Source organism: Rhinatrema bivittatum, chromosome 11 (assembly GCF_901001135.1).
Source record: "Rhinatrema bivittatum chromosome 11, aRhiBiv1.1, whole genome shotgun sequence".
NCBI classification, from domain to species: domain Eukaryota; kingdom Metazoa; phylum Chordata; class Amphibia; order Gymnophiona; family Rhinatrematidae; genus Rhinatrema; species Rhinatrema bivittatum.
The window spans coordinates 88,470,843-88,586,978 of NC_042625.1; the positions used below are offsets into that span (position 1 = coordinate 88,470,843).

Genomic DNA, 116,136 nt, shown 5'->3' on the forward strand with positions numbered 1-116,136 from the left:
TAGGTTACAAACACCTGAAGAGGGGACTCAGCAAAGAAACAGGGCGAGGCCCTAATCAGGCACTGAAACTTATTTTGAAATACTGGAGTTGGAGCAGGTTTGTTGGGAAATGGGTAACGGAGCAGAAAGTAACAACCTTGCAATATGGCCTAATAGCAAATCTAACTTTCCTTATCATCATCTCTTTGTAATGAATGGGTCGCGTCAAGAGCTAAAAGCACGTCAGGGAGCAGGGGTTGAATAGGGGAAATAAAAGGTGTGCGCTCTCCTTCCTCTTCCTTCTCCCCTCTGAAAGCAGCAAGCTCTGACTAAGGGAAGCGTCTGCCGTGCAGGAATATCCGCTCTCTCCCAGTTAGTCCAAGAACGGGGCTGTGGTTTCAGGAAACCTTTCGGCACAATCATCCCTAAGTCACGGTTCATGTGGAAAAGGCTGGATTTTGATTTGGGTGTGCAGGGGTAGAGCCAGCAGATTCGGAAAGAAATCACTGTTCCTTGCTCATGTATGGCCAGTGGAATGGAGGAACAGCAGCCCAGGCATTAGAGCAGGGGTCTGGGAATCGGGGAAGCCAGGGTTCAGAGCCCCCTGGTGCTCCCTTTGCCCTCCATTGGCTCAGGTATAGGCTTAGATTTGTAAGCCCTCTGGGGATAGGGAAACCTTTCTGTATCTGAATGAAACCTGCCTTGAGCTTCCAATGAAAAGCATAAGCTTAAAAAAAAAAAAGTGTTAGTGGGCTAGCATTGGAGTTAGAATGACCACTGAATTGTTAGAATTAATAATGCAGTAATGACGGCAGAAAAGGACCAAATGGTCCATCCAGTCTGCCCAGCAAGCTTCGTATGGTTGTATCTGCCGTGCCGTGCAGGTTACCCCCATGTTTCTCTTAAGGGTAACAGCTGCCACTCCCTTCAGTTATCCACAAGCCTCATGATAACCCATAAAACATTTACTGCTAGCCCCATTTTTACTGAGTGATGAGCTTTCTTGAAAATTCAGACAGTGCTGCTTGATGTGCTTTGCGTATGGACATGGCCGTAGAACAAGTCCTGTACGTTTTCCCTTATGTCTGCGTATCAGTACCCCAGACCATAAAAGTCAGGTGATTATCTGAATCCAATCCTCCCCCCCAGCGAGCAATGTTGCAGTTTATCAAAAGCGTTAAGGGTAGTTCTCCCTATGCCTTCTGTTAAGGGTAGTAACTGCCGCTCCATGCCTATCAGGTCTCTGCTTATGTGGAGAGTTAATGTCCCTCTTACAGAGGGCGACTCCTCATTTCAGTCTCTGTTGTGAACCTTTAACTGACCACAGCAATGAAATAGTTAAGTGCTTCCTCTGCCACTAGCCTGGGAGTTAGATATTTGTTGAGAGATGAGTCAAGAGGAGTCCGATCCTAACAGCAGGGTGTGAAATATGCACGGTTAACAGGCTGAGAGCCATTGCAGCTTTCCTGCCAAGCAGGCTCCCAGGGGAGGGGGGCTGCCCTGCAGAAGCCTTCATCGTTTGAAAGCTATCAATCAGTCTTGGGTTTCAGAGAGGTGGTGGAAGTTCCCCATACGCTGCCCTGAATATTTCATGCCAGACAATGTTGCATTGTCATCTTTCCTTCCTCCCGCAAGAAGGAGAAAATACGATTTCTATGCCCCAAGTTTTATAGTTAAGGAGTATGAAACGTGTGGCTCACTGTAGCAGCAGTGATGGGCAAGGTCTGCAGGCCAGCTAAAGCAATTCTCTTTTCTTGAAGGACAGCAGCTCGTGATGTGACTGTTTAGGGAGCAGGGCTTGCCCTATCATGGGATGGGTTAAGGCACTGAAAGAATAGGGGGCTGCTCCTGTCCACCCACCTTGTGCGCGGTATAGAGAACGGCTTCTGGTGCACCAGTGGCCGGGTCAGTTTGAGTGATTGTTCTTGGGCATTGCTTCATCTCGACCTCATTCTTCGGGAGGGCTTGGACAGTGTACTCTCTTCTTTCATGCTGTATGGGAATTCTGTCTAACGCTAGACCAGAACCATGCCCGCAGCGGGGCCCTTCACTAAATATCTGTGTGTTGTGAATAGGGAGAACGGTGCCTTTTCCATTCAAGAGAGAGAACTTAGAGCATGTAGTAATCTAGCACCAAAAGCTTTGCTTTTTACAATGTTTCTCCCCCTCCTACTGCTCTGCGCAAAAGAAGCTTCAGCCTCTGAGGACAGTTCTGGCTCACCCTCCCACATGGTGTCAGCTACGCGCTCCACGTACTCCAGCCACAAGCCCTTTCTGGGTACGGATGTATTTTCAATAGAAACCATGCCCAGTTTTACTACAGTAGTCATCTGTTTATCTTCCCTTCTTAAAAGGGATTTATTACCCTTGAAGTGATATAAATAAGAGGCACAGGCAGGGTTGCGATGTCTGAATTTACAACAGTTACATTATTTACAGAAGTAGTGTTTCAGCAAGGTACAGGTAGAACAGCCAAGCTGCAGCAGGTGTGGTGCACTCACGGATAAACCAGTGGAGGGAGGATGTGCAGGCCGGGCCTCACCCTCCCAACTCCACTGTAAGAGGCTTGTAGATGATTAAGGACAGGAGAAGGGAGGGTGGTGCGTGAGACCGGACTTCATGTCCAACATCCCTCTCACCAAAGCCCAGTGTAGTGAGCCTGATTAGGAGGGGTCCATGCCTATGGGTGCAGAGATTAACCAGAAACCTAAGCTGATGCTAATGACATTTTCATAGAAAGCAGTTTTACAAAAACAGAGCATGAAAGGTAACTGTACAGACGACTGTAGGTAGATGCACTTGCTGGTATGGGGAATTCAAAGCTGTACATGATCCCTGCCCATAGTTCATTAGTGCAAGGAAGATGAGTAACAAGCAGCTGTTCTCATGCACGGAGGTACCACTGGAGGCTCTGCACCTGTCCAGCTCGTGTTTCGCTCCCAGCTGGATAGTGATGCATGCACCCTAGCTCCTTTAGGCTCAAGTCCTACATGATTCATCTCAGACATTGCTGGCTGGTGGCAGGAGAGATGTTTGTCTAACTGAATTTCTTGGTGCCACTTCTATTCCAAGAGCTGTGCTCTGTTAGTGCAGTCTTTCAAAGCTTTGGTGAGCCATGAGTGATGTAAAACCACCCCGAGCTTGGTTAAGGATGAGACAGGAGATGGGCCATGTTGCCAATCCTTGGTGTGGATAAGACCAGGAGCATAGTCCCCTCCTCCCTTTCTTGCTAGACGAAGGCTGCGGCAGGACAGCTCCTCAGTACGTCTGTGTGACAGTCGCCCAGCTTGATGCCAACCGAGCAATGGTAGAGTCATACTGGCCGTCACTTGTGGGCACTTCTACCAGAGTGCCATCATAGAGCGGAGATGTTGAGGGTGCTGGGATAGTAGATGCCAGGCTGGTGTAAGAGACTGAAGATCCCCGCAGGAACTGGGAGGTGGAACCTGGCTGAGAGGTGGTAGGGGTGAGGGAGTTGCTACCAAGTGACCACAGACTGGGATATTGACTGAAAAAGAAGAGAGAATAATGAGGGACTAGCTCAGTTCCTGCCTGTAACCCCAGGCTTGGCAGCTGTATCCTGCCTCCTCACACGGGCACCCAAGCATCTGCCTGAATTGATAAAGAAGGTACCTTCAGGCAGTTCCTAAAGGCTTAATGGAGGTTTGCCCTATCAGCACCCAGACCTGCTTAAAATGGTACAGGGTATAACTTTTATGGAGCACATGACTGCTGAAAAATTGTATCTTGATGAAGCAGAGTAGTGGATGAACCAACAGAGAAACCAACAGGAGGGGAGAAAGCTCTGCCTTACCCTAAAGAGACAGCAGTGTAAGAGACTTTTGTGGCTTGGCTAGACATAGGGGGATTTCTTCACTTGATCATCCAAAAGTAGTTTGTCTTAGCTTTAAGGGTCAGTGCCACCTTGATAGTTATCTTGGTCATAGTTGACTTCATAATAAATGTGATTAGATTACATGAATTATATATCATTCATGTATAATTTTGAAACAGATCTAATCAGGAGAGGTGGTGAGGGCTTGAACCGCTGCAAGTGTTCATATGTCCCCTTTCTGAATATTACCTACGACCTCCCAACCGCACCTGTACAGGGCAGGATTGTTTAAGGCCTACTCATAGCAACTATTGAGTCAGTCCTCTTAAAAACAAAAAAAAAAAAACCTATTGTATTAGTTAGCAGTACTATGTAACAGGGTAATGTAGTCTCTCTCATGCATGAAAAGAGCAGATACAATAATGGTTTGTGTTACATTGAGGAGTCTCTGCTGAAGTTCACAGCCCAGGCCTTACTCTAGTGCACTACACCCACCTTAACGGGTAACAGACCTGCCCCCTCTTCCCTCAAAGTTACACTTTCCTTGAAAGCATGTTTCTCCTTGCTCTTAACAGGACATCACTCTTTTAGTTCCTTATTGAACTGATGGTTTTCTCTTCTCCCTACCATGTTTTTGAAACTCTGCCTTGTCAAGCAATTAGAAAAACAAAATGTTGATTCCAAACCTTGTACTGGATACAGAGTTAGGAGAAATGGGTAAGAGCCCAGTGGAACTGGAGAGGCTGAGACTGGACCAGCTGTCATGAGTAGGAAGCATGGAGAGGCCACTTGCATTATCCATATAATTATCTGAAGAAAAGATAATTCAGTTTAGACACAAATTCCAACAAGTACCGCTAACAGAAAAAGAACAACCTAGCACCCGCTCTGTAGGAGCAGATGGGCAGCTGGGACTCTGTCATGCACCCTTTGGAGATGGTGTGACTTCATTTACGAATGAGCTGTAACCAGAGGAACTGGGAAGGCTCTGTTTAGTAACAGATGCACACACTGCTCTAAAGTGGAAAAGTTTGGGAGGGTGGGGTACTGGAACGTGTTCTGTGGATATACTGCCCAGTTTTAGTTTTTGCCCCTCTATTCTGTCTCATTTATATACTCGTTGGCCTCTCCCAGCTGTAGAGGGTAGCCAAAGCATAGCAAAGCTATAGCAATCCTTTTCAAATACCCCCCCTTCAGATAAGAAAAGAGAATAGTTATCTAAAACTGTCCCAGGGAAACCTATGATCCATGTCATGTGTGTGAGAGGTGTAATATGTGGATGTTTTTACAGTCTCTTTACTCTTGAACTGGATACCATTACCCCTTGGGAAGGTGAGAGCTGCAAGTGCCTTCCTAGCTCCTTGAATCTGTTTCTGCTCCCTGAACAAAAAGATGCAGGAGGCAGTTATCTGCATTGTTGCACCTGGACCTTACCTCTCTAGGGCATGCAAAGCTCTTGAAATTAGCAGAGTCCTTACTTGGCGAGGCATTTCTCTGGCTGTAGGCGCCTGGATAGGGCGTTGCTCGATGATTCCGCAGGCTGGAATATCGCTCACAGTACGAGCTGTGTCCCGTGGGGAGAGGGGAAGGATTTCCTGAAAACGAGGGGCTAGCAGGGGAACAGAAGGAGCTGTTGCCTGCTGGTAGGAACCAACTTCCAACTATAAAAAGAAAGAATAGGTAAGGATTTGCAGGGCTGCAGAGGGATGGACGTGCTTAGCTCTCTTTTCCAGGAGCAGCAGCATTGCTATTGGATTCTGAGCGAACCCTGCAGAAGTAGCAGCCGTCCTGCTAGGAGCTACTCTGCGAGGCACGAAAGGGGAGTTTAACATCAAGGGCTGTTTCTCGCTGCTCTATTCCTCCAATCCTTGGGGTGGGTACAGTGCAGAAAATAAAAGGTTAAACAGCTGCTGAACAGGAGGTCAGTAAGATTGGGGGGGGGGGGGGGGGGGGGGGGGGGGATTGATGGAATTGTGCTACATTGCATGGTGGGACTTTGCCCCATGTGAAGTAGGAGAGGCTTGGGGAAACGGGAGTGGTCTTGAACCTAAAGATAGACAAGATCCACCAAATCCCATCAAGATATGCTTTCTATTGGGCCAATACAGTAAAGTGTGCTCTGGTGGAGCGCACTGATAGAGCCAAACCCCTCCCCCGCAACTAATAGCACCTGCAACATGCAAATGCATATTGATGGGCCTATTAGTCATTCCTGCGTGATTCAGAAAGCAAAATGTGCAGCCAAGCCGGCCGGCACCAGGAAAGTGTACAGAAAAACAGAAAACTGCTTTTCTGTACATCCTCAGACTTAATACCATAGCAATTTTAAGTCGGAGGCCCCAAAAATAAAAAAAATAAATTAATTAATTAATTAAAAATCTGCCTGCGGCTTGGAAGACGGACGCTCAATTTAGCCAGCGTCCGTTTTCCAAACCTGTGGCTGTCAGGGGGTTTGAGAACAGACACCGGTAAAATGGAGCGTCGGCTGTCAAACCCGCTGACAGTCGCTGCTCCTGTCAAAAAAGGAGGCACTAGGGATGCGCTAGTGTCCCTAGCGCCTCCTTTTACCATGGGCCCTCATTTGCATGTGGGCCGATACTGAAATCGCACGCCCAGGACACTGGCCTGTGCACTTGCCGGCTCTCCCGCGCTTCTTTCTGTATCGGCCCGTATGTTAGAATTGCCTCTGCTGTGGAGCAGCACATGGCAGCTTTGCCTTGCATAGCTCTTGGACACGTTCTCACCGCGCGCCAGCAGGCCATGCATGCTCTGGAACAGATACACACCCTGACAAGCAATAGCACAGACTGCTGCAATGGAATGAGGAATATACGACTCACTCTGTGAATAACCAGGCTGATGGTTCTCACTGCTATTATCCAGGATGTCGCGTGTGTCACTTCTGATAGGAAATAAAGATAAAAGGAGTTGAAAAAGAACACAGTTGGAGGGTGGCACATTTCTGCTCCTGCAAGTCCACACATAGCCCTGCTGTCCTGGCACATCTAGTGGGGCATTCACCGTTGGATTTTCCTAAAATCTGGAGCCTACTAAATTTCAGCCAAATCTGTCTGCAGCAAGGATCCCTGCTCAATAAGTATGGACAGAGCCGTCACTGGGCAGGATGACACCCAGGGCAAAAGGTTGCTCTGGGTGCCTCCTCTTTCCTTTCAGACTCAGACGGCCTCGGTGGTAGGGTGCCCAGCTTGCTTGCCCTTCCTTGTCCACCCCTTGCGACAGTGTTGGCAACAGATGAAAGCATCTAAAAAACCCCTAAAATCTCAAGCAGTTCACACAGTAAAGCATAATTTCCATTGCTCTCTGGCCCTGGCACAGCAACTCCAAGCTCCTTTATGGTGATGGTGCGGCCCTCTGTCGTGCTCACCTCTCCTTGGCATCCAGAAAAGCTTTGGCAAAGGGATTGTGTTTGATTTTCAAGGCTGTGATCTAAAGAGAACAGAAAGAGGATTTATGGGCCGAGGCTCCCAGTCTGATCAACCTGACGAGCCTCATGTCGTCTACCAAGTGCCAGGCAGAGGGAGCACCGTAGACTTGACACTAGGGGCCGATCTCAAGCAAGCACACTGATTGCCTGAGAATGGAAAACAAAACAAAATTTAATTTGGTTTTTCAAAATATAGCAGCTGCTCTAACACCACTTACCCCTTCTGCAGATCTAAAGGGCAGGAATGATGCCCAGCCGCTCCCGTCCCACCGGGTCTCCATGTCACCAGCCCAGCACCATTCTGTTGTAGAGAGATAGGGTGGGGCAGAGGTACCACCCTACGAGACTGGTACCATTTTGAGATGGAGAGCCAGTGAGGCAAGTGTGACTGGGAAGTCCTCCTGCCCTTTAGACATACAGATGGGGCATGTGAGTTTGGGAGCTGGGGCAGACCAACCCAACATTTTTTCATTTTGTTTTTTAGGGAAGGAGGGGGGGTTGTGTGTTTTTTTTTTTTCCATTTTGTTGGCTAAAAATGAAAGTGTTCAGTGTACACCCCTAAAACATGCATACATTGGAGACCCACTAAATTGATCTTGTGTATATCCCAAAAACCTGACTGGCTGTGGCATCACCAGGACAAGTTTGCTCTTAATTTGGATAGTTTAATTTAGTCATTTATATGCCACATTTTAATCTGAAAGAGCAATTCAGAATTATTTTTTTTTTAAATAAAAAAAAGTAATCAATAAACAGAACAAGTATTACAATATAAACAAAAAAGGCAAGAAATGATCCTGAACAAACAGAAAATAGAAATGGGGACCCAGTTTTGGACACCAACCAATTGATACCTCATAAGCGAAGGCCTTAATGGAGCTTGCAACAAGGAACCAGGTTTTCACAAGTTTCCTAAACCTTGAATAATCAAAAGGTAGGTCTTGGCTCCACTGGCATCAAATTCCAAAGCATTTTGGCTCTTCTGTTTGATAGAAAAAGATCCCACCTAGGGCCAGGACACTGAGTAAGGCTTCCTGGCTAGATCTCAGCATCCTTTTGGGCTCAGTCTGGCATGGAGCTACTGTGGCCCAATGCACCGTAGGGTTTTAAAACTCAGGGCCAGAATCCTTATTCATCTGGGAGCTACTGAAGATCTGCCAAGAGGGGGCATCCTTTCCCTCCAAGAGGCTGCATAGATTGTCCTGGCCCCACCACATTTTGAAGTGCTGTGGAAGTCCTCCCAGCATAGCACAGTAACATGCACCACAGTTTTAAAATACCATAAAGAAAAAAAAAAAAAGAATGGATCTGATGAACTAACCCTAATTTCTAGAAGGCTCGTTTTGTTACTGTTGAAATATGAGAATGTAACTCAGGAGCAGAGTCAACTCCCAAATTTCTAACTGACTAATGGGCAGATACAGTAAAATCGTGGGAGAGCAGGCGAGCGCCCGCTCTCCCGGCACGTGCACAGGCACTCTCCTGTGCACGCGATTCAGTATTTTATTTATTTAAATTAGGCCCGGCAGTAAAAAGAGGCACTAGGGACACTAGTGTGCCGGCATCTGTTCAAGCCTGCCGACAGCCATGGGTTCAGAAACCGGACGCCGGCAAAATTGAGCATCCTGTTTTCGACCCGCCAGCAGCAGGCCCATTTTAAATTTTCTCTTTTTTAAACTTTCGGGACCTCCAACTTAATATCGCCATGATATTAAGTCAGAGGGTGCACAGAAAAGCAGTTTTTACTGCTTTTCTGTGCACTTTCCCAGTGCCCGGAGAAATTAGCGCCTACCTTTGGGTAGGCGCTAATTTCTGAAAGTAAAATGTGTGGCTTGGCTGCACATTTTGCTTTCTGAATTGCGCGGGAATACCTAATAGCGCCCGCAACATGCATTTGCATGTTGCGAGCGCTATTAGGTTCGGGGGGGGGGGGGGGGGGGGGTTGGACACGCATTTTGGACGCGCTATTACCCCTTACTGAATAAGGGGTAGAGCTAGCGCGTCCAAAATGCGCATCCAAATGCCGGCTAAGTGTGCTCTGTTGGAGCGCACTGTACTGTATCGGCCTGAATGAAGGGGAACAAAACCACCCATCCAAAGGAGGGACCAGCTTTGGGCTTCCAAACCAAAAAATTCTTGGGTTTTACTTGTGTAAAGGTTATTTTGTTTCATCCATTTTAAGATGGTGGGTAATAAATATTTTAAATATGCCTAGACAGCCGTGAAGTGATTGCTTCCCAAAAGACAGGAGATCTGGATGTAAACAATAAGAGCCAGATTTTTCAGGGATGCATACATGAAGATATTTAATAAGATCCGGTAAGACAGAGAACCCCGAGCGACTCCACACCCAAATTGAGGGGTTTAGATATTTTATCCTAAATTTGTGTATTAGATTCTGCCTAGCCATATCTGTGGATTTCCCTTAATCCCCAAATTCTCTGGTCAGTCCAGGTGAATAGAATAGTCCACTAGATACATCAGGACAATGCCATTGCGGGAGATTTTAGGAATTGTTTAGTCCTGTGGACGTTGTTACCCAATCACTGTGCATTACAGAGAAGAGAAAGCCTGGGAATCTGCACCCTCACCTCCTCGTTCTGGTAGGCTGTGACAGCAATGAATTGGGTCTCTGGGAAGGCAAAGCTGCTAATCATTTTCTGGGGACCTCCCACCTTCACCACGTGAATCCGGGGTTCATACTTATGGAGGGAGTTCAGCATTATCTGTACAGCACAGGACAAAGGAGTTAGGCAGGAAGACATTTACTGATAGGAAATCTCACTAGGGATGCGCATTCATTGGAAGCAAAACGGGAAGTTTTGTAAAACAAAACAAAAAAAAGTCTTATTTTGGTTTTAAAATGAAACATGAAAAATACAATTAATGCAAATGAACTAAAAATAGTGTTCAATATAATAAGGCTGCTGCCACCACCACAAATCACCCCACTCTTCCCGGGCTCCTGCCCTGCAACTAATGCTATTGCAATGTTGGCCAGCACCATCCTAAATTTTTGCCTTACAAAACGCCATTGCCAAGGGTCAATCTGGTACCACTTTGTAAGACAAAGATGTATGTTCTTACAATGGCACCATCTATAATAGCAGCAGCAGTCTGGGATCAGGCACTGCACTCAACTCTGTGATGGCGAACTCCAGTCCTTGAGTGCCACATAGGCCAGGCTTTCAGGATATCTACCATGAATATGAATGAAGATTTGCATGCACTGCCTCTATTGTATGCAAATCTATGCCATGCATATTCATGGTAGATATCCTGAAAACCTGGCCTGTGTGTGAACTCCAGGCCTGGGGTTCGCCAACACTGCCCTAACTCTTTAGGGTGGTATGGCTGAATACACATCCAACTCCATGCAGCACCACCCTATACCCATCCCAACCAAAACAATTAACATTCTGTACCATGCTACAAATCTGAAGACAACCAATTTACAGAAAAAAAATGAACCGTAAGGCAGAGAACTAGAGAAACTGTTATAAAGATTACACTTAGAGAACAGCCACTGCCATTAGCAATGGTAACATGGAATAGACTTGGTTTTTCAGTGCTTGCCAGGTTCTTGTGGCCTGGATTGGCCACTGTTGGAAACAGGATGCTGGGCTTGATGGACCCTTGGTCTGACCCAGTATGGCATCTTCTTATGTTCTTAAAGCCTACCTGAAGACTAAAATATCCTACACCTTTACCCTTGGCAAAGGGATTCAGTTCAGAGCCCTCCCTCTCGTCTGGCTGCTGGGTGAGCCTTACCTGGCCTCCTCCATTCATCTTATTGGAAAGCTTGACTTTACTGAAGGCAATTGTAGCTTTCATCCAGTGAGCCCCGAAGTTGGGGGAGTCGGGGTGAATGTAGACACAGCTGGGGCTCTGAGGTTCTGGTTTTCCTCCTGGGATCCACTCGCCATTTACGTACTTCCATCTGTTGCCATCTGCGGCCACAAAGTCCAAGAGGATGGAGTACATGGAATTTGGATCCAAACCAGACAAGCTCACTTTCAACACAGGGAACATCCGCCTAGAGAGATGCAGTTACAGAATCACCATCACACAGGCACATTTTTTAATTAAAAAAACAAAACAAACTTTCAGTGGGAAAGATAATAGATAAACATGCTACACTCAAGACATCTAAAAAAAAAAAAAAAAAAATCTGGTATGCTTCCAAGCAGTATACAGGATAAAGTGGTGGGAGGCCACTCAAATGAACCAACATAAAGGATGACATATGTAGGGCAATATCTTTCTCTGAGCAACTTAATATTTCTTGACTAGCTTTGGGAAGGTTACACTTCCTTCCTCAGGACCAGTATATTGAAAGAGATACAGAACTAAGTAGAAAAGCATAAAAGTGTCCCCTGCCATAAGCCATTACAACAAATTAAACACCGATCCACCGAAATCCACCTGAATAAATTGTCCCAGAAAAATACGCCAGCAAAGCAGGAGCAGCAAATTACTTCACATTGACATCCTTATATCGTTAATTAACCAGGGCAATAAATGAAGGTACTTAGTTTAATCTGTTAAATATTACCCAACAAAACTTAAAGTTTAAAAAGACCACTTTCTGCTTCCAATTTCATTGATTTATGGTATTTTTATTCTGAGAACAAGTCAATGATTGAGGGAAAACAGTTTCATCAAGATAGATAAAAAGTATATCTAAAGGAATACGGTGAAAACCACAGCTGCTCCGATTTCCACTGGCTGAGACAGAGGCTGGTAAGTGGGTAAGAATTATTTAAAAACTTATCCTGTTTTACTAAAACATTCGCTGAAATAAAGGCAACCAACTCGTCCAAAATAATTCTATACAATATTTTAAAATGCATCACTGTTGATTCTCAACTCCCAGTACCTAAAGAGAAACCATTGCTTGAATCGGACCGACAACGTTTACATATTCGTTTAATAAAAGTAAACCTGGTAAAGTGTTTATAGTGAGCAGATGAAAGCAATTTACTACATATATGCAGTTAGTGCATAGAAACATTGAGCAGACTTTCTAAGTATATAGTTCATTGCTTTTCAAAAATATTCAGGTATAACTGTGTGTGATAAAGGGTGCCACTAGTTTTTCCTTTAGAGTTACAAAGTTAATTTAGAAATAGGTTAACAGGGAGCACAGGATTTGTTAAGGCAGAGTAACCGGATCAGTCTTCAGTTTACCCATTCAAAACTGATTAACATTTCTCTTCCTTCTCCCTTCCGCAAAGGGAACCAGGTAGGCAGACTCAAAATGAAAAATGCTACGTGTATTCCTATAATAAAAATAAATAAATCTTATTGCATTGATGGGCTGTGTCAACGCCAAAGGTTCTCAGCTAGACCTTAAATTATAGCTTATTTGTGTATCAGGCTTCAGCTCTGTTTGCTGGATCACTTTTTCTACTCATTAAAGTGTACAAATTATGGTTGCTCCTACCCCGGTATCTGTTTCCTCAACACAAAGAGCAGAGATGTACTTTTAATGTAAACAGTTTTGACCAATATTTTATTGAAAAAGCGGTATAAAAACAATTTTGAATAAATGCCCAAAACATTGCATTTGAGATTTTTTTTTTTTAATCTTTCACTGTAGACTCCAATAAATTATATTCTAGCTATTCTTTCCTTCGCAGGGCTAAAAATACTGAGTCCCTGCAAATGTCATCGGGCAATTAGTTCCCATCTCTTCACTTTAAGACTGCTGCCTTTAATTTGTTGACAGATCTGAGGGATAAACCCAAGAGTTTAAGGATCTCTTTTTAATGCTGGAGTAACTAGATAAAGTTACATTACCCAATGCCAACATTATTTCCTCTGCCTTACAGATCCGCCATCAGACCCGGTAGGGTAGATTTTCTAGCTCCAGGCTGCGTTGTACTTAGAATGGGGGTCACTAACCATACAGATACCAAAACCTTCAGCCTGTTCGGCTATTGTTTGTTTAAATCGTTTGATCTATTGGATGCTCTGAGCGAACTTTCCAAGTTTCCGTAAGTCGACTTTTCCAATCCCATGTAGTTGTATAACAGAGCTTTATTTAGAAGTCTTTACTTTGAAAAAAATAAACCCTCAAAGTATGAATATGAAAAATATTTAAAGTTCAAATCCATTTTTGTAAAGACATCTCTTAATTTTTAATGCAATTAAATGTAATGCGTCCTGAAACATTTTTTGGAGCCCTTGTGTTCAGCCTGTACGGTCCGTTATTTCAGCTTTTTCACATGGTTCAGAATGACATTAATAGGGAGCCTGGCCTCGATGTCCCCTGACTTTGAAGGGTAGATCAGACAGCACATCGCCCAAAGGTTTAAGGTTTTAAATATTCCTTTCATAAGCCAGGATGCAAACAAGAACGTTTTGATTTTAAAAAGTCCTGTTTTAAATAGAACATTGCATCTTATATCTAAAGACAGCTCAAAACAATCTGCACGCAACTATATTTATATATCTCTCAGCCTCACTAAAAGCATTTCAACCTTACGGGATATGTTTAGATCTGCTAGATCTTCATTTTAAGGAGCCTGATGTTTATTACTTCAAAGATTCCTCGATAGGGCTACAAAAGTCCTGCTTCTATCTATCAGTGAGAATGAGGAGTTTCTCAACACTTCAGACCCAATCCCTACAAGATGCAATCGGAACTGGAAAAGTCCTTTTCCTGTTCAAAAGTTAGAGCGCGCACGGTGCAGCACTAGCGGATTCTATCAGCGCTGCTGCAACTATCCGCAGTCACTGAACCTGGACCAAATCCTTAACCGGGAATACACCGCAGAGCTTTAATCCAAGAATCGTTTCAGTGGCTACGCAAAGAGTGGGGAAAACTAAGCGTCAGACGCCTCTACTACCAACCACTTAAACTAAGATAATGTTTAACCCGATGTTAAATGTGTCAAACTTTACACATTTACAAACGTTCTTGCTCTCTGGGTGAAAATACATTTCCGAAACAAATCTTACCGTTTAACTATTGTAAAACAAGGTACTTCTACTAAATATATATTCCTAAGGGCAATGACAGCAGGGTGCTTGTGTCATAAGTAAACTTAATGCGTTGCCTGATCAGGGTCGTTTGCCCGCGGCTGGAAAGGAAGGGAGCTGGGTGGCCGCGGGGCGCTCACCTGCCCGTTTTGGTGACGATCATCTCGTTGGTCAGCTCTTTAAACTTGCCCCACAGCTCCTTCTCCTCCAGCAGCACGCTGATCTCCCTCTCCAGGGGGTCGCCCTTCTCGCTGCCCGCCTGAAACTCGCTCTCCACCGCACTGAAGACATGGTCGAGCCGCTGGTCGCCGCCGGCACCCGCGCTCATGGTGCGGGAGGCCGAGGAGCTCTCGCATGCCCCAGGGCGCAGGCTGAGCGCGGCTCGGGGTCAAGGATTTAAATCCCCACCTCGGGAGCTCGGCTCTTATTGGGTGCCTTGCTCGCGAGCCACGCACCCTCGCGGGAGAGCGCGCCTTATGATTTGATAGTGCAGGAGTGGGCGCGGCCTAATGCCTCGGAGCCCTAGGGCAAGCGGTGGAGTTTAAAGGGGGGGAGCTTTCTTCAGCTTCTTTTAATGGGGGTCGGGGAATCCCCCACACACACCCGCACTGGGGCAACGAGGGATCGGTCTCCCTAAGGCAAGGAAACACTCACAGGGCGTTATGGCCCTGAGAGAGAGAAAGAGACTCAACATAGAAGCATGGGGCAGCTTACTATTCATATCAATGGAACAGGGGCACTGTAACATCGGGGTGAGGGGAGCAGTCAGCACAGCAAATCTTCTCAGCTCTGTACTGTGCTGTTCCTACCTGTCATGTTGTATCTTAAACTGCTCCCTGCTACGTTGATATAAATAGTAAACTGATCCGTTCTTCTATGTTGTGTTTCTCTCTCTCACAAATGTGATACAAATCTTTTTGGGGCGGTAGCACAAAGGTCTATACCTATAGATGGGAAATTTGCCTAGCCACGCTCCCTTTTTTAAGGTGGGCGCTATGCTTGCTATAAATATAGCAAAAGGATGAGGGTTAAAATTGGGGAAGGGGTTTCTGCTCCAAAAATGTAAACCTAAACTGAAAGCCTTTGGGGTTTTGCTACTGCCCTTCCCCTAGACTTTATGCCTTCAACTGGCTCCCTGTAGTTTCCAAGAATCTACAAGGCAGAGGAAAAAAAATTCAAATAAACTCTGACCTGCAGCTGAGCAGCTCCCTGGGGAGAACAGTAGCAAAGACCAAGGGAAGGGAAGTTTAGGTGGCTGGTTTGGAGAAGTGGAGGAAAGCAGCTGGAGAGAGAAGGTGATGATAAAAGGGGAAACCAACCAGTGATTTCCTTGGGTCACGAGCAAGACAGGGCTTCCCTGTCTCCACTGCAGCTCTGGGTCAAGTTTAAGGTACCCGGTGATACTAAACCCCGAGTTACAAATCTTACCTGAAGATAACCTCCACGTCACATGAGATTTACCAGGAGAGGCCCGCAGAGGTCCAGCTCCTACAGAGCAGTCAGAGGGATAATTAGGATTTGCATATTGTGCATCTTCCATGTGCACAAAATCCCAACTTGTTTTACAATCGGATTAATTCAAGGGCACAAAGTTTTCAGATCTTTGAGGGCAACTTCTGAAAGGGAAAACAATATTATTATTACTCAATAATAGCTCAAGGCAAATGACAATTTAAGCAAAACAGCTGTCTCTTCCCCAGAGAGCTTACAATCAAGTTGATACCTGAAGCAATAGAGGGCAAAATGACTTGCACAAGCAGCTCACAAGGAGCCTCAATGAAAAGAAGCAAAATTTGAACCCTGGCTTCCCAGCCTGTTGCTCTTACCACTAGGCCACCCCTCCACTAAGCCATTATTCTTACACACGCATTGCAGCCACACTTAGTTACCCCTTGGACTACTTTGCAGGAGCTGGAACTCTGCAGGCCTCACCTGGTAATCTCATGGAAATCCTGTCATTGTCCACACAATGGATATGTAGGAAGCCATTGGAGACCTCTCTGTTTAGGGGTGAAGACAGTGGAGTCTGCCAGGACTTTGGAGTCTGGGATTGTATTCTGCCAGGAGATGTTAAAGATGCACCACAGGCAGCGCATGGGGAAACTGTTCAGCCTCTTCTCTTGATGTGCAGACTGCATCCATGTCTCACTCTCCATAGTGGATAGTACTGACAAAACAGGTTTTATAGATGCTGATTTTGCTGATTTCCATAAGTTTGCTGCTGTTCCAGACTTTTTTTTTGTAAGCCTAAACAATGGCAGAAGCAGTTTCTTTTCCCCAGTCTTCTACTTTAATATGTTTCTTTCTCCTCCGTAAATATCGCTGGAATAAGAACAATTGCCACAAATGTTATTGATCATTCTTAAGTTAACTACAGACAGTCTCAGAATGAAAAATGTGGTTTTTGTTCTGATTATATAGGTTGGTTGCACAGTATTTTATGCCCTAATATAGGATACCAGAGTTAAATCTATGCATTGGAAAAGCTATCATTATTCTGTCTACATTTACAAAAAGAAAGTCTAAAGAGGTTAGGACTTTTCAGCTTGGAGAAGAGACGGCTAAGGGGGGATATGATAGAGATGTTTAAAATCATGAGAGGTCTAGATGTGAATCGGTTATTTACTCTTTCGGATAGTGTACATAATTTTCTTGTACAATAGTAGAAAGACTAGGGGGCACTCCATGAAGTTAGCATGGGGCACATTTAAAACTAATCGAAGAAAGTTCTTTTTCACTCAACGCACAATTAAACTCTGGAACTTGTTGCCAGAGGATGTGGTTCGTGCAGTTAGTATAACTGTGTTTAAAAAAGGATTGGATAAGTTCTTGGAGGAAAAGTCCATTACCTGCTATTAAGTTCACTTAGAGAATAGCCACTGCCATTAGCAATGGTTACATGGAATAGACTTAGTGTTTGGGTAATTGACAGGTTCTTGTGCCTGGTTTGGCTTCTGTTGGAAACAGGATGCTGGGCTTGATGGACCCTTGGTCTGACCCAGTATGGCATGTTCTTAGAATGGCATCTCCCATGAGATTGGTGACTCCTTCAGAAAAAGCCATCTCAAAGGGAACTTGGAGAAGAGAAAAACTTTCATTATAACTTTAAGCCAACAAGATAAAATGTAAGAAGGATTTGCTATCTATCACCATTGCATGACACTGTTATGCTTCCTTAAAAATCTCTATAATTTTGAAAAGAATAGATTAGACCTTCAACAAATTTCAATGCAGTATTATTAAAATCTTAGATTTAGATTTAGACCTGGCATCATAAGTGATACTTAGGTAATTTGGTAGAGGGGTAGAATTAGGGACCACTTAGGCCAGGGCTTCCCAATCCTGTCCTGGAGATTCCACAGCCAGACAGGTTTCAGGATATCCACAATGAATCTGGAGCAGATGTAAGTGTAAGATAAATTTGTATACATTGGAGACTCAGTATATCTGCTCCAGATTCATTGTGGATAGCCTTGAAACCAGACTGATTGCGGACTCACCAGGACAGATTTGGGAAGCACCAATTAAAGCAGAGAGGTCCCTATCCCAAAGAGCTGCAATGCATGGGATTCCATTTCAATAGGACAGGGTCAAATTTCCTTCATGTAAGATGAGAAAAAAATATAGTGTTCTTCTTCTTATTTTTATTTTAATAGGCAGACATATGAATAAGCATGCGTACAATCTCTATAGCAAACAGTGACAGATCAAAAAACACATATCATATAATGTAGGCCAGCATACCAGGGATATTAATCTAAACTATAAAAAGACAACCATTCCCTGGCCCCAGGTCCCCTTATAGGGACTTTATCTCCAGATATGTCCTTTTGTGCAGCTCAGGAAGTCTAGAGCAGATAGGAAAAATGATACAGAAGATGTAATGGCACAGGCAAGCCCAGAATGAGCAAATCACTTGTCAATCAGATCCCAGTAACGTCCACATGAGTTCCCATGAGAGCTGTGACAACGTGAGAATCTCAATAGTAAATGCAGGGATTGGGGGCACAGGTTCACTTCTAACACGATCGTGCATTTTATTTCTCTTATCCGGGTGTTTTAGGCACCTTTTGGTGGTGTTAACAGAATGAAGGAGGATGACTACCAGCATAGTGTATTTATTTATTTAGATTTATATTCCGCTTTTCGCACTTTTTTTTTTCAGCGCTTCAAAGTGGATTACATTCAGGGTCTGAAGGTAAGGACACCTGAAACTGAGAAGAGAAGATGGCAAGTCAGCCTATGGGGATAAACCTGCTAAAGCTGCAATGTGGAACTGTCCTACCCGAGATACAATTCATTGATAGAACTTGGACCTTCCATTTGGGTATGGAGCCACTTAAGAAATGTACTTGCCCTACTATTAGAGGAAAAACAGCCAGGATCTGGACCATATAATTCCCCAAAGAGAGAAATAACCTGACTGCACATTGCACACATTGGGTCGGGGGGAAAGCATCCATACATTGTAATTGAATGAGTTAATAAATGGGATAAACTAACCTAAGACTGGGATTTATCCACAGTTCTACATTCTCCCACACTGTGAGTCCTAAACTGAGGCAAAATATTTTAAGTATTGGCCTAATGATGCCTTGACTGTCCAGTTAAGTTGAATTAAAAGCTGCCCTTTGGCTGAGACTTGAGGCTTCTGCACATGGTTCCACTTTATAACTTAGAGCAGTGTAATTCCCATTTCCATCATACTGGGGGGAAGGGGAGAGGACTCTGTCACAGATGTCATGGGACTGTTAGAAAAGGGCAGGACTTTCTGATTATCTCTGCCTTTTAGGAATTACAATAACTTTGATGGAAATTAATACAAATCCCTGTTTCTACTTGTGGAGAAATATATAGAAACATGGAATATGGAAACAAATATGGACGATAAGGTCCACTTTAGATTTGGTTATTTGCCTTTCCTATCCCATGCTGAAGGTGAGTTGCAATCAGGTACAGTAGGTAGTTCCTTGTCCCAGAGGGCTTACAATCTAAGGGGTCTGTTTACTATTCTCCCATTCTGTGTCTAGGGAAAAATACTTACGGGCCGATACAGTAAACCACGCGGGAGAGCGGGCGAGTGCCCAGGCCACTCTCCTGTGCACGCGATTCAGTAACTTAATTTATTTAAATTAGGGCCCACGGTAAAAAGAGGCGCTAGGGACACTAGCGCGTCCCTAGCGCCTCTTTTTTGATGGAAGCGGCAGCTGTCAGCGGGTTTGACAGCCGACGCTCAATTTTGCCGGCGTCAGTTCTCAAACCCGCTGACAGCCAAGGGTTCGGAAACCGGACGCCGGCAAAATTGAGCGTCCGGTTTTCAACCCGCGAGCCACGGGCCCATTTAAAATTTAAAAAAATTTTTTTTTAACTTTTGGGGCCTCTGACTTAATATCGCTAAGATATTAAGTCAGAGGGTGCACAGAAAAGCGGTTTTTATTGCTTTTCTGTGCCCGCATGCATTTGCATGTTGCGGGCGCTATTAGTCTCGGGGGGGGGTTGGACGTGCATTTTGGACGCACTATTTCCCTCACTGAATAAGGGTTAAAGCTAGCACATCGAAAACGCGCGTCCAAATGCCGGTTAACAGTGCGTTCCACCGGAGCGCACTGTACTGTATCGACCTGTTAGTAAATTAAGTGGCAATGGAAGCTGAAGTGACCTGCCCAAGGTCACAAACAGCATCAGTGGGTGAAGCGAGACTATTATAACCAGCAGGCTACCCTTCCCCTCTGGGAAAAAATATTTTCTGATGGTTCTCTTGTTCTAGACTAATTGGGTGTTGCCAGCTCTTCTAGTAGATGATTCCTGGTATCCACCACCCTCTCAGCAAGCAAATGAAAAATGTACTATTTTAAAATAACTTGGAGGGAAGGGGCTTACCTTTTCTCACTTGGGTCTCCCATCTTATGGTGTGTAATATTAGCATGTGTGTATGCCATTTTTATGTGCACAAATTTACATACATCACACTAATAATAATATTTCTATATTGCTACATGATATACGCAGCGCTGTCTCATAAAGAGAAGATGAAGAAAGTGTGGGGGAAGAGACCATAATGTCATAAAACAGTTCTTAGCCCAATACCAGTATCCTGTGTCCACAGCCACTTTGCTGGAATCTGTTTTAAGTGATTTGAATTTTGTGTGCTAACACCCGTGCACCCTGGCTATGGTCTGGATAATACCAGAGGGCCTGTTAGCCATGGCAGGGCCTTTGTTGTTTTGGGGTACACGGGGAAGACAGAAGTGGAGGTGCCTCCAGGGTCTGACCCAGGGTTCAGGGTTCCGCTAACTCTTGCTGAGAGCTTCTCATTAGGTGCTTAGAGCTGGGCGGGTTCGGTGCAGTGTAGCATTCAGTCACCTTGGTGTGAAATTTGACATTTCACTATGGTGTGGGACCTGGAAGCTGAACTCATGACTCAGCCTGGGAGTCAGGCAGAAACACTCCTCTGACCAGGACATCCACCATAATGAAAAGCAGGGAATACCTCTCAAATTATAGAACCTATTGGATTTTATTAAGTATCTTTTCAAAACCTGGCCGTAGGTTTATAAAGCACTGCTTCTGCTGGTTATCAGTTTATAAGTACAGGATAAGGAGCCTAATTATAATTTTCTAACAATTTCCCACATCCTTACTCCCTTATTCATTCATGCTTTCTCTACTTCCCTTAATCCTTCTTTCCTCTGTCCTTTTCTTAGCTTTGTAGCAAGGCTTTGGACCAGGGTTACTAAAGCACCCCGTGGCTGAGCCAGTCCTGGATTTTGCATGCATGGACTCTTCTAATTCCTTAAGAGAGGGGAACTGCAAGCCCAGGCATCCAATGAGTTGAAAACCAGGGACTGGTTCGGCTTCTCCCTGTGCGGGAACTCGGAGCACTCGCACCAAATATCAAGGCTTGCACCCTAGCTATAGTAATTAGAGTAAATGGGTGCATGCGCGAGTGTGGGGAGGGGAGATGCTGCTACTGTGCTCTTCATCACCAGGGCCATGCACTGGCACCAGTTTGATATATGCAAACTACAAACACAGCTATTACAGTTAGTAATGCCCATCTGGGAACTGGGGGGAGGAGGCAGTTTGCATGGAAGGCAAAATAAAAAAAAAAAAAAAAAAGATGCAGATAGCCTGGAATAACAGTAACAGGAGGTGGACAAGATTATTTGATTTATTTATATACTGACATTGGTTTAAGACCCAGAGGGCTTACAATCTAAGTTTTGTGCCTGAGGCAATGGAGGGTAAAGTGACTTGCCCAAGGTCACAAGGAGTGATAGCAGGACTCAGAGCCTGGTCTCCTGGTTCATGGCCCTCTGCTCTAACCACTAGGCTAGTCAGGAAACCCACAAATGGCTCCAATGAAGGAAAGTGAGGGAGCTCTGCAGGGTTAAAGCCTTCTCAGCCCCCCCTCCCCCACTGCCCCAGATGTGAATTGGATGCAGACAGGTCTGTCACTTGATAAGCCCCTCCCACTTCCCTGCCTAATGGCCGGGGTTCTGGGCCCTGCGGGACAGTGGCCGGGCTCATTGGCATGTTGATGAGGCGACGGAGGAGGAGTTCTCCCCTGCAGCAGACTGGAGACTGCGGAATCTCACACTCCCGTCTAATGTGCTGGCAGGGAATTCCTCCAGCTTCCCATTTGTGGAAAAGCAACTCCCTGCCGCATATCCCGGGAGGAGCAATGTCTCAGGCTTAGTTCTCAAGGTTTCTCATCGAGCAGAAGAGCCCTCAGCAGGCCTCCTCCCCCACTCCCAGGCACAGTACCCTGCTTTGGTTTAGTAATTGGAGCCGGGTTAGAGTCCTCCTTGGCTTCTCCACAACTCCCCAGACAATCCAAACACCCCAGACGTCTCTTATTTAATATTTCTATTGATTGACACAAAGAAGCATGGTCGCCCTGTTAGCCCATTGGATATGCACAAGTAAAGGTCAAAGAGGGAGAGGATATCTTTTTATTAGACTAAATATATTTAACTTTGAAGGGTTCTAATATCTGTAGTGGTCCTGGAAACTGAAGTCTTTAATAGGTTGTGATAGCTGTTGAAAGGCCATCAAAAGAGATGTAATACAGGGGATAGGCAACTCCAGACCCCGAGTGCTGCAAACAGGTCTGGTGTTCAGGATATCCACCCTGAGAGAGATCTGAATTTGAGGAGGCAGTGCATGGCAGTCTATCTCATGAGGAGCCCTGGGGGGCATCCTGAGCACCAGACCCGTCTAGGGCATTCAAGGCCCAGAGTTACCTTCCCCGGTTGTAGCAAATGAGGTTTTGAGACCATGGAGGTCACAAAGACTTTTGAGAAAAGGCCCGTGCGGCCTTAAAAACATCTGTTTGGTTGGTCCTTTAAAAAAATGTCACAAATGTCTAAAACTGACTGGCTTTGGACAGCTAAACCTCTCTTCAGGTCAGTGTCTTAATCCCAACTCTATCCCTATCCTTAACCCTCTCCAACGCTGGTTACAAAAGTATAAAATTGATCCAATAGACAATATTTATTACTACATAATACCACAAGCACCAACAGAGGAACATGTGCAACGAGTATATTTCTCCCTTTATAAATACAAGATTTTATTATATTCCACCTTTAGGAATAGGATTTAGTGTAAAATCTTTTGTACAAATGGTCAAAACCTGGCAAAACTTTCTATGAGAAGGAAATAAATTCCTTTAGTTTAATGTCTAGAAAAAAATAAACTGAGCATTGCGAAAAATGTTCACACAAACTCCAAGTGGTTTATTTTTTTTTCCCCATTAAATGTACGTATTAATATTTTTATAGGCAGTTCTTTCTAATATGCTTCTAGGGGATTGGGGGCGACAAGAAGGCATTTCTCACAATTCAAAATGTAAGTGTCATACTCGTGTGAATGTTTTCACATTTCTACCCGTACGAGCAAAATGTACCCTGATAGCAAGAGAAACATAACATAACTTTATCTTCTGCCTCAGCCTGCAGAAGAGTAGGCCTGTAAACCCTGCCTGCTGCTGCACGCTTTGAACGCTTGAGCTGGCAACATGTGCTGATGAGACAGTATAAATAAGTCTCAGTACGGGAGAGGGCACTGCACTAGGAGTCAGAAGTCATGAAATATACAGCAGAACCCTCAGCTCCAGGCTGGGCCCTCTCAGCTTAAATAGCCGATGGTATCAGAGTAGCAGGAATAGCAATTGCCCTGGGCCAGATTTATCAAAGATATTGCCAAAAGGCAAATAATGGAGAAAGACGCTTGGAAAATCAGCCCCTCCCTATCTCATTGAAAGTTTCCTCCGCTCTTTCTGTATATACGAACAATAAGCAATACCCTGATGATAATGATAATAATAATCATCATCATCATCTGGGGATGTGCTTATTGCTTTTAAGTTATCGGTGACCATTTTTTAGAGTGCTCTCATGTCCTTATTCTGCACGCCCACCCCTCACCTGTCCAACCATGCACATGGCCCTCCTTCCCTCCCTCCCCGGAGAGCTGACAGGTAGGGGAGAGGAAGAGCTCTGTTAGGGCCAGGCCTCGCCCCCCCCCCTGCCTTTGATGTCTCCTGGCCAAAGGTGAGAGGAATGGAAATCCCATGGCTAAGATTAGGGGAAAGCCGCAGAAAAAGATCAAACGGTTCCTCCTTTATTGTGCTAATAAGAGGGAGAGGGAGGGAGAGAGGCCCGGACAATGGGCTCCAGGCAGGTGGGCCAAGGGATGAATCAACTGCTTCCTGTGAGGCGCATTCATTGCTGCCAATTACTGCCCCACCAAGCACCTTGACACCGATTACAAAGCCACCTTCAAAGGCAGCCCAGCACCTCCCCCCACCCCCTTCGCTTTTCCCAGGGGAACCTCCTCAGTTCCTTTGGGCTCCCTTTGCTTCCGCTCTGCCCATCCACCAGCTCCCAAATCTGCAGAGGTTAGAAAGGGGCAGCCTCATTCCTCAGTATTTTTCTGGATCTGTTCGTGATGAGACTGAGCTGAGCGAGTCATCAAAAGCTTTACAAAACCTGGGCGAGGAAGAGAGAGGTGAAATGGAAAGAGATTCCTGCCATGGTAGTGGTGGGAGTTTGAGGGGATTTTTAGCACAAAAGCAATAGGATAGCTCTCGTCCTCTGGTAGAAGGAGGTCTTGTTTTGTTTGGTTTTTTTTTTTTTACAGCATTTATACTTTTTCCATAAAGGGGCTCGGAGCGGTTTACATCATAAACAGCAAGAAAACACATCCGCTTCACCAACATAGGTGAAGATTTTTGAGGTGATCAGCTGCTAATGCTGACTTGGGCCTCCTCTCTCCCCCCCCTCACCAATATGACCTTCCTACTCTGTCACCTCCCAATGCAACAAGGTGTGGGCAGCAGAGCTCACAGTCTTACCTGCAGTTGTGTGCACATTTTTTGTGTGCAAAGGTTACTCCTGACGCAGCAAGGAGTTCCGAGCACAAAAAATCAGGCTGATGCGGGAAAGGGCGCTCGGCTGAGGGCACTTTACCACGTGGTTGGACTGTAAGGGGTTCAGCGCATCAAGAAGCACATGTCCAACACCCCCCCGAAACTAAGAGAGCTGGAGCAGGCGTTAATAGCTGAGCGCAGGTAAAAGAAGCACAGAAAAGCAGAAAAAAAACTGCTTTTCTGTACTTCTTTTGTAAAGTAAAAGAAAAGAAAATAACTTGGCAGACCGCCGAGTTATGAAGCCCGACGCAGCCAATAAACTCACTACTGGCAGACAGGCAGGTCATGAAAACCGAGGCCGAGTTTACCGGGGGTCGGTCTTCATAACTGGCAGCCACGGCGGGTCGCAAGGAGGCGCTAAGGTCGCACAAGTGGCCCTAGCGCCTCCTTCCTAGCGCGACCCCCCTAATTTACATAATGCAGGGCGCCCCCCCTTGCGGGCACCATGCGTGCATTAAGAACGTGGGGGCTGAAAAGTCAGTGCCTGCTTTCTGCAAACATTATTGCATCGGCCCCTTAAAGAGCATGAAGATCTGTAGCACTCCAGATGTGCAGCAGGTCTCTCCAATGGGGTGCATTGCCAACAATGGGCAGCCCAGGGTCACAGCCTGGAGGCCAGGAGCAGCCCAAAAGTAGTGCCACAGGGAACGTCATGCCTACACCTAAAATCCTACAGCGGCACCTGGACAAGACGGGTGATGTCCCACAGGACAGCTTCAGCGACAGCCATGGAGGTGTAAAGCCGGTGACTGTTCGCTTTACTCACCAAGCCCTTGTGCAAGGCTGATCAGTGGGTCTCCTCCTGTTTGTCAACATAATTAGGATGCACAGTAGGGGCCATGTCAGCACTGATCACATAGGACATGGACACAGACTCCTCAAACGTTATAAAAATCTGTGGGTTGAGGCGATCCAATGAAGGATGAGCTTCATCAGCAATGAGATCCACACCGCCTTGTGCACTTCCGGAATCCACCTCCTCATTGTCAAATTGGGTGATCATTCACATATTGGGGTCTCCGGAGAGTGTTAAGCGCCAAGGCACACATATCAAGAGGGAATCTGGGAGGGTCATGAGACCCAGTCAGAGCCCACAGGGGGTACAGTAACAGCTGCGCAGGAGGTTTACTCCTCCTGCGCAGAATGTGCAATCTCACTCAAAAGATCAAGCGAGGACCATTCTCAGCGCTTAGCTGTCCTCAGGCTTGATCTGAGTCAAAAGGGCGTCTGGTTATAGGGCAGTAGCCCATTCCGTCTGCCCACCTCTGCTTTGACATGCTGGTGTCCAGGTTTGAGGGGACAGTCATTTGCATTAAGTTCTTTCTGAAAGGGAACTAGACAGATCCCTTATTGGTGCACAGGAAAGGAAACACCTACAGGCCAGGGGCTAACTACAACCTGACTGCCACTTCTTGCGGAATGAGCAGGTTCTACTTGCTGCATGCTCAAAAGATTAAAAGCCTGTCTGGGGCATGCATTCCCCTCTCGCATGAGGAATCTGTTAGCAAAGGGAGTCAGCTCCACTGGGTCCTCACAGTTTCCTCTCATTTCCAGCTCTCCAGCTGCAGTGCCCCTCACAGCTGAGAAAACAGAGGAGGGCTTCAGGTACCAGGATCTACTGGGCCTTATAACTGACCGCACAGGCTGGCCACAATCTCACACCCTTATGAGATGCCCTTGACAGATGCATCATGGAACCTGCAGGCAGCTTTGTGATGTTTTTTTATCCATTCAGCAGGAAAAATGTCTGTGTGCAGGTTGGGCTACCTCCACGGTACTTGCATCACCCCATGTGCCATCAATACAGTGCAGTCCTGTGGCTTTTTGGAGGGGGGGGGGGGGGGGGGGGGACTCCTCCATCCCCTTTGGGCGGTTTCTGAGCTGCAATTTGTTTTATTGGGCTGCAACCTCCTTAATTTCTGGCTCTATTCCCTGCATGGGCTGCCTGGTAAGCTCATCCATGGCAGCTTGAGTGGTTAAGGCTTCTTTTTAGGGGATTCAGTAGTGTGGTTGCCTGAGGTGGGGACATAGAAGATACAGTACTAGCCCACTGCCCCAGCCAGTTTCCAGGAGGGTGCAGCAAACTGTTTAAATTCACTTTATAACATTGTGGTACTTGTCCAGTCCAAGTCTGCATAGTAAACCCATCACACTGCTAAGGTTCAGGTCGCTGGTCCTGGTGATAGGACCTTGATTTGTTTTCATTCCTCTTAGCACAATGTCGATTTAGGAATACAAGTATTTTGTGCTAAATCTGTAGTTTACGGATGCAAAACAATCAAACAGAACACAAACCCACACTCTAAAACCTGCTACTCTTCCTCATCTCCTTAAACTCTCTCCCCTCCTCTTGTGCTAAAGAGATTACTAAGGGAACAGAGAGGGGAACCTCTCAACACATTGCTACAAACCGCCACCAGGCTGCAATTCCTGTTCCCAAGAGAACCCGTATCTTCCACTCATCTGCTTCGGCATGCCTCACTCTGCCCACATCACACAAGTGGAAGGTACTGTAATTTTGGCTTGGGTCCTGCCAAATCTGCATAATGTGAAATGCGGATGTCAACAACTAAGGTTGTTACCGCACCCAGCTCAACTTGGAAATCAAAACTACACATCCCAGAATGCACTGGGGCAAAGTCAGGACTAGGGCAGCCTGGTTGGGTTGACCTGTGAGAGATGGCAACCCTAGCAATAACAAAAAACACAATGTCAGCATGATGTCTACTAGCAAAAATGTACAACAGGGAGCACCTTAAGATGAAAAGATGGATTTTGCAGCTAGCTCTATTTCCTTATCCCTCAGCATCTTAATAGCTAATAAGAAATTGCCTAGTGTGAGCCTAGAGGGGATGTCTGCGTGCATAGTGGGGTGGAAGGTGTGGGGAGGCGGGGGGGGGGTTCGCTCCTCAGTGTGAATGGGAGGGGGGTTCGTTCCTCAGTGAGACACTTAGACTAAGCCTTTGACGCCACCTTGTGGAAAGACAGGAAGATGACATGTAGGAATAAACACATTCGTTTTTTGTTTTCAATTAAATTTCCATGGAGTTTAAAGGGTGTTGGTTGATTTAAAATAAATGGGAAAGAAAGCAGTGCACAGAAAGAAAGGTCAGGTCTGAACTGTGCCAGAGAGCCAGGGGAGAGGATCTGGGGCCAGCCCTCCCTCCCTCCGAGCCCGGCAGCCAGCAGAATGTCACTGCCATGGCTGGGCTGCAGGAATGGGGTAAAGTACACAGGGCAAGGCTGCGGCAGTTTTTGAAGGAGCTGCACATCTTTTTGCTCTGTTCTTTCCAAGCTCTCAGTGTCTACACAACGCTCCTTAGAATAAGGGAGACACTTTTAATCTTACCTCTTTTAGGAAAATGGACAAGGGCATTTAAGGAATTACACATTAAGTGAACATGCCTTTTTGTTACGGGGTTAATACCTCAACTCTCCTTACATTTCACAAATCTCCACCGATGGGTAGGAGTGTGTGCAAAGCTGATGGTCCAGGAGAGTGAAAGGTGGAGGGGTCAGGGTGCATGAAGATCTCATTCTCCTCGTCTCCTCCCCTGCTTTGGGATGGAGGCAGGTGAAAAGGGCCTTGCCCCATTTTTACAAATCTACATTTTGGTGTATTCCTTAGGGCTGTGATCTGTGCATGGGGTTCTGATACAGCAATGCTCTACCTGAAAACAAGAACATACAAAGTGCCAGGCTGCGTGAGATCAATGGTGCAGGGAGCCCCGCATCCTGTTTCTGACAGGGGCCATATCTGGGTGCCTGGCCCACATTAATAGGAAGATTCATTCCCTGATGCTCACGCCCAGATCTAGGCGGGGGTGATCCCCACACAATTGTATTTCTCCTCAGTAATTAAACACAATTCTGAATGATGATTGGGGTACTGAATTCCAATACAAATTACCACACCCCCAGGAAAAAAAACAAAAAAGAATAAAACCAAATACAGTGAGTGGTGAGTATGACTGACCAGTCTGTACGTAAATGCCCAGAGCAGAGCAGGCAATGTGGACATTAAGGAAGACTCAGGAGGCCAAAATTCCCACCCAACCTCAGTACATCCTCACTAGCCTCCCCCCCCCCCCCAACCCCAGCCCATCCACACCACAGTCTCTTCCCCCACCCTCACCACCATTTTCTCAGCCCCCCCTTTCCTCTCATGCTCCTAATCTCTTCTCCCTCCCCTCCTTACTCTCTTTGCACAGGCATGCTTTGAATTTTATATCAGGTGTGAGGGGGTTTAATACCCCTCTTCCTCATCCCCTTAGTCTGCTCTTCTTTTCCCACTATTCTGTTCCCCATCACTCTACTCCCAGCAGGTTCCTTCTCACCCCTTAGGTGCCTTTCCCTGCAGGCTTGGTTCACCCATCCCCATCACTCATCAGCATGTCAGGCTCCGTTTGTGATCCCTCCTCCTCCACAGGATTGGATCACTTCCCTGTTCCCCACTCCCAGGCACTTTTCCTTCTTCTGGTACTTCCCCTGCATAATAGCAGTAACTCTCAGGACTCAAACAGCAGCAATCTTGTCTATGAAAAGGCAGCAATGCAAACATTACACCTAGCCCTAGAACACTAATACACCACCTACTAGGCAAACAAGCCGGACTGCTACAAAATTCCTACAAACTACATGCTAGCCGAAATACTGCACCTCAGTCACACACAGGAAAAAACAAAGATCAACCCTTACCTAATACAGCAGGGGTCAGGAACCTTTTTGGCTGAGAGAGCCATAAACGCCACATATTTTAAAATGTAATTCCATGAGAGCCATACAATATGTTTAAAACTAAATATAAGTAAATGTGTGCATTTTATGTAAGATCACACTTTTAAAGTACAATAAGTCTCTGAAAATATTACACCAGGCCTTAAGACACCAATACATCTCCTATTAGGAAAACGGACCAAGTCAGGCTGCTATAGAGTCCTACACAGAAACTACACGCCAGCAGAAAACCTCACCTGAATCACGTGCTGTCCCTCACCTAACATAGAATAAAGAGACCAAAACGCATAACAAGAAGCATACAGAAAAAAATGAATTGGAAACTGCAACAAGCCAGAGTCTCTGTATGCAGTGTAACAAAGGAAAAAAGAAACATCACCCATCCTTATAAAACAAATCAAGAAATATAAAATCATCAGCAGTAAAACTGTACTAACAAAAAGAACATATTTCGAAACAGCTAATGAGTGGAATATCCAATAATTAAAAACACATATAAAACATTTCCAGATACCAACAAAATATTTTAAAATAGCAGACACAAAGACCCAGTAATGAAAAATAATGATACAAAAATTTTTTTGCTCTGCATACCTGGGAACGTTTGATATCCAGGTGTCCTGAGATTATTCTGAATTAGCAGGAGGTGGGGTGGTTTGCTTGGAACTTTCTCCTCTCTCAGTCACATACCAGCGCTCTCTCTCACACTGGCTCTCAATAACACACCTATACACACATGCTCTCAGTACTCACATATACACATGTTTTTTCTCTCTCACTTATATAGGCTCTTAATTACACATTTACACACATGCTGTCTATCTTTTCACGCTTACACACACACACACACAGGCTTTCAATCACATAAATACATGCTGTCTTTTTCTCTCACACACAAACTCTCATTCACATGCTTACAAACATGTCCTCTCTTTCTCTCATTTACACACAGGCTCTCAATCACATACTCACATGCTCCCTCACCTAAACCAGCTCTCAATCACACACAGACACACATGATCTCTCTCTTACTTATACACACAGGCTCTTAATCATACATACACATGATTTCTCTCACACACAAAGGATCTCAATCATACACACATACTCTTTCACACAAACAGGTTTTCAATCACAAACTTACACATACAGGTTCCCAATGGTAAACTTACATTCATGCGCTCTCTCTCTCTCACAGGCAGGCTCTCAATCACAGACATACTCTCTTTCACATGTACAGGCTCTTAATCATTCACATACATGCAATCTCTCACTCTCTCTCTCTCTCATACACACACACACACGCCCCCCCCCCCCCCCCCGCGGCCCGGAAGAGGAAGTGAAGAGTATCGGGTGCCTGCGCGGCAAGAAGAGGCCACGCTAGTGCGCTCGGCATCGGCCCGAAGAAAAGACGACTGCAGCGCGGCTCGGAGGAAAATGAAGAGGTTCAGCCGTGGCCGATGGGACTCCGCCTCCGCTGAAAATGAAGAGGTTAGCGTTGGGAGGAGGCTGCTGCTGCTGCCGCGAGTTCCCGGGGTGGGGGTGGGGGAAAGAGAGAGTGAATGAGCGAGTGTTTGCTCGCTCATTCACTCTCTCTCTCCCCCACCCCGGGAACTCGCGGCAGCAGCAGCAGCCTCCTCCCAACGCTAACCTCTTCATTTTCAGCCCTCGCGGAGGCGGAGTCCCATCGGCCGCGGCTGAACCTCTTCATTTTCCTCCGAGCCGCGCTGCAGTCTTCTTTTCTTCGGGCCGATGCCGAGCGCACTAGCGTGGCCTCTTCTTGCCGCGCAGGCACCCGATACTCTTCACTTCCTTTTCCGGGCCGCGGGGGGGGGGGGGCGAAGAGAGCACGCCGGTGCCGCTGACTCCAGCTTTCCTGCCGCATTCCGCCCGGGCTGACAGCATTTTAAGCCCGGGCGGAGGAGGACCGGGGAGCAGCTGGGTCAGTGGGAAAGTGTGGCGACTGTCTGCGAGCCAGATGCAGCCCTCAAAAGAGCCATATCTGGCTCGCGAGCCATGGGTTCCCGACCCCTGTAATACAGAATAAGGATCTGAAAATTAGAAATAGAAACATGCAGACAAGACTGAAATGGAAAGTCTGAGAAACCAGACTGTGAACAGTGGAATACTGAAGAAAAAGCAAAATGCAAATGTATAAGAAATACACATTCCCAAAGTATATTTCAATTGCTGAAAGTCAAAATATTTTATTTTTACCTGAAGAACATAAGAAATTGCCATACTGGGTCAGACCAAGGGTCCATCAAGCCCAGCATCCTGTTTCCAACAGTGGCCAATCCAGGCCATAAGAAACCTGGCAAGTACCCAAACACCAAGCAGATCCCATGCTACTGATGCAATTAATAGCAGTGGCTATTCCCTAAGTAAACTTGATTAATAGCAGTTAATGGACTTCTTATTTTTCTGATCGGTTAGTCCCAGTCTTTTTTTCCCCCCTTTTCCTAATTCCTTTTTCAATGTCTTTTAATCTGTTTCTTCTCTCTCCTCTTGTCTTTCCTTCCTTCCTCCCTCATACATACACACACACACAGGCTCTCTCACACACACACACTTTCTCTCACATAGGCTCCTATTCCCAAACACTCTTACCCAGGCTCCCACTCTCACATGCAGGCTTTCACTGTCATGATCTCTCTCACCCGCAGCTACCCACTCACACATACACACAGGTTTTCACTCTTAGATGCTCTCTCTCACACACACATAGGCTTCTCATTTCCATGCTTTCACACCCACATGCTCTCTTACTCACACACATAGGTTCTCCAATCTACATGTTCTCTCTCTCAAACACACATACAGGCTCTTTACTCCCACATGCTCTCACACATATATACACCCAGGCTGCTCACTCACCTCTGGGTCTAGGAAAATACCTACAGTACCAAAATGTCATCTGCTCTGAAGTGCTGAAAAGCAGAATGTAAATAAATAAGATGTTCTCTCACACAAGGATGGTAACTTTAAAACAAGAACGGCACCCGTACATGAGCATATGCACTTACATACATTTGAATTTTAAATTGCGCATGAAAGCTTTAAGATACGCCTACCATGTACATATGTGCTCCTAATTTTAAGCAGTTACTTGAGCAAACAAAATTCATGTATCTTCCTTAAGAATTTGTCGGCTTTAGTGCGTGAAGGGAAGCGGATTTTAAAACATTCTTACTTGAAAGACATTACTATCTCAAAGTCATCCGGCCTCTTCAGGTTCTTCTGCCTGCCCCCTCCCCCAGTAGATTTAGGCCTAAACAGAGATTTTTAAAGACTTATACCTCATCAAGAGGAGACAAAAACATATGCAGATAGTTCATTGCCCTGTGGCAGCCAGCTTTAAAATATGGAGTTACCTGCGTAATTGTTGGCTCTGCCCCAGTCACCCATTCCCCACCCCTTTTTCCTTGCTCGCACACGCACATATAAGCACATAATTTGCAGTTTTTAAAATACGCATTGCTCACATACAACCCCGACACTCATGTATATGAGACTGTTAGCATGAGCAGTGCTTTTAAAATTCACTCCAAAGGCTTTTCATTCCATGCTCTCACATACACATAGGCTTCTCACTCCCATGTTCTTTCACACATGGGCTTTCATACCCAGATGCTCTCTCTTACTCACACAAACAGGCTCTCTAGTCCACATGTTCTCTCTCAAACACACATACAGGCTCTTCACTCTCACATGCGATCTCTCTCATTCTCACATATACACACACAGGCTTCTCACTCCCATGCTCTCTCTCTCTCTTACACACACACACAGACTTCTCACTCCCCTGCTCTTTCAGACACGCACAGGCTTCTCACTCCCATGCTCCCTCACACACTATCAGGACCTCTTCTTCTCCTCCAGGCCTTTTTGCTGGATGCGCCTCTTCTTCTCAGACACTGGGTAACTAGGGTTGCCAACTTTTCAGCTGACCATGACTGGACTTCTCTTTTCAATCCCCACCTATCCCCCACTTCCCCTCCCCAAATCCATGTTTTCTGGAGTTCCTACATCACTCTTCTTTTGGAGCCTTATACTTCTTTTGTATGCTCTGCCCTTTTCTCCCTGCACCTCCCTCTTCCATACTGTATCTGGCTCTTACATAAAAACATAAGATATGCTCTACCTGGTCAGCCATCAAGCCCAGTATCCAGTGGCCAACCAATTCACAAGTACCTGGCAAGTATCTATTAAATGAATAGATCCCACGCTACTAATCCTTATTGATTAATAGCAGTTTATGGACTTTTGCTCTAGAAAAATATCCAAACCTTTTTTAAACCCAGCTATACTAACTGCTGTAACCACATCCTCTGGCAATGAATTCCAGAGCTTAATTATGCGCTGAGTGAAAAAGAAATTTTCTATGATTTGGTTTAAATGAGCTAGTTGTTAAATTCATAGAGTGCACCATAATCCTTGTATTATCTGAAAGAGTAAATAATCGATTCACATTTAACTGTTCAAGTCCTTTAATGATTTTGTAGACCTCTATCATATCATCCCTCAGCTGTCTGTCTGTCTCTTCTCCAAGATGAACAGCCCTAACCTCTTTAGCCTTTTATGATAGAGGAGCCGTTCCATCCTCTTTATCATTTTGGTCACCCTCTTCTGTACTTTCTCCAATGCAACTATATCTTTTTTGAGAAGCAGTGACCAGAACTGCACACAGTATTCAAGGTGCGGTCTCACCATGGAGGGATGAGGCATTATGACATTTTCTGTTTTATTCACCATTCCCTTCCTAATAATTCTTTACTTTGGTTGTTTGCTCTTTTGACTGCCATAGCACACTTAGCTGACGATTTCAATGCAGTATCCACCATGACATCTCTTTCCTGGGTGGTAACTCCTACTGTGGAACCTAACATTGTGTAACCACAGCAAGGGTTTTTTTCCCTATATTTATCACCTTGCATGATCACTGTTCAGCTACTCTTCTTGCTCTGCTCCTAGTGTTTCTGTTTTTAACCGCTAGCACCACTATTGCCATCACCACTTCAAGCCAGTCTTGGTACCTTAGGATGCTTTCTCTTCTGCTTTGCCTGTCTTCAAGCTTCTTTCCAGATTCCATCCGTTGCTATGCACATTTGCTTCACCACTCCTGGTGCTGCTTTGCCCCTCCCCGTGCCTTGAGTTTTTTATGCCATTCTTCCTCCTCCTGCCTCTGCCCTTGAGGTACAACTTCTTTCTGCATTGCTTTGTTAATTGCCAGCATTACTGCTGCCACTGCCACTCCAAGCCTGCCTTGGTACCTTAGGGTGCTTCCTCTTCTGCTCCAGCTATTTTTTTGAGTTTCATTTCAAATTACTTGCTGCCTCTTGGTCTTGCCCTGGCCATCCAATGCTTTACACACACCATATCCACCCAGTTACATTGCATAGTTTCATGCTCGCTTGGACATTTTCTTAAAACACCTTTCCTTATGGTTCTTGTGATTGTTGATCTAATCTGGTATTTAGCCTTTGATAGATTATACCACAGTAAAAAGAGCTGCAAAAATACAGCATCCAGAACCAGGACTATGCTCCTCCATGATTACTGCTTCTGAGATAATGGAGGCAGTATTTACAAAAAAGTGATTCAGAAGAAAAGTCATGTCTTGGAGACCCTGAATCACAGATTATTAAACAGCTAGAGGCTGATATTCAACACTACTTAGTCAGATAAGGACTTAGCCATATAAGTGGTGGCAGCTGAATATCCGGTCTCCTTAAATGGCCACCACGTAGCCAGATAAGTACTTATCTGACTAAGTACTTAGATGGATATAGGGAGAGATGTGGGCATTCTGAGGAGGAGCAATGTAGCCAGATAAGAAGAAATATTCATAAGGACATAAAAAGTTGCCATACTGGGGAAGACCGAATGTCCATCAAGCCCAGCATCTTATTTCCAACAGTGGACAATCCAGGATACAAGCATCTGGCAGGTACCCAAACATTAAATAGATTCCATACTACTATTACCAGTAATAAGCAGTGGCTATTCCCTAAGTCTACTTGACTAATAGTTTATGGACGTCTCCTCAAGGAACTTGTCCAAACTTGTTTTTTAAACCCAGCTGAGCTAAATGCCCTAAGCACATCCTCTGAAAAGAATTCCAGAGCTTAACTGTGCAATGAATGAAAACAAATGTTCCAATTTGTTTTAATTGTGCTCCTTGCTAACTTCATGGAATGCCCACTAGTCCTTCTATTATCTGAAAGCGTAAACAACCAATTCATATTTACTCATTCTAGTCCTTTCATGATTTTATAGACCTCCATCCTACCCCCTCCTCAATTGTCTCTAATTGAACTCTCTAATCTTTGTACATAGGGGAACCATTCCATCCCCATTTATCATTTTAGTTGCCCTTTTTTGTACAGTGCAACTATATCTTTTTTGAGAGGCAGCGACCAGAACTGTTCAAGGTACTCAAGGTGCAGTCTCACCATGGAGAGTGAAACATTTTCACATGGAAACCTTGCACTCAGTGATAATGGCCATGCAGTCAGGTGAATATCTGTGGTTTGCAGTTCTGGGACACCACTTTGTTTCAGGCACTGCCCTTTGGTCGGGCTACCATTCCCAGAACATTTTCCAAGATACTAGTAGTAGTAGTTGCAGCAGAACTGAGAGAGGATGGAATCCTTCTACACCCATAGTTGGCTGACTGGCTGATTCGAGCCAAGTCGCTGGAAGAGAGCCAGCTGGTAACTTGCAAGGTGATTTCTCTGTTTCAGGCGCTTGGTTGGATGGTGAACCTGGCCAAAAGCAGTCTTTAGCCTACTCAATCAATGGAATACCTCTGGGTTCGGTTCAACACAAAGCAGGGCAAGGTTTTCCTGCCGGACGCTTGAATTCAGAAGTTGTTGGCACAGCTCAGTCTGTTGATGAACACTCTCCGCCCAACTGTATGGTCTTACCTGCAAGTACTTGGCTTAATGGTGGCAACCCTGGAAGTGGTACCGTGGGCGAGGGTGCATATGCTTTCTTCTCAGCATTCCCTGCTGTCTTGTTGGAACCCGCAGTCTCAGGACTATTCGATTCAGCTCCACCTGCTGATGGAGGTCTCCTGCCAACTTCCCAACTGCAGTAGTGGCTGCAGGTGAATCATCTAAGGAAGGGAGTTTCCCTAACCCCACTGGACTGGCTAATACAGACAATGGATGCAAGTCTCCTTGGTTGGGGAGTTCACGATCAGGAGCTGACAGTGCAAGGATGCTGGAATGCAGAAGAATCACTTTGGAACATCAATCAGCTGGATGCTGGCCCGTTTGCAGTTTGCTGACAGACTGCAGGGTCAATTGGTCTGAATAATGTTGGATAATGCAACAACTGTGGCTTACATCAATCCATAGGGAGGTACCCAGAGCCAACAAGTGTCACAGGAAATAATCAACTTATGGAATGGGCAGAAGTGCATGTCCAGATGATTTCAGCTTCGCACATAGCAAAGATTGTAAGAACAGACTTTCTTAGCAGGGAGAATGGACCTAGGAGCGTGGGCATTGTCAGATGAGGCATTTCAGCTGAGTCTGGATCGCTGGGGTCTCCTATTCCTAGATCTTCCTCAGAGGAAGCTCCACCGAGGCCAGCAGAGACACCTAGGCCTGCCACCTTGTCCAGTTTTACTGATGCCTGCACCTCTGGATTAAGGACGAACACTTAGGGACGCATCCACTGAAGCTTAGAGTGAGGATGAGGAACCCTATGACCCCTAGGGGGATGACATTTCAGAGTTTTCCGCTGAGTGTTTCCTTTCAGACCCTTATCGTCCAGAGGATCGAAGGAAGTCTCCACTTGAGGACTTAGCCTTTGCAGGTTTTGTAAGGGCAATGGCGGAAGCCATCCCTTTTCAGTTGTTAATGGAGGAGGATACCAGGCACAAAATGTTTGAGATCCTTCAGTTCGTGGAGCCTACTAAAGGTTCTGTTAGAAATAGGCAATTCCACAGGATGGGGTGGATTGTGGCCCCTTCCACAGCCTCACAGTAGAACAGGGGCCCTGACTACAAGTTAATGATTCCATTAGATTAGGAAGAAAAACTGAATCGTTAGGGGACCTACAGAAATTTACAACGCTATCCCTGGTGCATTTCACTCAACCAACTACTGTAGTAAGGAAAAGAATTTAAAAGAAGTTTTTTTAACTCCATCATTAATACATGGAACTTGGGTGATTTCATCTGCCCAGCAACTGTAATAGCAGTATCCTTTCCAACTAAAATGGGTAGAATAAGAGTGGAAGGGGCTGAAGAGGCACAGCACAAACAAGGAAAGGACAAATGTGGAGCAGAAGGTGGTGGGGTAAATCTTTATCTATAAGGGGGGGGGGGGGGGGGGGCTTTTGGTAACATAAGCAGGTGAGCGTGGAACAACAATTCTATCACAAGGCAGACCAACTGCTGTAAGCAGGGATCCCAGTTCTGAATGTGTTGTACGTTAATGATACATCTGAAAAAATACAATTAAAAAAAGGTAGCACCCTATAGTGTGGGCTCTGTTTTCTTTCAGAAGGGCTGAGCAGCCCGATACCTCATTCCCTTACTTGTCATTTGTACGGGGGCAAGTCAGCCTTACAATACTCTCTAAAATCAGTGTCCTATTCTGCTCCATTAGTTATTGATTTCTGTTCTATAATGAATACAAGAATCACAGGTTGGGGTTTTTTTCCCCACTCTTATAGCTGCAGTTTAAAACTAGGCCTAATGTTGGTTGGATTGTTTTGCATGTTCCAATGGAGGGGGTCTTATTCCTCTGATTTTATTCTGCTGTGGCATTTGCTGATTTTAGGGAGAGTTAATGCAAGACTATTGAACAGCTGAAGGCAGTGTTTGATCAAGGGTGTCAAAAACAAACAATCTTCCTGGGCCCTGCTTTCACTCCCAACTGTGACCTGTACATTAAACATAAAACATTTTGCTTCTTGCCTTTTTTTCTCCTACCTGTTCAGCCAGCTTCAGCTTGCTGTGATCTGAGTGCTACATGAATGGCAGTTTTCATCACACTACACAGACAAACCAGACACAAGCAAAGCACTGCCACTGAGGGCTGGCCCAGCTGTTTCCTCCTGCTCCTTTCCAGGTCAAACTGATACAGGACTGGCAGTTGATGCAATCAGCCTTCATTTGCAAGTAGCTGGGGATTTTCCCATTTTATATCTCCCACCCCCACCATACTTAAATCTGGTCATTGTAGTCATGGTTCATGCACTAGAGTTCCCTCCCGAATCCTGCAAGCATGGGCCCTGAATCCAGCACTATCCTTAATGACCATTCAGAATATTTAGTACTACTGTAGCCAGAAGGACATTCTCTCTACATGGAGATATTTAATGTCCACTCTTTCTCCCTGTACTGGCAGGAGCCAAGGACAGTGATCATTAAAAAAACCCCCAATTATCTTTAAATAAATAAATAAACAAACAAACAAACATTCTACAAAAGCAGACATCTTTTTAAGGCCATTTTATAAGCACTTTATTGTATCATCATGAACAAGTACGTTGAGGTGGTACAGAAATGTTGTAAACATAGCCGAGTTGGAAGGGTGCAGCTCCTGGGACAGGCAGGCTAAGGTTAATGCAGTAAACACCCTTCACTGTGTCCTCACTCCCAGCTCCTTGTGCCTCAAGCTCTTGTTACATGACTCAGGAAATTGTTTAGGTTTTTTTGTTCAGCTTTTTTACTTAGCAACTAACTTTTTTTTTCACAGACATACATTTTACCATTGTGCACACAGCTGGACTTATTTTACTATAACTCACTCTTTCATGCATTGAGAGACTGTCTCAGCTCCCAAGCAGTGCCGCTTCACAGAGCAGGAGGCCAAGGCACTGGAGCCAGCGAGGGTCTTCAGTGGCGGTTAGCAACCCTGGTACCACAAGGCAAGAAATACTAGATGTGAAGTCTTGTGTCTTTAGCTCACCTATGCAAGTAAAGCAGCAGTAGGACTGAGGAGACTGGATTCAGAGTGTCCACGGTGGCTCAGGTCACTATGTTTTGGCCGTCGCAGGAGACAATAGCCACAGTAAGTGCACTCAGCAGAGATGGCTTTCTGGCAGCAGCTTCAGCCTCTTGGAGCAGCTGCAAGCTTGAAAAGGGCTTTCCTTGTGCAAGACCCTGCACCCCCACGCTCCATGGTGCAAAGCTCAGAGGAGGCCCGGCTGGGAGCAACAGCTGCAGGTTCAGATTCTATGCTCGTAGTCTGAGCTCTGCTCGGAGCGGACCAAGAAAGACAGCGAGCAGCAGTCTGTATTAGTGCCTTAGTGCTCAGAATGCACTGGTTCCCATGCGGGCAGCAGGAGGGGAAGAAGGACAGAAAACATTAGTAGAAAAATACCAGAGGGACAAAAGGCAACAGGAATTAAATGAGTCCCAGAAAGTTTAAGGCTGCCATTCCCAGGACCACCCAAGAGAAGAGGCAGATGGATTACTTTTCTGGTTCATAGTAGATTATAAGAGATTACCGGTTGAGGAGCTAATCTGAGAATGTAATAAGATCCCTTTGGTTTTCAAACCCCTTTCCCTAGCTAGTATGCTGGGCCGATAAGCTGAAGGGCTCCTTACCTTCAGCTGGTACCGTTCTTTGGCCAGGAATGCCAGGATAGCAGCCGCCCCCTTCCTTCCTCCCATACCCTAGCACTTCTAGGCCTGGACATAAAGAGAACCAAACCTGAACTCTCCTCCCCTCCTCATAGCTTGAGCCATAGAGCTGTCCTGTGCGCCCCTCACCTTTTAAGGGAGAAAACAACAGATTTTTTCCAGTTTCTTTTCTACCATGGACTCATACTGGGCTTGTACACCTAAACTTTGGTCAGAACCCCTACAAACCCTGACCCGCATGGCTTCACTACAGCTTGATCAGGAAGAGGAATCGTTTCCAATGCTGGCCACAAGGCACACGAACACAACCCTTCTCGAGCATTTCCAGTACCAGCTGGAACATGTCCCCTAGTGTTACGTTTAAAGGATGTTCTATGGATTTTGCTATATTTCATTATATAAATGTATTCTGTGATATAATGTTGTTCAATCTTTATATTAATATAAACCGCTTTGATTTTTGGAAAGCTGTCCCATGGAGCCATCCTTAAAGCCCATCTGCTAATCTTACAAGCACCTTAAAGCAGCATGCAGCTGGGAGGCCACACCCCACAGCAGCACGATCATGAGCCAGAGCCCAGCGGGCAAGGCAGAGGATTGGGAAGCAGCAGGAAGCATGCAGGAATTATCAGATGATCTCCAGAGAAAGGCAGCTCGGCTTCTTAAAATCAAGCTGCACAGCAAAATGGATAGGGATTATTTGTATAGATCTAGGCATGCTAAAATAAGTGGAACGTAGAATATTGAAAAGTGAAGTTTGTCTTTACTGTATAATTCCATCTTCCAACTGAGGTTTGTAATAGGTAACGAGATCTATGGCTGCAGGAAAAGTGGTTCTTACCTGCTAATTTTCATTCCTGGAATACCACAGATCAGTCCAGACCCATGGGTTTTTCTCTCTTACCAGCAGACAGAAGAAAAGCTTTATTGACACTGCGCTACCTAGGTTAGCATGGCACCTGTAGTCCCTCAGTATGAGCTGTACCCACGCCAAAATGAGATTAACCAATTAATTCCCCCACCCAACCTGAGCTTGAGGCCCTCCAACCAATAAGGGAGACTACAAAACTCCCAACTATAAAACTACTTATCTTCACACAGAATACAGTGTTTTTTTCCAAACAAAGGCAGGGTTCTGGCCTGATCGGTGGTATTCCAGGAATTAAAACTAGCCCATTAAAACCCAATTGTCCTTTCTTGTTCATATCCTAGATCAGTCCAGATGCATGGGACGTATCCAAGTTCCCCTAAACTGGGCAGTAACCCAAAAAACCCGCTCTCTGCAAAGTCAGCCTCTTCCAGCGCTCAGACACCTAGCTAGTACTAGCTAGTAGTTATCTTGTTACCTGTGAACCGGAGTGATATGTATTGTATACAGGAACTTCCGGTATATAAAAACAAAAAATAAATAAATAAATAGTAATGCTTTGTGAAGGCGTGTAGAGAAGACCAGGTCACCACTCTGCAGATCTCCTGCAAGGAAACCAACTGCCATGCCATGCAGGATGCTGCCTGCGCCCTAGTAGAATGTGCTCAGGGCCCTATTGGGTTGGAGCGGTCCTTGTAATTATAGGCAGACTTGAAGGCCTCCTTTAACCATTGTACAACAGTCACCTTAGCAGCTTTGTTTCCTTTGAACGCACCACCCCAACAGAACAAACAGATGATCAGATCTTCGAAAACTGTTGGTGACTTTCAAACACCACAATAGTACCCGAAACACACCCAAGTGAAGCTCCCTCGCATGCAGAAAGGTCCAAACTCTGAAAAGCCAGAAGCTCCATCGTCTGACTCGCATGAAAGGAAGATACCACCTTTGGCAAAAAGATGGCACTATGCACAAGGAAACCCTGTCCAACGAAATCTGGAGAAAGGGATTTTTACTCGACAGCATCAATCTCTACAATCCTTCTCGCCAAACAAATTGCCACCAGAAAGACCACTTTCAGCACAAGATCCTTCAGTGACGCTTTCCTTAGTGGTTCACACTTAGGACCACAGAGAACTCGTACAACCAAATTAAGATTCCACTAGAGAAACATCACCGCCACAAATGCTTCACTCCTTCAGAAAACAAATTACACATCTGGATGCGAGGCCACCCCTGAACCTTGCCTCTAAAACAGCTCAATTCTCAGAGTCCAGGTGGCAGCTTTGAATGCAAGCCCCTTTGTTAACCCGCTTTGCAAAAAGGCCAAAATACCGGAAATTGATGTCCAAAGAGGCGGGACGTCCTCCCCACGATACCACGCTTTGAACACCCTCCATACCCTGACATAAGCCAAAGAAGTGGAAGGCTTTCTCACCTGCAACAAAATCATGACGACTTCCTCAGAATAACCTTTCAGTCACAGACTATGCCTTTCAAAAGCCAAGCTACAAGACAAAAATGAGACAACTGATCCAAAAAAATTGGACCTTAATGAAGGAATCTTAGATGGCCATCCATGGCTAGATTTTCCAGATCTTCAAACCACAGAGGGCAAGGCCACTCCGGAGCCATGAGGGCCACTCTTCCTACCAGGGGCCACAGAGGAAATATGTACAGTGGAATACTGGACAGCCACAGGAGAACCAGCACATTGATACCCTCTGTGCCGATCTTCCTTCTGCAACTGAAAAAACATCATGCTTTGGCTTTCTGCTTGGATGCAATCAAGTCCAGTTGAACACCCCACCTGAAGCAAATGACGTTCATCGCCTTGTCTGCCAGCTCCCATTCTCCGGGATCTATTATATTGTGACTGAAAAAGTCTGCCTCAACATTCTCCACTCTGGCTACATGAAATGCTACCAGTCACCAGGCGCTGTTCCACCCATACAGTTCCTGGTTTCCCGAGAAACCTCTTGACTCTTGGTTCCTCCTTGGCAGTTGATATCAGCCACCATCATCGCACTGTCTAACAGCACTCTTACCGCTCTCCCATGCAACCGCAGAAGAAAAGAAAGTAACGCATTTCACAAACCAATTATTATTGTGTAAAAACTATGTACCGAACCATTATGGCACCTGTGTAAATTGATATATTTTAGCATCATCATTGTGCCTTACTGTAAACAGTTGTGACGGTGTCCATCTTAACAACATAAACACTACATTCTACTAATGCATGACCTATCGGCAGCCTTTGACACAGTAAACCATAAAATACTACTAAATAGACTGGAGGAACTCTGATTACACGGTCTAACATTAAAATGGTTCAGTTCATACCTAGAAAACAGGTTTTTCCAAGTTCAGATCAACAACACATTATCAGAAAAAATTAATCTCAAAACAGGAGTTCCCATAGGGATCAGCCCTATCCGCGACCCTTTTTAACATATACATGCTGCCATTATGCCACTTACTTGCAGGGCTAGGAATTATACACTACATTTACGCCGATGACATCCAACTAATTCTACCCATAGAGGACACTTTAGAGAAAACATTAAACTTAGCCAACATGTACCTAAGCATTATAAAACAACTACTGACACAAATGGAACTTGTAATTAATATTGATAAAACAGAATTTCTACACTTAGAACGAAAAAATTCTGAAATCAGTCAAACCTCAATAATACTCAAAGACAACCAGAAAATTTAACAAACTGGAAAAGTACGTAACCTGGGAATAATTATAGATCCTGAAATCAATCTGAAACAACACATATCACTAAAAGTAAGGGAAGGTTATGCAAAACTCATAGTACTCAGAAAACTTAAACCACTAACAACTCAAAATGACTTCCGAACAATTCTACAGGCACTAATTTTCTCCAGCACGGACTACTGCAATGCCCTTATGCTAGGACTACCTAATACGACATTAAGACCACTGCAAATACTTCAGAACACAGCAGCTAGAGTACTAACCGGAAAAAGGAGGGACCATATAACAAACCCTAGCAGAGTTACATTGGCTACCAATTGAACACAGAATTAAATACAAAACCCTATGTATCTTTCACAAACTAATTTATGATGAGAAATCAGATTGGCTGAACACAGCATTACGGGTACACACTCCACACAGGAACCTCCGATCAGCAAATAAAGCACTCCTAACCATTCCATCAGTTAAAACAGCAAGACTGACACAAGTGAGAGAAAGAGCCCTATCACTAGCAGGACCCATAATCTGGAACTCAATGCCTCCAGAGATCAGACTACAAAGTGATCTCAAGGCATTCAAGAAAAGTTTAAAAACATGGCTTTTTAAACAAGCATTTTACAAAGAGACGAGAGAATAGAGAGAAATTATTCAGGAAAAGACAAAAAGGCACCAACACACAGTACTTAGAACATTACAGTAGATTAGTCTATGAACTCTACATTACAATAAGCATAACTATAATACTATGTGTGATAAAACTACCCGTGTAAGTACCTTGGTACAATTGGTCATGAACTACTTCGCTAAATAACTATGTATAATGATATATTGTAACCAAATCTTTGACGGCACCTGTTAGAATGCACTATAGTACACTTTCACCTACATTAAATATGTGCCTACATGTAAAACCGTTGCGATGGTATTTAACTTAGCAATGGTATAGAAAAGTTTTTAAATAAATAAATAGAAAAGATTTAAAATAAATAAACAAACAAACTCATTTCCAAGCAACTGATAGACTATGATGCTTCCTCCATCAACCACTGACTATGCCGCTTGTCCCTGGCATATGGCCCCCAAACTATCTTCAAACTGGCTCTGGAAAACCCACCATGAGAGACTGGACCTAGATTCTACCTGTAGTTGTAGCCGCAGCTGAAACTCCTCATACTGAGTATGCCAGAAGGACAGAAATACCTTCTGAAGAAGTTGTAGATAAAAGGATAGCCGGGGAAATAGATCAAGCGTGGATGGCATAGAACCCAGCACCTGCAAATAATCCCAGGCTTTGGGTACCAATGGATGCAACAACCTGCAAATCTGTGCCTGCAGCTTCAACAGTCTCTCCTGTATGAGAAATACCTTGCCTAGGACGGTACTAAAATGGGCTCCCAGATATTCTAGCACCTGAGTCAGGTCCAAATAGCTCTTGTTCATATTGACCATCCAGCCCAGAGACCACAGCATTTATGTGACTCGTTCAACTGAGCATCGACAGAGTTCCCTCAGCTTTGCCTGAATGAGCCAGTCATTTAGATAGGGATGCACCAAAATGCCTTTCCTCCAAAGCACTGCTGCCACCATCACCTTGGTGAAAGTCCACGGTGCTGTCGCAAGCCCAAATGGGAGGGCATAAAACTGAAAATGCTGCCCTAGCACAGTGAACTGCAGGGACTTGTAGTGGTCCTGCCATATGGAAATGTGTAAGTATGCTTCTGTGAGATCATGGAAAACCAAGAACTCTCCCTGGTGCATGGCTGTAATCACTGAGCTTAAGGTCCCCATTCAGAAACGTTTAACCCTTACAGTCACGTTCACCTTCTGGAGATCCAGAATGGACCAAGAGGTATCCTCCCTTCTTTGGAAGCACAGAGTATAGGGAATACCTTCCACGTCCCTGTTCCCTTGGGGGCACGGGATCTATTGCTTCCAGTTGCTTCAGTCAATTAGAGTAACTTGAACCACCGCTTACTTGCCCCTGGAGGCACAGTGGAAATCATGAATGCTTCCTGGACTGGACAAGCAAATTCTAAGGCGTAGCCCTCTCATTACCATTAAGAGCCCACTAGTTTGTTCATATCTTGGTCCACTCTTCATAAAAGAGGGTCGATTGCTCCCCATGGCTCCTGGTGAAGAGTGGACCAGCCGCATCTCATTGTGCGGACTGTCTTCCCCCAGTTCCCTGACCAGAGGATTCCAGGGTGTGCCTACGCAACCCCCAAAAGGACTGAGTTTTGCTAGGCCCCTGCCTCTGCAAGAAGGAGCCCCTATCTGGGTGATACCTTCTCACCTCTCTGTACCACTGTCTGCCCAGGAAGCTTTTATAGCCTTTCGTCTTGTCCGTGGGCAACTGGTGAAGCCCAACTGCTTCATCAGTTGCTCCAAGTCCTCCCCAAACAAAAGCTTTCCTTTAAAAGGAATATTGCCCAGCTTTGATTTGGACCAAACATCTGCCAACCAATTCCACAGCCAGAGGCGGCACTTGGACAAGCCCGCCGACACCCTGTTCCTGGCCGACATGCGCAACACATCATACAAGGCTTCTGCAATATAGGCTACGCTAGTCTCTAATGGCCCTGCCTGCTTAGCAGAAGCTGCAAGCCCCGCGCCTGGCCCCTGAAGCTGCTGTACCCAGCATAAGCAGACGTGTGCCATGAAACTACTGCAGCCCATATGCCTAGTGCTGATATTTTAAATATCTTCTTGAGATGTACTTCCAACTTCCAGTCCTGAGCATCCTTAAGTGCTGCCGACCCTGCCACCGGAATGGTAGTCTTCTTGGTCACCACTTAAACAGAAGTATCCACTTTAGGAAGCTTCAGCAGGTCCAAAGCATCCTCCAGTAGCAGATACAGCTTCACCATTATCCTGCTGACGACCTTCAAACCAGCCTTTGGAGTGTCCCACTGCCTTACAACCAATTTTTTAAGCCTTTTGCCAGATTCCAAAGGCCTTCCATGACCGGATCCACTACCTTGTGATCAGACTCCTATTACCTTAATTCCCAGTTCCTTCAAAGCCTGGGGAATCAGAGGCAACAGCTCCTCCTTCCTAAAGAGCCTAGTCACCCTGGTGTCATCTCCTTCCCCCACTAGGACTTCCCCCAGGCCTGAGGGACCTTGTCTTCGTCATCGTCCCCTGGAGGCTCCAACAGTGGACTCCTGTACCCCTCTAAGTCTTCCAAAATCCCCGAGGCCTGCTGGACAAGTACCAGAGTAGGCAGACATCCCTTAGTCCTCCCCTAAGAGACCACCTTCTTGGATTTCTAGGGCCGTGGAGGACTCTGAATGGGTCTGCTTATCAGGAGGTCCCTTCCAAGAGAGAAAGGCCTTGTGTATTAACACAAACACAGCTGAAAAGGCCTCTTTTGAATAAGAGCTTCCCCCCCAGAGATTCTTCAGCACTTTCAGAGGCTTCTAAGACACCATCCCAATGGGGCAGGGTAGGGCGAGGGATAACTTGGGAGGAGAAGCAGCCCCCTCTCAACCCCTCCGATGTCTCCTTCAACATGGCTGATGACTCCAAAATGGCCGTCTTTACCAAACTGCAGAGGAGAGAGGCCTTACCAGTTCCAGTTAACATCCTCCCCTCTGAAGACACAGTTGGGGGTCCTGAACTGCCTTACCTGCTGGCCTTGCACCTCCCACAAAGCCCTGAAGATAAAAAAAGAAGCCACAATCCTTTCTTTCCATAAGCACAATAGCGCTTCCTGTGCTCTGTGGGCACGCCATGCTCTCACAATCTGCTTCTGTTTGCACTACCTGCTCAAGCAGATGCTCCGCCTCTGAAGCGGAAAAACAGTTCCTTAGTGACTTCTGCCGCTCCCTGGCAGTCTTGTGAGCATAAGAACAGCCTCAATCTGACCCCAAACAGCTTCCCCTGGCCAAATATACTCACGCCTGGGTGTCCAATTCACTGCCTCTCCCCCTTTTTTTTGTTTTTATAATGCCTGCTCTATCAACAACAAAAAACAAATGAAACTTTCCTGTGCTGAGCCCCGGAGTCATGGATGGGAGGAGTGAAGGCCATCTGGAACAAAGAGGAAGCCAGATCACTGGTTATCAGTGCCCCCACTGTTGTTGGACAGACAAATTAAGGTCCCCAACTCTCTGCTTAGCCACTCATCCTGGGGGATGGTCCCTCCCCGAACCTAACCCCCCAGGGAATCAGAATTTTTTATTATTTTTTTTCTTCAATCCGTTCTAGACTGCAGGTTTTGCACCTCTACCATTTGCTGAAGACAGAGAAATACTGAGGGACTGCAGATGGCACGCTAACTTAAGTAGTGCAGTGTCAGTAAAGCTTTTCTTCTCTGTCTCCATCTGTTGGTAGGGAAGAAAAACCCACACATCTGATCTGGGGTATGAACAGGAACTAGAGAGCCCTTCCTCTCCATTCCTCCCCAAAAAATCCCTCCACTAGAAGACTGAAAACCATGCAAGAATTAAAGCTCCAAAAGAAGTGACTGTATTAAAATGTGATTTTTTTTTTAGCCTTCTCCCCTTTAACATGTTACCTTCATCTAAAAGCTACAAGGAAGCATTAATAGGGATGTTGTAGCAAGGTGAAGGGCTCCCTAATAGCTCAGCACCGCTCAGAGAGAGGGTGTCATTTGTGCTTTTGGTGGGATTGGGAATGTGGGCGGTAGCAGCTTAACTATTAAGCTATTAAAAGCCATTTCCCACAAATCAGTCCATTCCAGTCCTGAAAATTACTGAAATCTCTAGGTATAAACATGTAATACAATGAACATGACATTTGCCAGCTGGAAAGGTAACAGTGGGACATGCACACATGATAGTGCCCAGCACTTGCAGAATGTGTTGTACAACTCAAGATTCAGCAATAAGTAGAAATAAAACAAGTATGCTACAGTTTAACTACAGCTTACAAGGACACCGTCCACCCTAAGGGAAAAAAAACAAAAAAAGGTCTTCAGGAATATGCAGAGGAGATGGACTGATCATGCACGGAGAATGCCACAGATCAACAGGGTGATCGAGAAGGACAATGCTTACCAGTTAACCCTCAGGAAAAAAAGGAAACTCAGTCCACAGGGATGAGGGGTATATTACATCAGGCTGTGCACGAAATAGCAAAATCCTGACAGGTATCCTCCTACGGAATATAGTACAGTCCAGACATTATACACCACACAAGCAAGCCATCGCCATCCTAGACACTTCACCCCACAGCATCCTACAGGGACAGAAAAGGAAAACTGGTTCTTACCTGCTGATTTTCATTCCTGGAATACCACACATCAATCCAGACGTGGGTTTATGTATCCCTAAACCAGCAGATAGAGGCAGAGAACAAAAAATTGGTAGCACTGCTACATAACCGAGAGTGCCACCTGCAGTCCCTCAGTATTGACCTGTACCCAAGCCAAGATGTTTAACTCCAAGCCACCAGGATCTCTTCCTCTAAAAGAGCTGGGGAACGAGTTGTAACTCCCAACCAAACTGACCCCTGAGCTATGGTCAAGAGAGAATTTTTTAAATCTCAAAACTGCGAGAAATATACACAATTATCTTCTGCAGAACAAAATTAGACTCTGCATCACCAGCAGCATCCAGAATCAGGAAAGGCCCTTCTAAAAATTAACCACACTCAGAATGGGCCAGGAGTCTGGACTGATCTGTGGTGTTCCAGGAACAAAACTTAGAAGGTACAAACCAAATTTTCCTTTCCTGTTCATACCCGGATCAATCCAGATAAGTGGGATGTACCCAACCCCTTTACATTGAGTGAGATCCCAAAAGACCTGCATGCAGCACATTTCCCCCAAAGGTGCCCTCCCTCTGGGGCCCTAACATCCAAACGGTAATATTTAGTGAAAGTGTGCAAAGAGGTCCACGTTGCTGCCTGACAAATCTCTTGCAGTGACACCAATGACACTCTGCCCAGGAGGCTGCCTGAGCCCTAGTGGAATGTGCCCGCATACCCTCGGGGATCGGCCGGCCTTTACAAATACAGGCTGAAACGATCGCCTCCTTCAACCAACGAGAAATCATACTCTTAAATCGCCGTACTACCCTTCCTTGGTCCACTGAATAACACAAAAAGGTGGTCCGAAGTCCAAAATTCATTAATCACCTTGAGATATCTTAGGAGAACCCGACGCACATCCAAAAGATGAATCTCCCTCGCATGGGGAGAATTGGGCATCAAATGCGAAAACCCCAGCAACTCTACGGTCTGGCTAAGATGAAAAGCAGACACCAACTTGGGCAAAAAGGAAGGAACCGCATCGGAATTCCACAGAAAGGGTTCCCTGCAAGATAAGGCTTGGAGCTCAGAAATCCATCTCACCGAACAAATCACCACTAGAAACGCCACCTTCAGTGTAAGATCCCTCAAAGAAACCCTGCGTAAAGGCTTGAAAGTAGGGCCACACAAGACTCGCAGAACCCAACTGAGATTCCAGGATGGACAAACTATACGAACTGGAGGGCACAAATGCTTTGCTCATTTAAAAAAAAAAAAAAAAAAAAAGCACTACATCCAGATACGAAGCTAGAAGTCTTCCCTGCAACCTTCCTCTAAAACAACCTAAGGCTGCAACCTGGACTCGGAGAGAATTATAGGTCAAATCTTTTGACAGCCTCTCCTGCAGAAAGGCCAAAACCTGGGCCACATTTGCCTGCAAGGGATCAGTATCATGGGCCCCACACCAGGCCTCAAACACTCTCCAAACTCTGATGTATGTCAAAGAAGTGGAGGATCTCCTAGCCTGAAGCAGAGTAGAAATCACAGGTTCGGAAAACCCCTTCAGGCGGAAACGTTGCCTTTCAAAAACCAAGCCGCTACACAAACGATCCGCCTGTTCCGACAAGATGGTCCCTGATGTAGCAGACCCTTCAAATGGCTTAAGTGAACGGGCCCATCCACCGCCAGCTGCACCATATCCACAAACTATGGATGTCGTGGCCACTCCGGCGCAACCAGGACCACTCGTCCCTGATGTGACGCAGCACCCGACCTACAAGTGGCCATGGAGGAAAGACATACAGCAGTAGCCTCTCTGGCCACGGCTGAACCAGGGCGTCTATCCCTGCAGAGCCGAATTTCCTCCGGCATCTGAAAAACTTGGTTGCCTTGGCATTCTTCCTTGTTGCCATGAGATCAAACTGGGGTTCTCTCCACCTGCGCCAAAAGGAGCGCAAAGGCCTCTGCTGACAACTCCCATTCTCCTGTACATTGTCCATGCCTGCTATGTGAGACACTGCGAGAGCTGCTAGATGAAGCTCCACCCAGGCAAAGAGCTTGTGAACCTGAGCCACTAAACGACTCTTTGTTCTGCTCTGCTGATATAGGCCACCGTCGTTGCATTCTCTGAGAACACCTAAACTGCCCGGCCATGAATCTGAGGGAGAAAGAACAGTGCCCTTCATACCACCCTTGTTTCCAGACGGTTGATCGACCAGGAAGCTTCCACTGGGGACCACTGCTCTTGGGCCGCCGATCCTTGACACACCGCACCCCAACCACTGAGACTGGCATCCATGGTCACTACCACCCAGTCCGGAACCTCCAGATCCACTCCCTTCTCCAAACTGAACTGTGACAGCTATCACAAGAGTCTGGACCTGGCCTCTTCCTGGAGCGGCAACAGCACTTGAAGCTCCTCAGACATCGGATTCTAACGGGATAAGAAAGCTTTCTGTAAGGGATGCATGTGTGCAAAAGCCCATGGCACCAGATCTAGTGTAGAAGCCAAGGACCCTAGGCCCTGCAAATAATCCCAGATCTTGGGGACCAGCAGGTCCCTCAGACGAACCACTTGCGACTGCAACTTGAGAATCCTTTCTGGGGTGAAGAACACCTTGCCCAGCAAGGTGTTGAATCTCGCACCCAGATGGTCCAGGGACCGAGACAGGACCAGCTGATTCTTTGCCCAGTTTATCACTCAGCCTAGGGACTCCAGGTGCTCAGTCACTCACTGAATGGAGGCAAAACACTCCGCTTCCGACTTTGCCCAAATGAGCCAATCGTCACGATAAGGATGAACCAGTATCCCCTTCTCTTCTGAGGGCCGCCGCCACTATTACCATCACCTTCGTGAACTTTGTCGGCGCTGTAACCAATCGGAAGGGTAGGGCTCGAAACTGAAAATGCTCTCCTAGCACAGTGGCTCGCAGAAATCCCAGATGATCCACCTTAATGGGAGATATGCCTCCGTCAGATTGAGAGAGATACTGCCACAATCAGTTAACATCTCCATCCAAAAAAGTGGGACCCGCAATGTCACATTGACCCTTTGCAGATCCAGAATGGGCCGAAACGAGCCCTCCTTCTTAGGAAATATGAAGTACACGGAATACCTTCCCCGACCATGCTCCTTGAGCGGTACAGGGTGAATGGCTTCCAATCACTGCAGGCGCAGCAGAGTGTCCCGCACTGCTTGCTTGGCGGGCGAAGCACAATGGGACTCTATGAAGGTCTCCTTGAGGGGTTGAGGACATTCTAACGTGCAGCCGTCTCTTATTACTTCCAGCACCCACTGATCCAAGGTAATGCTGGTCCACTCCTCGTAAAAACAGGACAGCCTTCCTCCGACAGCCATGAGGGAAGAGTGGACGAGCCTACCTTCATTGGGAGGACTTGGCAGCTCTGGACCCCTGTCCAGAACCCTCTCGTGCTGGTCTGTGGATCCCTCAAAAGGACTGCTGCTGACCTTAACCCTGCTTCTGTGAAGAACTGGACAAGATTATTTTAAAACAACAAGACAGCAGGTTTGCACCTCTACCATCTGCTGGAGACAGAGAAATACTGAGGGACTGCAGGTGGCCCTCTTGGTTATGTAGCAGTGCCTCAAAGTTTTTGTTCTCTGCCTCCATCTGCTGGTAGGGATGCATAAACCCACTTGTCTGGACTGATCTGGGTATGAACAGAAACATTACAGTCACAGCACACAATCTCTACTTCATCCAAACCACATCATCACAGCATAGAGACTCCCCCCCCCATCTTATACATACACAATCTCTTTATCCTATCCACCCTGTACAGCAGGATCACATCAGGAATCCTGCCTTTCTTTACATTAAACCACATGCGTCTCCATATGCAAGAGAACCCGAGGGAAGAGACATTGGTTCCCCTCCCCTGGTGCTCATTGGTGAGACGCTGCAGTGTGTGCACTAAAGGGGCAGAGTGCAAAGCAGCGGCCAGAGAAGGGTTAGCACATTTAATTTTACATCCACAAATAGAAGGAGAGCCCTGAAGAAGTGAGACCCTTCCCACAGCCGCATCCCATGCAAAACATCATCCCCCTTCTTGTCATTTAGCTTCAAGAGCACCTGAGTTCCCCAGAATTATTTCAGATTGAACTAAAAACAGGTTAAGTTTAGGAGATTCCCTTTTGTCCCCCAGGGGCTGAAGTCTCCACAATATTTCCCCACCCCCCGTGTTCTGGGGCAGTGGCCAAGAAGTCAAACTAGTTAGCCACAACTGAGCCAATATAATAAAACCCTCATCCCTATGCTACAGAAAGCTGTTTAGGAAAGAGTTTGCATTTGTTTAGCTAATACTTTATTACTCCTACAATCACTGCTCAGCTGTCGGTCTGCTGTCTGAGTTATACATTTCAGGTGTTGCTGGACAGATACAGATTCGGAACCTGATTTATCAAATTACTTCTTCCATTTTCAGTCAATGGAAAGAAAGGCTGAGATAAAGGAAGTCTTTGGCATGTGAGCTGCATCTTGCACTGTTCGAGAGGTTATGACCGTAGCAAGTATCCGAGACAACGGACGGAGGTAAGGTGTGCTGAATGTCCAAGGACAGCCAAAAGAGGAAAGATTATTTGATTCCTGCCTTGCCTGAGGTTTTACTGTGAATTCTAAAGAAAACGCTCCTGTGATTCATGGACATGAGAGAAGGTGGCAGCAAAGATAACGGCTTTAAGGCTACAGAAAGGGGCCGAGAGGGAAGCAGAGTCCCTTTCATCCATTTGCACTCCCAGGCCTGTCACGAATATGGACCCATGCACCTCAAACTGGAAAAAGAAAACAAAAGCCATTACATGTTTAAAAATACATTTGGTTTATTACAACAATTGAATAACAAAATCTACCGTAACAAGAAACTGGATATAGGGTGAATAAAAAGGCAGCGACAGCACTGCCTCCTCCCAGACCTTTACCTTCCTGCCCCTGAGAGCTTACCGACGCATCTTCTGATAGACTGAAAGCATGCTCAGGAGCATATTCAAAATAGGTCACCCTCGCCTGGGTGCCCGCTTATCCAGCACAACTCTGTTTAAAAAGTTCTGAAAAGCTCTTCCAGAGCAACAGTTTACTGCAACCTCCATCTCAGGCTGCTCTCAAACCAGCCACACTGCTGGGGCTTTCTCCAGCTCCTATAACCACCCTGTGGGGAATTCTGTAAGCTACCTGCCCTTTGTCAGCACAAATAAGGATCTGCTCCTTCAGACGAGGCTAATTCTCATTTTCTGATTTTACACGCCTCTGCTTATTTTGAATATATAAGGCATCTTCTACGCTAGTGTAACTCCAAGGCCACTGGAGTGCTTTCTGCACATATAGTGACCAGTGGAAAAAAAAAACGTGCATTAAGTTCCCGATCAGAGCTGCAGATTTCCTGTGTAACCCCTCCACATGGTCAGGATGACCCCATGAGCTGCTGAGAACATGGCTCAACCTTCCCTTATGCCACCCATAAAGAACTACCTTTATCTAAACTTACACAAAATGCATCCAACAACATTTTTGGTCCTGAACTTGGGCGATTACTTCACACACAATCGGGCAGGACCACATGAAACCACGAGAGAGAATGCCTGGAAACAGCCTTGTGACTAACCACAAAACGATTCTTTGTATTTACACGTGTGCTAAGAACGTGATAACCAGCAGCTTCTCACCTGGATGGAACAGGAACTCCACCTCTCCACACACGCTCACCATTTGCTTGTGGCATTGTGGTGATCTGTCTCGTGTCATAGCAAAAACATTACCCAGAAGCCAAAAGGTGTTACCAAAAGGCAGGGGTTTGCCATCACAGTCCTGAATCATTTCCACATTTTATGGTGGCCCTCCACAAACCAGCTGCTGCAGAAGTGGTCAAGGCTTTCTGCCCTAAGCCCCACAGGATGGATGTGAACTTGGCTTTTCCATTCAGTACCTGCAGAGGCCCGGAGGCCAGAGCAATGCTACTCTGAAAGATCCAAGAGAGCAGAAACCACCACCAACCTCCACCCAATACAATACCCATATTCAAGGTACAGAGACCGCGCCATCCCTCTTCACCAAGGGACACTTGGAGATCAGGAGACAGAACTCTCTAAAGTGAGAGAAATATGGCTGAGCCTGGGGGGAAGGCCAGGGCACCGTGTGAGAGCGTGAATGATTTAGAGCAAGGGAAGTTGTGAGCCTATACACAAACATCAAAAATATATCACTACACAAGCAAAAAAAGATTTAAATAGAAACCTTACTTTAAATATTTTCTAACATGATGCATCAAAACTGTACAATGAGATACTAATACAAGTGTCAAAATGCTACTGGGGGAGGGGGAAGGGGGAGGGGAAAAAAAAACCCTATAAAAAACTTGTGCAAAGGCCCCAGCAGCTTTAATAAACTTTTTTTTTTTTCAAGTAACGCTGACATGTATAATGCAGCCAGAAAACCGATCCAACATTAACAAGCATTTCCAAGGTCAGGAGGACGCAAGGGGTGACAGCACAGGGAGGGTCCACAAGGAAAGAAGCCAATCAGTTCTTGAGGTGTGCGTCCTGCAGTGCATGCTGGGACCTCCAGCTGCACAAATTCCATGCTTCAGGTAGGTACAGAGGGGCTGCAGGTGCTAGCGAAAGCAGCAGTTCCCCCCCCATGGCTTTGTTTCCTAACCTAGGAGTGCTTCCATTCTCCCTCCCATGACCCCTAAATACTCTGAGGTACTGCTCATGTCTCTCTCCCGTTTCTCACATATATATACACACACACAGTGCTGCCATCAACAAACAGCACATCCTCTGGTCACGGGCAATATCTGATAACGATTCCTCGTTCCCTCCTCCTGCCACACTGGATGAACTCAAGAGAGAAACTCAGCCTGGCTCCTCCTTCTGCTCTGATCCAGGCATGACCCCCTTCCATAGCACAGACAACTGTTCCCCCTCTGTGCTTCCAAGCAGCAGCCAGCCTGTAAAAAGTCAGGTCTCCTGCCCTGTCAAATCCAGAACCTGCATTTGCATTAAACAAGAGAGTCAATGCTCCAGGACACACTAAGGGAGCCCAAAGCGTCAGGGGACCTGTGACCAGCAATGGGACATGAGCTGGTTGCTCCAATGCCCAGACTGCCTCCTCGCGGAAGACCACAGAGCTCAGTATTATGGATGGCTAGAAAGGTGTCATTAATAGGGATCCAACTATGCCCTAAGCAGGAATCAGCTCTCACTGCAAAGGAAGCATTTCCCAAGCCTCAGATACATCTGCTCCAAGGCAAAAGGAAATCCCAGTGTTTAAGAACAGCAGCTGGGAAACTCAGGCAAGGAAGAACACAGTTTCAATAGCCTATAAAAAGGAGGCAAGCTATGGCTGGAGTCCATCTTTGGCAGCTCTGCATCCAGATCCATTTCTCCCTAGGCCAGGACACTAGGAGAATTTGGGCAGAACAGAACAAGGCAGGGCAGGCTGGAGTTCCATGCATGCACAACAGGCATCACTGTTAGAGGTCATCGCCTACCAGGCTGGTGTCACTCTTTGCACCGAACGAAGACGTTTCACTCTTTGCAGCAGAAGTAATCACAGGCTCTGGCTCCAGAAAGCCTCGTCTGTCGATTAAACTGGAAGAAAAGCAGAAAAAGAAATGAAGCAAGCCTACAGTGATATGCAAAAAAGGTCACAAATACCAAATCCAGAGGGCCCTAACCACCATCCGGAGCCACAAGGGCACCAAAAAGAGCTGGAACCTCATGACTAGCATGGGAATAAACTTCTCCTGTCCTTCAAGTCTCACAATAAAGAGGGAGATGCTGCTTTTAAATGTGTAACATCCTGAAATCCCATTAACCGAACAGGCACTTCATCCAAACAACACTAAGCATAAAAGTATAGTGGTCAATATTCAGTGACTGATTGAGCAGGGATGACGTCTGGCTACTTTTAACTGGTTATCTTTGTGAGAATTTTCAACAGAGTCTAGTAAGGTTTTTACATTTTAACCAGCTAGACACAGTGCAACTGGGATCCCCTAGCTCACCTGGCTGGTCAGCATAGGCATCAACATGGAGTATGCCAATGGGGCCACGTCTCCCCCCATCCTCGGGCAGGGATTCTTCTATGTAGGGCTTCCCAAACTCTTAGCCAGTGTGACCCCATTTCAGTACTTGAAAACTCACATGACCCCCAAAGGACAACCAAACCAATCCTTTTTCAAACAATCATTCCTTCTTACACTGCCTGCATTCCCTCTGATCCCCGCTCTCAACCTCTCTAGAGGACCACCTTCTCCCCCTCCAGGAGACCCCTTCTCTCAACCTCTGCTCCTCTCACCTGCCCAGCTCAACCCCTCTCTCTCATCCCCCCCCCAGCCATTTTCGTATCCCCCAGCTAATCCTATTTCTTCTTCAATTCCTTCTTATAAATCCCCAACTGATCCTTTGTCATCCCTTTCTTTTCACCTCTCAGCCTCACCTCCTCCTACCTTACATTTCTCCAAGCTGATTCTCTCTCACGCCCTCTACTTCCTCTTACATCCCCAAGTTGATCTTCTGTCATTATGAGGGGGCTATGTTAGAGGCTATGTTAGAGGTCTTTTAAGATCATGAGAGGTCTTGAATGAGTAGATGTGAATTGCTTATTTACACTTTCGGATAATAGAAGGACTAGGGGGCATTCCATGAAGTTAGCAAGTAGCACATTTAAGACTAATCTGAGAAAATTCTTTTTCACTCAACGCACAATTAAGCTCTGGAATTTGTTGCCAGAGGATGTGGTTAATGCAGTTAGTGTAGCTGGGTTCAAAAAAGGTTTGGATAAGTTCTTGGAGGAGAAGTCCATTAACTGCTATTAATCAAGTTTACTTAAGAACATGCCATACTGGGTCAGACCAAGGGTCCCATCAAGCCCAGCATCCTGTTTCCAACAGTGGCCAATCCAGGCCATAAGAACCTGGCAAGTACCCAAAAACTAAGTCTATTTCATGTTACCGTTGCTGGTAATAGCAGTGGCTATTTTCTAAGTCAACTTAATTAATAGCCACTTAGGGAATAGCCACTGCTATTAATTGCATCAGTAGTATGGGATCTTCTTGGTGTTTGGGTAATTGCCAGGTTCTTTTGGCCTCGTTTGGCCTGTTGGAAACAGGATGCTGGGCTTGATGGACCCTTAGTCTGACCCAGCATGACAATTTCTTATGTTTGTGCCCCTCTCACCCTCCACAGCCAATCCCTCCCCACCTTATTCAGCCTTCAAACCCCTCCTGCATCTCATCCCATCCTTCAAATCGCCCCTCCTCTAAATATCCCCCGGCCAGGATAAGCAACAATACTTCCCTTTGAGTGCTGGACCAAAGGTGATAAGAGAGGGCAGACGGACAATGGGGGCAACATTTTTTTTTTTTTGGATAGGTTCAGTGGTGGGTGAGGCTCTCTCTACTGATCCATACAAACTCAGCCCTTCCCTTCCCTCATGGCTGGTCCCAAGCCCACTGGTGATCTGCAGTGGCAGCAGCATTAGCAATGAAAGTCAGCACAGGATCTATGGGTTTGTGCAAGCTCTGCAGCGGTCTGATCCCTCCTCGTGCAGGGCTTCCTATTACCACAGAAACTCGTGCAAGGATAGTGACCCAACAGGATCTGCGATTGAGTGCTGGCTGACAAGCCCCATGCTGACTTCCATGGACACCTAAAGAGTGCTGCCATCTGAGGCACTTGTGAACCCAACTGAAGGTTTTATGACCCTATTTGGGAAGCTCTATTCTATGTGAAAAAGCAGCTCCTGATCACTGCACTAGAGTCAAGGCAGCTCCTCCCCCAGCCCAGATAGAGTCTATTCTGCGTCCCCGAACTTCTCCCCATTCTGAACAGCTTCCTCGTGGCAGACGTTATAAGACTCAACTTCCGCTGCAAGCAAGCTGCTCAGAAGGGGGACAGCACTACATGGAGGATCTACTGAATGTTGCCACTGCTTCTACAAGACTCCAGGAGTCACATCTGCCTTGGGGGCTATGATCCCTCAACTATCAGCCTGCCTGCTCCAGACTGGAGACACGCAGAGGTGAGCTGGATGTTGGGCAGAGGATGAAGAGGGAGCAGGGGGAGAGAGAAGGGAGAATGAAGCAAAAGGAGAGAGAAAAGGGAGGAGGTGGCTGAAGTGAGAAGATGGGTGAGGGAGCTGAGCGAGAATAGGGGCGGGGGGGGGGGAGAGAGGAAGGATGAAGAGAGGGTGAGGTGTAGAGAGAAGAGAGGGAGAGAATGCGGCCGGGGGTGATAGCAAGGAGGTGGGGTAGAGGGGCTGAAGGGTGGAGAGGGGGCTTGGGGCCAGAGAAAAGAGGAGGGGAGTTAGGGGAGAGAAGACAGACTTCATCGTTTTCATGGACAATAACTGAGCCTTTTTTTGGAGGGGGCTCAGCAGTCTGGTATTATGTTGGGACTTCTTGAATCTGCACGGTTATGCTTGTGGGAGGTTGGTATTAGGTTAGGACTGCAGCATCCCCTGCATTATGCTTGTGGGGGAGGGGTGGTATTTAACATAAAAGCCCCCACACCCACCTAGAACAGCGACTGGGGCCTAGCTTAGTGTAGGAGGAGAGGGCTCTGGTGTTGTGTTGCAAGCCAAGTCTGGCTTCCTGGGGTTACCATCTCACTTTCTGTCTGCACATTTTTATTCTAATTTGTGATCAGTTATGTTATATTTGGTTAGGGTTATTCTGCACATGTGACTGAGGTGAGGTATTCTGCTAGGGTGCGTTTTCTGCATAGGGAGCTGTAGCAGTCCAGTTTGTTCTGATTCCCAGTCTAAGGAGGTGTTCTGGTGTTCTAGAGCCCGTTGCAATTCATGGAGGCTGTTCCACTTGACAGATCTCGCTGAAATTTAGTAACAGAGTCTTGTTTAGGTGTCAATAGTGATGTCAACTTACACAGAGATTGAGTGGAAGAGTTCCTGAGGGAATTTGGTATGGCGAGTTGTACAGGGGAAATGCTCTGCACCCATTACTGGAGTGAGGTGGGTGGGGGGTGTCTCTGGATGCAGAGTATATACAGGGTTTATATTGTGTGGCTCTTGCCCATACCATGACAAACATGAATTTCACTCCTAGGCCAGGGTACAGTATGATGGGTGTGATCTTAGTCTCTCAAATGTACTGCTAGTGATCTTCTGAATATAAGCAGGCATTGTGCCAAACAGCTTCTTTTGAAAGGTTGTCCGGTGTAAATATAGAGCGGCAGCAGCTCAAGGTAAGCTTGGGAGTTCTTGGTAAATATGTATGCTCTAGAGGACGGGTGGGAAGGGAAATATGAGAGCTCCTAGGTATCAATCACAGGAGACAAGCCTCTTTTAATGGAGAGAAGGATCTCCAAAAAGGGGTCATGGGATGAGGGTGAAAGGGGGCAGACTCAGGAGTAACCTTAGGAAATATTTCTTACAGAGAGAATGGTGAATGCATGGAATGGCCTCCCAGTGGAGGTGGTGGAGATAAGAACAGTATCTGAATTCAAGAAATCAGGAGATAAACACAGAGGATCTCCGAGGCAGTGATAGGGATTGTAGAGCCGAGCAGTTGGTGGAGCTGGGCAGACCAGATAGGCCGTAGAGTCTTTCTGCCCTCATGTTTGTTTATTTTTAATTAGGCAAGTTTCTGTATCTTTAGACCACATTGTCGTGATCTCTGATCCTTGATAATCTTCTCAATCTCTAAATATAGATCAGAATAGGCGCTTAGTACTTATATTTCTATCAGTAATGCTGGTTTTTCATTTTCTCCTTTACCACGTCTGCTTGTCTGATATTTAAAATTAAAAAAAATAAAAAAATGACTAGACTGCCTAGCTGAAAGGTTCAAAGCGGTTTCCAATAAATACATACATGGCAAAGGAAAATAAGTTCTAAAACAAAAATGCATAAAATAGTTAAACACAATACACTGGGATCTTAACATAATCTGTTTTTGTTAAAACATTCTAAAAATGAGTAGGGATTGACAGGAACCTGGATTAATCAGGGAGGCTGGTAAGAGTCAAAGGTTAAATGCCAACTGAAAAAGTTGAGTTTTTAACCTCTTCTTGACTGTTTTTAGACAAGCAACGTTTCTGAATTCCATAGAGTGAAACCAGCACCTGAAAAAGCATGCTGTCTCGTCTAGCATCCAGACTCAGCCCAACTGACGAGATGCTCACACCAGGCCCAGTATTCTTCATATGTATCTAACTTATAGTTTTGCCGCTGTCTTTCTACTTCCTGGCTACTCTAGCCCCCCAAGTTCAATCTCCTTGTTATATGTAACTTTGCTTTGCTTTGGCCTACTTGTTATTTGATTATCTAATTATTTAATTATTATTTGGTTATTTATTATTTAGACAGACCCTAAGTTCCATGTAAACCGGTTTGATATGAATCCTATTCATGAAGGTCGGTATAGAAAAATGTGAAATAAATAAATCAATCTATGAGAGCCATGCACAGTTTAGAGATAGTATGGTGAGAAGTCTTGCTTGTGAGGACGACGTGTCCTGGATGGAATGTACATTTTTAAGAGGGCACTTTTCCATGGTAATTCTGGTTTGTCTAGACGCTTTATTTATTTATTTTATTTATTTATTTATTTATTAATTTCTATACCGGCTTTCACGACCAGAGGTTGCATCAAGTCGGTTTACATTTAACAAGTCGTGCACTGAACATAGAACTAGGGTAATTGAACTGGTGCAGAAAATAATAGTTACAATGAACAAGGAAGTTACCAACTGGGATTGGAGGAAAAAAGAGAAAGGGACAGGAATATTTACATAGTAAAACGCATTTACAGTGAATATTTACCTAGTATGCAATAAGGATCTGTGTCTAGAGCTTGTGAATTATGCTGCTTTGTATTGCACATGTGATAGCATTGGCAGTCAATGAAGGTTGCACAGTACCAGAGTAATATGCTCTCTTTTTCCTGTACCTGCTAAGAAACGAGTGGCCGCTTTTTGTGCAATCTGTAAAGGTCTGACTGTGGTTGCAGAGATTCCACTATAAAGTGCATTTCCAAAAGCAGTCTTTAAAGCCAGCACTCATTGACCAGGGACAAATGCAGTCACTATGTACTTCTGTGACCCTCTCCACTCCCCCCGTAAATTGTTTGGAGGTAATAGGTGGTGCATTACTCCCCACACCATCTCCCATGCAGCATACAGTTGTAATCTACCTTGAGTGTATTAAGAACAGGCAGAATTTAAAAAATCAAAACAAAAAAACCTGCTTTCTTCCCTCACGCCCCCTCCTCGCTCTTCTTACCTGGGAGGAAAAGGGCCACACAGCACTGCACTGCAGTTTGCAAAAATATTTTTATGGCTATAAGGATTGCCCAAGTCCTCAGAGTTTCTCTTAGTGGTCCATGAACCTTTAATCTGCAATGGAGAGAGAGGCACAGAGAAGAAGAAAGAAAAAGAAAACAGACTGAAAATGAGCATCTCATTAGAAGTCACTCTGGTGCAGTGCAGCACACTGTCCTCCAATACTCTCTAGGCTACTGCACGTTGTCACCAGCAAAAGAGAGGTCAAGACACTGCCCCTGTTGGGCATGTGTAGGCAACGCTAATCAGTACCAGTACCAGCCAATGCTTCATCAAGAAAAGAACTGACTCCCTCCCCTTACAGAACAGGTACAGTACTCGCATCACTGAGAAAGGGTGGACTGACTACAGACAAGGACATCCTACTGGCTCCTTTCCAAATTCACATCCAGAGATTACTGGTTGGAAAGTCAGCCTGCAGCACTGTGCGGACCTGTCCCAGACTTCCACAGAACAGAAACCCCCAAACCCAAGCACAGAGGCCTCTGATCTCCTCAACTGCAGTGCCACCACCAGGGGAGTACAATACTCACATCTTCATTAGTTGTCATATTCGAGGCAACGAGGTATGTATGAAACCCTGAGAGGCCCAAAATCGACCAGATTGAGAAAAAGCAGACAACCAGCTCAAGCACAGTGACATAAGGGTCAAGGAACAATAATCAAGGGAGGGAGGCAAAGAGTGAAACAACAAGGGAAGTCTGGGCTGGCCCAGTGGATGGGCCCTGGGTCAGGTCTTCTGCTCCCCAGGCTGGCTGGGGCTGGAGATGCTGCAGAGAGTCCCTGGAGGGAAGCTTAAAGGTGACACCTAATGACCCCGAGTCCACACCCAGAATCAGACTAGGTGTGTGGAGGGCAATGTAAGATAAGAGAAAAATCCTCAACGGTTGTAAATCGTGCTGGATCCCAAGCCTGGTTCCAACTGAGCTGACACAATAGAAACAAAATAAAAAGTAATTGGGATTGAAACATGCTGCACAGCCAGCTTTCTGTCCCCTGCTGAAGAGGACTGGGGCAAGGAGAATTCAAGCAATTGAAAGGATATCTGGCTGGTGTGTCCTTCAGCGCATTAAGAAACCCACTCTTCTGAGACCCTGGAAAGAGAGGACAGAGGGTAGAATTAATGAGGCCGGACTCTGCTGAAAAGCAAAGAGATCGCAGCAAGTCACTTACTGCAAGGGTGCTCACCCCAGTCCTCCCCTCCCCCCAACCAGTCAGACTTTCAGGATGACCCTAATGAATATGCATGAGATTTATTTGCATGCACTACTTGCTATATATGTAAATACTGCTCATGCATGTTCATTAGAGATATCCATACGGGCTGGGGGAGGGGGGCAAGGACCAGTTTGAACACCCCCGACTTACAGTAGGAAAGTATTAAGGCCTTTATTTGATTCAGATTCCATCTTTTGACACTTCGAAGAGGGTTACATTCAGGTACTGCAGGTATTTCCCTATTCCTAGAAGGCTCACAATTTAAAGGGCCTGATTTACTAAAGGTTTTCTGTGTCTACGGGAAACAAATGTAGAAAATGAGACCCCAAGTTTGCACCTGAAACAATGAAGGGTGAAGGGGCTTGCCAAGCTACACAAGTCATAAAATGCAAGATGTTCTGTTTTTAAAAAAGGAAAAAAAAAAACCCAAAACCAAATGACAGTTTCATTTTGTGTTTTGCCAATCCTTTTACCAAAATTAAATTCTGTTTTTTGTCTTTTAGTGTGTGCTAAATCATTTTTCCATGCACATCACTACTGTTCTCCTTTGCAGCCACTGGCACCAAGGCCATGCAGCCTCTCCCTGAGCCACACCTTCCAGTTACCCCCGCCTCTCTCCATGAGCTAGATCTGGCAGTCACAACCCCCTGGCCTACTGAACATCTCCCTTTTCAGTCAAGCCCCATAGCCATGCCCTCCCCACAACACACATCGCCAGGCATCAGTACATTCAAATACCAAGAGAGGCGTCGGTAAATCTTGATGGAAAGTACTTCAGATAAGCAGACACTAGCATAAACAAAAGCTCACAGAAGGGGCTGTAGGAATGCTTGCAGCGACAGTGCCACATTCTGTCTGCTCACAGTACGTATGAGAATGTGGACTGTTTCTGCTGCCCCCAACCGGTGTGCCAGGTGCCCAGTACTTACGCAGGATTAGGTGGGTGATGACGCAGGCAAATACAAAGGCCGTGAAGAAGGAGAGCGAGAGGAGGAAGGTGTAGAAGAAGCGATAGTTCCGTTTACCCACACAGTTTCCCACCCAGGGGCAGTGATGATCAAACCGTTCTGTAATCAGAAAACAAGAGAACAGCATTGAGACTTTCCATGCACTGCCCATCTCCTCTCCATAAATGCATGTCAGCGGCTGTGTCAAACTCCACTCGCAGCACTACTTCCCAGGCCTCCCAACTGCCAAAAATCTTTCCCAGACATACAGCATGAGCAGTTTTGAAAAACAGGGCTCCCAGCATGTCATGGCTTCTTTATGGCTATCAGCTCTTGGACTCCCCCCACAACCATATGCTCTATACCACGCCACTGAGCAATCACATTTCCTGTACTGTGTAACACCTAAGAATGGCTGGTACACAGACATTTATTATATACATCAGTGCCAAGGATCCTAGAATCAAGGCTTTTACAGCAAGCATTTAATCTGGATTGATTTGTTGTAATCCTTACTGCTTATTGTTTTTAACGTGAACTAATTTAGCTCATATTATTCTTGGTGCAGCAGTATTTTGTTTTGTTTTTAATGTATGTTTTATTATTTTAAGCATGTTTTACTTGGAATCCGCTTTGAACTTTTGTGATACACGCAAAATATAAATTTTAATAAATCTAAAATCTAGTGGGGCTAGAGGAAAAAAAAACAAAAACGTGTTCTGATTAAAACTAAGCCTTCAACCATGATGCCTTCTGAACATCTATGATTCGTTACAATTCTGCAACCAATTCATTTCATGTAAGTTTACCTTCTATGCAAGCTCTTAGCTTAACTGCCAGAAGCGAGGATGGGATTCTCAACGTCACTACACTTCCTCTACAGCAGACTGTAAAAGGGACGCAGCTGGATTTTCACACACTGCTATCAAAGATGCTGGAGCACCACATTCAGAGACTCTGACACTTACCCACACAGTTATCACAGGCACTGCAGTGTAAGGCCCGGGGTGGCCGAAACATTTTGCAGGTAAAACAGTATTTCAGCTTCACTAGCTGCCCGTTTATCAGCACTTCCTTGGTCCGTGGAGGCGGCCGATATGTGGAAGAGCTAGTGTTATCTGTGAATAGCAAGAGAGAAAAGAAAAGAAGAGCAGTCACCAAAAGCTTCTCTGGGGGACATTCACCTAGTGATTGCTGTGTCAATCACATAGACAAAGCACATGAAGTTCTGGGCTTTTGCAGAATTCCATCCCCCCAAAAAAAGGCACAGATATGGCAAAGCTGAAAGAAGGCAGAGACTCACTGATCTGCTTCTCCAAGTCTGCCGCCTCACAGGGTGTGGCACGGGGCAGAATTCCAGGGTCGGTGAAACTGGTCCGCAGCAGCGAGCAGATGACAAAGAAGAAAAGGATCCCTCCAATGATGGGAATGGCTAAGGTCAGGTGCTGTGCCAGATAAGGACAACTGAGGATACAAAAGCACAAATAAGTAACCAGTTCCACAAAGCTTGCATAAGTCCCTCTCCCAACCCACCCAGACAAGCCTCCAGAAAATGCAAGAACCCACACCTGAATAATATTAGAAAAATATGCTAAACAGGCATCCATGATAATCTATTCATTCCAAAATTATTTGCAGCAGAGGACACAAGGCTCTGTAGAAAACAGTCTGTGTGGCCCACTCTTTTTCATTCCAAATTCAGAGGCTTCTTGCCATTCATTGTCCACTTGTCCCTTCAACAAAGTATGTGCCAGAAATACCAACAATATTTATTTATTTTTATTTTTTTCTATACCGACATTCTTGTAGAGATACAAATCATACCGGTTTACATTTAACTTCAATTTTGCCATGTAGCGGTACAGTGAACAAGTTAGAAATTTAAAAATTTAACAGGAAACAATGTAACACTCTGGTCTAATCATAGTCTTATAAGAACAAGAATATCAGAGTAACTATGACAGGTAAAGTTTCTGTATTTATAATCACAGAAAAATATACCAAGGTAAATCCCCTGCTACAGCAAAGGTACAGAAAACATATGAAAAATTAGCCTCTTGGGTTGGAAAATCTGAATGTATTCAGTGGAACAGACCTGTCTTTTAATAGCACAATAGTCAAACAGGTGGGTTAAGTACAATGGATCCTGCTTGGAGTCAGGGGAGATACGGCCAGAAAAGACCTTAAGAGGTCATCCAATCTTACCCAGATTCTGGGGTTATAACAATGATTGAGTACCGGTTATAACCTTAAGACAAATGCAACACCAAGGATGTGGCTAAAACACGCTGTTGGTAACTGTTACTACCCTTAACCAATATGCTTTCATACTCTTGATGGAACTCCATCATGGCTCTCTGCTTCAATGTCAGCAGGAAAAGGGGAATTGGATTTGAAAAGCAACCAATGGGGAAACAAATATCGAAGTAACTTGCTGATGCGGCAGTTACTAACCTTAACCAATAAGCCTGATACTTTGATGCAACTCCAACATTGATCTCTGCTTCAACAGCAAGGCATAAGGGGGAATTGGATTCAAACAGCAACCAACGAGGGCCATGACTTTTATGGTCTGGGAGACCAATGATCATGGGGGTAACCTACACAGCACAGCAGATACTACCATAAGCTTGCTGGATAGACTGGATGGACCATTTGGTCCTTTTCTGTCGTTATTTCTATGTTCTATGTAATGATTGTATGTCTGAGCTAAGATTGTTTGATGTTTTGTGTGTGATCTGTTTTATGCTGTTTGTAGGTTCGACAGATAGAAAAGAAATGTTTGTTAGATTTTCTTATTTCACATGCAAATTATTTCTGATAAACATTCAGAGCAGCTTTCATAATGAATTCTTAGCAAAGCTCTCTCAGAGATGAATAAGTTTAAAAGGACCATCCCTGGAAGAGAACAATTTTAGCATCAGAAGTTGCAGTGTAAGAGGTGAGGTTTGCAGACTCCTCATAGTACCTACAAGGCCAGAGCAAGGACAGATCAGAGAGGTGGCGAGAACGCTTTCATCCCTATCCCTGTCCTGAATGTGAAATCAAATCACCACAACCACATAGTAGAGAGCCAATGCTATCTGCAAAGGTTATTTTATAACTAAAGACTGAAAAGCTCACTACAAATTGCAGCCAAGTTCGTCAATTCAATGTCAGAAGTAGAGGCGATGAAAAAAGCACACAGGGAGCAGCTAAGCGTCAGAGGTGTAAATAACTTGCCCCTTAAAAAGGCTCAACCGCTACAATGACATCTGAAATACACTGAAATTGTCCATAACAAACAGCACAGAGGGAATGCAGAGCTTCAGAATAGCTGGACTTCTTGATTTTAATAAGAGTTGTTTTCTATGTTTTTAAATAAGAAATCATAATCCATCACAAAGAAAGTCTGCCTCTTTATAAGCATGGAGCTCATTTTAATATCCCCTTTCTTAGCTAGGGCAGTACTAGCTTCAGGAATGAGAGTATGGATCGAGACAACAAGGGTCTAACACTTCGTTTGCAAATTGATTTGTTTTTTTTAATTCAAAATGAATGGTATTGCTCCGATCCTGCCCCACAAGTTAACTCTATGGCTAAACCCTGTGGGGCAGGATCGGAACAATACCATTCGTTTCCAATTAAACAAGAAGTCAAAGAAAGTTATATTTTACCAACTTGCAAAGGAACTCTTACAACTCCCAAGCATGAAGATTTACAATATTTACTGCCCCCCCCTGAGGTGCCACCCCCTGCAAATCCACGTAAAACCTCACCGAGCCCCTCATTCATTGCCCAGTACCGTCCCCACAAATCCCACTAAAACCTTCAGCCCCCCCCCGGGACTCACTCGAAGACAAAGAAGAGGCAGGTGGTGGCGAAGATGAGGCCGAGCGTCAGCAGGAAGACCCCGGTCTGGCGCGCCAGCATCAGCCGCCCGTCGCAGAAGAAGCGGTTCCGGCCCGGGAAAACCTCCCACTTCCTGCGTGTCCGGCGCGGAGCGGGGGCCTGAGCAGGAGCCCCGGGGATGATTTGCCGGTACTCGCAGGCGGCCTTCATGCCTCGCCCCGTCCCAGCAGGCCGCGGCCCGGGCCTCTCGGCGCAGCCCTACCCGTTCGCCCGGCGCCCGTCGCCGGCGTAAAGTTTCATGTCCCCCGCCCCCGGGCCAAGCGCGGCTCCTTTCAGGGGAAAGGGCGCCAGGCCTCCCGCTGCAGCGACACCGCAGGCCGCCGGGCGAACTGCAGCGCTGCGGCACTGAGCCCTGCAGACCTCAGCCTGTCCGGCTGCTCTACAACTTAGGGGGCTCATTCCGATCTGCTGGCGGTTGTACTGAAATTGATCAATATTTTGGGCCAAGATTCATCGATGGCAGATGCCTCTTGTCATCGTACTCTTCTGTTTTTCCGTGTGCCGGGGGCTAGAAAACAGCTCCTAGGCCTGTACTAATTTCCATGAAATGTGATAGGTGGGTGCGCTCACTGCTACTAAAGCGATGCATGCAGAGATCCCCAAAGTCCATAAACTGCTCTTTAGGAAAATAGTCACTGCCTATCACCGGCATTAGTAGCATGGGATCTATTTAATGTTTGGGTACTTGTATCCTGAATTGGCCACTGTTAGAAACAGGATGCTGGGCTGGATGGACTCTTGGTCTAACCCAGTATGGCAACTTCTGTTCTAAGCCAGGTCGTAGGAGCCTCGGCCTTCCCGGGAAGGCTCATTGCATCACCACGCAGGGTAAAAAGGGAGCACAGTTCTAACAAGCTGATCATAAGGAATAGCCTAGTGGTTAGAGCAGAAGGCTACCACTCACAAGACCAAAGTTCAAGTCCCTAGATTATAAGCCATCGCAGGATAGGGAAATACCTGATTGTAATCTGCTTTGAAGTACTAAAAAGGGCAAATAGCAGTCTTAAAATAGAAATAAGACTGACTACCTTTTTAAGGCTATTTTAACGTTAGCATCAAATATTAATATCATGCCACTAAAATTATCTGAAGCTGATTATTATTATTTAGAAGTTTATAATGCACCAGTGTTGCCACAAGTTTAAAATCTATTTATAGACAGCTGGCTGGCAGTCTTGCTTTGAACTCTTTAATATCTTAGATTTCTTTTTTTTTTTTTACACTTGTGGCTCCTTGTAAGTCTTTTACGTCCACACCCATAGGCTACCAACGGCAGAGAAGCAGGGCCGTCGTGTCTGAATAGGTGAGCTAGGCAGTCACCTAGGGCACCAGCCATTAGGGAGCGGCCGAGAGCAGCCATGTAGGGCTATAAGTGGAGCCCAACCCATACCCGGCTGAGCGAAGCAGAGTCTGGGCAGGTCATGAGCGTGCATAAGAGAGCAATGGTGTTAGTGAAAGAGACAGAGAGGGAGCCTGTGTAAGGGTGAGAGTATGAATGAGACAAGGAACTTAAGTGTGAGTGAATGAGGTCAGGACCTGGGGGAGGAGAAGGCAGGTGGTTTCACCTAGGGCACCTAATACCCTTGCACCAGTCCTTCAGAGGAGCTCACATCCAGCACTTACTACACAACAGAAAACACATTATGATTTCCAGGCTGTTTCGCAGGTGCTTCTCTGAAAGGCTCACATTATTGCAACTCTCTATCAGAATGCCAAAAATCACCTTAAGGGCTCTTCAAAATTCCACAGCCTGACTACAAAGAATCAAAGAGCACATTACAGTGATCAGACAAGATACAACAGAGAACTGAATTTAAGACACTCCTGCTTGTCCATATAATCCTAAGCCAAGCTACTCCACCATGCATTAGTAAATTTAAAAAAATGTATAGACCAGCACGAGCACTTACATTAAATGGTCATAATCTTGGACATCCCCTCACACACACAAGCGTACCTTTTCGGCTGCAGGCTCAATTTGATGGAATTGATTTCTGCATGAGCTGGGTAATAAACTGTGTGTACATACATTTAAGAAATTGCTAAAACAAGCATTTGTCATAGTTAATTAATTCATCAGTTTATTAATGGCAAAAAGTCTGTGTTCTCAATGGCTGAAACACCATGAGATAGCATCAAATAGCAAGCTATCAGCTATTTTTTGTCATGTTTTGTTGTCATATATCATCCTAACACACAAAGGAAACTGTTACTATACTTTTCAATCCTTTATTCATATTTTACTTATACAAAATGTTTATACAAAACAATATAATACTCCCCCATATCTTCTAAAACACCCACATTCCCAAAAATCACATGCACACTATTCCATTCATACCAATTAAAACTCCAATGCCCAATACCCACAATATAGGATCCTATTTGTTTTGCTCGTACCAAGCTTCCTCAGGGGTAATCTGAAATACACTACTTACAACATAAATGTATACAACATATGCTATTATTCTTACAATTTTTTTTATCTTTTCACAGTACAAAAAGTACTCGTTCACAAAATCCTTCTTTAAAGATTGCTACTATATGTGCATGTGATTTTTGGGAATGTGGGTGTTTTTGAAGATAAGGGGGAGTATTATATTGTTTTGTATAAACAAATTTTGTATAAGTAAAATATGAATAAAGGATTGAAACGTATAGTAACAGTTTCCTTTGTGAGTTAGGATGTAATATTGCATTAGGAAAGTGTATTTCTTCAGTGTTGGTATACCATTGTTGTCATATATGTCAGTTTTAAATATGTTTGCCTGTACCTCACAGATAATACAAAATTATTCAGAGTAGTTAAATCACAAGCGGATTGTGATAAGTTGCATAAGGACTTTGAGAGACTGGAAGACCGGGCATCCAAATGGCAGATGAAATTTAATGTGGACAAGTGCAAGGTGATGCATATGGGGAAAATAACCCATCACATTGAAATCGTCGGCTCAGTGTGCTGCAACAGTCAATAAAGCAAACAGAATGTTAGACATTATTAGAAAGGGAATGGTGAATAAAACGGAAAATGTCATAATGCCTCTCTATTGCTCCATGGTGGGACCGTACCTTGAGTACTGTATACAATTCTGGTCGCCGCATCTCAAAAAGTTATAGTTGCACTGGAAATGGTACACAGAAGGGCGACCAAAATGATAAAGGGGATGGAATGGCTCCCCTATAAAGAAAGGCTAAAGAGTTTAGAGTTGTTCAGCTTGGAGGAGACAGCTGAGGGGGGGATATGATAGAGGTCTACAAAATCATGAGAGAACTAGAACAGGTAAATGTGAATTGGTTATTTACTCTTTAGGATAATAGAAGGACTAGACGGGTGCTGCATGAAGTTAAAAAGTAGCACAGTTAAAACAAATTGGAGAACATTCTTTTCCATTCAACACACAATTAAACTCTGGAATTTGTTGCCAGAGGATGTGGTTACGGCAGTTAATGTAGCTGGGTTTAAAAAAAGTTTGGATAAGTTCTTGGAGGAGAAGTCCATCAAGTTGACTTAGGGAATAGCCACTGCTATTACTGGCATCAGTAGCATGGGATCTACTTAGTGTTTGGGTATTTGCCAGTACTTGGGACCTGGATTGGCTTCTGTTGGAAACAGGATGCTGGGCTTGATGGATCCTTGGCCTGACCCAGTATGGCAACTTCTTACCTTTGGATTGTGTGAATAACAACTCTTTTAAATAAAAAACTTTCCTGTACATACTCAAATCATTCCAGACCAATGGGTTGTGTATCCCTACCAGCAGATGGAGTCAGAGAACAAAAACTTTGGACACTGCTACATAAGAGAGAGTGCCACCTGCAGTCCCTCAGTATCTCTCTGACTGCAGCAGATGGTAGAGATGCAAACCTGCAGTCTAGTGTTTAGTTTTAAAAAAAAAAAGTGAATTTACCGGGACAGGGTATCCTTGCAAACAGTTCCTTCCATCGTGCCCAAGGTGGTCTCTTCTTTCCATGTCAGTCAGATGGTGGAACTTCCAGCTTTTCTGAACTGGTCCTGTGATTCCTCCCGGGAGAGGGAGCTGCATTTGTTGGATGTGCGGCGCATCCTTCTCCGCTATCTGGAGGTTTCTAATACTTTTCGACGGTCAGACCGTCTCTTTGTCTTATTTGCTGGGGCCAAGAAGGGAGACAAAGCATCAAATGCTACCATTTCTAGATGGATTCAGGAAATTATCGCTTCCACATTCATTCCTAAAGGAAAGCAGGCTCCTGTGGGGCTGAGAGCCCACTCCATAAGGGCATGGGCGACCTCCTGGGTGGAGTCTCAACTTCTTTCTTTGCAGATTTGTAGGGCGGCTATCTGGTCTTCCCTTCACACTTTCACCAAGTTTTATCCTTTGGATGTGAGGACGCAGGAGGAGGTGTCCTTTGGTGAGAATGTTCTGCGAGCGGGTCTTTCAGAGGCCTGCCCAGTATAAGGTGGCTTGGGTACATCCCACTGGTCTGGAATGATCTGAGTATGTACAGGAAAGGAAAATTGGTTACCTGCTAACTTTCATTCCTGCAATACAGCAGATCATTCCAGAGGCCCACCCCGTTCTGAGTCCGAAAGACAGTCTGTGGAGCTTTTAGTATTCTGAAGGAATGATTGGATTTCTATTAAACAGCAGGGCTGGTGGCTTACCGGTGTATGTTTCGTTGGTTTCGGGCGACCTAGACTTCTGGTTAGTTGGGAGGGATCCAACCTTTGGGGCCAGGTCGCCCTTGGTTGAAGTTTAGTTTCAAGGGCTTGGGTACTTGCCGATACTGAGGGACTGCAGGTGGCAGTGTCCAAAGGTTTTGTTCTGACTCCATCTGCTGGTAGGGATACTCAACCCACTGGTCTGGAATGATCTGCTGTATTACAGGAACGAAACTTAGCAGGTAAGAACCAATTTTCCTATAGGAAATGTCATTCTGGGTCAGACCAAGCTCCGTCAAGCCCAGCATCCTACCTCCAGCAGTGTCTGGGTCACAGGTACCAGCAGATCCCAAAAGGTAGATCTATTTCTGTTTGCTGCCAAGGATAGCGATGGCAGCAAGATTAGGGGTGCAGGGACCTGTGTTCCAATTGCCCTCCCTCCTTACTTCATGACTCTAAGTCAGGAAAAGACAACTTGTATTCTCCTCAGAAATAGACTTTTATTTATCAGATTTGGCAAGATACAGCATTTAGAAAATAAAAACAATTCCTGTCTCTAACATCCTGGCCATTAAGCACCAATTTTCCCTAAAGAAAGTTCTGTATCATGGGTGGTAACAAACATGCCATAAACCTTAGCCTGCTTAATATTAAAACTGATGGCTAACTTCTTTCTTACCCCTGGTACAGCTTCAGGTGATCTCCCCTGTTTACCACTGAAGCAGGCTCCGGCTGGAGAGGGTGGGCAGGCGAGACTTGAGTCTGGGACGGGTTTTGGCAGAGTTACAGGGCTGCGATGTGGGAAAGAGACTAGCTTCTGGGGCTTGCTCTCGGCTCCTCACCATCTCTGCCTCCATGTCATTCGCTGCACCTGAGCAGAGAGTGTCTCCTCTCTCCGGTCTCCTGCCCCTGGCTCTTGGCCACACCTAGTCTTCTCCCTCCTCGACAGCAGGGGGTGCTGGTCTGCTTCAGACTCCCATGTGCTCTTCCTTTCCGAGTCACTCTTAGGATCTGCTTTTTTTCTCATTTGTCCCCATCTTATATTTTTCAGCTGATAAGTATGCAAAAGCTCATGCATAATCACTCGGTGGGTGGAGCGTCTTTTCCTCCCTCTCCATTTCTTGGGGTGGGAGAACTGGCACGTCCGTACGCGAAGCTGTTGTAACAGTGTTTTCTCAGTCTCAGACTGCTCCTCTAAGGGTGGGGTCTTTCTGACCTCTGGACCTTGGCTGGTCCCCGACTGCTGGCTTATGAGCTTACATTGCAGCATCGTCTCTCTGTCTGCTTTTTTATTTAATCAGCACTTACAAACAGGCACATCTCGATAAAGTATCCTTCAGTGTTTCAGGGCAAGTCTCTTGTTTTTCCACTGAGATGGTGCTGTTTTAAAGTTCATCTGGGCACAATACTATTTTTCATTTAAAAATAGTAGAACAGAAAAGTAACTAAACTTTATTTGGGTGTTCTGCCCCCTTAAAATATTTTTGTATCTGCTTACAACTACATGTTACAGTGTTCTGTACAGCTAGCAGGCAGGCAATTGATTAAGAGAAGATGTATTTTAGCAGCCCAGTGGGTGTTTCTACCTCATGACATTTTTTCAAAACGACAATGGATATAACATGGCAAAAGGCCCCCTCTAAGGCAGAGGTTTTCAACTCACTCCTAGCCAGTCGGGTTTTCAGGATCTCCACAATGAATATGCATGAGGCAGATTTGTATATAATGGACACAGTGCATGCAAATCTCTCTCATGCACATTCACTGTGGATATCCTAAAAACCAGACTGGCTAGATGTGGCCCAAGGAATGGGTTGAGAACCACTGGTCTAGGGGACCAGGGCCCAGTGTTCCAACCTTAAGACAGCTTGGAGTGAAACAAAAAAATGTTACCTTAGTCTAATTACTATTACTGTATCAACTGTAATGGTTCTTCCTTCACTGCTAAATCCCCCAGCAGCCCCTAGCCCTTCCTCCTGTACAAACCAAGAATCCTCTTCCCTTTCCTATGCAGAGGAGACACCGGTCACAACCGTGACATGGGAGGGGGGAGACCCTGCCTTAGCAAACTGGGCCCTGGAAGGTGACAGAGCAATGTGTGGAGACAGACAAGGACATGGCGGAAATATTAAACTTCTTCAGTTCGGTGTTCACTAAAGAAGACCCTGGAGAAGGACCGATGCTGGTTGACAAGACCGTAGAAGGGAATGGGTTAGACACAACTCCTTTTACAGAAGAGTATGGAAGGGAGGAGCTAGGAAAACTGAACATGGAGAAGTCCATGGGGCCTGATGAGGTTCATCCCAGGATACTGAGGGAGCTCAGAGATGTTCTCCTGTTCAATAGATCCCTGGAAACGGGAGTGGTGCTGCGAGATTGGAAAAGAGCGGCTGTGGTCTCACTTCATAACAGTGGGAGTAGAGAGGAGGCTGGAAAGTATAGGCCGGTTAGCCTGACCTCGGTGGTGGGAAATTAAATGGAGACGCTGCTGAAAGAAAGGATGCTGAACTATCTACAATCCAGTAAGTGGAAATGAAATAAGTAGATGTTTTCTATATTAACAGTAAGGAAAAATATTACCCCTGCCTTGCAGTGTTGCATGGTTTGTTGTATAAGAAATGGGGATGTTGTCAGTCAAGTGACTTGATGGCTGACCACTCCAAAATGCTGTCTTAATATCCAGTAGAATCGGTGCTGAGGGCCCAGCCTAGGAATTCCCTTACAAACTTTGCTTCAGAAATCCTCATATCATCTGAAGATGTCAGTCTGTCTCTAACTGGAGCTTCATCTGTCCATCTGGGAGCAACAAGCATCTGACTCGCTATAATTCTATCAGTCCCCTTTCCGCGCTCTCCTTCCTGGATCTTCCTCACATTCTGCCCTGGACCTCATACACTGCTGTTTAAGCCACACTTCACCTCCATCCCGGTAGAAGGCTTAAGTCATGGTACAATGAGTAAGACCACAAGAACCTGTCAAAGCACATTTAAGATGAGTTTCAGTTCAAAGCCCTCAATACCTCTCGTTTATATTTGCTTGTATTTTATTATTAACGAGGCAATACGAGGAACAGCTCCCAGAACTCTGGTCACGTCCATGGCAGGAAGTTGCAGTGGAGGATAAGTCCCAGCAGCCAGTAGGAGAGGAAGTATCCCAGAATGCACTTGGTGATGGCCGGGCACGTTCTCCAGCGCAGCAGCGAGTTCAGCAGGGGGTTTGCAGAATATCCCTTCCCAGATCGTGCAGGTTGGCGGGGATCAGAGGTTCCTGGAGCCCCTCTATTCCACAGTGCCGGGTCGTTGTCCTGAAGCAAGTGGGCGGAGAACCAGTAGAGGAGAGGGGAGGATGAACCCAGGAATCTGGTGAGAACCTGGAGATCCCAGAATAAGTCAAATATCAGTCACAGAGAAGAGATTCAACCTTGCTATTTGATTCTTTTCTTTTTTTGGGGGGGAGGGGGGGGTGTCCCTAGATGTTTTCTCCTGCTCCTTCCGGTTTCCAGCTTTATTAGGCTATGATGCCATAAGCCTTCCTTCACAACTTCCCAGGACCCCCCACCACTCCCAGCATACAATTCTATAACCCTGCATCTAACCCAGCCGCTGCAGTGACAGCACTTGGCTAGGGGCATCAGACCACAGCTCCCTCCAGAACCTGGTGCACGTGCACTCTGAGTCCGGCCAGTAGGCGTTAGCCCTGAGCGCTGGCCGAGAGAAATGTCCCTCCTCAGCATCTCCGGGCTCTGGCTGGCCCAGGGACACTGAACTTGGGTCCTTCTGCAGGGAAGTGCACAGGTCCAGCACGGGGCTGGCCTGTCCTTGCTATTTCTGAAGCAGCACCGGGGGGGGGGGCAATCTCCTTTCTTCCACAGACACAGTTCAGCAGGAATCCTCAATCCATGCCTTTGTTTATCAGGTTTCTGCACAGGTTAAAAGCTTCCTGCAGGCAGAGTCCTGCTTTTTGTTTATATGTGGTCTCCCTATTTCATTTTATTTAACGAGCATGTTATTTTTTAGATTAGGTAAATCCCTGGCTGTCATTTGTTAGCTCTGGTCGTATACTATTTTATATGCTGCTCTGTTTGTATGTTTTATTTGTACCTGCATCGTAATTTGTAGAGGCAAGTTAAGAAATCAATAAATCAAATCAAAATCATATGGAAAAACCCCACATAGGATTTCTCGCAGGGTATCTGCGAAAGAAAAACTTCCAGCCCACTTATCAGCACTGTGCAGTCAGTAATTTTAACATAAAGGAAAAATAAGAGAGATCAAAAATCATTCTGTACTAGTTCACAGGTTGGCTTAAAAATACCACCTCAATCCTAGAACGTCTAGGGAGATCTAAAAATCACTTGTCCTACAGCTCAGCTCAAGAGCCCCCTAAAAACCAACTGCCGGTGTTCAGAGACCACCTAAAACTACTCTGCCAGCACGACATTCCCACTCCCCACTCAACAGCCCCTACAATCTCACTTGCTCAGTCTCCAGTTCGGTAGCACCTCTAGATGCCACTGTGCTGGCTTGTTCCAATCTGTGGCCCTTTCTGTCAAAATAACCAGTGACTGGGGGTGTGTATGCTGACCGCTTTGATTGGGGCACCCCCTGCAACTCCTAAATAACTCCTTACCTGCACATGCATACAGAGAAGTCCGAACAGCAGGAGCACCAAGGCGTGGATCACATATACAAAGACCCTGGAACTGTGGAACCCGCTCACAATCTTGTCCGACGCCGTGTTTAGTGCCTTCCGCCTCTGCAAACCAAGCTTCAGACAAAACCAGGGGTCTGCAGCCACGTACACCCAGGTGGCCCACGAGGTCAGTGCGACAACCGGCAAGGCCAGCAGGAAGTTAGGAGCCTGCCGGGGGCTGAAGTACCTCAGGAGCCCCACGTTCCAGTACGCATCCTGGATATAGGTGTAGGCTATAGGGTACCTTTGAAAACACCAGCTAGGCAAATCTCCATCTGCAACTCGGTACCCCTTATCCAAGGCCAGCTGCAACAAGGGCTCCGGGAGAGCTTGCTTCAGGCTAGCATCGGCACCACAGAAAGTCAGATAGGCATAGTACTGGAACAGAGCAAAAGGCAGAGCAAGTGCAAACGTCCCCGAAAGCACAGAGGATATGGAGCCGAGTAGGTGTCCCACCAGCTGAGGTAGCCTGGCTGAGGAGCTCAGGTATGAGTGGAGTCCAAGGATGAGGTGTTTACATTGGGAGTGGAGGAGAAACCCGATATTGATGATCCCATTGGAGCGCACCCCTGTGGCCAACGAGAAGAGCAGGCAACTAGCCACACGCCACCCCTTCTCCAACTGCCACATGCCACTGAAGGCCAGGAAGGCAAATAAGCTTTCGGAGTAGCCGGCAGCCATGAAGACATTGGCAGGCGTAAGGCAGAAGAGCAGGGAGGCGAGGAAGGCTCTCCTGCGGCACTGCAGCACCGCGCAGCCCAGGCGATAGAGGGCCGCAGCCGCCAGAGCAGAGAAGGTGGCGTTCAGCAGCGCTGCCGCGAGGATCAAGCCGCTGCGGAGGCACAGAAGCCCCTGCAAGGGCCCCAGGACGAGCTCGGCAGCCGCCCGCACGCACAGCGGGAACACAGGGAAGAAGGCCAGGTTGTGCTCGTACAGGTAGCCGTGTTCAGCGATGAACAGAAAGTGCTCTGCATCCCAGCGGGTCAGGCCCCCCAGCAGCAGCTCCACTAACAGGTCACCGCGCCCGGGCACGGACAAGCGGGGAGGATGGAAGGCATCCGCGGCGTGATCCGGGATCAGGAGATTAAACAGTGCCTACAAAGAAATCCACTCACAGTTAAGAATAGCAAATGCCAGCACTGCAGCAAAGACCAAACAAGAGCAGCAAGGCACGGAACGGTGGCCGTCCCGGCGTGGCTCTCACATCCCTCAGCTGTGCTCTGATGCCACAGGTCAGAACCTGTGACTTCAAGTCAGTGAGGGCCCTTCTGCTCCATGTCAAAACCACCAAGTTCTGTTTTAAACCCCTTTCCTGCCCAAGCTCCATGTCACAACTGATGCAAGTTAAGAGCAGGGGCAGGAGTGGAAATATATCCATACAATTTAAATACCAGTCAAAATGTGTTTAGAAGACAGAGAAACGTTTTACCATGTTTTTTCTTGCCTTTTTTTTTTTTTTTTTACTCTTGTCATTTTTGCTATTTTTAAATTATTTTTTTCTTTTTTTGTGTATTTTGTTTATCTTTTAGTTTAATGTTTTATATATTCTTTTTTTTTGGGGGGGGGGGGGGGGGGGGGCTTTTCTGAATTTTAGGCACCCAGGTGGTTAAGGGGATGTGAGATCTGCAATGTCACGACTGCGGAGACCTTTCCTTACAATCTCCTAGTTTACTGGTCAAGTGTCATCATATGATTAAAGCCCAGAAGACGATCAATTAATTTAAGGTGAGCGATCTACTGATTTTCCTACCAAAGGTATGCTGCGCTACCGGAGCAGAGGAGTACTCAGTGGCTAGAGCAGCAGGCTGAGGACCAAGGAAGCCAGGTCCTCAGCAGGTTCAATCCTGCTTCTCCCACTGATGTCTCTCGTGACCTTGGGCAAGTCACTACACCCTCTCTCTAGACTCGGGTGCAACTTAGATTGCAAACCCTCTGGAGACAGGGGAATACCGGAGAAATTACTTACCTGATAATTTAATTCTCCTTAGTGTAGACAGATGGACTCAGGACCAATGGGTATCGTGTACTCCTGCTAGCAGTTGGAGACGGATCAGATTTCAATCTGACGTCAGCCCTAGTACATATTAACCCTGCAGGAAGCTCTGCTCTTCAGTATTCTCCTCGAAAAGCAATGACTGAATAACTTGGTTAACTTGAACTGGTTGATGTGGATATAGCTGGAGACCGCCAGTGCACTTCAACCAAGAAATGCCGACGCCCGGTAGGTATGGGTGTCCTAGTTAGAGGGAAGCTTGGCTTACCCATGTTTGTCTTGCTCTCGGGGAATTGTCACCTGAGGTTTCCGTGATTGTCGGCAGCCGTGGGCGGGATGCTGAGTCCATCTGTCTACACTAAGGAAAACGAAATTATCTGGTAAGTAATTTCTCCATTTCCTAGCGTGTAGCAGATGGACTCAGGACCAATGGGATGTATAAAAGCTACTCCCGAACCCGATGGGAGGCTGCCCGTGGCCCACTTAGTACTGCCCTTGCGAATGCTGTGTCCTCCCGGGCCTGAACATCCAGATGGTAGAACCCAGAGAAGGTATGAATGGAGGACCATGTCGCCACCCGACAGATCTCGGCGGGTGACAGGACCCATTCCACTAGAGCCCAGGACACTGCCTGGGCTCTAGTGGAATGGGCCTTGACTTGTAGAGGTGGAGGCTTGCCTGCCTCTACGTAGGCCACCTTGATGATTTCTTTGATCCAGCGGGCTATGGTTGCTCGCGAGGCCACTTCCCCTTATTTCTTCCTGCTGTGAAGGATGAACAGATGGTCCATCTTTCGTATGGATTCCGACCTTTCCAGATATCGAACTAGGAGTCTGCAGACGTTAAGATGGCGAAGGCGGCGAGATTCTTCTGAGTCCTTGTGCTTGTCTGGCGATGGCAGCGAGATGGTTTGGTTTAGATGGAAGTGAGAAACCACTTTTGGGAGGAAGGAGAGGACCATGCGTAGCTGTATGGATCCCGGTGTGAACCTGAGGAAGGGTTTTCGACAGGACAGTGCTTGAAGCTCGGAGATGCGACGGGCCGAACAGACTGCCACTAGAAATGCAGTCTTCAATGTTAGTAGTCGGAGGGACAGACCGCGGGTGGGTCTGAAGGAGGCTCTTGCTAGGAAGTCTAGGACTAGATTGAGATTCCATAAAGGTACCGGCCACTTTAGGGGTGGTCGGATCTGTTTGACCCATTTCAGGAAGCGGGAGAAGTCTGGGTGAGAGGCTAGGCTTCCGCCCCCCACCTTAGCGAGCAGGCCAACGCGGTCACCTGCACCTTGATGGAGTTGAGACACAACCCCTTCTGTAAGCCGTTCTGCAGGAATTCCGGAATCTGGACTGTCCGCGGGAGGATGTCGCGGTCTTCACACCAGGCTTTGAATATTCTCCATATTCGTATGTAGGTTAGAGACGTGGAAAACTTGCGTGCTCGGAGCACAGTGTCAATCACCGCCCACCCCCTCCCCAGAGTATCTGCTCTTCCTCAGGCGTGTCCTCTCAATGGTCAGACCGTAAGAGAGAATAGAGTTGAAGCAGATCCCTGTGAGGAGGGAGAGGGAGAGGGCTCCCTGTCAGTAGTCTTCGCATGTCTGCGTACCACGGTCTTCTTGGCCAGTCTGGGGCCACTAGAAGTACTGTTCCCCTGTGGTGTTCTATCTTGCGGATGATTCCGCCCAGTAGCAGCCACGGTGGGAAGGCACATTGGAGGATTTCCTGTGGCCAGGTCTGGACGAGAGCATCGATCCCTTGGGATTGTGGTTCCCATCTGCGACTGAAGAAGTTGGGTTCTATTTCCAGGGACACCTGTTGGCTTCTGGTTCCTAACTGGCGGTTGATGTAGGCCACTGTTGTGGCGTTGTCCAACATGACTTTGACCGATTCGCCCCAGAGACTGTGATTGAATCGTAGGCAGGCTAGCCTGATTGCCCGTGCTTCCAGTCGGTTGATGTTCCATCCCGACTCTTCCTTGTCCCATTGCCCCTGGGCGGTCAGTTCCTGGCAGTGGGCTCCCCACCCTCGTAGGCTCACATGTGTGGTGAGCAGGATCCAGGTTGGCGGGGATAGCTTTACTCCCTTGCTCAGATGGTCTTCTTTTAGCCACCATTGTAGCTGGGTTCGAACTTCCTCCAGGAGCTGGAGGCAAATGGAGTAATTCTGGGACATCGGATTCCATCGTGACAGTAGGGAACGCTGTGGGGGGGGGGGCGCATGTGAGCTCTTGCCCATGGGACCACTTCCAGTGTGGATGTCATAAGACCGAGGACTTGGAGGTAGTCCCACACCTTGGGGCGAAGACTGCTTAACAGGTTTCGCAATCGGTTCATCAGTTTTGTCCTCCTTGTAAGAGTCAGAATGACCTTGTCTTGTCTGGTGTCGAACCGGACTCCCAGGTATTCCCCAGATTGGGAGGGCTGCAGACATCTCTTGTTTGTGTTGACCACCCACCTGAGGTTCTTCAGTAGAATTTTGACTCTGGTGGTGAAGGGAAAATACCTTCACCGCCGTGCTCGAGATTGCACCCGCTGCCTCTCAGCCTCACCCGATGTTGGGGGCTAGGTCCTTGCCGAGGGTCGGCCACCGGTCCGAGGCTTACCTCCGAGGGATTGCAGAAATCACATCGGGAATTCTCAACTGGGGAAGGGACCCAATGGGTGTCACCGCAGGAGAGCGGGGCTCGTCTGTAGAGGTAAGATTTCTTATTTTGGTTTTCCTTGTTACAATTACTCTAACGCTGTACTAGCCTGCATAGAGTCCCTAAATGCTATGGAGACAGAAAATACTGAACAGCTGCACTTCCTGCAGGGGTATATGTACTAGGGCTGACGTCAGATTGAAATCTGATCCTTCTCCAACTTCTATCAGGAGCACACGATACCCATTGGTCCTGAGTCCATCTGCTACATGGTAGGAAATTGTAGGACCTGAACTGTCGTTTGCCTTGAGGCTGGATTTGCAAACGGAAAGTAATTTAAATCTAAACCCAACTTAATGAAGGGAGCCGAACTCTGGAAAGAGTCACAAATGAACAATTAGTCCAAGGAACAAGTCTCACTCACAGTTTGTTTCATCTATTAAGTGAAACTTCAGCTCAGAAACTTCTTACCAGTTGTTGCTTTTAAATGATTTCTATTCTGTGGGTGCTGCAAGAAGGCTCTGCATTTCACTGTTCTTTTTTTGGTGTGTGTTGCTCAGCTCACTGTCATGTTTCTTCCGAAATCCCATAGAACTGTCTGGCTGCAGCGTGGTGTGCTGCATTGCTTGGGGAGGGGGGAGCGCGACACGACCCGCACGTGTGGTTCTGTCTCACCTGCAGTAGCAGGGTCAGGCAGCGGCTCCTCAGCGCAAACCTGAGCACCTCCAGCAGGAAGGGGTCCCGCAGCTCCGGCAACATTGTCGTCCCCCCCTTCACATCCCTGCTGTCATCTACCCAGGAACCTCTTCAGGATCCCAGCCCTGAAAGAAACAGAGAAGAGGAAAGGGAGATCTCAGGCTGGGGCTCTGCTCTTGCACAAAGTTTACAGGCAGCTTACTAATCTCCGAAACCAGGCTGAAGCTGGGGGGGGGGGGGGGGGGAAAGAACGGGGACACCCAGCAAAAAATAAGTATCTGGCTTCTGTTCCGGCGGCAGCAGCAGGTCTGTGAGGTGCACCCAGCTTTGCTCGATAAAAAACCCTGCATTTACCAGGGATGCAGACAGCAGCTCTGGAACTGGAAGCAGCCAAAGCAATCCAGCGGTGCAGGAGCAGCCGAAACCTTGAGACGCCGGGTGTTATTTACTGAACAGCTATGGACTCAAAAGAGAGCCGAGGGTTCGTTTATCCAGTATGGAGCATCTTACCAGATGTTTATTAGCAACATTTAATGATTTCAATACTGAATAGCAAACTGTACTGACTGACAATGCTCGGTGATGAGGGGCAGACTTAGAGAGAGGTGGAATGTGTATGCGACATTCTTATGCCCTGGAGCTCCTGGTTCAGCACCATGGGCGTGATCCACCCCCCCCCACCGCTTAGGACTTCAAAAACCTTTCTGGCAATAAACTGATTCATCAGCTTGGGTGGGTCAAACTAATTGTATCCCAAATTTAAAAAAAAAAAAAAAAAAAAGAGTCCAAGGGGCCCTGCGCAGCTGGGAAGATCCAATTAAGCTCCCTTTGCTTTGGATTGTAGGCCCACCCCCTGCTTCCTGTTGCACCAGGCGTGTAAATTCCCCAGTGCAGGGGGCTCCCATTTCTTCTGAACTGGACCCTCCCGCCCTCTATTGGTGGCCCTTAATTTGAACTTATGTCGCTGCCTGGCTAATGCATTTCCAGTTTTGTCACGGTATGCATAAGGCTCACTGTACCTTTTCAGACGTGAGGCCTTCCAGTGAGCAGTCTTGCTCCTCTAAAACAGATCAGACTATTTGCCCTCTGGGGGAGTGAGCACTAAGCGTTTGCTGCGCTCTCACCCACTACTGCCTGCACCGCTCTCAGAATACACCCTTCAATTTTCTGCCTTCCACAGCAATCTTACACTATTAGATTGGCATCTAAAAGATTCCTTCCTTCATTAATTCTTCACATTAAATATTATCTTTTATGTACATTTTGGGGTCTATGTATAAGCTGTATGTTGAAATTCAGCACACAGTTTCTAATTGTAGGTGCTAAAAAACATTTAACTCCCGATGCAGTATCGGGAGTTTAAAAGGCACACAGATACAAAAATGTGACCACAAACCTGAGTCAAAATATGCGCTCAGCCTTTTCCATAGGCAGAGTGCACATTTTAACTTGGAGGGATAAACGGAGTCTCGAGACAAGGAGAAATCATTGTTTTGTGTGCATAAAAGTCTTTTGTGTGCACAAACATGAATTGTGCTTGTTCTGTGCACACAAATCATGAGGCAGGAAAGGGAAAAGCAGAGCTTGGGGACAGGGACTGTGGGAGAGGAAGTAAGGGGACACCGGGCTGAAACCCCTGCGGGCTGCTCTTTCCCTCATACACACACTTTGTAGGCAGCTTTCTCACAAAAAGGAAGATTTCCAGCACCCTCCTATCCAAGAGAGGATTAGTCTGTTCTTTTAGAGTTGCAGGGAAGGAGAAGGTGAATATCTGGAAGGAGGGAGAGGACGAGGGGTGATGGAGTCATTTTTTGTTACTTTGGCTGAGGATGTTTGCAGAGGAGAGGCTGTATGGATTCAGAATTCTCACCCAGACACAGACTAGTTTGAAGGCCACAGGTCCCCTCTAGTGAATTCCTATTTACTGTTTTGCACTGTGAAATGCTTATGAAAAGGCAAGAATCTGTTTATTTTAGTTATTCCAGTAGGTCTATGATGGGAAAGCAAGCGATTAACTTATACTAAAGCCTGAGAGAGAGTGAAGGCCACGCAGCTGTGCCTGAAATTGATAAGAACTCAGAGGGAGGGAACATCGCTGCTTTTCCCAAGCATTTTAGGAGAAATAACAACCAGAGAGAGCGAGAGCGCGCTTCTGGATGTGATAGCACAGGCTGATCCTTTGGAAACATGTAAGCTTTTTATATCTATGTAGCAATTGTCATTATCTACCATTACTACCTCTGTGCGATCTGATTTTATTTATTCTATACTCCTATTGCTCAAAAACTAATTTTTCTATGTACCTGGAACCGTGATGTACTGAATCAAAGTTTGTGTAGGGAATACGCTCCTGGGTTCAAGCCCCCAGGTATAATCCCAGTAATTGTGTGTGTTTATATTGGGCAAACCCCCGAGGTAGTCCTGTGTGCCCGCAGGTGATAAGCCCCTCAGGTAGCCCCCAGTGTACACCTCAGTGAGATTAGCCACCCAGGTCAGAGACCCTGGGCAGAATGCCAGTGTGCAAGGTCTGAACCCTGAACAGGGAGGCATTTTAAAAATGTTTAATGGAGAAAGCAAGAGGAAAGGAAGATTTATATGCAAAAATCACTTTGTGCATGGATCCAGACTGCAGATCCCCAACACCAAAACTCCTGATCAGCCCCTCACTAATACTAGCACCAGAAACTCTACACCACAGCTGACCAGGAGTAAAGTTTCCAGCCTTAACAGAACATGAGTCAAGCCAGTGCACCTCTCTGCATTGGGGGGAGGAATAATGAATGCCATAAGTATGAGATTTGCATGACAGGGCGCTGTTATGCACATATCTTTTGTCGGTAAAACTCCATGCTGAGCACACGTTATAACATCAGCCCCTTTGACTCTTTTTTTTTCCCCTCCAATGTCTGGGTCTCTGTGTAAAAAGAAATAAAAAGTTGATTTTATTGTATTGTAGGTGTCAATATCAGTCTTCCTTCCATTCCCCTTCTCGCAACTTCTACAGCCGGGGAACCAAGTGAAAGGCCAGAGCACCTGAAGAGTAGTACTGGCTGTTCAGCCCCAGGGGGAGCTCTCTGCTCACTCTACACAGAATGAATGCGAGAGGGGTGGGGCAATCCCTGTCTTCAGCCAATCAGACATGGAAAAGCCTGGTAAAACAATCTTTCTACTCAATGCATATGTGAAACTATTTCTAGGGCTGCAGTTCTAGGATATAATCAATACATCTGAAATTGCACGGAGAGGGCAGGGAAGTACAGAATAATGCACAAAGCATGTCGCCTTACTGAAAGATTTCAGGCCACTGGCATTTTAAGAACAAATTCTGCAATGGCAGAACTGAGGGTTTGGGGTTTGGTTTTTTTTACTTTTAACAGTAGTGAACCAAATGTGAAACGCACACTGTAATGGTTTCTCCTGCCACTGTGCCAAAAAACTAAATTACATCCCGAACACGATGCCAGCCTTCCCTAAGCTTTTTTTTTTTTTTTTTTACCTCTTTTGGGCATTTAAAATGTGTTTTCCAGTTATTGCTTTGCTGCAATAGCCAAAGCTGGAGCAAACAAAAGAGAACATCTCCTTTCTAGGTTGAAAACCCACTCCTCGTCAGATGTAAGAAATGCACTTCGCACATTGGTGAAAAGTCATGCGTTGTCATGGTGCTCTCTTCATTACACAAGGGAAAGAAGGAGGCAAACACACAGATCATTCTGGTTCCGGCTGTGTTATGGACAGGAAGAGGTTCCCTCTGCAGAGAATGACATCTGTTTCAGGCTCTGCATCTAAAAGAAGTTTGTAGGAAGGTTTGGTCACGGCCCCTGGTTTCCTGAGGCAGCTCAAGGATAGATTCTGTAGCAGGAAGCAGAATATTCGGTGGCAATTTGGCAACATATTTGCATATGAAATAAAATTCAATATGATTTTACTTTATAAAAATTAAGTTGTTTTCTGACATCGCTTGTGTATCTGAATAATTTATTTTGTTCTTTAAATTTCTGGAGGTGGAGGACAAGGAATCTTAGTGATCAGTGCAGGGAAGGGAACTCCATGCCTGGGGCCTGGGGATGCGATACTGGAGAGGAAGATGAGAGATGGAATCCAAGATCCCCTCTCCTCTCCCCAGCTGACAGTGAATCCCCCCCTCACACACATGCACACAAGCCCCCTGTGCTAATCCTCTCACATGCACATGCCAACTTTCTAGTACATGCGAAAAAACAGATAGCAAGCGTGTATGAGATACACGCATACTATCTTTTTCACATATACTAGAAGGTCAGTGAGGTATGCATATACCACCGAAATGGCTGAAATTAATACACGTTCCTACTCTGTATGCAGCTCAGGATTTCAAAAACATGCCCGACAAGTAAAAACACCTACCCTCCACTAACCTCGAATATTAATGACGAGACATTCATTTTCAAAGCTTATGACGCAGTAACCTAAGCAAAATAATATTAAAAAGAACTTATCTGAAACTTATGACTCAATTCTTAAATATTAGTGGTAGTATCATCTTAACAGCACTGCAGGTGCAACTTCCTTTTCAACTAAAATAGTCAAATAAACGTACCTTTCTCTCACTCCAAGTGATGCTTCTTTCAGTTTCTGATATTCAAAATGCCAATCTGATGTTTCTACAATATAAGCCAAAAAGAGTAAGCTATATTTTCAAAACTGGCAGCACAGCATGATTCTGCAGCCTGTCTCTTGCATATGAGCATTATCAAACTCTTGAGGCCTGCTAATTCTATCTCCAACCACAAAACAGAAAAAAATGTTGACAGCAAGGCAGAACATTCCCTAAACACAAATATGCCATCTTCCCTACCTATAAACAAATTGCTAACTGCATAAGTTATTGTAGATTACTTATTTCAATAGCGCTGTTTGACTTGCATCTGGTGAACACATATGCTTCACTTACGTATCTGGCACATTCCGCAGCCAACACAAACCTCACCCGTCTTGCATATTCAGAAATCCACAAAACTCACACCTACACATACCCAGTTTACGGATACATTAGCCTCACTCCTATATCTTGTTTACTTGAGTAGCTAGAAACATAAATCTCAGGAGATAAATGGCTTTTTTACACTGTGTCCCATCCATTGAAAAAGCTCTTGGGTGTGTATGATACATATGTGGTACTAAATGGAAATCTCTCATGGGGATTTTCTGCCCTTGTAGGGTGGATCCATTATGCTTTTCAGGAGCTATCAGCCAAGTCAATCAAAATGAAAATAAACATTCCCAGAGAAAAGCTACCTTTCCATTTATCACCAATACTTATTGTTTAATTTTGTAATTACTACCTGCATGTACAGTAAGTCCCTAGTGTGCTTGGTACAAAATGGCTTCCAATCTCTTTAATTTTAATAGCCCAGCTTTGAGTCCTGAACCCCTGCTATTGCAAAAGATGATGAGCTCTATTTGGGCTGGCCAACTTGTCCTTCAGAGCCATAAACTGGTCAGGTTTTCAGAATATTCATAATGAATATGCACATATTTGCAAACAGGGAGCACATGCAAAGCTATCTTATGCATATCCATTGGAGATATCCAGGCTGGTTTGTGGTTTTTGAGAATTGGAAATCCCTGGCATTATCTTGACAGTTTAAAGGCAAAGAAGTGTGTTGCAAACTGTTCAGTGGTCTGATGATTCATATAGAAGTCAATAAATAACTATATGCAATTTGTATTTAACAAAATTTAATAAGTGACAATTGTTAAGCTCTTTGCAGTGATTTCAGGAGTCCTCTCTTGACACCCTAAGTTATGATCCTCCCTCTCTTCTACCATGCCATGCCCGGTCATCCAAAAGTGAAATAATGTGCTATAAATATCTTTTCACTGAATTGTTGCCAGCTCTGTTCCATGTAATGAAACACTTGCATAAAACAGTTTAACAAAAATCTAGGACCCTCTCTGCAGCACATCACTAACCCTCAAGACCAGCAGGGTAAGGTGTTACGGGTAAGATAGCAGCAGAGAGTATCTCTTCCTATCACTGCAATACAAGTCCACCACGAAGAACAATAAACTGATATGTTATCATCCTCCTCTACATTCAGTTGCTATATTATTAGCAGCCTCATGGCAACTAATAAAGTAGTAGCATGATAATACCAAATTTGTTAAAAGTGCAGCGATGAAGTTGACTAGACAACACTATGCAAGTAATACTTTTGCCTTTTTAAATAACTGTGGGACTTCTGAAGTTTCCTCCCCATGCAAAAAAACATCAATGCCTTTAATAACCCAGAAAATTTATATTTTTAAAATTCATTAGTCTAATAAAAGGTATCAGCCATCTCTACCGGGATTGCCGCCACCTGAGTCAAATCATCACCAAAACTGACCCAGTTCCGGTTTTGTCCCACTATATCTACAAACTGCTTTTATATAGAGACAAAGCCGCAACCCCGGCATTAACCTTATCAGGGTGTATGGCAGATGGCAAGCGTGTATGCGAATTGATTTATAGCGTTAATAGTATAAATCACCAATTATCCTTGCTCTTGCAGCCATTCAGTACTTTTTCTTTTTTTTTAACCATTTTCTCATAGTGTGCTCTATTGCACTCTATCCTGTTACAGCTAGGTTTTATTAGATAGAATATTATGCGGCGCCCAGCTTCAGCAGGGGGCACGCGGCCCACTAACCGCTCCACACACTTCCGGCAAGGGTCGCTTCCGCCCGGAGAAAGCACATCCGGCGGGCGCGTGGAGCGCCTGCGCCATGAAACCCGGGGAAGATTTGCCGCCTTCCTAGTGCCCGCAGCTGGGCGTGGCGAAGGTCTGGCGAATGCACGAGCTGCGACTGAGAGCGGCGCGTTCGTGGGCTTCTGCTGACGGAGTGAACGCGTCTCTTAAGCGGATTGGGAGGTGGGGGCGCGTGCTGAATCCGTCTCCCCCTCTCTGCTCCTGCAGTAAGCTTGAGTACTAAGTAAACGAGGAAGTATTGCTTTCGGCGGGCGCAGCAGCAGCCTGCACCCAAACCCTCTCTCGCACAAGCACACGTTCACTCACCCCCATACGTGCTCATTCTCACAGCCCTGCACTCTCTCCCATACGCACACTCTATCATAGCCACTCACGCAGCTCCCTTTTTCGTACAGCCCACGCCTGCACCTTCATTACACGTGTACCTGCAGCTGGCTCCTCATTTCGACGCGACAAGTACTCCACTTCCTATTCCGGCTACAGCTTCGGCCCACTCGGCTCGTTTCATTTTCCCTGCCGGGCCCGCTCTCCGGCGGCGCTGCCTGCTTTTGTAATTCCTCGTTCCGCGTGGGGGAGGGGCTACACTCCACAGGCAAAGATTGGGCCTGGAGATTGTTTTTCAAAACCAACCCATCGCCTATCTGCCTCCTACGCTTACCTCGCCTCAATCTGCTACAGGCTGGTCCCAGACAGACCTGCATTAAAATACAGAATACAGATACCCGAGCAATGTACAGACAAAAACTGAACTGGAACCTACAAGAAGCCAGACCCTATATATAGGAGCATAAGCACCCCCTACAACAAAAAAACCATAAAAGCCTGCTAACTAAATAAAGGTTTCCAAACAGCTACAGAACAGAAAATCCTACACCTAAAGGCACAGGGAAATATTTATTTATTTAAAGCTTTTCTATACCAGCATTCATGATACAATCATATCATGCTGGGGTGCAATAACTTTGTTCTTTTTAACCAGTGCAGAGGAAGCAAAAAGTTACAATATAACAAGGTTGTTGAAACTGCATTAAAATATTTCCCACACCTCCATACAATATTTCACATGACACAAAAAAATAATTAAAAAAAAAATACTTTACATAGCTGAGAATTTTTTTATTCTATTCTAATCACCCACCACTATAAATAAATGTACAAACAAAAACCACCAGAAGCCAGACAGGGTATATGAAACAAAAACCATTACCATTCCTGCGAAGAACAAAAATATAAAATCATACTAAAAAAAAATGAATATTTCAATACCTGTAATAAATAGAAGATCCAATAATTAAAAACTTTAAATTTACTCTTTTGGTATATGGTAGACAATATCCAATAATTAACACAGCTAAAAAAAAATCTTGTGCTCTCCGTAGCTGGGAATATTCAATTTCCAGAAATTCTAAGATTTACAAATTTTCACCTCCTACCTCCATCCACACTGATAGAAGCACTCCTTTTTTCATATATGCACAAGGGAGTATACTCCCTCTCTCACCCACCCCACCCACCTGCACATCTCAAATCTTCAGACCTGCTGGTCTGGTCTCCAGCAGTGGCCAGTAGCTCCAATCTTCAGCTGCACTGGCCTTGTCCCTGCCTGTCTTGCTCTTGGTTGCACAGCCCCACACTTCTCTTTATCCTCCTGCAGCATGGCTGCTGCCACTCCTCCTTCAGCTGTTTTTGATTCTGGCCTTCTGTAGCAGGGCACCCAGAGTTTTCAGGTGTTAGGCCAGGGTCCTGGCAATTTGTTCAGAATTCTGGAGGCTCTGGCCCAAATCAGGAGAGGTGCAGATAGTCAGATAGCCAGTGAAGCTGCTTTTACTGGTTGAATCCTACAAGCAAGCAGGTGCATGGTGAAATCCAACAATAAACTACAAAGTCTTTAGACCTCAAAAGGTTAGAGATAAGACCCTGCATTTGTAAGATAGATTAATAAGGGTCCTGGAGCTTGGGAGGGAGGGGGGGGGGGGGGGAACCCAGCCAAGTCTTTGAAGGGCAGTTACAGATTATTAGGAATATGGAGAAACTGTTTCATACATAAAATAACATCTACTGAAAGGGGTATGAGCAGTGATGCAAAGGGAACTGCTCTGTCCTAGGGGGTGCTTTGGGACTGAAAAAGCAGAATTAGCACATAAGAGTTTAAATCAAACATATCACTCATATCTTAGGGTAGCTCCGTTTCCCTGAGTTTTTACAGATATAGGGTTCACCTAACCTGTACAGTATTATGATTGCCATATTAGTCCTCACCACTCTGTAGAAATGGGGGTCCAAAAACAAGTTGCATTAAGTTAGTCCAAGATATAGGGACTTCCAAAATTATTTGACCCCTTAAAAATATCAGATGTGTGGATTACGTATGATAGATTGGTCCAGACAGTATGTTTATTGCAAACCAGTATGCTCTGCAAGTAAGTTGGCAAAGTCAAAATTCATTCTCTCTGCCTTTTTTGTAAAATAGACAAAAAAATGGTGCTTACATAAGTATTCCACTCCTTCAGACTCCTAGGTGGTTAGAACCACTTTTTGCTGCAATAACAGTTAAGGTTGTTGAGTAAAGTTTCTACCTGCTTTTAAACACTGGGAATGATTTTTGCCCATTCTAGCTGGCAGATTTGGTTCAGGGTTGTTGGATGATGCTTATGAACTGCAATTTTCAAACAGGAGCATATGTTCTCAATTGGATTACATAAGAATATAAACTGCCATGCTGGGTCAGGCAAAGGGGCCATCATGCGGAGCATCCTGTTTCCAACAGAGGCCGAACCTGGCAAGTATTCAAAGACAAAGGAGATCTCATGCTACTGCCAGTAATAAACAGAGGCCATTCCCCAAGTCAACTTGATTAATAGCAGTTAATGGACTTCTCCTCCTAGAACCTATCCAAACCTTTTTTTAAACCCAGCTACACTAACTGCACTAACCACATCCTAGATTGAGATCTAGACTTTGACTTGGCCACTGCATTCACCTTTTGGTTGTTCAACCACACTGTGTTGCTTTGGCCTTGTGTTTGGGATCATTGTCCTACAGAAAGGTCAACATTTTCCCAAGTTTTAGGTTTCTTTTTAGTAGCTAAGCAGGTTATCTTGCAATAGCTCCCTGAATGTTGCACCATCCATTCTTCGATTTTAACATGATACCCAGTCCCTGCTGAGGAAAAGCATCCCCACACCATGATACTGCCACCCCATACTTTACTGTTGGGATGGTGTTTGCTGAGGAAGGGGTAGTGGTAGGTTTGAACTACATCTAGCATTTTGAATTTTGGCCATACATCTCCATTTTTGTCTCAGCTGACCACGAAACCTTATCACAGATTGTAGCTGGGTCAGGCTGATGCTTTCTACTTTCTAGCAGACTCCAGCTGTGCTTTGATGTGGTTTTCTTCAGTAATGGCTTCTTTCTAGCCACACTAATGCCTGGGGAAAGTGTGCAGTGACTTCCACATAACCACCCTGCAAATCTCTTGCAGAGACACCGGCTGAGACTCAGCCCAAGAGGTCACTTGAGAGAAAGTCAAGTAAGCTTGTAAACCTTCAGGCATAGGATGAGCCTTAGAAATATAATTTGACCCAATCGCTTCCTTCAGCCACCTTGTGATTGGAGCCTTTAATGCCTTATTTCCATTCTTTGGACCACTAAACAGAACAAAAAGGTGATCCAATCTATGGAAATCATTAGTAACCTTTAGAAACTGCAACAAAGCTCACCTTACATCCAATCGCCTAAGCTCCCTCCCATGAGGTATTTATAATATTTATATTTATTTATTACTATGTTAAACTATAATATTTATTTATTACTATGTTAAATTAACATACAGTTATATTGTTCCATCTGTTCTACGGTTATATGTAAAGCCCCTCTCTCTGTGGGGCAGTTTATCATTTTATGTAAACCGGAATGATTTGTAGTTCTTACAAGAATTTCGGTATATAAAAATTAATAAATAAATAAATATAAATAAATGAGGTGAGGATGACTCCAAATCTGGAAAGGCTGGAACCTCTGACACTCAGATGGAATGCCAAAACCACCTTTGGTAAAAAGGGTACCATGCTTAAAGAAATCCACAAATCCAAAATCTGTTGAAAGGGATCTAGATACAATAAAGCCTGAAGCTCCGAGATTCTCCTGGATAAACAAATAGCCACCAGAAAAGCCACTTTAAGCATAAAATCCTTTAACATTGCCCTCCTTAGAGATTCAAACAGCACCTCACAAAAACCCCTAAGGATGAGATTCAGATGCCAAGACTGACAAAGCTTCCGCAACAGAGGCCACAAATTCTTAGCCCCTTGACGAAAAACGCATGGCATCTGGATGTGCAGACAAAGGATATCCCTGTACCTTACCCTGGAAACAACCCAGTGCTGTTACCTGGATTCTCAGAGTCTTAAAGGCCAGTTCTTTGACCAGTCCTTCCTGTCAAAACACCAGAATATGTGATGTGATATCATAGCTTGAACTGGCTGTACTCAGCAGCACACCAGGACTTTAAAACCTTCCAACTCCACACAATGAAGAGTGGGTGACTCGCCAGAATGAGGGCTACTGCCTGGAGTCAATACCCTTATTAAATAAACGTACACATGCTTACTGTGACTCCAACATCGCTCTAAGCTTCAACAGCAAGAGGAAATGTGGAAAAAAGGATTCACACTCACAAAGAGGGGAGTAGCTGGCTTGTTACGGCGGTTACTACCCCAAATCAAATAAGTCTGATACTTCACTTTCAATGCATATACAGCATAGTTCTCTGATTCAACGGCAGGGGAGAAGAAAAACCGATACTTCACACATCCAGCAGAGCTCTCTGCTTCAACGGCAGGGGAGAAAATGAGGGTTCGCACTCACAAAACGGGGAGTAGCTGGCTTGTTACGGCGGTTACTACCCCAAACCAAATGTGCCTGATACTTCACTTTCGATGCACATCCAGCATGGCTCTCTGCTTCAACAGCATGGGAGAAGACTGATACTTCACGTGTATCCAGCATAGCTCCCTGCTTCAACGGCAGGGGAGAAGAAAAACAACCAATAAGGGCTGTATAACATAGGCTGGGTAAAACAAATAAGCATGGGTGTAGCTTGCTTATTGCGGCGGCTACTACCCCTAACGAATCAAGCTAGATATTTCACTTGGATGCAGCTCCATCACTGCTCTCTACATTAAAGGTGGGGGTGGAAGGGAAATAGAACCAAGAGCTAAGAGAAACAGATAAGTATGAGAGAAAATATGTGTGAAGCTTGCTGGGCAGACTAGATGGGCCATTTGGTCTTCTTCTGCCGTCATTTCTATGTTTCTATGTTTCATATGCCAAGGATGTGGAAGGTCACCTAGGCTGCAATAAGATAGTAATCACTGCTTTGTAATATCCTCTCCCTGTCCTCTCAAAAGCCAAGCTGTGAAATAGAAGTGAGCTGCCTGATCCAAAAATATTGGGCCCTGGTGAAAAAGATTCGACAGATGTCCGAACGCCAGTGGCCCTTCTATGACCCTGTTGATGAGATCCGCAAACCAAGGACCTACCAGAATCACATCATGCGGATGTTTCTCTATGGCCACCAGGGGCCATGAAGCGAAGAAAAAGAAGAATCCAGAGGCCACTGCAGAGCTAGAGTATAGATTCCTTCTGCCCCGTGCTCTCTTCGGGAGCTGTAAAAAAACCAGATGTTTTGGCGTTCTTTGGTCACCATTAAGTCCATATAGGGATACCCCCATCTCCCGTGGATGAGACGCATCGCTTTTCTGACAGCTCCCACTCCCTGGGGGCTAACCTTCTCTGACGGAGGAAGTCCACCTGGACATTGTCTACCCCATAGATATGAAACACTGCTAGTCACTCAGAGTGCTGCGCTGCCCAGAGGATCAATTCCCAGGCCTCTCGCTCTACCACCTGACTCTTGGTTCCACCTTGACAGTTGATGTAGTCCACCATAGTCGCACTGTCTGACAAGATGTGCACCAGACGGCCCCACAACCATGACAGAAAAGCAAGCAACACTACACATGCCGCACACATCTCCAACTGATTGATAAGCCATGAGGCTTCCTGCTTCGACCACTGGCCCTGTGCAGACTGATTTTGCTACACTGTGCCCCATTCTGAGAGACTGGCATCCATGGTGACTATTTTCCAATTCAGAACCTCCAGTTCCACTCTATGCTCAAGATTGGCATGAGTAAGCCATCATGACAGACTGTCTCTGCCCTTCCCCACTAATGGAAGGGAAAAATGAAACTCCTTCAATAACTGTTCCAGTGGGAGAGAAGAGGTCGCATATGCACAAATGGCCAATGCACCAGCTCCAATATCAATGCCAAGGATCCCAGCATCTGTAAATAGCCCCACACCCCGAGTACTGAAAGCTCTAGAAGATAACAGAATCTGACTCTGCAATCTCTCCTCCATGAGAAACACTCTCCCAGCCCGTGGATTGAACCTCACTCCTAGAAACTCTAGGGTCTGAGAGGGGACTAGGTGATTCTTTGCCAGATTCACCATACAACCTAGAGACTCCAAGTGCATCAGTAACCTTTGCACCGATTGCCGACAGAGGTCATCTGACTTTGCCCAGATGAGCCAGTCATCTAGATTTGGGTGTACCAGCACACCCTCCCTTTGCATTGCAGCTACCAGTACCACCATCACCTTGGTGAAGGTACACGGAGCATTTGCCAAATGGAAGGGAAGGGCCCGAAACTGATAATGTTGCCCTAGGATCATAATCCTCAGAAACTTCTGGTGCTCTAGTCTGATGCCTATATGCATATACGCTTCTGTTAAGTGGAGAGATGCCAAGAGCTCTCGATGACAAACCACCGCCTTGACCGACCTCAAGGTTTCCATGCAGAACAGAGGCACCCTTAAGCACAGCATTCACCTTCTTTAGATCTAGTATCAGACAAAATACCCCTTCCTTCTTCGGAACCACTAAATAGATGGAATATATACCCCTTCTTTACTCCCTCGGCAGAACATGTACTATAGCTTCTAGACAACAGAAGCGGTCTACCGTCTCTTACAGCGCTAGCTGCTTTGCGAGAGGAGCACAAGGGGAAAAGTATATAAGCATCTCGAACCAGATGAGCAAATTCTAATGCGTAGCCATCTTATTACACTTAGGACCCATTACTCTTACGAGGAATGGGCCAAAATTACAACAGAGAGCACCAAGCACCCTCTGACAGCCGGAACTGAAGAGTGGACCATCCCCACTAAATTACGAGGACTGTGGATCTCTAGCATCTGGGCCAGCATAGTCTCATGATAGCTTCCTACCACCTTGAAAGGACTGAGATCTTGCAGAGGTTTGCCTGAGGGCCCAAAGAATCCTTAGCTTGGCAAGACTTTTTATTCTTTCAAAACAGAGCCCAAGCAGGAAAAAACCATCTGCCCCAGGCCTGTCCTCTGGCAACTTATGGATCTTAAGATTTTCCCAGATCCTTCATCATTTGCTCCAAATCCTCCAAACAAAAGCCTTCCTTTAAATAGAAGAGCTCCCAGCTGAGATTTGTACCAAACATCCGCCAACCAGTTCCTTAGCAACAGCAATCTCCTGTCCAATACTGCCAACATCATGATCCTTGAACATATACAGAACAGGTCATACAGAGCATCAGCCCCATACACCACCACCACCTCTAAACGTTCAGGCTGCTGTGCTGGTGAACCACACCCAGCCCGTGGCTCTTGCAGAGTCTGAATCCACCGCAGAGAAGCTCTCTGTATAAAACTGATGCAAATTGCTGCTCTTATACTCAGAGCAGATACTTCAAAAGTCCTTTTGAGATGGAGCTCCAGCTTGTGATCTTGCATATCCCTCAGAGCAGCCACTCCCGCTACTGGAATAATGGTCTTTGTGACCGCTGACATGGCAGCATCAGCCTTAGGAAGTGCAAAAGCTCCATCTCTTCTGGTAATGAATAAAACTTCACCATAGCACTGCCAACCCATGAGCTGGACTCTGGCATATCCCATTCTCCAAGTACCAGCTTCTTCACCGACTTAATAAAGGGAAATCCTTAGCTGGGCCCCGCAAACCATGCAACACTGGGCCTGCTCCCTCCAAGTAATTCTCTTGTTAGGGCACTTTGATCCCCAGCTCCTGGAGCACAGAGGGAATCAGCAGCCAGAGATCCCCTCTTTGGAAGACCTGTACTACTGGGACCTCCTCTGGACTTCCGATTGGGTCTGTTGCATCTGGGACCCTGTCCACACCCCTCCCCCCACCCATTGCAGCCTGCGGATGAGTCATCTGTATCATATGCTCTGCTCAAATGCGAAGACAGACCCAGCACCCGAACGCCGTCAGAATGCTTCCTTTTACCTGATCCGGCATTCCCCCCGGGTCAAGACGCACTCCCAGATCACGAACGAGACCTAGATTTTCCCCCGATGCATGTTCTGCTAAATAAGCTCTGTGCATAAGTAAAATAAAATTTGGTAGAAAAAGCCCAAGGCTCATCTGAATCCAAATCTAAAGGGAAATCTGCTCAGTCAGAATTTCCCCTACCATGGGGAGAATTACCTCCATCTGAGTCTCCCCAGCCCCCCCTGTGCCAGCAACAGTGGGAGATAGACGCGGTGAAGATTTCCCCATCTACCTCGGCTGCAGCGGGAGGACGAGCTGAAGGATCAAACACGGCCTCTGTTCCCACGCTGAGCTCAGACCCACCCGCGGGAAGCCTGGCTGACGTAGCTGCCGTGGCCACTGAAAAATAAAAAATGACCTTTCCTCCAGAGGTGTCTTCACCTCATGAGGTACACCCAGAACAGAGGCCTGCCCGACTGAGGCAAAAACGTAATCCTCCGCAAGCGTGGCAAACTGCCACACACTGAAAACTGTGGACTTACCTGGGGAGCCCGAAAGAGACCCACCTTGCACAGACCCGCAACAGTGCAGACCTCTGCCGTCAACCTGACCACGAGCTCAGCCGAAATATGCAATAGAAAGCTCCCTCTCTGTCTCTCTTTCTATGCTTATGTATTTTATTTTTTTAATAAAACTTTATGGCCCAAGGTACCAGCTAAGGCTGGCCTTATAAAGAACAAAGGTAATACGTTCCTGTTCCTGCGAGCCACCAGTACAGAGCAAATGGAGGGTACCACAGGCTGCCTCGTGGGGAATGAGGGATCTGGCCCACCAGATATCCACCCCATGGAATTAGGATCGAGCTACCAAATAGGTTCACCAACCCCCTACTCGTCTGCCTCATACCAGGGAGGATGGCTCCACCAGGACCTACTAACCCCGTGAGAGGCTCCACATTTCCTTTTTTTTAAAATATACTCCAGACTGCAGGTTTTACACCATCTACTGGAGACAGAGAAATACTGAGGAACCGTAGGTGGCACACTGGGTTATGTACAGTATCAATGAAACCTTTTTTTTTTGTCACCATCTGCTGGCAGGGAGGCAAAACCCAGGAGTCTGGACTGATCTGGCTGTGTACAGGGAACAAGACTTCTCTCCTTGCAGTTCAAATGAGAAAGAGATGAACATTTTTGCCCTCTAAAAAAAAGTAACAATTCCAGTAACATTTTAAGGTGGGTTCGCTTGCTTGAAGTGTCTCTCGGAATTGCTTGCATTCCTACAAGCAGTCTCCCTGCAGTGTATGGCGGGGCCAGCCATGTTCAGAGTGTGGTGGTCCAAAGGAGGCTTCAGACTTAGGAGGAGCTGCTGGAAGGATTTAACAGTTAAAGAGTGCGCTGGGCATTGATGCGGTGCAGGCTCACAAACGGTCACCCTGTGAACCTCTTGCTGGATTGGACAGCAGGCATTGGCTGTACAAGGAGCAGGTTGTTTCACACTCTGAGTGGTAACGGCAGTGGCTTTTGATGCTTCTCCCCCGGATCTTAAATTGCCCCCTACCTTTTTGTGTGCATGTTAAGCACACGGCCTCAGACACTTTTGCCCTTGAATATTCCCAACGTGGTAATGAAAAGATCAATGGGGGCAATTTTTAAAAATCAGTCACAGTGCTTGCAGGCCTGCAAACATTTTCAAAGGGAAATGCTGCGTGGGTTTTTCCTTTGAAACAGTCAGGGGTTGCAGGACGTCCGTTTTCTGATAAACACCATGGATCATTTTAGCCACAGCGAGGGGAGAGTAGTTGGCAGTGGGGCTTTTCTTGCTGGGTAACAGCTGCTTACCCACAGGAAAAGATGGAAATTGGCCTCTCCTTCCTCATTTAAAGTTCCTTGGTACTGAGAATTGATTAACTTGAAAGGCACATCAGACCTTGGTTGCAGGGAGCATGAGGAGGCTAACACGCATGGCCTTTGACTGTTTTTCTAGTTGCTCCAAAACTCAGCTTTCATGTGCAGGCTGAATATGATTGCAATTTTCCCTGGCTTGAACAGCAAATTGCTGCTCCCATAGAGTTATTGTATGTGGGTTAGCTTCATGTATGACCAACAAGCATCCATATTAGAGCAATAGCTGGCTTTTTTTTTTTTTGCACAGGGGTGTGAGTGCACCCAAGGAGCTTAATCTAGGAATCTATTTTGAGTTTCTAATTTGTAGATTAGCCATGGGGCTATGCTGGCCTCTGTTGGAAACAGGATGCTGGACTTGATGGACCCTTGGTCTGACCCAGTATGGCATGTTTATGTTCTATTTTTATTTTCTGGATCATTTCAGTCATACCCAGTTTGGGGTCTGAACGTGCGACTCAGTCTACTATCAAGTTCTCCATTGCGGCTAGATACATGGCCCAGAGCACCATCCCGTGCTCTGGGCCATGTAGTTGATGTACCAGATTGCTACATGGTTGTCTGTCTGGACCATGACAACTTTGCTGGACAGCTGATCTCTGAAAGCCCATCGAGCATGCCTGATTTCCCAGACCTCCAGGAAGTTGATTTGACATTGTGCTTCCTGGGCAGACCAGACCCTGGCTGTGGAGTCCGTCTACATGAGCACCCCACCTTAGGGAGGATGCACTGGGTAGGGGGAGTTTGGAAAGGTATTCCCTGCTCCAAATTTGAGAAAACCCACCACCAGGACAAGGAGTCCCGGAGATACGGGTGATGCAGATGCGAGTCAAAGTCCTGGGTGGCCTTGCACCACTGTGACCTCACGTGCCAAGGGAGTAACATGAACAGTCGCAGCCATGTGACCCAACAACTTCAACCTGTGCTGAGCTGATACCTGCTGGTTCTGTTGAATCACCTCCACTATGGATGCCAAAGTGAGCGCCTGGGAGCATGGGAGAAAGGCTTTCACCTGAGGCATGTCTAGCAGGGCTCTGATGAAGCCCAATTGAGGTGACTGGCTGAGATGGGACTTTGGATAGCTGATGACGAACCCTAATGACTCCAACACCCAGATGGTCAAGTGCAAGGACCGATCTGCACCCGCCTGAGAGGTGCTCTTGACCAGCCAATCGTCCAGATAGGGGAAAACATGCACTCCCAGTCTGTGGAGGTGCGCCCTCACCATGGCCAGGCACTTTGTAAAGACACACAGGGCCGACGCTAGCCCGAATGGCAACACTCTACTGGAAGTGCTGTTTTCCCACCACAAATCTGAGATAGTTCCTGTGACCTGGAAAGATTTCAATGTGGGTGTATGTGTCCTTTAAATCAAGGGAGCTTAGCCAGTTCCCTTTTTGCAGGACAGGAATCAGGGTGCCCAGGGAGACAAACAAACTTTTCTCTTTTTAGAAAAGTTGATCAGGGTCCTTAGGTCTAAGGTGGGACAGAGTCTCCCCTGTTCTCTTTGCAATCAGGAAGTACCAGCACAATCCCTGACCCCTTTTGCCTTGGTGGGACAGGTTTGAACGCTCTGGCCGTTAAGAGGACAGAGCGCTACCCGAACAGTACTTCCTGATGCACTAGCGACCTCCAAAACAGCATGGAGGAGAATTTGGTGGGACACCCAATGGATTTGATTGGTACCCTTGACTGACAATTGACAGAACCCACTGGAGCCTGCCCCTGACTGGGAGTTCCAGCATCTCTGGCACATGCAGCTTATGAGCCAGTAAAAACCCCATCCCAGGATTTGGCTGGGGTTGCCGGTAGAGGCTGGGGAGCATGCTGCTGCCTGGGATGATCGCAGGACCTTATCCTTTTTGAACAGGCATGAGAGGCCGGTTAGTACCTCCTCTGACCCTCTCTCATAGGCCTCCTGGCTGAGGAGGGCAGGCCTGAAGTACTGGTGGAGAGAAGCTGGAGGGTCTCATGGTGATCTCGCAACTGGGCCTCCGTGTCCCTCACCTTGTCTCCTAAGAGATTCTCTCCAGTACATAGGTCAGCGAGTCTTTCCTGTACCTGCAGTCTGAGATCAGAGACCCGCAGCAATGCCATTCTGAAAATGCCGATTGCCGTTGCAGAGACTCTCGCTGCCGTCTCAAAAACATTGTAGGTGGAATGCACATCGTGTTTTCCGCACTCCAGGCCCTGACGCACCAGCGACAGAAAGGTGTCTTACTCCTGTTGAGGTAGCTGCTCGGCTGCCTCTTGCACCTGCTTCCAGAGTTTGCAAGAGTACTAGCTCCTTGCGGCAAGGAGTGCCTATCCATCAATGCCAGATGTCTGCGATTGTCTCCGCTTGTCCTGTTGCCAGTTGCCGATCCACCTCAGGGCTCCAAGGAGGAACTGGCCACTCTTTCTGCCTCCCAGTCCGTTTTGGCATCGTCAACTTTTGAAGAGGAGTTGGAGCGCAGAGTCTAGCTGGTGGTCGATCGGGTGCTGCGGGGCATTGAGCCAACAGCAATCATTAACTTTACATGCACTTGCCTCATCTATATTTTGGAGAACATGTGCATAAAAATAAGCTTGTAGGTAATTCCTTCGGTAAGATTTAATTTAAAGGAGCATCAGCCTTTGTGATACAATATTTGTTAGTGTGGTTGCCATTTAGAGGCAGATGAGGTCTATATCATAGAAACATATAGAAAGAAGGATCCATCTGGAGAAAAACAGGAAAAAGGACAAGCATTATCAAGTTAAGTGTAAAACAGTGATAAGACAGGCTAAGAGAATTTGAAGTTGGAAGTAGAAGCAAAAAATTCATAATAAAAACATTTTAAAATATATCCAAAGCAAGAAACCTGTGAGGGAATCAGTTGGACCATTAGATGACAGAGGGGTTAAAGGGGCTCTTAGGGAAGATAAGGCCATTGCTGAAAAACTAAATGAATTCTTTGCTTCTGTGTTTACTAATGAAGATGCTGGGGAGATACCAGTTTGGGAGATGAGTCAGATGAATTGAACCAAATCACTGCACCTGGAAGATGTAGTAGGCCAGACTGAAACTAAAGAATAGCAAATCACCTGGACCGGATGGTATGCACCCCAGGGTTCTGAAAGAACTAAAAATGAAATTTCAGATTAGTTAAAATTTTTAACCTATCATTAAAATCATCCATTGTAGCTAAAGACTGGAGGGTGGCCAATGTAACCCAATATTTAAAAAGTGATCCAGGGGCAATCTGGGAAACTATAGACCAGTGAGTCTAACTACAGTGCTGGGAAAAATGGTGGAAACTCTTCTAAAGATCAAAATCGTAGAGCATATAGAAAGACATGGTTTAATGGAACACAGTCAGCATGGTTTTACCCAGGGCAAGTCTTGACTCACAAATCTGCTTCATTTTTTTTGACAGGGTTAATAAACGTGGATAAAAGTTGATCCGGTAGATTTTCAAAAGGCGAATGACAAAGTCCCTCATGAGAGGCTTCTAAGAAAACTAAAAAGTCATGGGATAGGAGGCGATATCTTTTCGTGGACTACAAACTGGCTAAAAGACAGGAAACAGAGAGGATTAAATGGGCAATTTTTGCAGTGGAAAAAGGTAAACAGGAGTCGCTTAGGGATTTGTATTTGGACCGGTGCTTTTCAATATATTTTATAAATGATCTGGAAAGGAATACGAGTGAGGTCATCAAATTTGCAGATGATATACAATTATTCAGAGTAGTTAAAATCACAAGCGGATTAGGATACATTGCAGGAAGATCCTGCGGGACTGGAAGATTGGGCATCCAAATGGCAGATGAAATTTAATGTGGACAAGTGTTAAGGTGATGCATATAGGGAAAAAAAGCTAATATCGTGTAACTACAGAATGGGTTATCACCCATGAAAAAGATCTAGGCATCGTAGTGGATAATACATTGAAGTTGTCAGCTCAGTGTGCTGCAGCAGTCAAAAAAAGTAAATAAACAATGTTAGGAATTATTAGTTATGGTGAATAAAACAGAAAATATCATAATGCCTCTATATCACTCCATGGTGAGACCACACCTTGAATACTGTGTACAATTCTGGTCACCGCATCTCAAAAAAGATAGTTGTGATGGAGAAGATACAGAGAAGGGTGACCAAAATGATAAAGGGGATGAACAGCTCCCCTATGAGGAAAGGCTGAAGAGGTTAGGGCTGTTCATCCTGGAGAAGAGATGGTGGAGGGGGGATAAGATAGAGGTCTTTAAGATCATGAGAGGTCTTGAATGAGAAGATGTGAATCAGTTATTTACACTTTCGAATAATAGAAAGACTAGGGGGCATTCCATGAAGTTAGCAAGTAGCACATTTACGACTAATCGGAGAAATTTTTTTTCACTCAACGCACAATAAAGCTCTGGAATTTGTTGCCAGAGGATGTGGTTAGTGCAAAGCAACACAGGTGTGGTTGAACAACCAAAAGGTGAATGCAGTGGCCAAGTCAAAGTCTAGATCTCAATCTAGGATGTGGTTAGTGCAGTTAGTGTAGCTGGGTTCAAAAAAGGTTTGGATAACGTCTTGGAGGAGAAGTCCATTAACTGCTATTACTCAAGTTGACTTAGGGAATAGCCTCTGCTATTACTGGCATCAGTAGCATGGGATCTTCTTGGTGTTTGGCTAATTGCCAGGTGCTTGTGGCCTGTTTGGCCTCTGTTGGAAACAGGATGCTGGGCTTGATGGATCCTTGGTCTGACCCAGCATGGCAATTTCTTATGTTCTTAAACATAGAAATAAGAACATAAGAAAATGCCATACTGGGTCAGACCAAGCCCAGCATCCTGTTTCCAACAGTGGCCAATCTAGGCCATAAGAACCTGGCAAGTACCCAAAAACTAAGTCTATTCCATGTTACCATTGCTAATGGCAGTGGCTATTCTCTAAGTGACCTTAATAGCAGGTAATGGACTTCTCCTCCAAGAACTCATCCAATCCTTTTTTAAACACAGCTATACTAACTGCACTAACCACATCCTCTGGCAACAAATTCCAGAGTTTAATTGTGCGTTGAGTAAAAAAGAACTTTCTCCGATTAGTTTTAAATGTGCCCCATGCTAACTTCATGGAGTGCCCCCTTGTCTTTCTACTATCCGAAAGAGTAAATAACCGATTCACATCTACCCGTTCTAGACCTCTCATAATTTTAAACATCTCTATCATATCCCCCCTCAGCCATCTCTTCTCCAAGCTGAAAAGTCCTAACCTCTTTAGTCTTTCCTCATAGGGGAGCTGTTCCATGCCCCTTATTTTGGTAGCCCTTCTCTGTACCTTCTCCATCGCAATTATATCTTTTTTGAGATGCGGCAACCAGAATTGTACACAGTATTCAAGGTGCGGTCTCACCATGGAGCGATACAGAGGCATTATGACATTTTCCGTTTTATTCACCATTCCCTTTCTAATAATTCCTAACATTCTGTTTGCAGCACACTGTACCGACGATTTCAATGTGTTATCCACTATGACACCTAGATCTCTTTCTTGGGTAGTAGCACCTAATATGGAACCCAACATTGTGTAACTATAGCAAGGTTTATTTTTCCCTATATGCATCACCTTGCACCTATCCACATTAAATTTCATCTGCCATTTGGATGCCCAATTTTCCAGTCTCACAAGTTCTTCCTGCAATTTATCACAATCTGCTTGTGATTTAACTACTCTGAACAATTTTGTGTCATCTGCAAATTTGATTGTCTCACTTGTCGTATTTCCTTCCTGATCATTTATAACTATATTGAAAAGTAAGGGTCCCAATACAGATCCCTGAGGCACTCCACTGCCCACTCCCTTCCACTGAGAAAATTGTCCATTTAATCCTACTCTCTCTGTTTCCTGTCTTTTAGCTATGATGGCAGAAAAGGACTGATGGTCCCATCCAGTCTGCCCAGCAAGCTTCCCATGGTAGTATCTGCCACGCCGTGTAGATTACCCCCATGTACTGGTCAGTTATTGCTTGAAGTGCTTTGCTTATGGACTTGGCCGTAGGAGCAGTCCTGTGTTTTTTCTTAATGTCTGAACATCAGTATCCCGGACTGTAAAAAGTCATGACTCGTGTTGGTTGTCCACAAATCCAAATTTCTTTCCTTTCAGCCCCCACCCCTCCTTTGAAGCAGAGAGCGGTTGCAGTTCCATCAATAGCATCAAGGCTTTTGGTTAAGGGTAGTAACCCTATGCTTCTATTAGGAGTAGTAACCGCTGCTCTGTGCTGGTTACCCCCATGCTCATCATTGGGGCCCTCGATGGTTGCTGTCTGAATCCAGGCTGATGCTCCTTTAAATTAAATCTTTACTGAAGGAATTGCCTACAAAGCTTAGTTTTATGCACAAGCCCTCCAAAATATAGATGAGGCAAGTGCATGTGAAGTTAATACCCCCTACCCCCAATTATCCCTAAAACTGCAAGTACACAATGAGGTAAACACTTCCAGAGAGCAATGGTCACAGACAGTAACTAAACACCACCAAATAATTCAGAGGTACGGGACAAGAACTGAAAACATTTTTGCAAGTACTGGAGTACCACATCAAGGTGCACAGCTTACAGGCTGTGCTTCGCTTGAAACTATCCCATCCCCTTTGCCAGAGGTACATACACATTTAAATATTTTACAAATTCACATAATAAAATGTGGCAATGTAAATAGTCCAAACAGAGAATGCTGTAACACCACAATTTTTTTTGCTGAAAATACTAATCACCACATGTGAGGGAATATTTTTTGTACCAGACCTCATAAGTAGGCATAAATTGTAATGCTAAATAGCATATATTCAAGTTTGCCAGAGTTTATAATCACAGGTGACACTGGATCCGTGTTTCGGCTCATGCCTTCGTCGGGGGCCGAAAATAGTTGTACGGGGCGGCTTGTGATGGCGGCGTCTGAAGAAACGTATGATCGGCAGACGCCGCCATCACAAGCCGCCCCGTACAACTATTTTCGGCCCCCGACGAAGGCATGAGCCGAAACACGGATCCAGTGTCACCTGTGATTATAAACTCTGGCAAACTTGAATATATGCTATTTAGCATTACAATTTATGCCTACTTATGAGGTCTGGTACAAAAAATATTCCCTCACATGTGGTGATTAGTATTTTCAGCAAAAAAAATTGTGGTGTTACAGCATTCTCTGTTTTGACCTATGTGTAGCTGTTTCCACATCTAAAATATTTTTGAAGAGAGTCTTCTTTGGTTTACAATGTAAATAGTCCTACATAGATCCTGAAAGGATATGGTAGACAAGTATGGAGAGCAGAATAACTGCATTGTTTTCCTTCACTCCAAAAAAATCTTAGGCATTCTAAAATTTTATCATCCATTTATGCTTGAAGATAAAATTAAAACAAATCCCCTTTGAATCATGTACCAGAAACAGCCTTGAAATCTCTAGGTAAGATAGCAATAAGCTTCCCCCTCTGAAGGGAATAAGATCAGGAGAATTTAAGCATAGAATCAAAATAGCTTCAATTCACCTTACAGGACTCCCCCCTCCTCTATGATATTGTCGTAGGGAGACCTAGCTGATGAATTGCTACAGCTTCTAAAAACACAAATAAATTGGGAGGAGGTGGGCTTGTACTGCACACGTTAGTTCTCATCACTTCTTGGACAGCCATGAGGCATTAAGAGCTGGTACAAAGCCAGCGGGGCACAGGTTCTCTTGCTCGTTATGAATCTCACCTAAGGTTGGGAGTCAACACCTTCATTGTGATGGATGGGCCATGTAAAATCTCTAGTTCCCTCTTAATCTGGTCTTTAATAAAAAAATAAATAAATAAAAAAAGAAGGGGTGAGACATCTTACAAACACATTAATGCTTTATAGAATCAAAATTTATTTTAAAAGCTTTATATCCCACCTAAGCCACTAAAAATGTTTTAGGCAGATTACAGCATTAAAAACGAATAAAAAAACCAAAACTAAAACGTAAGAATTTATGCATTGCATGAATAGTAATTACACAATAATCAATCTTTAGAAAAGAGAAATTCATAGCTGTGCCCTTTATGTCAACTTGTTCTATACACTTGCTGAAATAAAATATATATTTTTTTAAGCACAGAGTACCCAAGAACATCTTGTAATTCCTGAGGCATGGCATTCCATAAAACAGGTCCTAGAACCCAGAAAACCTGCTTACAAACATCGTGCTGATGCAGTCTTTTGAGAAGGGATCACCAATAGATTGTTTTCAGATGAACACACAGACCGTAGCAGTACATTTAGATGTTTAAAACTCTTTATTAAGTACAGAGGATATACTTGTCACATGGTGTTAAAAGATTAAGCGGAGTATCTTAAAGTCAACTTTAACGCCACAGGTAACCAATGAAGAGCAGGCAATTCTGGGATTATAATGATCTTGTAGGGACACCTTGTAGCAGCATTTTGTAGCAACTGCAAGCTTTTAGGGAGACCTGCATATGGCGAGTTACAATAATCTAATGGAGAACATCAAGGCTTGTACTAATGCACCGATAAAAAAACAAAACCCAAAAACTTGTGCACAGTATGTATTTAAGACTTCTCACTAGTCTAAGCTTAAAAAAAAAAAATCAGTCCTCAGTGTACTAAGTTTGAGGCTTAAATGTTAACTTTTGAGTCTAGGAACATCCCTAGACTGAGAGCCTCTTTGGAGAGGTGTGCAATCGTATGCAATTTCTCCCTCTTCTAGAAGTGAGAAAGCCAGTTCCCCATCAGAACCCTCCGATGTCTCATGATCCACACCCGCTTGAACATTACCAGGGACAGCCTCCCTGCAGCATTTGCCCACCGTGACTGACAAACGAGAGGCCCAAGCACGTGATCCCTACATAGTTGGTTGCTTTCCCTTCGCTAGGCACCCATGCAGAAAGGTCCGCAGGCCCTGGAAACATTTCACCCAGGAGGAGTAGATGGATCTATACCAGAGCCAGAGGCCCAACCTATCTCGGGGAAGCTTCAGCCCTTGGGAACAAGGCAGGAGAACTGACCATTGCCTCGCCTCCCATTCCACTTACCCTCCAGAGACAATAGACCAAGTGGATGTCCCAACATGAGCAAAAATTATAGTCGTCAAGTCGCTTTAAGCATTTAAACAGCGCTGACACAAATGGAGAGAGAGTGAGGACTGAATTCCTATCGGATGGCAAGCCTCACAGACAGCAAGGCGCTTGGACCTGTTCATCCCTGGCACCTAGCTCTCCTGAACTTTGGCTCTAGGCGGCCTCCTGTGCGCACACCAACGCCACCAGGGCGTACAACGCTCACCCCTCCAGCATGCATGCAAATACGCGCTGAAGACTAAATCGCAGTCGTACACACTCGTATAGGCCATGGTTGTACTCGCACAAGTAGCTGTGCAAATATGCGCTCAAGTCTAGGTCACAGACGTACACGCTTAAATCTAGGCCATGGCCTTATGCAGACAACTTCCACACGGTGAGAATGCGCGCGAGAAAATAACCACTTCAGTGCATTTAGGCCTGGATCCATTTAACATCTGGCACTGAAAACAATCGGCCTGATTAGCTTCTCAACAGCTCAGGCCTCTTGACTGTCCGAGAATCCACGGAGACTGGGGCCAAGAGACAGCATCTCGCTAAACACACTTTGCACATAAGCAAATTAAAAACTTACAATACTTACTTCCCTAGCATGGCACACAGAGCTGCTACCAGAAAAAAAATTATATCAGCCAAATTAAAAAAAAGGGACCGACTAAAAGAAGACAGTTACTCTGAGCCTGTAGCTGCCTCAGCAGCCTTGTGAAGGGGAGGGATCTGGACCACCAGATTTACACACCACTTAAGAAGTGAGTGTACAAAAGGGTCATCAACCCCCAGCTTGTCCACCTTGACCAGACAGGGAAGGACCCACTAGGACCCAAAAACCCCCTGGGAGGAAGGCTCATAAATCCAAAACAGTCTCCTGACTGCAGAACTGCAGGTTTTATACCATCAACCATCTGCTGGAGACAAATACTGAGGGACTGCAGGGGGGCACACTTGGTTATGTAGCAGTGTCAGTAAAACTGTGTCTCCATCTGCTGGCAGGGAGGCAAAACCCAGGAGTCTGGACTGATCTGGGAATAACACTCCTAAAAGTAAAACTGGATAATGATTCTAGAGGATCAGAATGACTGAGCCACATAGCTTTAGTTTTACCAGGATTGCTAAAGCCATTTATCTACTGCTTGTGTACGAGAGAGTCCAGTAGGTTTCAAAGCAATTTTAATACAGCACACAGGTAAAAATTATTGCATATGAAATTCAGTACCATAAAGAGATTAGTTCACCCAGTGGCTGGAGATATATAAAACAGTTCCAAACAGGGCAGAGCCATGAGGAACACCCAAAGATTTTCTCCCAGGTAGACCTCTGATCCAAGTTTCACCTGCTACCCTGTTTGAAAAGAAAGATTGGAACCATCTCAAAATTCTACTGCCTACACCAATTCTACCCAATCTTTCCAGAAGAAAGGAAAATTGGTTATCATCTGCTAATTTTCGTTCCTGTAATGCCACAGATCAGTCCAGACTCCTGGGTTTTGCCTCCCCTTCAGCAGATGAAGACAAAGTTTTACTGACACTGCCACATAACGTGCCACCTGCAGTGCCCATTTGTCTCCAGCAGATGGTAGATGGTGTAAAATATGTAGTTCTGCAGTCAGGAGACTGTTTTGGATTAAATGTCGGCTGATACCGCCGACATCAAAGTCCTGGATGAAGTCCTAATGAGGACATAAACGCATGAGCTCTATAGGCCACCACAGCCCCCAGCCGCTCCCCAGCCTGCTTCGCCCTCTTGAGTCCAACAAGGACTTGTCTGCCTGCAACTAATGCACCCAGCACAGAGCCGCCCTTTGCATAAAACTGTTGCACACAGCAGCTTGCATGCAGAGAGCAGAAACTTCAAATATCTTCTTGAGGTGAACATACAACTTTCTATCTTGAAGGTCTTTCAGCACTGCAGACCCAACATTGGAATGGTCATCTTCTTAGAAACAGCTGAAACCGAGGCATCCACTTTTGGGACCCTTAGGAGCTCAAGCGTATCCTCAGGCAAAGGATATCATTTGTCCACGGCTCTGCTGAACATTCAAGCCAGTCTCAGGAGCATCCCACTCCATAAATACCAATTTTTTGACAGATTTATGGAAGGGAAAGGACTTTGCTGAGCCTCAGCCTTCCATAACCAGGACCCTCTCCTCCTGACCCGATTCGTCTTGTGGGAGACTTTTATACCCAATCCCTCCAGAATGTAGGGTATCAAGGGACCCAACTCCTCCCTATGGAAGAGCCATACCACTTTAGGATCATCTCTCCTTCCACAGCCAGGGCTTTGCCCTGGGTATCATCTGATCATACTCCAAATTTGGATCTACGTCCTTTGGAATCTGCGCTGGCAGATGGTCACCCTCTGAAACCTCAGAGGAGCTATCCACAGCGGCTGGTAATACCGGGACTCCCGGAACCCACTTAACTCTCATGGCCGCCATCGCCCACGACAATCTGCTCCTTTTTAGAGGGCCCAGACGTGCTGGTGCTCCCTGCGCAGCCTTATGCCTCCCCATGGACTTCCTGGCTAAATAGGCTTTATGCAAGAGCAAAATAAAATCAGTAGAAAAAAATCAGGAGTACCCATCTGACTCCCCTAGCTGGTCTGTCTCACTATCTGAATGAAATTCCTCATCATGACCTCTCCCGGAAACCCTTTGCACCGGGGCAAAGCAGGATGAATAGCTCCCTCCGCAACCTGCGAAGTAGCCATGAAGGAGGCCAAAATGGCCGCCATTGCCATGCTCAGCGGGAGCGGGTTGTCCACTGGCTTCTGGGCACGAAAGCGCCATCCTAGCTCACGGTGGCCACTTGACGCTGTTGCTACTGCCTGTGAAGTGCCTTCCCTCCCAGTGAGGCACTTATTTTACTATCTTGGGAAAGACGCACGTGCACATCCCCAGTTAGCACAGCTTGACCCACGCGGCATGGCATCGGTGCGCTGGGTGCAATGATCGCCGGAACAGAGAAGGAGCCATCCGCTCAACAGAAAGAAAAGGCCACGCTAACAAGGAGCTGGTGCCACAATGCAGACTGCAACGGCACACTGACAGGCTCAGCAGACCAGAAATGAAGAAAAATGTTGACCACTTCCCTTCACTGAAAAATAGCCTCAGGCTTCATCTGTCCTTCAGGTCTAGGGAACTGGACCATCAATTAGCTGCCCTCACTGGCAAAGAACTGAGCAAACCAAGGGTTCCCAACCCCCTGCTCATCTGCCTCAAAACCAAGGGGGATGCCCCACCAGGACCTAACAACCCCCTGGGAGGTAAACTCCAAAGGAGGAATTACTTACTTGATAATTTTGTTTTCCTTAGTGTAGACAGATGGACTCAGGACCAATGGGTATAGTGTACTCCTGATAGCAGTTGGAGTCTGATCAGATTTCGATCTGACGTCAGCACTACATATACCCTTGCAGGAAGCTCTATTCTTCAGTATTCTCCTCGAAAAGCAATTGTGGATATATGTGTGTTTGAATAACTTGATCAACTTGAACTGGTTACTTGCCTGGGTACTTGCCAGGTTCTTATGGCCTGGATTGGCCACTGTTGGAAACAGGATGCTGGGCTTGATGGACCCTTGGTCTGACCCAGTATGGCATGTTCTTATTGTTGACGTGATTTCTAGCTGGAGATCAGCAGTGCACTCAACCGAGAAACTCCAACACCCTGCAATTATGGGTGTCTTAACTAGGGGTAAAATCTGGCTTACCCATGCTGGTCTTGCTCTCGGGGATTGTCATCCGAGGTTTCTGGATTTTGGGGCAGCCATGGGTGGATACTGAGTCCATCTGTCTACACTAAGGAAAACGAAATTCAGGTAAGTAATTTCTCTATTTCCTGGCGTGTAGCAGATGGACTCAGGACCAATGGAATGTACAAAAGCTACTCCTGAACCAGGTGGGAGGCTGCCCGAGGCCCTTGCGAATGCTGTGTCCTACCTGGCCTGAACATCCAGGCGGTAGAACCTCGAGAAGATGTGAATGGAGGACCACATCACCGCCTGCCAAATCTCGGCGGGTGCCAGCATCTTGGTTTCTGCCCAGGACACTGCCTGGGTCCTTGTGGAATGGGCCTTGACTTGTAGAGGTGGAGGCTTACCTGCCTCTACATAGGCCGCCTTGATTACTACTTTGATCCAGCAGGCTATGGTTGTCCGCGAGGCTGCTTCCCCTTGTTTCTTCCCGCTGTGAAGGACGAACAGGTCTTTTGTATGGATTCCGATCTTTCCAGGTATTGGACTAGGAGTCTGCCGACATTAAGACGGCGTAGAAGGCGTGAGCCGAGTCCTTATGCTCATCTGGAGATGGCAGAGAGATTTGGTTTAGATGGAAATGAGAAACCACTTTTGGAAGGAAGGAGGTGACAGTGCGTAGCTGTATGGGTCCTAGTGTGAATCTGAGGAACGGTTCCCATCAGAATAGTGCTTGAATTTCGGAGATGTGAACCTTGATGGAATTGAGAGACAACCCCTTCCTCAAGCCGTCCTGCAGAAATTCCAGGATCATGGGAATTTTGACTGTCACGGTCTTCACACCAGGCTTCAAATATTCTCCATGTTCGTATGTAAGTTAAAGATGTGGAAAACCTGCGTGCTCGGAGCAAGGTATCAATTATTGCCCTCGAGTATCCGCTCTTCTTCAGGCGAGTCCTCTCAATGGCTTAAATTATTTATGCTTAAAAAACTCAAACCCTTAACAACAGATGACTTTCACACAAGCATTAATATTAACTAAACTTGATTACTGCAACTCTCTATACCTGGGTCTACCTCTGTCAACAATACATCCACTGCATCTTGTTCAGAATGCGACTGCTAGAACTATCTTTAACCTACCAAGATCAGAATATTAACACCAATACTACAACAATTACATTGGCTTCCTATTACCCAACGTATCACCTATAAGTTATTAACCATGATCCATAATCTGCTTTATAATACAAATACTGTTTGGCTCTGTTCACTATTACGTATCTATAAACCTTCAAGACAACTCCGTTCGATGGACAAATGCATTTTAGAAATTCCTTCAGTCAAATCAGCAACCCTGGCCTTAACCCGAAAGCGTGGATTTTCTGTAGCTGGTCCAACCCACTGGAACGCTTTACCTGACCACATAAGTGACAGTTAATGATAATGAATTTAAGAAAAAACTGAAAATCTGTTTAATAAAGCATTCAATAACCAGTAATCCAATATTGCTGAAACATGTACCAGATTTGATGTACGTACTGTATTTGATTGTTTTGTCCCAATTTTATGAACGTAATGTTGTAAACCGCCTAGACGGGCAGATGCCTGCCTTAATCTTGCGGTATATAAGAATTTTAAATAAATAAATTTTTAAATAAATGTCCAGACCATAAGAGAGACTAGAGTTGGGTCTTCGTGGAGGATCGGTCCTTGCTGGAGCAGGTCCCTGTGTGGAGATAGACACAGGGGGGTTCCGCACCAGAGGTTGTCACATGTCTGCGTACCACGGCCTTCTTGGCCAGTCCAGGGCCACTAGAAGTACTAGCCCCCTGTGGTGTTCTATCTTACAGATGATCCCGCCCAGTAGTGGCCATGGAGGAAAGGCGTACATCCGATCTTCCTGTGACCAGGTCTGGACGAGGGCGTCTATCTCCTGGGATTGTGATTCTCGTCTGCAGCTGAAGAACTTGGGTGTTGGATCGGGTTGCCAGAAGATCCATGGCTGGTATTCCCCAGCGGTTTACTATCAACCGAAAGGCTGTGGTAGACAGCATCCATTCCCCTGGGTCTAGACTCTCTCTGCTGAGGTAATCCGCAGTGATGTCTTTTCCCGTGATGTGGGCGGCTGAGATCCCCTTGTAGGATTGCTTCCGCCTACGCCATTGGGGGGGGGTCTATTTCCAGGGACATCTGTTGGCTTCTGGTTCCTCCCTAGCAGTTGATGTAGGCAACTGCTGTGGGGTTGTCTGACATGACTGACAGATTCGCCCCAGAGACTGTGACTGAATCGTAGGCAGGCTAGTTTGACTGCCCTTGCTTCTAGTCAGCTGATGTTCCATCCCGACTCTTTTTTTGTCCCATTGCCCCAGGGCTGCCAATTCCTGGCAGTGGGCTCCCCACCCTCATAGGCTCGCATCCGTAGTGAGCAAGACCCAGGTCGGTGGGGATAGCCTTCCTCCCTTGCTCAGATGGTCTTCTTGTAGTCACCATTGGAGCTGGGTCCTCACCTCCACCAGTAGCTGGAGGCAAACGGCGTAGTCCTGGGACATCGGGTTCCATTGTGACAGTAGGGAATGTTGTAGCGGTGGCATATGGGCTCTTGCCCATGGGACGACGTCCAGGGTTGATGTCATGAGGCAGAGGACTTGGAGGTAATCCCACACCTTGGGGTGAGAACATCTCAGCAGTTTTCGCAACTGGTCCATCAGTTTACTTCTCCTTGTAGGGAGAAGAGCGACCTTGTCTTGTTTGGTGTCGAACCGGACTCCCAGGAATTCTTGTGACTGGGAGGGCTGCAGGCAGCTCTTGGTTGTGTTGACGACCCACCCGAGATTCTGCAGTAGATTCTTGACTCAGGTGGTTGGCTGATGACTTTCCTCTGGAGATTTTGCCCTGATCAGCCAATCGTCCAGATACGGATGTAAGAGGATTCCTTCTTTCCTCCGTGTCGCCGCCACTACCACCATGATTTTGGTGAATGTCAGAGGGGCTGTAGCTAGCCCAAAGGATAGTGCCCGGAACTGGTAGTGATGGTCCCGGCTCGTGCAGCGTAGGAAGTGCTGATGATCATGATGGACCGGGATAAGGAGATAGGCTTCTGTCAGATCCAGAGATCAGAAATTCCCTCGGCTGTACCGTCCATATGACAGAGTATAGGGTTTCCATGTGGAAGCGTGGTACCCTCAGGTAGCAATTGACAGATTTGAGGTCCAGGATGGGCCGGAACGTGCCCTCTTTCTTGGGGACAATAAAATAGATGGAATAGTGTCCAGTATTTTGTTAGTGCGTGGGCACCGGTGTTATTGCCTTTAGGGCAAGTAATTTTGTCAGTGTGATTCCCACCACTGTCCTCTTGGAGAGGGAGTGGCACGGTGATTTCACAAGTTTGTTTGGGGAATACTGTGGGAGTCCAGATAGTATCCCTCTCGAATGATGGTTAGGACCCAGTTGTCAGACGTTATCTCGACCTATCTTTGGTAGAATAGGGCAAGCCTGCCCCCTATGGCTTCTTCCTGTGGATGGGTCTGTTGATTCTCATTG

The 116,136-nt window shown here is 45.9% G+C and overlaps 3 protein-coding genes across 16 annotated transcripts; all 3 read right to left on the reverse strand.

Annotated features, from left to right (window-relative positions):
* Positions 1-1,460: 1,460 nt before the first annotated feature.
* Positions 1,461-14,662, reverse strand: LOC115100629 (T-box transcription factor T-A-like). 2 transcript variants are annotated; one of them, XM_029619254.1, is made up of 8 exons: positions 14,387-14,659; positions 11,031-11,295; positions 9,851-9,985; positions 7,200-7,261; positions 6,655-6,716; positions 5,293-5,475; positions 4,501-4,624; positions 1,461-3,487 (listed from the first exon to the last, which is right to left on the reverse strand). In XM_029619254.1, exons 1-8 carry the CDS (start codon positions 14,572-14,574, stop codon positions 3,238-3,240), a joined length of 1,269 nt encoding a protein of 422 aa, XP_029475114.1. In that variant the 5' UTR covers positions 14,575-14,659; the 3' UTR covers positions 1,461-3,237. The 2 variants fall into 2 exon arrangements, with proteins under 2 accessions (XP_029475114.1, XP_029475115.1); XM_029619255.1 differs by lacking the exons at positions 6,655-6,716; positions 7,200-7,261 and having other exon boundaries at positions 14,387-14,662.
* A 1,041-nt stretch (positions 14,663-15,703) lies between these two features.
* On the reverse strand, positions 15,704-68,469 carry ZDHHC18 (zinc finger DHHC-type containing 18). 7 transcript variants are annotated; one of them, XR_003859149.1, is made up of 10 exons: positions 68,159-68,468; positions 65,630-65,790; positions 65,295-65,444; positions 64,309-64,446; positions 63,207-63,255; positions 62,695-62,797; positions 62,103-62,215; positions 56,350-56,449; positions 16,179-16,568; positions 15,704-15,862 (listed from the first exon to the last, which is right to left on the reverse strand). XR_003859149.1 is itself a non-coding variant. In XM_029619258.1 (9 exons), exons 1-9 carry the CDS (start codon positions 68,365-68,367, stop codon positions 17,261-17,263), a joined length of 1,083 nt encoding a protein of 360 aa, XP_029475118.1. In that variant the 5' UTR covers positions 68,368-68,468; the 3' UTR covers positions 17,246-17,260. The 7 variants fall into 7 exon arrangements, 5 of the variants coding, with proteins under 5 accessions (XP_029475118.1, XP_029475116.1, XP_029475119.1 ...); XR_003859150.1 differs by lacking the exons at positions 15,704-15,862; positions 16,179-16,568 and adding exons at positions 39,579-39,704; positions 48,651-48,750; XM_029619258.1 differs by lacking the exons at positions 15,704-15,862; positions 16,179-16,568 and adding an exon at positions 17,246-17,320.
* Positions 68,470-75,367: 6,898 nt separating this feature from the next.
* Positions 75,368-91,178, reverse strand: PIGV (phosphatidylinositol glycan anchor biosynthesis class V). 7 transcript variants are annotated; one of them, XM_029619251.1, is made up of 6 exons: positions 90,034-91,178; positions 87,454-87,517; positions 86,374-86,659; positions 82,857-83,002; positions 77,486-78,643; positions 75,368-76,226 (listed from the first exon to the last, which is right to left on the reverse strand). In XM_029619251.1, the coding sequence occupies exons 4-6, from the start codon at positions 82,938-82,940 to the stop codon at positions 75,945-75,947; spliced, it is 1,524 nt and encodes a 507-aa protein (XP_029475111.1). In that variant the 5' UTR covers positions 82,941-83,002; positions 86,374-86,659; positions 87,454-87,517; positions 90,034-91,178; the 3' UTR covers positions 75,368-75,944. The 7 variants fall into 7 exon arrangements, with proteins under 7 accessions (XP_029475111.1, XP_029475109.1, XP_029475113.1 ...); XM_029619249.1 differs by having other exon boundaries at positions 86,374-86,726; XM_029619253.1 differs by lacking the exon at positions 90,034-91,178 and adding an exon at positions 89,549-89,831 and having other exon boundaries at positions 86,374-86,726.
* Between the last annotated feature and the right edge of the window lie 24,958 nt (positions 91,179-116,136).

What these genes read in the sequence shown, in the direction of transcription:
- LOC115100629 (XM_029619254.1), bottom strand. Translation starts at nt 14,574, where the DNA reads ATGAGCGCGGGTGCCGGCGGCGACCAGCGGCTCGACCATGTCTTCAGT. An exon ending in CAGCCTACCAGAACGAGGAG is followed by an intron (nt 7,262 to 9,850) that starts GTGAGGGTGCAG and finishes TGTTCTCTTTAG; the next exon opens with ATCACAGCCTTGAAAATCAA. An exon ending in CCAGAGAAATGCCTCGCCAA is followed by an intron (nt 4,625 to 5,292) that starts GTAAGGACTCTG and finishes TCTTTTCTTCAG; the next exon opens with ATAATTATATGGATAATGCA.
- ZDHHC18 (XM_029619256.1), bottom strand. Translation starts at nt 68,367, where the DNA reads ATGAAGGCCGCCTGCGAGTACCGGCAAATCATCCCCGGGGCTCCTGCT. An exon ending in TGCCTGTGATAACTGTGTGG is followed by an intron (nt 64,447 to 65,294) that starts GTAAGTGTCAGA and finishes TTCTGATTACAG; the next exon opens with AACGGTTTGATCATCACTGC. An exon ending in CATCACCCACCTAATCCTGC is followed by an intron (nt 63,256 to 64,308) that starts GTAAGTACTGGG and finishes CTCTCTTTCCAG; the next exon opens with GGTCTCAGAAGAGTGGGTTT.
- PIGV (XM_029619246.1), bottom strand. Translation starts at nt 82,940, where the DNA reads ATGTTGCCGGAGCTGCGGGACCCCTTCCTGCTGGAGGTGCTCAGGTTT. An exon ending in GCCTGACCCTGCTACTGCAG is followed by an intron (nt 78,644 to 82,856) that starts GTGAGACAGAAC and finishes ATTTCTTTGTAG; the next exon opens with GCACTGTTTAATCTCCTGAT. An exon ending in TTCTCTGTATGCATGTGCAG is followed by an intron (nt 76,227 to 77,485) that starts GTAAGGAGTTAT and finishes TGGGATCTCCAG; the next exon opens with GTTCTCACCAGATTCCTGGG.